This window comes from Copidosoma floridanum, unplaced genomic scaffold (genome assembly GCF_036245765.1).
Source record: "Copidosoma floridanum isolate Cflo_tuat_1 unplaced genomic scaffold, Cflo_Japanese_pri ptg000009l, whole genome shotgun sequence".
Taxonomy (NCBI): Eukaryota; Metazoa; Arthropoda; class Insecta; order Hymenoptera; family Encyrtidae; genus Copidosoma; species Copidosoma floridanum.
This window is the reverse complement of record NW_028321886.1, coordinates 5,983,473-6,095,208: the sequence shown is the minus strand read 5'-3', so window position 1 is coordinate 6,095,208 and position 111,736 is coordinate 5,983,473. Positions and strand designations below refer to the sequence as shown.

The 111,736-nt window shown below is 39.8% G+C and overlaps 12 protein-coding genes across 24 annotated transcripts; 3 read left to right on the top strand and 9 right to left on the bottom strand.

Moving 5' to 3' along the window:
- Positions 1 to 3,348: 3,348 nt before the first annotated feature.
- On the bottom strand, positions 3,349 to 10,935 carry LOC106636057 (uncharacterized). 2 transcript variants are annotated; one of them, XM_014348290.2, is made up of 4 exons: positions 10,847 to 10,935; positions 10,080 to 10,416; positions 8,371 to 8,866; positions 3,349 to 8,170 (listed from the first exon to the last, which is right to left on the bottom strand). In XM_014348290.2, the coding sequence occupies exons 2-4, from the start codon at positions 10,112 to 10,114 to the stop codon at positions 6,362 to 6,364; spliced, it is 2,340 nt and encodes a 779-aa protein (XP_014203776.2). In that variant the 5' UTR covers positions 10,115 to 10,416; positions 10,847 to 10,935; the 3' UTR covers positions 3,349 to 6,361. The 2 variants fall into 2 exon arrangements, with proteins under 2 accessions (XP_014203776.2, XP_089445610.1); XM_089589484.1 differs by lacking the exon at positions 10,847 to 10,935 and adding an exon at positions 10,505 to 10,551.
- An 838-nt stretch (positions 10,936 to 11,773) lies between these two features.
- Positions 11,774 to 17,281, bottom strand: LOC106636100 (putative ATP-dependent RNA helicase DDX17). 5 transcript variants are annotated; one of them, XM_014348383.2, is made up of 8 exons: positions 16,714 to 17,281; positions 16,590 to 16,640; positions 16,146 to 16,496; positions 15,341 to 15,994; positions 15,096 to 15,268; positions 14,967 to 15,026; positions 12,695 to 12,934; positions 11,774 to 12,564 (listed from the first exon to the last, which is right to left on the bottom strand). In XM_014348383.2, exons 2-8 carry the CDS (start codon positions 16,604 to 16,606, stop codon positions 12,368 to 12,370), a joined length of 1,692 nt encoding a protein of 563 aa, XP_014203869.1. In that variant the 5' UTR covers positions 16,607 to 16,640; positions 16,714 to 17,281; the 3' UTR covers positions 11,774 to 12,367. The 5 variants fall into 5 exon arrangements, 1 of the variants encoding a protein (XP_014203869.1); XR_001338868.2 differs by lacking the exon at positions 11,774 to 12,564 and adding an exon at positions 13,816 to 14,542 and having other exon boundaries at positions 12,860 to 12,934; XR_001338865.2 differs by lacking the exon at positions 11,774 to 12,564 and adding an exon at positions 13,627 to 14,542 and having other exon boundaries at positions 12,861 to 12,934.
- Positions 17,282 to 19,764: 2,483 nt separating this feature from the next.
- LOC106636008 (uncharacterized) lies at positions 19,765 to 21,434 on the bottom strand. 2 transcript variants are annotated; one of them, XM_014348230.3, is made up of 5 exons: positions 21,237 to 21,434; positions 21,033 to 21,141; positions 20,536 to 20,576; positions 20,259 to 20,455; positions 19,765 to 20,159 (listed from the first exon to the last, which is right to left on the bottom strand). In XM_014348230.3, exons 2-5 carry the CDS (start codon positions 21,118 to 21,120, stop codon positions 20,108 to 20,110), a joined length of 378 nt encoding a protein of 125 aa, XP_014203716.1. In that variant the 5' UTR covers positions 21,121 to 21,141; positions 21,237 to 21,434; the 3' UTR covers positions 19,765 to 20,107. The 2 variants fall into 2 exon arrangements, with proteins under 2 accessions (XP_014203716.1, XP_014203717.1); XM_014348231.3 differs by having other exon boundaries at positions 21,033 to 21,138.
- Positions 21,435 to 22,391: 957 nt separating this feature from the next.
- Positions 22,392 to 29,353, bottom strand: LOC106635991 (apoptosome protein Dark). Of its 2 annotated transcripts, XM_089589482.1 has the most exons (14): positions 29,313 to 29,353; positions 29,180 to 29,233; positions 28,444 to 28,684; positions 28,195 to 28,363; positions 27,810 to 27,947; positions 27,310 to 27,624; positions 27,000 to 27,235; positions 26,778 to 26,907; positions 25,616 to 26,698; positions 25,436 to 25,482; positions 24,882 to 25,359; positions 24,401 to 24,799; positions 23,913 to 24,305; positions 22,392 to 23,838 (listed from the first exon to the last, which is right to left on the bottom strand). In XM_089589482.1, exons 3-14 carry the CDS (start codon positions 28,629 to 28,631, stop codon positions 23,314 to 23,316), a joined length of 4,101 nt encoding a protein of 1,366 aa, XP_089445608.1. In that variant the 5' UTR covers positions 28,632 to 28,684; positions 29,180 to 29,233; positions 29,313 to 29,353; the 3' UTR covers positions 22,392 to 23,313. The 2 variants fall into 2 exon arrangements, with proteins under 2 accessions (XP_089445608.1, XP_089445609.1); XM_089589483.1 differs by lacking the exon at positions 27,810 to 27,947 and having other exon boundaries at positions 29,180 to 29,347.
- A 1,402-nt stretch (positions 29,354 to 30,755) lies between these two features.
- LOC106636055 (uncharacterized) lies at positions 30,756 to 31,983 on the bottom strand. The gene is made up of 2 exons (XM_089589481.1): positions 31,776 to 31,983; positions 30,756 to 31,112 (listed from the first exon to the last, which is right to left on the bottom strand). The coding sequence occupies exons 1-2, from the start codon at positions 31,799 to 31,801 to the stop codon at positions 30,872 to 30,874; spliced, it is 267 nt and encodes an 88-aa protein (XP_089445607.1). The 5' UTR covers positions 31,802 to 31,983; the 3' UTR covers positions 30,756 to 30,871.
- Positions 31,984 to 32,705: 722 nt separating this feature from the next.
- On the top strand, positions 32,706 to 35,004 carry LOC106635978 (putative divalent cation/proton antiporter TMEM165). The gene is made up of 6 exons (XM_014348183.2): positions 32,706 to 33,293; positions 33,380 to 33,584; positions 33,688 to 33,863; positions 33,936 to 34,118; positions 34,217 to 34,322; positions 34,400 to 35,004. Exons 1-6 carry the CDS (start codon positions 33,174 to 33,176, stop codon positions 34,474 to 34,476), a joined length of 867 nt encoding a protein of 288 aa, XP_014203669.1. The 5' UTR covers positions 32,706 to 33,173; the 3' UTR covers positions 34,477 to 35,004.
- Positions 34,368 to 38,321, bottom strand: LOC106635977 (uncharacterized). Of its 4 annotated transcripts, none has more exons than XM_089589475.1 (5): positions 38,259 to 38,321; positions 37,625 to 37,686; positions 37,292 to 37,349; positions 36,978 to 37,208; positions 34,368 to 36,841 (listed from the first exon to the last, which is right to left on the bottom strand). In XM_089589475.1, exons 4-5 carry the CDS (start codon positions 37,206 to 37,208, stop codon positions 35,726 to 35,728), a joined length of 1,347 nt encoding a protein of 448 aa, XP_089445601.1. In that variant the 5' UTR covers positions 37,292 to 37,349; positions 37,625 to 37,686; positions 38,259 to 38,321; the 3' UTR covers positions 34,368 to 35,725. The 4 variants fall into 4 exon arrangements, with proteins under 4 accessions (XP_089445601.1, XP_089445604.1, XP_089445603.1 ...); XM_089589478.1 differs by having other exon boundaries at positions 34,368 to 36,790; XM_089589477.1 differs by lacking the exon at positions 38,259 to 38,321 and adding an exon at positions 38,027 to 38,201.
- A 2,277-nt stretch (positions 38,322 to 40,598) lies between these two features.
- LOC106636072 (BTB/POZ domain-containing protein 7) lies at positions 40,599 to 59,440 on the top strand. 2 transcript variants are annotated; one of them, XM_014348318.2, is made up of 9 exons: positions 40,599 to 41,147; positions 42,671 to 42,934; positions 45,299 to 46,223; positions 46,298 to 46,461; positions 46,541 to 47,078; positions 47,212 to 47,368; positions 47,466 to 47,644; positions 57,165 to 57,410; positions 58,298 to 59,440. In XM_014348318.2, exons 2-9 carry the CDS (start codon positions 42,690 to 42,692, stop codon positions 58,625 to 58,627), a joined length of 2,784 nt encoding a protein of 927 aa, XP_014203804.2. In that variant the 5' UTR covers positions 40,599 to 41,147; positions 42,671 to 42,689; the 3' UTR covers positions 58,628 to 59,440. The 2 variants fall into 2 exon arrangements, with proteins under 2 accessions (XP_014203804.2, XP_089445600.1); XM_089589474.1 differs by lacking the exon at positions 40,599 to 41,147 and adding an exon at positions 41,641 to 41,845.
- On the bottom strand, positions 42,974 to 44,850 carry LOC149375249 (cytosolic non-specific dipeptidase-like). The gene is made up of 7 exons (XM_089589480.1): positions 44,686 to 44,850; positions 44,469 to 44,622; positions 43,918 to 44,393; positions 43,613 to 43,842; positions 43,340 to 43,544; positions 43,163 to 43,269; positions 42,974 to 43,091 (listed from the first exon to the last, which is right to left on the bottom strand). Exons 1-7 carry the CDS (start codon positions 44,848 to 44,850, stop codon positions 42,974 to 42,976), a joined length of 1,455 nt encoding a protein of 484 aa, XP_089445606.1.
- Positions 47,136 to 54,898, bottom strand: LOC106636074 (uncharacterized). Its single transcript, XM_014348320.2, has 5 exons — positions 54,573 to 54,898; positions 49,299 to 49,614; positions 48,768 to 49,215; positions 48,653 to 48,687; positions 47,136 to 48,587 (listed from the first exon to the last, which is right to left on the bottom strand). Exons 2-5 carry the CDS (start codon positions 49,608 to 49,610, stop codon positions 48,084 to 48,086), a joined length of 1,299 nt encoding a protein of 432 aa, XP_014203806.2. The 5' UTR covers positions 49,611 to 49,614; positions 54,573 to 54,898; the 3' UTR covers positions 47,136 to 48,083.
- Positions 59,441 to 63,317: 3,877 nt separating the features above from the next.
- Positions 63,318 to 68,933, bottom strand: Hcs (holocarboxylase synthetase-like protein). Of its 2 annotated transcripts, XM_089589605.1 has the most exons (18): positions 68,896 to 68,918; positions 68,573 to 68,806; positions 68,224 to 68,481; positions 67,993 to 68,150; positions 67,746 to 67,916; positions 67,503 to 67,656; positions 67,355 to 67,420; positions 67,084 to 67,281; positions 66,673 to 66,997; positions 66,455 to 66,592; positions 66,048 to 66,374; positions 65,612 to 65,966; positions 65,072 to 65,254; positions 64,836 to 64,968; positions 64,606 to 64,766; positions 64,431 to 64,542; positions 64,126 to 64,339; positions 63,318 to 64,041 (listed from the first exon to the last, which is right to left on the bottom strand). In XM_089589605.1, the coding sequence occupies exons 3-18, from the start codon at positions 68,381 to 68,383 to the stop codon at positions 63,867 to 63,869; spliced, it is 3,030 nt and encodes a 1,009-aa protein (XP_089445731.1). In that variant the 5' UTR covers positions 68,384 to 68,481; positions 68,573 to 68,806; positions 68,896 to 68,918; the 3' UTR covers positions 63,318 to 63,866. The 2 variants fall into 2 exon arrangements, with proteins under 2 accessions (XP_089445731.1, XP_014203672.2); XM_014348186.3 differs by lacking the exon at positions 68,573 to 68,806 and having other exon boundaries at positions 65,612 to 65,978; positions 68,224 to 68,466; positions 68,896 to 68,933.
- A 14,883-nt stretch (positions 68,934 to 83,816) lies between these two features.
- LOC106635998 (uncharacterized) lies at positions 83,817 to 110,230 on the top strand. Its single transcript, XM_089589560.1, has 16 exons — positions 83,817 to 84,308; positions 88,274 to 88,369; positions 93,087 to 93,288; positions 93,406 to 93,531; positions 98,302 to 98,355; positions 99,480 to 99,624; positions 101,301 to 101,434; positions 103,294 to 103,422; positions 104,418 to 104,599; positions 104,838 to 104,955; positions 105,050 to 105,244; positions 105,388 to 105,608; positions 106,679 to 106,892; positions 108,411 to 108,594; positions 109,475 to 109,577; positions 109,878 to 110,230. The coding sequence occupies exons 1-16, from the start codon at positions 84,015 to 84,017 to the stop codon at positions 110,007 to 110,009; spliced, it is 2,529 nt and encodes an 842-aa protein (XP_089445686.1). The 5' UTR covers positions 83,817 to 84,014; the 3' UTR covers positions 110,010 to 110,230.
- Positions 110,231 to 111,736: the final 1,506 nt, after the last annotated feature.

The following is a 111,736-nucleotide window of genomic DNA, read 5'->3' as shown; positions in this document are numbered from 1 at the left end:
AACTTTGAAAACTTTCACCGTATTGTTTACTGGTAATAGTTCAAAGATTCTTCTAAGAGAGTAAAAAAAAATTATACGCTTTAAAGTCATTGCGAGGCTTAAATAAATATTTTTTAAATGTTAATTTTGACTAGAATCTGGCGTGTCGTCTTTCATCTCAAAAAAAATTTTAATGGGCGACCTTTTATCAAGATTATTTCTCGTTATTTTACCTTTTACGATAAAAAGCTGGAAAAATTAATTTTTATCTATCAACAGTCACACAAATCGTAATACGTATGTTTAAGAAAGTACACGGCATCAGTTTAAAATAATTATTCGAAATGTTTTAGTATAATCGTAATGTATTCAACAGCCTTTAGAAAAAACTGAAATGTTTTTTTCGGTGTTAGTGAACTAATAAACATCTAGTATCATCATTGTGAAACTTGAAAGTTGTATAAATTGTTATTATAAAAAAGTACGATGACCAAGTGAAACGTATTTTTATTACATATTTTACGACGAAATGAAATGCATACGAAAATTTACTGTAAAAGTGTGTAAAAGAATCGAAATGCTGTTTAATAAATTACAAATATCGTTGAACTTTCTTTATGGTTATACTAAAAAAATTTCTCATTTCAAAATGATGCGTACTTCTAACAATCGTAAACAAAATACATTTATGCACTGTCTCAAATTTTTATATTCTCTTTAACTATGACAATCAATTTTTATCGGTTATTATTAAAAATAAAGTTCGTATTGTTACTAAAAAATCAGTTGAATTTAAAAGCACATAAACTTGAAAATTAGTGTACAACTCACGTTTATAGACGTAACTTTAAAATTTAACGGAAAATTCAGTCTTCAGTGTTTGAAACATTTCAATTTTAAACTATTTGATATTAACATGTTTTATAAAGCTTTAATTGCCTTTACTAAATATTAAAAAAATAATACATCTTTCTCTATGCAGTAATACTTAGTATTCAAAGTTGCAAATATTTTTGCACGAATTCTCATAGAACTTTTTCTTCTATGTAATTATCACAGCATTTGGTATAGTATTATAACATAACAACTAAGATATATTTGTTTCAAAACAAAAGTTTAACTTTGATGAAAATAATGAAAACTTGGTTTTATCGATTGTTTACGCAATTGTCGCCTCATCTAAATTTAATTATTATACAACACATCGGTTTGAAGCAAATCATAAATATATTGTAAATAAACGTATTAGTTTATGCATAGACAAGGTATCATTTTTATCAAGCATAATGACAAAAAATTTTTTTTTTTTTTTAAAGAGAAAATTCAATAAGAATTTTTTTAATTTAACGTTAGTACAAATTTTGGTATTATTGTAAAATTTGTACTTCTGTTCTGAGTCATTACCTTAGTGTAAGAAAAGTTTTCGTAATTATTGACCCTGTAAGTAACAGTTATTTCAATTACCTAGAAAAAAAACAAAAAAAAAGGCAAGATTGACAATAATTAGGTAAACAACAAGAATAGATTCTAGTCAAGACGTAAGGTGAGAGTACCTCTGAGTTTTTGTAGGGGAAAAAATACATATAACGTAACGAAGCGTAAAATATTATTAAACGTCTGAAACTTGATCGCGTTTTCAAGTATAATAATCATTGATATTATTATTATTATAGTCATGATCATTTCATCATGATTGATAAACGCGAGATATATGACTACATAAATATATAAATATATATATATATTTGTATACATATATAGCGGAGGACTTTGCACCACTTATTTATAGCCTCGTCTTGGACATTTTGTGGCATAAGTGTATTTTATCACAATAGGCTTTTGCTTTAATTTTTGTCCATACACTTAGCGATTTAGAATATAACGTATATAACATTGTTAAATAATGTCAGAGAGAGAAGAACGAGATAGGCGCAATGAATTTCTCTTTTATCTCCATTATTTTGCTACCCACTTTTCATCTGAAACTATAACTTAAGTATACATGTTAAATAACTAATCCAAACTATGCGAAATACTTTTTCTATCCCACAAAATCGGACTATCGAAGAGAAAAAAAAACATGTCGAGAATTTTTATAAAAACGCATGTAAACATAACTTAATAGCCAAACAGCCATTTACTGGCCGATTATCTATCTCGTTTGCCTATCGGAGGAGCCTTTATTTTGTTTGGATTAGTAATTTAACATATATTTAATCGTGTATTTCACAGAGCGAATTCGATTGGCCGCTTTTTACATTTCACCGTTAAATGTTTTGTATTTATTCGTTTGATGCATTATTCCTCAATTTTTTTTCTCTTTAAACCTCACCCAAACACAGCACACGACAAATTCGAAATTTCAGGATAATATATATTTATATATAACGCTTGCAGTAATGACGTTTTTTTACGTACGTGTTTTGTCACTTTGTCGCTTCGTGCCTGTACTTGTTTGTTTGTATATTCATTTATTTAAATACTTATAAACTTGAGATACTTTTGATACGCTTTGTTGAATGCCTGCAGCTGCTAAGAAACGCTTTCTTTCACATAGTTAAAACTTTCGAACTTATTTTCGATGAAAACGACGAGACGCATCATTTCAGCCTTACGCTTATTTATTACGAACGCACGGACGCACAAGAGCATTGGTAAGTTACTATATTATTACTATTATTATTTTGCTCTTAACCTTTACTTTTATTTATTTATTTTATTTTATTTTTCAACCCCTTTTCTCCTCGTTCTGCTTTTCGTAATATTTTTCTTTCGACTTTAAAATAATGCTACGCCATACATATCACAGAAATACGCGCGCACCCTTCATTGTCACCGCTTACATTGTTGATTAAGGTCGTAATACAGGGTCCAAGCCCTTATTACATATTATGTTCGACCATTGTCATTCGTGTGTCAACTTTGCGGCTCAATTGAAGTATCATGACGTATTTTTTCCCATGCCGTTTCTATAACGAATAAGGCCTTGCGTATACTCGTATAGAATTGTATTATATCGAACGCTGCTCCATTGGCATGCATTATTTTCATCTGGGCTTTTAACGAATGTTTCCCACACCATTACCATTATTATATTGTTCGCTCGTTTGAAAATTCGGAAGAAACGTAAACGACGATAGCGACGAGAGTGACACTCATGTTATACGATATATTATATAGAGTAATAAAAAAAAAAATAATAATAATAATAATAAAAAAAAATTCATAGTAGTAACAACAATTGGTTTACGTTTAAAGTAACGACAAACGGGCGTTCGTATTTTCAAGTCCAAGCGTTGCCGTTTCTTGGAAAACTTTTTTCAACTTCTATAAAGGGTGCACGCAAACGTGTTTCGTGAAAACACTAGGTTTTTATTGTTTTTTTTTTCTCCTTCATCTCGCTAAAGTATACATTCCGTCGAGGATCTTATTTTTGCGCGAGTGCATCTAACTATTAAATATCTGTGCGTTTCGAGCTTGCGAAAAAGAAAGACAGAACGTTGTGTTTCAGTACGTTATCATAATGTAGAAACTTTTTTTTTTATACGAACAGACGCATAATATGTAACTCACGCGTATGAGAAACAAGGCTCTCTTTAATTTCCCCGATTCCACTGCGCACTGGTATATGAACAAGTAGTAATAATAATAATAAAAAAAAAAAATTCTTAAAAATGAGAGCTTTCGTGATAATTTATACTTAATTATAAGTATAATTGTTTGCATCAATGGTGTTCACTTACGCAAAGAGAACAATCACCATGGATTTATATAAAATGTAATAAACATGACAACGATTTGATCTGTAGTAATCGTTGGCATGTAACGATCAACGACAAAAACGAAGTAATGTGAGACTGTCCATAGCATAAGCTGTTGAGGTTTCAAATTTTCTCTTAGAAATTTCAACCCATAGTAATTTTTAATAAATATTGTTCAGTTATTTACATAATAGAAAATTTAATTTACTAAACATTTCAACATAGTGAAGTATCTTACCTCCAATAGTTCTCCGGGATATTGGAAATTATTGATTGCAAAGCAACGTTAATTGATAATAGTAAGTATATTGTCGGGCAAATGGTGAATGCTTGCACTCAATAAATTTTAATTTTTAATTTCGAAAAAAAAAAAAAAAAGATTTATGATAATTGTTCAGGGTTAAAAAAAAAATTATTACTTCGTGTCGGATCAACAAGAGCGCTATATCATAAAAATAAATTACTGAGAGCTTTGCTTCAGTTAACGCACAGCCACAAAAAAACTATGAAACGCGTTTTTTGTATTTTAATTCTATCTTATTCTTCTTGCATTTTAGATCGAAACCTTTGCATCATAAAATAACGATTCCGTTATAATTTAATACGCTCATTAAAACTTAAATCGATAGTCGCGCAAGAAACATTCACGATAATTTGCTCGTAACATACGTCTGCTTATTCAAATCGTTTTGATATATCCAGCAGAAGTCGAGTTTTCCCTTATTTTGCCCACTAAAAACTCTTCCAGCATTGGTAATGATTTGTTAAAAAGCCCTTTTCGCAATTTTATTACACAGCGTTTTCGTCGTCTTTCTGCTATTGCATACTACTCAGCACTTTAAATTTAAATTTTATTCATCATCTCGCTTGATAAGCTAAATCTTTTATTAACAGCATTACTTCTTATCGTACGTGCTGTAATATTTTAGTTATCTTACCAGTATATGTTTAAAAAATGATTGGTAATTAACGCAACGATAATCGATTTTGTACATAAATTAATAATAAAAATGAAAAAAAAAAATTTTGAATTCTTGTAATATACGTTATTTTATCTTTCACATCTTCATTAAATACTGTATTGTTTGAAAACGTAACAAATAAAATGTTACAGCACATAACTCGGCATTCCAATTATCTAAAGAAAAACACATTTTCTATAATTATTTGTACCTTGAAAGAATCGACGCCCTTTACGATTTTTTAAATGGATTTAAAGTAGAAATGAAGTAGCTCAAATATTCATTTAAAAAGCTGTTATAGTCATCATGCTATTAGTATGTTATTAAGAAATTTTTTTTTCAAAATTGAGATTTTGATAAATAATGAAAATTTGATGTATCTCAATAAAAAATAAAGAGCATCGCCTATTCACGTCTTAGACATACATTCGACAGATTACAGATAAATTATAAAGTACTACTATAATCCACGTTCCCCTTCTATATGTTTCGTGCATTTCAGAAAAGCATACAGTTAGTATACATATTTTTTGTTTGCAAGATAATTACATTAGCATTTCTCATGAAGACGAGAATACTTTTAATAATAATTACTCACTTGCGATTATGACCCATATTTAATATTAATACAGTAACATATAAGGATATTTATTATACCAACGTTAGTTATCTAAGCCCCTACATTAAAACTTGACTGGAGAATAATTATTAAGATAAAATAAAATTGTGCACTTTAGGAAAATTGATCGCCTTACCTTAAATTTTACCATTCTTACAGTTTTATAAACTTTTATTATCATACGTTGATTTAAGAATATTTTCAATTACGTCTGTTAGAAAGCGTGATTCAGAAAATTATTGTAGGTGAAAATGAGTGAAACAAATAATAATACAAAAATGAAAGCAATGGATAATTTTGCTAAACGAGTTTTTTCAATGCTGCATGTACCTATTATAGGAAAATAGAACCAATTTCATAATGCTATTATTTAGTGAAAGATCGAGAGATCAAAGATACTATGCACAGTGCCAAGTTAGCAGGTAATATGAGCTAAACTCTAAGAATACGTATGTACTCAAAATATTTTTTTTTTTTTTTTTTTTACTAGCGATACATGCAATATTTATGAGAGTTGCACACTTTTTAATGAGTAAGAATGATCAGAAAAACTCGTTAATGGTAAAAGATTTCAAACTGAATTACTAATGTTAATTACCCATTGCATTTAGTATTCGACAACAATAAACATAATTGTTTAAATACAAGATAAAGCCAAAAAAATGAGGCTCTATAAAACATGAATTACCAACTCTATTAAAGATGTTGAAAATGTACTAAAAAGAACACATCGTAAAGATTCAGATAACGATTCTTTGACAGACACAATTCTATTCAAGGATCTGAAAGAAAACGTTGCAGAGAAAATTACCATAGAATATCTTACATTCAACAATATTGGCAGGGAATATAGTAATTGAAATTTTATAAGCCATTTTATACTCAGTTACACTGATAGTTAAATTGAATTCGAAAAATGGGCTCACGATCTTAATTGTGTTTAGTATTTTTCTAGATAATATGACAAACCCACCTTTCATATTGATAAGAAAAAAAAGAATAGAGTAATATAACTGCTCTGCTCAATTTTAAGCAAGGCATCACTGCTGCACTGGAGTAGGTGGATAGGGATAGCCATAAGGCGAAACAGCTTGGAACTGATTGTAACCCATTGCAGATTGATAAGCACACGGGTTGGCGGTGGCTGGTGGCTGCCGATTAGTTTGGAAGAATTTGTTGTTTACCAAATTTTGAATGCTGGTATCGGCAGCATGGGCGGCCGAAGGCATAACAAATGCCTGGGGTATTGAATACATATTTTGCTGCTGCTGTTGCTGCTGCTGCTGCTGTTGTTGTTGCTGCCTGCTCTGCTGACCATTAGCATAATTATTCTGTCGATTGTTGTATCGACTGTTGTTGGATTGGTAACCATTTCCACTGTAATTCTGGTAGCGCTGCTGTGGCTGGTTCATACTACCCTGTCCATAAGAATTAGGGCTTGGACTTGTATTTGGCTGATAGCTGTTAGCACCAGTCGTTTGGTAATTGTTCTGCCTGTGAAGCTGCTGCATCGGTTGTTGAGACTGAGGATGGCGATGCATGATTTGCTGCTGCTGCTGCTGCTGTTGAGATTGCGTTTGAAGACCATTAGGAGGTGAAGACTGTTGCTGCTGATAGTTGCCTTGATATCCATTGGGACGGTTATTTTGATAGCCCATTTGCTGTCGTGACATGGAACGGTTGAACGTAGATTGGGTTAGTTTCTGGCACTGTCCATTAAAATTATTCTGCCAGTTATTTTGGTTCGGGCTAATGCGATTGTTGCGTGGACTTCCCATTTGATGGTGGCTTTCCTTGGCAACAGGAGGACCCGGACGTACGTTCCAACGCTGGCGAGCTTTGCCATACTGATTTCTTTGAGAATTAGCCATATCAACAAGTTGTGGGTTAATGGACTGGCCAGCCTCTTCGAGAACGGCGACGAGTTCTTTGGCTTGACGCGCATTATTCGGCGTAAAGTAAGCATAAGCAGTACCCGCACTTTGGCAGCGGCCTGTTCTACCTATCCTGTGAATGTAGTCTTCACTACTGTTAGGGTAGTCAAAGTTAACTACATATTTGACGTCTTCGACATCAAGGCCTCGAGCAGCCACGTCGGTGGCTACCAAAATCATTGACTTTCCACTTCGGAACTCAGCAAGAACGTAGTCACGCTCGGGTTGGGATTTGTCACCATGAATGGCTATGGCATGCCAGCCGTTGCGCTTAATCACCTTGGTAATGTCATCAACCTTTTTCTTGGTTTCGACAAATATTATGGTCTTGTTTCCATGTTCGCAGGTAATTTCTCTTAAAAGATTTGTCAACTTTGATTCTTTTTCGTGCTCTTGGCAAATCTCGATAATCTGACGAATATTGTGATTGGCAGCAAGCGTCAACGAACCGATATTTATCTGAATGTAATCTGTAAGAAAGTCTTCAGCCAAAGCTTGAACTTCTTTTGGCCAAGTGGCTGACCACATGAGAACCTGCCTGTCTGGTCGGATTTGTTCAATGATTTTACGAATTTGAGGCTCAAAGCCCATATCCAACATTCTATCAGCTTCATCGAGGACTAGGTAAGTGCAGCGACGTAAGTTGGTGGTACCCCGTTCGAGGAAATCGATAAGCCTGCCTGGTGTAGCAATGACGATTTCCACACCACGTTCCAAGTCCCGTGCTTGCGGGCCTTTAGGAGATCCACCAAATATGCACGTGTTACGGATGCAGGACGACGAGCCAAAGTCTCTGGCCACGCTTTGAATTTGTTGAGCCAATTCACGAGTTGGTGCAAGAACGAGAACAATAGGTCCATCGCCGCGGCCCAGTCGCGGTTGATTATTGATGTGAACAGTAGCTGGGAGCATGTACTGAAAATTTAAAGTTACATTAACTACTCTTTTAATGGTGAACAAGGAACATACACTTAATTGTGATTTATCATATAATGACCTAATAAAGCTATATGTAGTCCAAAGTAAAAAAATTAACTAAAATTAAGATATTTATGCTTGTAATTTTTTCCTTTAACATTTATAGATTAAAAAAATATGACATCAAATAAACGTACTGCTAATGTTTTTCCAGATCCTGTTTGAGCAATGCCGACCATGTCACGACCACTAAGAGCGATTGGCCAGCCCTGAGCCTGAATTGCTGTGGGTTCTGCAAAGCCTTGTTTTCTTATTTCTTCCATGACATAATTTGGAAAGTTGCTTTCCTCAAAGGCTTGAATAGGAAAAGGCGTATTGTTTCCCTTGACCGTTATTTCTTTTCCCAGGTAATACTTGCCAACTTCATCAGTGGTGCGACTTAATATGTTCATGTGGGGTACATAAAGATTTTTTGTAATGATCGGTAGTTTCATGATGTCCCAGTTTGGTTTTTTTAAAAGATCTCCTGGAGATTTTTTCTGATTTAGCTTTTTATTTCCTTTGAAGTCAATTTGAGATTGATGCAACATCATTTGTTGTTGTTGTTGATGCTGCTGCTGCTGCTGTTGGTGACTATTCCAGTAGGTGTTGTTACCACCTTTACGATTGTTAAATTCTCTGTTTATTCTAGGCCTAAAATTGTTACAATAATCATCAATTCTTTTTGTAAAATTTAAAAAAAATTTTTCTAATGAAATAACTCTACACCTACGATGATTTTATAAATATTTCGAATTTTTTTTCTTTTTAAAATAAAATTACACACAGCTATTCTACTGCCCTTATAATATTTCAGTACGCTAAACTGATGTATGATTCTATTAACGCAGTGTCTATGACTGCATGTGCAATACAATAAAGAATTTTTTATAAAAAAGTAAGTAAAATTTTCATCCTGTTATCAAGCGTTTATTATGAAGTACAGAATGATAAATTTTGTTTCATTAGTTTGAGAGACTGCATAGATATAAAATCTACAAAAAAAACAAGATAAATCCTCAAATAGATTTAATATAACTCTAGAGTAAGTATGTATTCTTTCCACGTACGCGTATATAAGTATATATCTATAATTTTGTACAAAAGTAGGCACGAACAAAATGGCCGTGCTTACGCGTGTAAATCAGCTGAACTTTGTATAAGTAGGTACCGCAATAAAAGAAACGAACAAAAAGTTGAAGAAAGATTGGAAATCGGATGATCATTCAATTGTTATTGAACGTTGCTCCGAATTGGCATTAGTCGCACGAAAAAATGCTGCAGCACGAAACCGAGAGGTGTAGGTACGGCCATGTCAATTGACCTCCATGAACCAACTTGTGTTAGATAGCTCTGCATGCATGTTTAGGCTTCAATGGAAAAATCGCGGATTATAGCGAATGTCAGGCACCGGTTTGTATCAAATTAGGAACCAAATATAATGCACACACGTACCCTGTCAATATATTGTACGAGCGATAATTGTGATCTTCGTGCATGCGTAAGAATATTGATTTTAGCACTTTCTGAACTCTGTATTGTATACATCTATATACCCTTGATGTATATTCTACATCTGTTGTCTATACAATATTTCCATGTTACTTTTACTGTTTAACTGTACAATAATATTCAGATGCGTAGTTAGGTAGTCATACGGATGCAACCATTTGAATGGATAATTATTCATTATTTATTCAAGTATGTAATTATTTGTGCTACTAGATTTTTTACGACCCTGGAATTTCATTTTCTAAAAGAGGAGCGATATTGATTTGATGCGCGACACTGTTGTAAAATACTACATAACCGTGGAAAATTGAAACCGCTGATTGCAAATAACAATAACAATAATGATATTACTCACGAGCTCTGATTGGCGTGGCACGAGTTAGCGTACATTTCGCAGGAATTGAGAGAGCGAAGTAGATTAATTGCTGCTACAGGCTGTTGGTCGACTTATCTACTCACTTTGATATACTTATATACTCGGTTATTATACTTTGATTGTTAGAGGAATCTTCGTTAAAGCTGTTAAATATATTATTTATCCACACGCGTGAGACCCTCTCGGCAAAAAGTAGGACAGCTGAGCGAATGGATTGTACGTGTCCCCTCTCTCTATCTGCTTTACGTATATGCCTAATGTAATTTTATGTGTCTATATCATACGACGAGTTGCCACGGGCGGCCTTCTGCGAACTCTGCAAAAATAATAAGTACACACGTCTTGGTATATCACTATTGCTACTTATGTACTTATTATATACCCCGTAAGCATACAACTCTTACGTAAGTTGAGTTTATTCGCGAGATTTGCTTGCTCCGGGACTCCGGGAGTTTTACTACGTGTTATACATATTATATGTGTATATTTGCTTGTTTGAGCGGCTGCTCCAGAGAAATCAGAAAATTCAGATTTTACTCTTCAGACACTAAATTTTACTCTTCAGACACTTACAAGCCGCTCCAAGCAACTTTCGCGAGTTAAGGTAATAAGTAAGTAATTGCAATGATAGTTCGTTGTGATACGGTAAGATAGCCAAGCAGCAATCGCACGTTAAACGTTGAAATCCGACTTAGGTACTTATCGTGCTAGTATATAACTTACAGAATAAAATTTTAGAACCTTACCCTTGTAGATGAGAGTGCCTTAAAAAAGGAGTTGCAGCATGCAGAGTTGGATAACAGAGACCGCAGCAGCACAGCAGAGCAGGCGGCAGGCAGCACTGAGCTATACGAAAGTAACGAAAGCTAAGCGAGCTGATATTGTTGCTGCCGATATGTGTATTCGTACATATATATGTACGTGTATGTGTGTGAACGCAGCGGCCGCGGCCGCCGCGGGTAGAAGCCGGAAGCTGGCAGCTGCTAGAAATTTCCGTTCGCCTTCTGGTTGGTTGGTTACTTTCCGAGAGGAACCGATGATGGCCGCTATCCGCGAATCCGCGGTGTTGCGCGACGCCTGCGCCTCTTTTTTCTCTTTCAAGTATTCTTAATTCTATTCTTTCTTTTCAATCTTCAACCCTCGTATCTCGAGGTTAAGCGTATGTCGTGTATTTAATTTGTTTACATTACACCATTACACACTACCCGCTTTTTAGCATTTTCCCCTGGAAGTTCTTGGTTGGTTAAAGTATAAGTATTTGAATAAAAATTAAATGCACAGCAAACGGCTTAAAAAATTGCAACTGTAAGCAAGGACGTGTACAAGAAATAATTGCAAATCTCAATACTGTACATCATTTTATTGAACCTGAAACGCTGTTTGTCAATGGAAACGAGAACATATAAGGTGACGAATTTAAAAAGTTGCAGACTGGATGTCTGAAACAGATAATTGTCACCAACATTCTTCTTGATTTTTCTATTCAACATTATGATTGAAATGAATAAATTATTATTTAAAGAAGGGCTCTAAGAAGAAAGTATTAATTGTGTCAAACTAAAAGCCATTAATGACGAAAATTGCCTTCAGAAATCGTGATGTAATTTATGTCGTCCTTTATCACGAAACATATAATTTGTAACATCGTTTGATCATTGATTTTGAAGAATTCGAAAAATATAAAGTTAAACAGTAGTAACGTGTGAAAAAAATTGAATGGAATTTTTTTATGGGGTCGTAAATAATAAGACGCTGTATTTTTTACAATGTGTATAAGTGATAAATTGTATTTATGGTCTGTGCTTTTCTTATGGTACTGTACAATGATTCCCACAACCTAATTATAGCAAAAAATAAATATGCATGTCATGTAGAAATGAATTTTCTATTATGTTATGATTGCGCTAAAAATTAATGTACATTTCTACATGTAATGTAATTATAATATGTTTTACAGTTTTAAAATAAAGACATGCTTACAAACAGAAGCAGTGAATAATTCAAGTCCTTGGCAAAATGACTGCTAAAAGACTAAGATTAATTATGATTATGACGTTAATGATTATAATGACGATTATCACGTTCACAAAAAACAATGATGTATTAATGAATGTTTATCTAATCCACAATTTGAGCAAAAGCGAACTTCTGCCTCTATTAGAATAATTGTTTCTCTTTTTTCCTATATTTGACAGCATATTACTTATTTCATGTAGCAACTGCTGATAACAATAGAAAAAAAAACCAAATCGTCTTTTTAACATTATTTAATGTTTGCCTGAACGGTTATTCAGAGGACTACGACTTCGACTTCTACTGTAACTTCGACTTCGCGAATAACTGCGGCTGTAGCTTCTTCGTCCTTTGCCATTTCGTTCCCTGCTTAAACTACGACTTCTGCTTCTGGATAAACTGCGATCTCTTTCGCGCCGAGCAATTTTCGATCGCCATCGGTTTCTTCCTCCTGAAATTACATTCCATGTTTTTATTGCGAAAAAAATTAATATTTTATATTTAGTTGTGACCAAGAGTTTGAGTTTGTAACAAAATTAAAATAATTGTACTACAACAGCGAAACTTAGATTTCTCTTTACCCCTGTGCCGGCCGTAACCACCACCTCGGTCAGCTAGTTCTAAGAGCTTAGGATTGATCACTTGATTGGCTTCCTTTAGCACTTGCACCAGGTCGTTCGCTTTGCCAGCGTTGCTTGGGGTGAAAAATGTGTAAGCAGTTCCAGTTTTTTGTCGGCGTCCAGTTCGCCCAATCCGATGTACGTAGTCCTCCGAGCATGATGGATAATCGAAGTTAATAACAAATTTTACATCTTCAACATCTGAAAGGAGCATAAGCCACTCGCTGTAGTACTCATTACTTTTTATCGCTGTGTTTATTAAATGCAATCATATTTGTTTACAAATATAATCATATTTCCACCAAATACATTATTTTGTAACACTTGATATAATCGTTTTTCTGCCTCGTAATAAAAGTTTATGTGATATATGCCAATGAGTGTGAGGTTGCTTTTAATTTTGAATTTTTTCCAATCATTCAGACATTACATTTTATTTAAATAGAGTTTCTGGGATTAGACAACTGACTGTGCATAGATAAATGTGTTTTAATAATTTCAAAAGACTGAGAAGAAAAAATTTGCTCTACCTTATACCAATTATTTAAAATCGTTATTATTTTTGAAAACTTAAAAGATTTTGATAAAATAATGATTAATCTGCACAGATGTGTGTATGTGTGTGGAAGTCCTATAGTGTAATAATAAAAATATCAAGTTTTGCATTTGCTTATGATCAGAAAATGAATAGTTTAGATGGATACAGTTAACTTGATGAATGAGAGCAAAAAATTTTGACGAAACATTCAAGACTTCGTGCGGCAATAATCAGAAATGATCTTTTTGACTATAAATACACGTTTTCTTTCATTCACTCAGTCAATCGTGTTTTGCATTCTCACACCTGCGGGTATGTTTCAATAATAATAATCTGTCAATCATCTGTGAATTACTTTTTGAATTACAGTTATTTAATCGAGAAAATACGGGTCCCCCCTCAGTAGGGCGAGAGAGGGAAGCCTGCAAAAGTGACGATAATGATGGCGGTGACGACAGCAGGGAGGGAATCCTATCCCCGCAGCTGGCGTTGAAACGCCTCCGAGAGAAGCGTCAGAAGTCAGCAGTGACACCTACACCGTCACCTTGATCGACTTTGCGTGTTGTCCCGTCGTTCAGACGGCCTCAGTAGATCACAAGCCAGGCTGGTAGCAACAGCAGCAACCGAGCTGACTCCATTACGCAAGAAATTGCGTAGACGGCGGGTACGAGGAGAAGGCGAGGCAGAGTATGTTCTCGTACGGTCGTCTGCCAGTCGCTCAACCTCTGATCGCCGAATTGGAGAGCAAGCAATTTGGCTTGGGGGACGCCAGTTAGTAGGTGGCTGGCTGCTGGGCTGGCTGACCGATCATCGACGGCCACAGGGATAGCCAAGCAGAGAGGACCAGGCATCGGGAGGGCCACGTGCTAACGATGGCACGGGGATGATCGCTGCAAACTGCCCGGCGTCTTTCTTTTTTTTTGGTTTCTTTAGATTCCTTTCTATCTCTAAATTTCATTATTTTCTCTTTCGTATCTCGTACGTGGGTCCACCGTCCTGACCGTGGCCGGCGGCACCTTTGAATTCACCGGCTCGGCCCGCCCCCATCGTCTCTCTTTCCCTCTCACCCTTTCTCTCGAGCAAGGCAAGAGTGCGCCACTCATTGCAGCGGCGCCCTGGGCACCGACGGCTGCAGGAGACTAGAGGCACGCGCAGCAGCCGCAGCGCAGACAATGCAAACCAGGGTGCACCGCCGGTCTAACAGACGGCGGAGGCACCTTCCAATGAATGCTATTTGCATTACCCGGCGTGGGCCTGCGCGCAAAGTGCCTCTGTAATGCAAACAAAGATCCAGCCTCTTAGTCCAGATTCCGCTCTGACATTTTCCTTCAGATTCTTCTTTATTCACTTTTTTATTGTAAGCTTAAATTTTTTTTTTTTTTTTTTTTTTTTACTATTTCTTTAATATGGATAATAATAGGTAATAGAAAAACTTAACAGCAACAATAAAAAACAATAATAATAATTACCATTTTCATAATAATAATTATTATTGCCATTGTCATTGAAATAAGTTTAAAAAAATATATATAAGCATGTATCTGTTTAAAAAAAAATAGCGTTAATTACATTGACAGTTGAAAAGACGGAAATAAAACAATAATTCCTGAGTATATACTTTTCAAAATTCTAGTATCAATATGAAATAAGCTTATCAATGTGTACATAAGACAAATCATATATACTAGATCTTACCTAATCCTCTGGCTGCAACATCAGTGGCGACAAGTATAGGAGCCTTACCAGACCTGAAATCTAACGGAAACAGGTTTAAAACCACTTCTGAACTGATGTTGGGTCTGAACTTCAAGTTAATTTATTTACCTTGTAAAACCCAGTCTCTTTCTTGTTGAGTCTTGTCCCCGTGAATACATACAGCAGGCCAACCATCTCGCTTCATTTTCCTGGTAATTTCGTCAACCCTTCGTTTCGTCTCGATAAATACAATAGTTTTGTTTTCTTTTTCCGCCATGATTTCTTTTAGGAGTGTACTTAGCCTGAAACATTAATCGATAAATGAAGCCGCTCGATAAATAAGCACACCATTATTTTTAACAATAGTGACTAACTTGATTTCTTTTTCATACTCCTGACAAACATCAATGATTTGAAGAATATTATGGTTCGCAGATAACTGTAGAGAACCAACATTAATTTGAGCATAATCTTTTAAAAACTCTTCAGCCAAGTTTTTAACCTCCTTAGGCCATGTTGCAGACCACATCAAGGTTTGTCTATCTGGTCTTATTTGTTCAATAATTTTTCTAATTTGAGGTTCAAAACCCATGTCCAGCATTCTGTCTGCTTCATCCAATACCAAATAAGTACACCTTTTCAAGTTTGTTCTGCCTGACTCAAGAAAATCTAACAATCGACCAGGAGTTGCTATCACAATTTCTACCCCGCCGTCCAAATCTCTAGCTTGGGAACCCTTTGGAGCACCACCATAAAGACACGTGTTTCTGATTCCTGAGGAATGTCCAAAATCATCAGCAACTTGCTGAATTTGCTGAGCAAGTTCTCGTGTTGGAGCAAGCACCAAGGCAATTGGTCCATCTTTACGAAGAAGCTTAGGCTGACTATTGATATGTACAATTGCTGGTAAGATGTATGAAAGGGTTTTTCCTGAGCCAGTGGAGGCTATTCCGACCATATCTCTTCCACTTAGGGCAATCGGCCATCCTTGCGCTTGAATAGATGTAGGCTCTTTGAAACTTTGCCGTCTGGAGAAAAACAAATTCAATTTACTCATTTAAATTTGTCTTTTAACGGTTTCTTAGATAAAAAATGGACATAGAAAGTACTCTGAATAGGTTGATGATATAAATTTTGCTCAATATAAAAAAAAAAAAAAACAGTTTAAATTGTAATTACTTGATTTCTCTCATAACGTATTCTGGAAAGCCAGCCTCTTCAAAGGTAAAAACTGGATTTGGAATGCCCTTTCCCCTAAGTGTGATCTCCTTTTCACTCCTGTATTGCTCGACGATTCGAGGATCTCTGTTTTGTACCGAATCGCAAGGTACGTAAAAATCTTTCTTAAATGGCTCTAGTCGGTTCATATCCCATCTTGGTTTTTTCAAATTAGCTCCTGGTTGACCTCTACCACTTCTACCGCCACCACCTCTGTCCCTGTGACCGCCACCCCAGCCTCGTCTATCTCTAGGTGATCGGCTGCGGGAGCGACTGCGAGATCTCCTTCTCCTGTCTCTGTCACGGCTACGGCTGGAGTAAGTATTTAACCACCATCAAGTATATATTTATTATGACTTGGGTATTTTTTAATACATATGAAATATCGTAGATAGAATTGCTTACCTCCTGTAGCGGCCCATGTTATTGATGGAAGCTTTTGTTACTTGTACGGCACTTAAAAATTTTTCATTTTTTTTTATTATATACGTGAAAATATAAAGTAGAAAAAAAATTGATACCCACTCACCACTTATTTGGTTTTTTCTGTGTGCTTGGAATAAGTATGTATGAAACGTATAATGAAACGATATGGCGGAGAGCGCGTTAGACACTTAAAATTCGATCACTCCAGTGAACAGTCCTTTCTCCAAACTCCACAATCCTCGATCGGGGACGATCTAGGAACTTAAGCATGCACGCATACACTTATACACTATTTGGATATCTCGTCTCTTTCTCCAAAAGTTGCTTTATAGCTGTTCTTATTCTGCTTCTCGAGACTTTTTTTTACTATATCCCTCGTCTTGTGATGGACTCCTTTTCACGCGTGACTGTACAGCCAACAGCACTAATAGCCACTACATCTGCTATTCTGCTCCTGTTGGCAACATCAACTTGTACACATATACACTGTAACACACAGTATAGGTACGCTCACGCTGCAAAGATTAACAATGGCAGAAATGTAGAAAGGCAGCCTCAGAAACACGACATCACGACATCGAAGAGCGAACAGTACAGGTAATTAGTACTATCTAATATCTGGTACTATTCACTAGAATTATACTAGAAGTCACGAAATGAGAAGACACAGGTATATTTACTCATGTAGTAGAGCTCTGCGAACTCCGCGAGCAACTTGCTAATTTCGACTTAAAAAAAATACCCAAAACTGTGGAATCGTTAGCAACGTTTGCAACCGCTTTGTAAAAAACTGTCGGATCAAGCAGTTTTGCAAAAAAAAATAAATTTGATACCGTCGTGCGAGAGACATAAAAAGTATCTCATCCACCCTTTGTAGTGTGTCTATACTATCAAAATTGATATCGATCGTTTGCAATTTAATTGTCGTTTATGTTGAACAGTTGCAAATTGTCATATTTTTATGTATAGCAGGTAAAATAATTATTTTTGTCGAATGTGGAATGTGCGATTTTTTCTCAATACAATAATACATAATACGTATTGCTGCGCATGCGCCGTGTATACAGTTCCACTAGCGATGGGATATAGTTCCGGCCAGATTTGGGAATTCTCTAGGACCCAACCTCTCTGACGTGGGAAATCACTAGATCAAAAAAAAATTAGTACCAAAGGTGACGCGCGAGATTCAAATAAGGTCCAATAACACAAGCATCCATCACCTGATGACCCGGGGCGCTCACTGGCCACTCTTTTAAATAAATAATTATTAATAACACCAGCGCCTGTCACCTGATGACCCACGGCGCTTACTAGCCACTCTTTTAAATAAATAATTATTAATAACACAAGCGCTTATCACCTAAATACCCGGGGCGCTTACTGGCCACTCTGTTAAATAATCAATTAATAATAACACAAGCGCCTATCACCTTTTGACCCGGGGCGCTTACTAGCTACTATTGAATAATAAATTATCAAGTAATTACAAGAGCGCCAATTAAAAAGATCTTTGTCGTACTAGATAGGCAATCAAAATTGTGATATAATTAATGTGTTATCGATCAACTTTTTATCATTTAATAGTGTTGCAAACAAGTGTCCTGGATCCTCAGGAAGAAGGTGCTTGACATACTTATTAATAATTATTTATTTACTAGATTTGCAATTAGCGCCCCAGGTAATACGGTGATAGGCGCTTGTGTTATTTATTAATAATTATTTATTTAACAGAGTTTCCAGTAAGCGCCCCGGGTCAAAAGGTGATAGGTGCTTGTGTTATCAATAATTATTTATTTAACAGAGTGGCCAGTAAGCGCCCCGGGTCATCAGGTGATAGGCGCTTGTGTTATTTACTAATAATAATTTATTTAACAGAGTTGCCAGTAAGCGCCCCGGGTCAAAAGGTGATAGGCGCTGGTGTTATTAATAATTATTTATTTAAAAGAGTGGCCAGTGAGCGCCCCGGGTCATCAGGTGATGGATGCTTGTGTTATTGGACCTTATTTGAATCTCGCGCGTCACCTTTGGTACTAATTTTTTTTTGATCTAGTGATTTCCCACGTCAGAGAGGTTGGGTCCTAGAGAATTCCCAAATCTGGCCGGAACTATATCCCATCGCTAGTGGAACTGTATACACGGCGCATGCGCAGCAATACGTATTATGTATTATTGTATTGAGAAAAAATCGCACATTCCACATTCGACAAAAATAATTATTTTACCTGCTATACATAAAAATATGACAATTTGCAACTGTTCAACATAAACGACAATTAAATTGCAAACGATCGATATCAATTTTGATAGTATAGACACACTACAAAGGGTGGATGAGATACTTTTTATGTCTCTCGCACGACGGTATCAAATTTATTTTTTTTTGCAAAACTGCTTGATCCGACAGTTTTTTACAAAGCGGTTGCAAACGTTGCTAACGATTCCACAGTTTTGGGTATTTTTTTTAAGTCGAAATTAGCAAGTTGCTCGCGGAGTTCGCAGAGCTATGTAGTAGGTATGTATTTATTTGCATATTTAAAAGTTTAAAGGTTATTGGCATAATATTTTAGCCAATGATTGGACGATGCACAAATAGAAAATAGTAAGTGACGCGTACACTTGGAGGCGCTGCGACGCTTACGTTTTCTGTCCTCGTTTCTCTTTATAATCCGCATTGATCCATTGGTTAAATTGGTTTGGTGAGATCGTGAATTGGTGAAATCAGTGACCGTTATTACCGTTAATCGTGATGCCCCCGCTTCGGGCCCTGTTACCTATACATACTTACGAATTTTATACAAATGGTTGAAAGTTGAGCTGATGCGGGCTACTCATAACACCTGACACTTTGCATTGACGATTTTTTTTCAAAAAATTATTTGTAAGAGATTAAAGAACGTAATTTCTTTTTTTTTTTTTTTTTCATTTAGAATTGTACGTGTTTTTTTCGTGTACGCCTATATGTTCGTAAAAATGGTCAAAGAAATATTTTATAAAGAACATGTGTTTTAATGCATTTAAAGAAAACTCTTACATTGATAAAAAAAATCCCAACCCATTTGACAGTCACCTGCCAAAATAGCAGTTATCCTGTGAAAGGTCATATAAAAGTTGGGGGGCAAACTGTTAATCCCGTATTTTAAATAATATTTTCATATTTTGTGTTGAATAAATATTTTATTTTGATTGATCATAATGTGTGTAACCATTGGATTGTTAACAGTAAGTATATTGTAACAAAAATAGAAACAATATCTCGTCAGGGCCTGCCCGTTTTTTCTATAAAAATATTCTAATGGAGGAACTTAACAGAATATTTTGTTTCTTTACATATTTCGTTAAATGTTCGTATGATTACTCTTACGATTTCTTTTCAGATCAACTGTACTTCACAGAATAACATTATTATAATAATTATCTGGGTAAAATAATTTAATTTCGTTCATAACAGACCAAAGTCTATTTAAACACAGGAATGTTCCATTAAAATTTTCTAGCTGTTAAGTCGGTACTGCTGAGGCTTTTTGTTGACTAGCTTGTTGTCTTTGATAACTAAAAAATAATTTGGTATTTTTAGTACAGTAACAACACACTAAATTTACATAAGTTTGTTTTCAAATATGTCAACAGCACATGTAGATATAAACTTACTTGATGGCTCTAGCTACTTGATAAATAGCTGTGAATGCAACAAAAAGATTAACACTGAATAAACTCCAATTTTTAGGTGTGATTGCAAGAGAGTATCTAGTCCAAATAGCTCCAGTTAAGCCAAGAGCACTCGATTGACTGACAGAAATTTTGTCAGCTGGTCTTTGGAGATCTCCTAAACCAGCTAAAACAAGACCCTGAAAAAGTAAGTTAGACGTTTATGCTGAGATTGACGCAATTTTTTCATTCGGTATTAATTCTTAAAAAAAATAATTACCCATTTGAATGCTGGAGCCCAGAAAAAAATTGTTTGTGGACCTGGGAATAAAATTGGGCATTGATTAAATGACTCATTGGTGTAAAAATAATTATAATAGAGATCAATGTTATAGTTGCGGTAAAAAACTAATTAAACAAAACGTGCGCAAAAAAATTAAAACCGATCTACAAAGCTTTAAAAATATTCAAGGCAGCTGATGTATATACTGATTAAATTATTCACATGATAGAGCAAGTCTTCGCGTGTGTGTCCAATCATATAAAAATAAAATAATGATTTGGAGAAGTTATCGGACGTCGGGAGGAAGTGAAATTATAAAAATAAACGACAACGCGTACATTAGAGTGAGTCGCGAAAAATAAGCAACCAAGTGTAGTAGCCAGAATTGCTCAATACAACTGCCTACATATCACAAAGTAGTTGCATATGTAAAGTGCATGTGCCTGGTACATGTCTCCGTTTGCGTTAAAAAACGTACTTATTAGCCAACTGACCTGCTGGGTGTTTCCACAGTGGCTGCAGGCTCTCGGGAACAAATTTGCCAATAGCTTTCATGGAATTTTTGTAGACAACCGAAGACATGGTAAACTGTTGTTATGACTGCTGATCAAATAAAAATCACTGCTATTACTTAAAATTACTTGAATGACATTGTACGTGCAAGTGCTATCGATTTATCTACGAGATAAAGTATGTACCTTTTACACCTTCTTTTTTTTTTTAATAATCTTGGTAATTGGAGCAACTATTATTCCTTAAACTTGAGTTAAAAAGCAAGAACAGTATTTAATTGAACAACAGTACCTGAACGAGGGAGCAGCAGACTAGCAAGCCAAAAAAAAATAAACCATACACGTCAAGTGTACTGGTTGCTACGTTGCCTGCCAGGCTGCCACTGAGCTTATTCCGCTTATTCGTCAAGAAGATGCTTCCTCTCTCTCTCTTTCTCTCTTTCGCTTTCGTATTATATCGTGATTCTCGGCTGATATGACAATCCTAGTGAGGCGCAGCACATAGCCGCAATGGCCCACCGCCACTGGTATTGCACGTTACAATATATAACGTGAATACCGATCACCGATTTTACCAAAATTACTATACACCTACTTGAGCCTTACACATCGATAATAAATACGTTTGATTACTTCGTGACGTGTCGTTGTTAGAAATGTTAGCCCAAGAGGAAGTAGTGGTATACATATAGTACATAGGTATCGGTATCATTATTCGTATCGTTCAACATTCATCTACCGATCATTTCCCATGTAACTGATGCATAATTTATTTTTTACTGTGCACACTGCAATCCAATGAAAGTATTTTTCATCGACACGGAGAATTAAAGGAAAAAAACGCGCCTACGTGGTTACATCCCCAATAGAACAGACAAAAAGTTTGACATTGGCCTTCTGTGTGTAGTTCTTGCCACATGACCTAGAGCCTGAAAACAGATGTGCCGTCGGTACATGCCAAGTCGCGCATTTATTTTTACGGCTTCAACACTGAGCGACCCAAACTATTAATACACGCTCAAGTTTTTAAATGTACTTTCATAATGTGTATACGTAAGCTGTAGGCATGCATACAACATCATCGTTGATGATTTCCGGTTACTTGATTTCATTGTAATTTTTTTTTTTAATGATATAAAAAGTTCGCGAATCCTTAATTTTGTATAGCTTACAACAAAGTTTTTTTTATTGTTACTATAAACTGTACATGTTACATTTATTTTTTTTTTATTTCAATCATGGTGGATCCATACGAATCGTTATTTGGTTCTGATGTGGAACATAAGAAAAATCACGATATAAATTTTCTGTAATTTTCAATTTATTTATTAAAAAGTTTGATTAATATGCAGGAAAAACTGCTCTACAAAATTAAATAAACAACGCATTATATTAAAAATTGTAACAAATCAATAAACAATGCTTGATTAATTACAATACATCGAACTGAGGTTTTAGGCTATACAATAATTTCACTTGTATTTTTCACAGTTACTAATTTATTTTATTTCACAGTAATAGTATGGCTAAATCTCTTTTTTTTTGTACATATACTCGCTCAATACTCACTGCACTTGAAATGCTGTCAGTCTTTATTTTGTATAAATGCGGTAGTAACAAAAGTTACATTCTAAAATACGAAATTCATGGGCTATACATCAAATATTACAACCATTTGATTTTTACAGCTAATCACGTAAAAAATGTTGGATTTCGGAGCATAACATCATCTTGTATCCACGAAGAATACATTTTATAACAAGATTGTCGAAATTGTCAAAACTCTTCTTAAATAATATCCTTTTGTAAGGCACTTTGTTCTTGCAAAAAAGTATTATCAATCACGAATACGTTTTCAACAAGCTTATAAATATAAATGCATGTAATTAAAGTAAATTTTAAAACAGTAGAAAATTTGTTACGTCGAATTACTAACACGTATTATGTTTTTCATAAAACGCGATTTGAAATTGATTCCTACGTTTGTAAAAAAAAGAAGTATAAAAACAGTGTATACATGGCAAAAGTCACCGCAAAAGGTTCTCAAAACATGTAAGCAGTACATAGCTTTTTTCATAAATTTTGATTGAAATCCTTCATCGTAAAAAAGGATGAATGTTTAAACGGTACCTTATTATTACCTAAAAAAAAAGTCCTCAACGCGTTCGCGCTTATTTGTAAGCCCGAAAATAAAAATAAAAAAACAGATAAATGCTTGCCTTTGCGATTGAAAGAACACATGTGGGAAGAAGGACAAAAAAACTTACGTATAGATCAATGAATCGGTAAAAAGTTCGTGAAAAACGCCGTGAATGTCGACGACGAGAAACCGGGAAAAATTCGACGACACGCACATGGTGACTTTACCGGTGCAGCTCGCAGGCAATTGCACGCAGCCAAGAAACGCTGGTCTCGGTGCACCGCACCTCTTGGGCAGTTTCCGGCTCCAGTAATCGTCCGAGTCGGGAGCCGAAGCCAAAGTCAGTCCAAGTGACGTCATTTCCGCGCTCCGACTGCTCGGTATCCTGCAGCTCGACCTGGGACTCGCGGCACCCACGGCCAGGCTACTCGCGCTCCTACTGAAATTCATCCCCATGCGGCTGCGCCGATTTTTGCTTTCATCCACGGGACTCTTGAGGTAAGCCACGTTCCACCAAGCCAACTCGTCGCTACTCACGGACAAAAGAATCGGCGCGCTGATCGACACGGGCGACCAGAACAGCTGGCAAACGCCACTACAGTGCAGGGACAACTTACCCAGCTCCGAGGACGTGTCGAGTTCGATCACCTGCGGAAGTTGTTGATTAAATTATAAGAATCGGCACTTTTTGTTTCGCATCGTGGTTGCATGTAGGTACTTACGGATACTATCCCGTCGTCGAGCGCAACAGCCAAGTACTTCTCGTCCTTGGAAAAATCACAGATACGCAATTGTTGCTTGTAACAATATTTCAAATAACTTTCTATCTTAAATTCGTAGGCTTCGTCGGCGTCCGATAATTTGTAAACCATCACATTCTGGTCCTCCGTCAGCAGAGCCAAGTAATACTTGTAATTACTCAAACAACCATGAATTATTGCACAATTATGATTTCTAAATTCACAAATTTCCTGCCACTCAAAGTCTTCGATCAGCCAATATTTGATCGTTCCGTTTTTAGATACCGTTAAAATATTATTATCATTTAATTTGTAAAAGCAAATCACATGATCCGCACCTTCAATCGAGTTTGATATTTTGACGTTTCTCGATACCTTTGAAAAATGTGTTATTATTTTATCAATGCCGAAATGAGATATTATTGTAAATAAATAAATTAAAAAATCATATGAAACAAATTATAACGTACGGTTAAATGATTATTTTCCCCGTTTGATAATACTAGAAAATGATCACTTATTTTCAGAACGTCAATAAAACCATCAACTGACATGAGCTTGGATAGAAGAGTCGATTCTTCATTTTTTATATCATACAAAATCACAGAACCAGATTCTGTAGAGTAAATTAATTTTTCAGCCTCATCGTCAAGTTTAATGCTAACAATTTTTCCATGGTGCGATTCAATTTTGGACGTCTTTTTCTCGTTGAACAGTGTTATCACATTTTGGGCAGTTTTCAGTACAATGACATCCTTTTCGTCCGAAGCTCCCATTTTAGCGTCAAACAGAATTTTTTTCACCGATTTTGGCTGCTCGTCAGCTCGAACCTTCCATCTGTGAATCCATCTTTTCTCGCTACCGCAGATCTGCAACAACACGAAGAAAATTTTTAATACGTGTATATATTTATACTTGGTTGAAAAAAAAAAAAAAAATGTTAATATTAACCAAGTGAAAGTTTTCGTAATTCATCCAGTATGAATCCAGCGAAGTGACATTGCCTTTGAAATAAGTTATGAGATTGTCTGGATTAAATGCTTTCATCACACTTATTATCCCGTTGGAGTTACCGATAATTAGATATCTCGCGTCGTACGTTAAAGTTGCAGCAACGTAACTCGTGTTTTTGTCCTTTTCTTCAGTTTTCGTGTATTTTTCGTAACTGTGAATGTGCTCATCGTTGTTATTATAAAACCATTTGAAGTACAGAGCTACCCTATCCGTGACGATTATTAAGCAATTATCCTCGACTGGATGTTTCGAAAAATACACAACTTTTGGATGATGCAGTTGCAAATTGTATTGAGAAACGTACACGTAATTGTGGTCCGAATTTTTTTTATATATCCTAATCACAGAAATAGTCTCGTCCATTACGTGTATTAAATTATCACCTGAAGTAATACACACGCCTCCAAAATAATGACTAGAAAAATAAAATTATTTCCATATTTTAATTTAAAAAACGAATAATTTTAACTAATAAAAGCAGGTTAACTTACTTTTTATGTTTGTCTTGCCAATTCGAATGTCCTTGAAAATCCCACAACTACAAGAAATTTTTTAAAATTAACGTACAGTATTGGATTAAAGGTGGATATCACACGTTATAATTTGTCTAAAGATTATTACTTAAAAATAAAATATTATATTTGTATTATACAGAAAATAGTTAGAATTACCTGCACAGTACCGGCGTTCGTACAGGCTACAATTTCGTCACTTTTCTGGGTGAATTTCATGTCCGTGATAAATTCACCTTCGACGAAGAATGTTTTTAGGCTGTTGTCGTGCTTATATTCAAACATATTTGTCCAATAAGTTTGCTTATAACGCGGACTTTGGGCAGGTATGCTGAATCTATCGCTTTCACAATCGGCATCGGACAGAGCGAACAATTTCAAGACGCCACTGTCACTCAAGGCCAAGAAATAATTACCAGACCAAGAGACGATGATTTTTTTGATGGCACATTTTTCGTGTCCAGAAAAAACTTTGCCCTGGCGATTTTCACAGTCCCACAAAAGTATCGTGCCATCGTGGCCTCCAACTAACAAGTGACTCGGTGTATTTGTAAATGCTACTGAACTAGCATCTGTAGTTACTTCTTCGCAAAAATTTGAATAGGGATTCGTAATGGTGTTCCGTTGATGAAACAAATACAACGAGTACGAATTGGATAGAGCTAATTTTTTCACTGTATTCATGACGAAACCTTCGCCCGAATAGTCCAAAGCTATTTGCACGAGATCCAGGCATTTCATCAGCCTATGTTTCGCCAACGTATTTGCGCGGGTTTCCAAAAAATTTTCGAGATCGGAAAGGTTCGACTCTATTTCTTTGTCTCCATTTTTCGTTATGTATTTGCGATATTTTTTTAAATCAATGAACAAATCGCTCAAACCGGTGTAATTGATTTTTGTTTGCAAAAAATCAAAATTCATGTACAATTTGTTGAACTCTTCAAACATTTCCGCTTGCTCGAGATGATGGCCGATGTAAGAAAAAATGTAATTGTCGTTGGGAAGCTTCGCCAAATCCCCGTTGCAACGATTTCGGCACTTTTCAATGAACAGCCTGTGCTTGTCGCGCAACTGCCTTGGCGTCAATTTTTTTCTAAGATGGCACAACAAAAGATCATGAACTCCGTAAATGTAACTCCTTAAATCATCGTTCCACTTTTTCGCGGCTAGCGATTTATGGCAAAAATCCAACATTTGATCGTCGACGAAATATTGTTCTTCGTCCCACAAAATTTCTAAAGTCTGCTCGACAAGCAACCATCATTTTTTAACTATTCAAAATCGAAAACTCTTAATCGCATTGAATTTTTTTCATATATACCTTGGGCATGATGTTAACGTCTTCGCTAAAAATAGCGAGATTTTCATATCGCTCTTTCATTGCGTTGTCCAGTTGGTTGATGCACATATCAAATGCTGCTTCCTGAATTTTCATGAATTCTTCGATAACTCTACGATTAATTTAATTAGTTTTAAAGTATTTAACAATTATTTTTATAGAGAAAAAAAAAAAAAAAAATTAATTTGAAACAGATTATTTTACTTATTTTTGGCGTTCTTAGTTTTAAGGCAATTCAAATAGTACTCCCATCTACCCTTGTGATGTTTCATGTCATGTTTGAAATTTTCGAACTGAGCAGCAAACATAGCAATGAGCAAAGGCATTCCTTTGCATTCATCATGAATGAGTTTGGCTTCCAAGGGTAATTCTTTAATGTCAATATCGAGAACTTTTGCAAATAAACCTAATGTCTCGTTTTCTGTAAAACCGTGGTCCATCTAATAAAATAAAAAGAAAAGTTTACGAAAATCCCGAAAGTATGAATTTTCACTCAAAAATTATGAACAAATACCTTCACTACAGTACAGCTTCTTTTATTTAATACGCAAATATCGGAAGTTATGACCAAGGTCTTGCAATCAAAATTAAATTTGTCGACCACTTGTTTGTCATCAACGTCATCCAATATTAATAAAGCGTTTCTGTGAGTTGACTCTCTAAAATGATTTCTTATTGTTTCGCGCAGTGTTTTTTCTAACGGTTCTGAATTTACGTTTTTCAGCGACGAATTCGAATGCTTTATCTGGTGATACAGATTATTCAACTGAATAACTATTTCTTCATTAACATTGCGCTTGTATCCGAATTTTATCCAATAAACCTCATTCTAAAAAATTAAGTTACATTGTTATGTTTATTATTGTGTAAAACAATTATAATAAACATACATGTTTATTACACACAATAAGTTTGTGCCAAAATATTCAAAAGTGAGAAAAGAAATTTCGTATGACTTGTTTTTTGTATGAACTTAGTAGTATAAGTAACATGAGAAAGAGTGTTGGATCTTACATTGAATTGTTTGCTTATGAGATCTTTATCTTTGAGTGTACTAGCTGTTAGGCATGATTTTCCAAAACCTTTCATACCGTGAAGAACAACGTAGCCGTTTGGTTTTAATATGTATAACGCATTTTTCAACTGTTCGATCTGTAAAGTGATTCCAACATGTAATACGTGAATTTGAATTTGGTGCAATTTATAATTGTAAGAAAGTGCATAGTTTAAATAACAATTAAAAACTTACAATTAACAGTCCAAGCGTATGGTTAAAGCAAAAAGTATTTATTCTTTAGTATTGCAATATATATACATAAGTACATGTGTATAACAGAGGACAATGCCATGATTTTATTATAAAAAGGTACTATATGTAGATACATGTCTGAGAACTTACCATACTCTCTCTTGTCACCGTTAATGGAGAAACTGGTTGTAGGTTATGCACATCATTGTGCACAGCACCAGTTATTGCTGAATTTAATAATACATCGATTTTTTCGCTCAACCACGAATACTGATGTCTCAATGATTGATGAAAAATTTCAAAAGCAAGAGGCCCACGTCTACGATAAAAAAACGATAACAATAATTTTTAGTATGCCCGCTATATATTATGTATAAGTTGTAAAAATAATATACAAACTGTGGCAGTATGTCCAATAAAATTTGGGCTCTTTCTTGTTTCGTTTTTCCTTTTTTGATAAAACGCAAATCTTCTTCTTTTATGATGTATTCTGTCGTAAGTGGAGATATTATTCCGTTATAAACATCCACATCATCGACAATACTGCGTTCCATTTTCTTTAAAACACTTTGATGTATTTTTTCCATTTTAATAAGTAAATATCACACGCAATCCTTCCTTAATGTAAAATATCACAATTCTGTAAATTGAAACAACAGGCCCTGATGAACATGTATATAAATGATAATATTCAATTAGTATGGACAAACAAACATTTCCACCGATTTAGTCTTAATAGATTGACTTTTAAGTAGTTAAGAAAAAAATCATGACAAAGAAAAATCTACTTTGCAAAATCAATACTTGAGATGAATCAGCTAAAATCAAAGGACAATTATAATAACGGTACCTAAGCTCGTTCTGTTGAAATAGTTGTTATTATTCATTGTTCTCTGTGCAACGATCAATGCATATATGTATATGTATAAACAATGGAAAATTGACGATAAAAAGGTACGTATATACAAGTATAGATAAGTGATTTAAACAAAATCAACAATACCGTCGGTCCAAGCGATTTTTTAAAAATTGTTTCATAAATAAATTTGTTAGATGCTTATGGCTCGAATGAGAATTCATTTTTAAAAAAGCAGTAACTACAAAGCAATAATTTATCGAATCATCAATAACGCACCCATATCCTTATTTCAGATACAAGCAATTGCTTCAGCGTTTTCTTTTCTATATGCTACTGTGGAGTAAAATTGATATAGTTTCCGATCGAACAATTATAATTTTGTATTTCTCTTTGTTCAAAAGTTACGTACTATTATAAACAAACGCGTCCATCTGCTGAAGTTCTGCGCTCAACCACAGCCAGTATACTAAACGCATGATTGCTGTGTATAGTATGTAAGCGTTTCTACGCCATCATCAGCATCCAACAGACTATATGTATGCCATACACCCCCATATTCAGTTTGTTGTATATATGTATATACAATTATTGGAAAATTTTTTCTTTGTTCATAGCTCCCCAATGTTAATTTTCCTTGTTCAACAGTTATTTTTAAATTTTATACGGGCTTATTTATCTAACTGATTGTTTATAAATGTATAGGTTTTTTTAGTTATGTTTTGTTAACATTTTAATAAAAAGTTATCATCATCTTGGATTTTTCAATAAATTTGTAGATATTGGCATTTGTTATAAGAAAAATTTGAGGTACATCAAGTTTTTTAAACATTTTTGTCGAAAACTCGCAACGTCGGATACTTATCCACAATCGCAAGGTCTAAAGTGAAAGTTTACCGTCAGATCTACTGGTGGCTAAAATTATGACTCAGCCTTTTGTTTTCTTTAAAAAAAAATTAAAAAAAAAAAAAAAAAAAAAAAAAAATTATCAATAAGCTTCATGTAACATTATTTCAAGCTGATTTTGTTTGTGTTAGGTACATATAATACGTGCGAGTTGTTGAAAAAGTATATGACTTATTTTTTTCCTGAAAATCTATTACCTATACATCATATTTCTTTCTCTAAGTGTTTCATATCAATTAAAGGTAGGTAATTTTTTTAAATTGATTTTAAAACTCATTGAAAATGCTTATCAAGATATTTCATGTATACATACATTTTACGATTTAAGCTATATACATAAGTAAGTATTCGATCGTTCACTTTCCCAAGGCGATATTCTACGTTGTGTATTTCCTGTCGCTAAGTTGTGTTTCATGACGTCACATCATTTTTCATCATAAACCATGATCAAAAATTTTACTCGTCGACGAGATTCTGTATCTCATTTGTAAGTACTCCAACGGCAAATTACGTCATTGTACTCATAACTTTCTCTAACTCGCAACGGTGATCTCATGATCCTGATTTTTTATATCAGTCCCTGTAATGTACATCAGGATTTCGATCTGATCAGTTGACCATCTGAAGAACGTGGCGGTCTGAGTACCTGGCACCACACTGTCTTACTGTCACTAACGCATGGCTCACATTTTTAAAGAATTACTGCAGCTATTAGTGATACTTATAATTATATATATGTATATAAATGTAAATACCTTAAATGAGGTCACTACACTATAATATATAAAAAAAAAAAAAATTATATGTATATACCTTGACAAATCTAAGCATTTTAGTATTTTGCAAATTGTGTACGAAAAAAAGTATCACATTTTTTATATTACTTTTATTAGAAAAACTAGCTGAAAGTACAAGTAACATTTTTCATCAATTTAATGAAAACGCAGTTTTACCTCATTATTATAATAATATTTACATCTTATCAATAATAATGTAGCTTACAATATAAAAGAGTAGATAATATTATTACAATATTAAGAATACAGTTTGTTCACCAAGTAGGAGTTAGATTTTGACTTGGGTATTAACATTTTTTTTCCTTTTCGTTCTGGTCTTCCGCTGATTATTAACTTTATTACATTGTTGGCCTTGCTTCTTTTGGGTAACTTGTTTGGTAATAAATGGTCTTATATCTTGAAAAGGATCACAAAAGATTCCATTTACCATTTTGTGCGTTGCACTTTCATTTTGAAAGTGTTCTTCATTGACAAATTCATTGTCAATCAGATCTTCCAAGGCGGGTTGCCTGAAAGACGTTGTTTATTGAAATTTTAATGAACATGCTTTAGTTTTATTATTCCTATCTATCACTATAAGTAGATAATAAAGATCAATTGTCGATCTTGTACCAACTGTACAAAGTTCCATGCATCCACAAAGTACTCAGCAAATTTTTTAAATAATGAATACAATGATAAAAGGAACTGTTGATTAAAAGATTAATCCCAAAATGTTTCTCGATCACCACCAAAGTAGAAAAATTATAACAGTAAATCTAGAGTTAGAGTATTATTTTGAATTTGTACACCTTAGGAAGTCTTTCTTTTGAAAATTTGAAATAATATTTAGTCTCTTGATATTTACACTATGTAAGCGTATTGAAAGTATTTATGTCACAAACAAATCCTGCAAAACTACCCATTTTTCACTTTTTTTTGTTGAGTTTCAGTATTTTATAAATACATTAATTTTTTATAAAAACAAGAGAGTACCTATACTACAAAAAAAAATACTTCAGATGATGAAACTCTATACTTATGGATGATTTAAATACTAGGTAAAGCAATATACAATGAGGAACACAGTTACTAAAGAGTTTGTGGTTTACGTTAATTGGAACATTTTAATCTATTCATGTACTTATACATTGACAGAAAATGTTTTTGGTAAATTAAATTAGCAAACTTACCAATTTAATGTTTTTAATTCTTCCATATTTGTATTATAAGTAATTTTTGGTTTCAATAAAAACACAAACAAATTTATGAAGGTTTAACCTCCTCGTTCTGCACAACTTTTTGAGATTTATTGTTTTTGTTGATAGTGGTTGATGCATACATGATGCTATTGATGATACATTTTACATTAGTACAGGTTGACGCTAGCGCCGCGTTACAACGACCTACGTAACTTAACTGCTGGGCCCGTACCATGGAGCTATTCACATAGACTGCATTTTTTGCTTATTTCATTGTGAACGTTCATATTGAAAAGGGGGTTCCACTGTTCCGCTCAACTCAAATTGAGTGAACAGACTGAACAGACCTATACCTACTGTGTTCTCTGTCAGTCAACATAGTTGCGACCATAGGCTTTTTTGCCTGGGACCGTACCATGTAACTTTTTTTTGCTTCACAGGCCCATGTTATAACGTATAGGCCGATGTACAGAAAAATAGTTATATGGTACGGACCCTGATGGAAAAAGAGGTATAGGTCTGTTCAGTCTGTTCACTTACTTTGAGTTTAGCGGAACAGTGGAATTTTAGGGCCACTTTTTAGTTCAGAAATCCGTAACGCTAGATGGCGCTGATCCAAATTAAATTATAAACCAGCCACAACTAAAAGATAAAAGATAAAAAGTTGACATCGTTTGTGCTATATGCGGCAATTATACAATTTATTTTTACCCGAAAATCGACCTCCAAAAGTATAGATATTCTACTTACATGGTTTAATAAAAGGTAATGTTTATGAAACTAATACAATTAGTTCGAATATCATTGTTTTCATGACTAAATTGAATAGCAAAATCCAGATTGAACTTCGATTGGAGGATAGGTCAGGCCAACGATATCAAAGCGCATAATTCGAAAACTTCGAGGTCTATATTTCATCGATGAATCGAAGACAATCACGAGTATCACGACACGTCTTCGATTCACTTGATTCCTTGATTGCGTACCACACACTATACCTATAGGTGTAATATTTGGTGACGTCACTCACTACCTCTACACAGCTGTACCGCGGGAGCCGAGTCAGCCGAGTGTCGAGGAGGTGCCGCTTAAAGATTGCACTTTCTCAGTCAGAGATTAAGTACAGTCTCAGACGTCTCAGTGCATGATGGAGTAGTGAGAGACTGAGAGCGTAGTGTCAAGTGCCAACAATAATTGCCTATGAACGAACGATAACACGTCTTAAATTTCCGGATATAAAATATACGCAGTACTTACTTACTTTTTGTTAACTATTGAAAGGACTTTATTAATTACCTGTGATAATCGTCACGAAAAATTACTCCTGTCAAGTATTTTTACGTTTAAATTATAGTGAGATTCGCTCACAGGACAAATACCATAGTGATAATGATTGATCTTCAAAAAATTCTCTTATCTTCTCTGTTACTTATTCAAATGTGGCACTTAACTCGAGGAGATAAAATGCCATCAGACTTACAAGCACAATCGTCGATAGCTTCAGAATCAGTAAATTGTTTAATATCACCATCGAAAGGATTTTAAAGTAATACCTCAGGCTTCTTAAAATTAACCATATACTAACGTTCTTGCAGAAATTCGACAATGTCACACCAATGAATTCTTCAATGGAGAATTTAGGATTTATTCATGCATTTGTAGCATCACTTTCAGTTATTGTAGTTTCTGAATTGGGGGATAAAACGTTTTTCATTGCTGCAATCATGGCCATGAGACATCCTAGGTTAACAGTATTTGCAGGTGCTATCGGAGCTCTTGCAGTAATGACACTTTTATCAGGTATTATTTTTCCATTTTCTTTATTATCTACATTCATGTTGATTAATTTATTTAAACACATACTTGTTACACTTGTACTAACCATTTTTTTTTATCATTACAGTTGTATTTGGCTATGCTGTCACCATCATTCCTCGAGTTTATACTTATTACATATCCACTGGCTTATTTGCTTTATTTGGCTTGAAAATGTTACGAGATGGGTACTATATGTCACCAAATGAAGGCCAAGAAGAACTGGAGGAAGTTCAATCTGACCTTAGAAAAAGAGAAGATGAAGTCAGTACTAAATATTTTATTAAACTTATTGTAAATTTTTAATATAATATTATACTCTTAGCAATCTTTTAGTTTGAGAAAGAAACGAGTATGACTCTTGTTCAAGATCCAGAAACTGGTGTTATTCGAAAAAGTAAAAATACAAGTGCTCTTATGATGCTTTCTAGGATATTTTTACAAGCGTTTTCACTGACTTTTCTTGCTGAATGGGGAGATAGATCTCAACTTACTACAATTATTTTAGCTACTAGAGAGGTTACTACCTATCAATGCTTTTAATAAACATCCTACATAGATGTAAATAACGAACTATAAACTTGAACATCTTATAATTACATTTATATACTTTTAAGGATATTTATGGCGTTGTAGTAGGTGGAATTTTGGGTCACTCTTTTTGTACTGGTTTAGCTGTACTTGGAGGTCGAATGATTGCTCAAAGGATATCAGTGAGAACAGGTTGGAATCAATTTTAATCAAATGTAATGATTTGCTGTGGCAGTAACATTTATTTTATAAACCTTTTGATTTTTTAGTTACAATAATTGGAGGAATTGTATTCATGATTTTTGCTTTAACAGCTTTATTCATCAAGCCTTCAGATACGATATAAAAAAAATTTTTTTTTTAAAACAGAATAACGCACTATGCATATTCTATGGATGCACGGAAAAAAATTGTATGCTGCTTATGACGTACAGTATTATTTTTTATTAAAAAGTAATATCATTTCATATTTTGTATAAATACTTTATATATATTTCAAAACAAGAACAATACCATTGTATCAACGAAGTCGCCCAAAATATTATTTAATACACTGATGATAATGAAATGATATTATTTTTTCATAATACTGATCAGAATTGAATTATTGATTATGCTCGATAATCATTACTGTATATTATTTGTACATAAATAGACAAAGTGTATAGGTACATGTTTTTGCGTGTCTTTGGATGTAATGAAGTGAAATAATCCACAAGATACTTATAATATTTTCTTACCAGTTAACATATAGTTATTTCAAAGTGAAAGATATTCTGTAAATTCTATTGTACATTATCCTGTTCGTCACGAAGCTTGTGACTTTTTTTATTTTGTACAAAGTGTAAAATTAATCTGTTGAAAAATATTTAAAAATGCATCATTTATAAACTTCATGAAATGTGAATAAAAAAAAACTGAATTATTTAATTATTTGATGTTTCACTTTCCATATACATAACTTCACACCTGCATTCATTACAAAAAATTAATTTTTATAATCATTTTATTACGATTTTTTTAGTGTAAAATAAAATTTAACAATGTAAAAACCTGTTTTAGTTTTGAAAATTAACTTTCTTTTAATGAAAGTTAATAAAGTTGCTTTAACGTTAACAGCAATTGATTAATTACAACTAAAACACTAAAAATTATACGTCAAAATATATGTAGACATTTATTTATAATTTCATTCCTTATAAATATTTTATATCTAAACTCCTTGCGATAAAAATACATTACGAATACATTTTTTTAAAATTACATTTTACGTTTGGATGTATATACCGTATAAGACATATTAGTTGAGGCAAATAATTCAACTGTCCATAAAACAACAATTCATATGTAATTTTACTTGTTCAAACAATTTTTTGTAAAAAGTAAAATTCAATGCATTATACTTTTATTAATAAATCAAACTTTATAAAGAGTAATTTCATCAATACTAAAAAATTGTAGATAAAGTAATAGAAAAAAAAAAAGTTTTTCTAAGTTGTTTTTGCATATTTTAAAGTGTATATGAAAAATTATGTACATATAAGTAACTAGTAACAAACATTAGCTAGTAAATATAATAGCAGAAGTTAATTCCATTAACTTGTTTCATACTTCTTATTTAATTCTTTTTCCTCTATAGTTTTACTACTACTCTCACCTACATCTTCTGAATTGGGTACATGACTTGGAACTGATAATCCTAAAGAAAGATTATTATCTTCCGGATTGAAAGTGGAAACAGTATTGGTCTGCTTCATTTGATCAATACTATTTCCACTGAAGGTTGTTACCAATCCAGGAGGAACATTGTTTTTTCTTTGATTTTCATTATGAGAAACCATGACTGGATGTTTTTTCATGTGTGTAGTTAAATTTCCACTATGATAAAATTCTTTGCCACATACTTTACACTGATAAGGTCTGATACCAGAATGAATTCTTGAATGAATCGAGAGATTTCCACTGTGACGAAATTCTTTAGCACAAACATTACATTTATATGGTTTAACACCAGAATGTGTTCTTAAGTGAGTTGACAAATTTCCGCTGTGACTAAACATTTTTCCACATATTTGACAAACGTATGGTCGTTCTCCAGAATGAATTCTCATATGAATAGCTAAATTTCCGCTATGAGTGAAACACTTTTCACACTCCTTACATTTGTATGGTCTTTCACCATTGTGAGTCCTCATGTGAATAAAAAGATTACTTTTGTGATTAAATTCTTTAAAACATATTTCACACTGACATTTTACTTTTTTTCCTGAACTACCATCGTTTGACGATTTTGCAGGCTTATAAACATCGCTACTTTTAGCGACGGCTGTTGTCAGTGACATAGGATTAATCATAGCATTGTTATTATGAACAGATGGATCTTTGACTCCTACAAGTTTGTTTTTTATACTCAAATCACTGGTTTGATTAGTTGGAGACAATTCACTCCCAGTCTGTTCATCATTTGAAGCCGCAACAAAAGAATGTGGCATTTGTTGTTGTTGTTGTTGTTGTGGCTGCTGCTGCTGAGGCTGTTCCTGCTGCTGCTGCTGCTGCTGCTGCTGTTGTTGTTGCTGCTGCTGCTGCTGTTGTTGCTGCTGTTGATGTAATTGTTGCAGCTGCTGTAGTTGCAGTTGTTGATGTTGTTGTTGCTGCTGCTGCTGCTCTAGGTATTGATTTATGTAGTTGGAACGAAGAAAGGGTAAAGTTTGCTATAATTTTAAAAAGAACACATAAAGCGAACCACGGTTATAGAATAAAAAAGATTAAGTAGCATTTGTATTGATGTCCAAGAGTAAATAAATATAATTGTTTTAACATTGTGATACTCATGTACATGTTACTTACATTCACCCTGGATACATCTTGCTGAAAGGTTCCATCATTTCTATGATAGAATTCTTTAACATGATGATGATGATTACTCTGAGCCTGTAGAGCTTGGTTCCAATACGCATATTCAATATTCTGATTGTTAAAGACGGAGTAGTTAATACTTGTTGGCTCATTACGTACATTTTGGTTGTTTTTATCTTCAATATTGTTATACTCTTGCTTTATTTGCACTGAACTAAACATCTATGAAATCAAACAAGAAAAAAAAAAACATAGTAGAAGTCGTTTTAGACATTAAGGAGAATTCATTAGGTCATTAATATTACCTTTACTTCTTAGCTCAATTGATTAGAACGTGGATGAGTATAACTGTCGTTGGTGTACCTATACATCAATAAAGCATTATAAGCACTTGTAACAGTGGATCAAATAGTGGTAAATAAGCGTTATGTGTTTAATTATGGTCAATATATGTGAGTCACATGAATAACATTCTGTTAATCTGTCTGTCAAAGTCACTGAATCAAGTACTATAGAACTTCAAGAAAGACAAAGATATGTTGTACTGATGAAAAATATTAAAAATTGTTAGCCGCAAACAAGAAGCGACAAATTGAAAAGCAACATAATAAACGATTAATAATAATAAGCACACTTACGAAAGAGCTAGGTGCTGCTGGCTGCTGCTGCAGGGTTGGTGGGAGTGGGTTTTCTCTCTCATCTATAATGTGTAAAGTGAGAATGTGGTCTACGTACTCATACATACACTTCACAGTTCACAGTTTCACACAACTGTTAATTTACATATACATACAACGAGAGAAAATACATTCGTATGTTAAGATTGGTAAATGGTAATTTCATATACTTATAGATATGCGTTTGATACGTGTACGCATTACTATTACTGCAATATTTAATACTACAATTACTCCACAATATAAGACGTGTATTGACGATTATTCCGTTATATTTATAATATCATGAAACATACAGTAGCTCATGCACCGTACTTCAACTTTAAAATTATTTACAATTATACACCCATAACGTATACGTACACCGTCAATTGTAATTGCAGGAGGAATAACAGTAGTAGTAGCTATAGCAGTGTAAATGTAGTGTCACACCAATAGTTTTATATACATGTATATAGCTATGATTAACAAGTTTATGATGTGTCGTCTTTATCTGAACAGTGGGCAGTCTTGTACTAAAAAAATCGTACCTACAACCATCGCGTATGCATGCACGTACAACTAAATATATTATGTCGAGAAAGATTTACATTACTTCTATTCCATTAGAGATACGTTAAATCTTCTCCATTGATTCCACCATCAACCACTCACTCCATCTTTCACACTCTGTATATATTATATACATGTACAAATAATACACTTATGAATCTTATGATTTACAAAATATACATTTATATTACTATATATTATTGTTTATTGTGTCACACAAACACATATACACAATGACAGAGTAAGCAGGTATTGTCCTAAAGTAATAATACTCATAGTTCAATTACCTATTTTGTTAATTTGTATCCAATCGGAAAATCATTTACCGTATATCAAAATGTGTTTCTGATCACTTGTACATGTAAGACTGCGGGGCCCTGAAATAATATTAACTAGGAGTGCATTTTATTAAAATAATGCATCCTCGCTGCTGCCAGCCTGGGAGGTGCGGACGATGATGGCACCAACTTGGCAATGCTGACATTGTTTTCCTTGGGAATGGCCTACTCCCAGAATGATAAGCTGCCAGATCAGGTGGTCAGAAGAGCCCGGGCCATTGCTGCTTCAGTGGGATCGCTCGCACCCACTCCCACAATCATGGCCAACGTTATAATGGCAACTGGGTGGACAACGGGTGAGTATGCTGTCCCTTTGGATGACATGTTGTCTTACGTGATATGTAGGACACCTGAAGGTCTCGTGAACCCGGACTTGCCAATAGCGCAACTGCTTCAAGCCCTCTCTCCTCGACTCTGGATCCTAATAATGCGCTGTTTGCTGCTGATCTAGTTGCGTACAGAGCAGTTCAGACCATAATCGAATCAGCCCCTTATATAGGGGTCCGGTCTACACTCCCGGCACGATTCCAGATAAGATCCTTCCCTCGGCTTGTCTATCTCGCCCTACTGTACTTATTACAGAATTGGCCTCACAGACCCAACGGACATTGCCAACTTCGAGAAGTACAAGGTGAATGAAATCAAAGCGCACGTCTCTCCCATCAACGTCCAAATAGAGGTGGAAACTGTGGCACAGATTCTTCCTAAACCGTCCATAGTCTCGACTATAAATGTCATCCGAACTGCAACACTGTCCCAAGCAGAGATTATGGTCGGACGCCTGACAGCCACGGAGAAGTACGAGGTACTAGAAAGCCCTAAGAGGCACACAGAATCCTGGCTCATGGGCAACCCAGCAGATATCCATTGAGAGTGCTAACTATCTGGCCAGACTGATAGGGGATGTGATTGGTAAATTGAATGCCAAATACGACAGGATAAAGAGAGAGAGGCGGGAGGAGATTGATGCGATTGAAGATAGGAACCGGAGAACAGAGGCTCTCAACAATCTCAAGGCATGGGGTCAGAGAGTCCAGGCCGCGATAGACGATCTGTCTCCTTGGGACTCCATACTGCCCGTAGCTACAACGCAGACACAAGCTACCGTTAGGGCCGAAATGTTAGTCCAGCTCGGCCAGATTGACACCACCATAAACGGGGTGGTGCAGGCTCCGATGGAGGAATAGAGTATTGTCCCCTCTCGAACCCAATGAGAGCGGAAGCAGAGAGAGCTCAATCATCCGATCTGCAACCACCCATTCCTGGCTCAAATCCCATTAATCCATGATATAAAAGAAATCACGTCGGGGTCACCAATATGGCGATCAAGTGATGCCATGATAAGAGTGAAAAAATATTATTTGATGTTTCGTCTCGGGGGCTGCACGCCAGGACTCATCAGTAAGGCTGATGACGTGCTCCCTGCCTTAGACACCTATATCGGTGGGGATACCCTAGCTCAATCTTAAACGCCCTTATATATTAACCAACATGAAATCCGGGCACTTGCGAGAAGGTCGAGTGACACGGTTAGACGCCTAGCGGATGGTTGGAGAAGGACGGAGAGCCGAAGTGTACGTACACTCGCCGTACTTTGATTCGCAAACCGCGAAGTTTAAATTCTTAAATTTTTTTTTGACAAATAAACATAAAGTATGATTTTAAGATTGTTCAATAGTTGTTAATATGATAGTTGTTTATCATTATATTTTTATTTTATGGTTATGGTTGTTCCTCGTGTTTTAATACGATAAATTACTTCAAGAATTCAAACTTCGCGGTTTGCGAATCAAGGTACTGTGAGTGTACATGTGTGTGAGAGGGTCCCCACAAGAGCCTGGTCTCAGCGCCATCAGCGGTCTGAGTTTAAACTTATCGGTATTCGGTATTGTAGATCGTCGTCATTATCGGCGATACAGCATCCATGTGTTATCTTATGATGGTAGGTTGGTGACTTTTGGTGAGTTGACAACATCATGAATCATGATGCATATACTATATGCAGTATATATAATGATGTTTAAATGTTGAGAGAATTGAGCAATTGAAAAGCGAATATTGCGAGAAGTGATAATAAGTAGGTACAGCAGCAGAGAAAAAGATGCATCGGAACGTCAATATTCAATATAATACTCATCGCATAAATAAACACACAATGACACACTAGTATAATATTGTGCATGTGTAAACAAGGTGACCGTATTTTACACTGTAGTGCATAAGTGAAGTGGTGTTCTTTGTTTACGGTGTATTTGCGTGGTACCTACTTGTAAATAAATGCGATGTGTGTATATACTTAATCAGGAACATTACAATTCACGATTAAGTATAACTGATTATTCTACAGTTCAGTGTGTGCCCTAGTATTTAGTGTACACTAAATTTTATCTAAAGCACAAAGAGTTCATGATATATGTAAACATGGACGCTGGTTTTTGGTCGCACGTTGAGCTCGAGGAAGTTTATCATCATCAATCACAGCAGCAGCAGCCGACGGCGACGACGATGTTGTTGTCAGGAAAGGACCAGCGGACGTAATGAGCGTCGTTTGGAGTTGTGGAGATATAGCGATAACATGAGGAGTAAAGGCCCAGGTAATGGTAAAAGCGAGCTCTCATACCGTATTTCCAAAGTTTAAACATCAGGATAAATAATAACAATTTGTATTTATATGGCCCATCATGTTTGTCTCATTTCTATTTTCTGTTGTCGTGCGCGCGCCCGTGCCACAATTACACAGTACACACCACCTATACCTATACACGCGACTCCTCCTCGACCAACCACGGCTGCGGTGCGGAGGGAATTATACGTATATTGAAGCACGATATACTCGCCCTAGTAGCAAGCACACACCGTCTCCACCTCCGTGTAGCTTTTTCTCACTCTCTTTACATCTCTCTCGCCATCTCTCCTGTTTTAGGTCGATTCTGCGTTTTTGATCGTCATGCTATCATCCAAGTATCACCATCCAACAACTGTACCATCCTACTCAATTGTTTCTTACCTATACACTGTTTAGTATCATCAACAGCAACAGCCCTCATTTTCATGCAGTTCTCTGTACAGTGCGTACAGTGATATATACCTACAGTGCTGTGTAACGTGCAGTGCTCCAGAAAAACTTTGTTCAAACATCTAATATTATGAGGAACAACAATGATAGGGTCGCGAGGAGTTGTGGATTCAAGCATGAGATCCGAGCTTGGCCAGTTGCAGCTAACTCTACTGACGATGATGCAGAGAAGGCGACAAAAACGACAGACAACAGCTGGTGCCAGCTGACGGATGGGTACTACGCGTAGCTCCAATACAAAAATATACAAGCACATCGTACCTATTTTTTTCCTTCCTTTTACCCATAGTTAATTACTTCCACTCATCCTCCTGTACATATACTTACTGCTGATGATACTTTGCCTTGAAAACATTTTTGGGCCTAGCTAATATTAATTGCTATAACGGTAGTTAGCTTCGAAATAACTTTTTTGTGCTTTTTTCTTAAGTCGCGAAATTTGGAGCTTCTTTTTTTCCTTCATCCTTCTTTCGTGCGTTATGTGTCAGTGTTATAGTCATGAGTGTTAGGATGCTTAAACTTCATGGTCAACAAGTGCAAATTTCGCGATAGGAGCCCTGTACTACTACTGTTGTCCTTCTCCCTACACTAGTCATCTCCTCCTTAGTGACTTACATTGTTTACAAACTGTGTTATGAAATCAAATGGATCTTTATGCTTGGTTGCTTCATTATGTATTATTCCTACTACTGTTGACATAAACTTTAAAAAATACAACATGTCTACTTAATAAGCTATCTTGCCCCTCAAGGTTTTTATTTTCATAATTAGAATTATTCCTTTCATTTTTTAATCTATCGTCCATGGCATGCATATTCTCCTTTATGTTTGATCATCAGAAAATTCTAATTGAATAAACTTAATCCATAGCAGCAAAGCACAACAGTGCTTTTTAATTAACTTCCAAGCAGGATAGTTGTACTCCCTGGCTAGATCATTTAATAGAAGTTGAAACTGTTGAAAATTATAACAAATGAATAAATTAAATTAACTTGACTAATTGTTAAGAAATGACGGAATCTAATTAATGATTATTTTTAGGCTGATGTCTGGGTAAGCAATGAACATATTTCGGGCTCTAATCCCGTGTGCACTGCATCGCAGTGGGGAAAGTGGAGCTGGTGGAGAGGAAGAGAGCAACAGTGGTGGTTGCTGGTTCACTGGAAGAGGACAGGGAAATAATTCACGCATGACACAGAGAATGGGATCCGCCTCTTCGAGCCTTGCGCCCATCGGAGGAGATTCTGTTCAGGCTGCCAGGCTTTCAGGCTCTGCCAACTCTGATCCTTTGAGCTTCATTGTCAGGTAACTCATTAATTCAACGAAAAAATCATTTATTGCTTTTTATTGGTGACTCAATTCATGGATCTCACACATGTAGGCTATAACTAGTTTCACCCCCATAATGTAGTTGTCAACTGAAATAGATTCGGAATTCGCGTGTTGGCAATCGTCATGTCCACTGAAAATGAATGAGATGTTTTAAGCTTTACATTATTATAAATATATCTCGGATATTTATTGATGTATTACCTTAAGGGCATAACAAGGATATTACTTGCAGAGCAAGTATTATTAAATATTGAGACTACTGGCATTGTACTTCCTTCAGACACGTAAATTGGTGATTTCTTGTAAGTCTAGAAAATAAATTTAATCATCCAAGATGAGATTTCGTAATCTTTAACTTTTAGCAAATAAAAAGTTTACCGTCTTAATTGCTGCTGCTGCAGCTTTGTAATGATCTGACGAAGAATCTCCTTGCCAAGGATCAAAACCCAATTTCATTCTCAACATATATGTATTAGCACTCTTGAGTTTGTACCATTGCTTTTCAATGTACCTCTTGAATTGCTCAAAAGTTCGATCCACACTTTGATTTAGTACCAATCGAACCGAAAACTTTGCCTCGATTCTTAAAGTTCAGTGTACGGTTAACTCTTATTTAAATGTAATATGTTTTAAACTTTTTATTGTACTCACTTGTTGGGGATTGAAGCGATGTCGTCTCTATCGGCTGCTGCCGACTTTATATGAAAGGCATGCACTGTGATACTTGGCAGACAAGTTTTATGCATAAGTACTCTAGATGGTATCTCTTTGTGGCTGAACATGGTAATGCCATTTGTTTTCTTCAAAGATTCTATAGGACAGTATTCGTTTTTACATCGTTTTTCATCTTTGGCTGTAATGACCCGTACATCATTTAAAAACTGTAAATTTAAGTTTATTTGTAATCTCGAAACTATTACAACGTTTTAGTATCGAATTTTTTTTATCTGGCTTACCTCGTCAACAGCTACTTTGCCATGTTTATCCACAAGAGAACCAATGATGTTTAACCCATCCATTAGTGGCTGATTAAATGCTCCACCATAAGTGCCACTGTGTACTCTTTTTTCCCCGCAACTTATCAATAGCGTGAGATAACAGATGCCGCGATAACTGTACTTCAGACACGGTCTTTCATCTACTTTTTTGTCAACAGTCAAACAAATGTATTCCACGTTGTTGAAAAAATCTCGTTTTTTAGTTATAGCGTTGAATAAGCTTTCGCTGTAAAGCTTGGAAGTTCCTTCAATTACGAATTTGATATTGACTGGAATTTCATTCTTCGTCAGCTTGTAAATTTTGAGCGCATTGAGCCAGCAAAGGAGCGGACCTTTACCATCGGATACGCCACAGCCGTATAGTCTCCCCTTTTCTTCCATTAACTCGAAAGGTGAACGTTTACTATCATACGAATTTTCTGGCAACATAGTGTCTGCAATTGAGTGAGATTATGAAAAAAAATGTATCAGTTTTTTTTTTTAATTTTAGTAGAAAAGTGATGGTCAACCAATGTTTCCGTAAACACATATCGTCTTGTATTCATCGTTTAAGCTTAGATTTGCAAACAAAACAGGTGGCAAATTTGTGCCCTTTGTACTATTTCCGTCGATGATTTCCACTGTTGCGCCCACGGCTTCTAACTTTTCTGCGCAAAGATGTATCTACGAAAAAATGGTGAAATCAGAGTTACAAATTCAATCACTTGTGCCACTTTCAATCATTACCATTTTTAAAATATCATTAAAATGCTTCTCATCTTTCATTACGGATGGTATTGATATAGCCTCTTTCAACTCATTGATGAACAACTTTTCGTTTTCGTCGACCAACTTGAATAATTCTGGTATTTTAGCTTTTGGAGCTATTCGTTCGTCGTTGTCCCAGTTCATTATAAATTACCAATGAAGAAAATTATAAATGTAATAATAGATTTTAGACGTTACGTAGAGACGGTAGGGGTTCACGAATAATTAATGCTTCATGCCATATCAATTCTAAAATGGCCAACTTCACGTAAATCATTGATCGAATGTATGCATTACAATCGGAACGTACGTATGTATTTATAACGTTTCTGAGACGCTTTCACGAATTCATTGATTATTTCATAAACTACGAGATAAAAATGAAAGTGAAAAATTGAAAATAAGTTTTTATCCAATTTTAAAGCGCTAAATTTTTTTTTACTTTTCCCGCTCGTAAACAAATCTAATGTCACGAGTTTCAATTGTTGTTACGTATAATATGTACAGTACTATATACCATCATACAGTCCTCCTGACATTAAATCATAGATATTTATAGTACGTCAAGCATATGGTGCGATATGCGTTTCAGGGAGCGCAAAAAGCGCGTTACGGGCTTCGCGACGTTGCGAAAAAAGTTCATCAGGCGGCGACGCTCGTCGAAGGCGTGCGATCACGGCCGTATCATACGCGAGCTCGTGTCGGGCTGGAGCCCGCTCGAGGCGGGTGCCCTGCTCGAGGAGTACGAGGCCCTCGCTGCGCTCAAGGACCTGCACGTCCAAGCCGAACTAGCCCGGCCGCCGGCAGCCACCTACAAGCAGGACCTGGCGAGCCTCTACGAGTACAAGTACTGCACGGACGTCGACCTCATATTCCGGGGCACCTGTTTCCCGGCTCACAGGGCCCTCCTCTCGGTGCGATGTGCCTACCTGCGTGACCTGCTCGCCGCCTACCCGGGCTACGGGGCCCAGGTTGCCCTTGATCTTTCTCATCACAACATCGACGTGCCGACGCTGATTGGGCTGCTGCGTTACTTTTACTCGGGCGATTGCCGGCCGAGTCACGAGCAGCCGGGCGGCCCCGACGCGGCGGTGCTGCGCTTCCTCGCCGACGAGTTTGGCAGTCCGAACCCCCTCGAGCAGGATCTGCGTTATCTGCTGGAGACTGGCACCTACGCGGATGCCGCGCTCGTCTTCACGTCGGACAGCGATTACCACAGACCGGACAGTGGGAGCAGCGAGTACGGCTTCAGGCCCAAGCTCGAGTTGCCTTGTCACAAGGCCATACTGTCGGCGCGCTCGCCCTTCTTTCGCAACCTCATACAGAGGCGCACGCGCTCGGGTGAGGACCAGACGGAGCGCGCCCTGCACATACCCACGCGTATCGTCCTCGACGAGTCCGTGATCCCAAAGAGGTTCGCCCACGTTTTGCTGCACGCCGTCTACCTCGATGTCGTCGATCTATCGCTCATTCTGCGCAGCACGGGCTGCACCAACAGCGCTGGTAGCCTTGGCGAGGTAATAAAATACTTCTAGGTATGATCGTATTCATGTGCTTCGTACGGTACGATACTCGATTTTTACTTTTCAAGGTTCAGGCGTTGACGCACACGGGCCGAGCGCGACCAAGTCCCTTGGAAGAAGCCATGGAGCTTTATCAAATTGGTCGGTTTCTCGAGCTCGACATATTGTCCCAAGGCTGTGAGGATCTCATACTGGAATGGCTGACTTTGGATTCTCTTCCGAACGTGCTGAGGTAAGGCAACTCGCACAATTAATTGTCGAGCTTACAGATGAGTTTGTGCGCTCGTGATTTAAAAACTTTGTTTTTACAGGTGGGGTAGCCAGCCACATGGCTCGGCGTGGGTGCATCGGCAGGCGCTGCATTTCTTAAGAGAAGAATTCCAGCCAGTAGCTACGTCCCCTATACTGAACCAGCTGGATCTCGCGCACTTATCGGACGTCCTACAAAGTCACTTTCTGCAAGCGAGTGAGCTCGAGGTGCTGCAGGCTGTGCTCAAATGGGGGGAGCAAGAGCTCGTGCGGCGCATGGAGGACCGAGAACCCAATCTGTTGAGCCACACGGTACACTCCGTGGCGAAAAAAGGGGTGAAAAAACGGGATCTCAGTGACATCGAGTTACGGGAGATACTCAGCGAACTCCTGCCGCTTGTTAGGATGGATCACGTTTTGCCACCTAACAACGAAGCACTCGCGCAAGCCATTAGGAGGGGCTTGGTATCGGTTCCACCGAGTCACATGATAGGCGACGAAAGGGAAAATTTAAGAATAAATGCTTGGATAAGGGGTGGCAAGAAGAATGGATTGTTTGTCAGGCCTCGTCTCTTCATGCCGTATTATGAAGAAGTAAAGGTAAGAAGTACCATTTTTTAAATACCTTTATTAAATTTTTTTTTTTTTTTTTTTTTTTTTTTTTTTTTCGAACAAGTAAAAGAGAAATTATTTTCGTGCATAAAATAAAAAAATAAAAATTTTGTAAAATCAGGCTCTAGTCGAAGAACAAATGGTCCAAGAATCGGAACTGGTAAGGTTGAGGAGAGCTCGTTACATTCCTGATATTCCCGATACATTGTACATGGTTGACGAAAAACCGCGAATCATGGGAGCCGCTGGAGTGGACGTTTTAGCAGCTGCCCTTCCAGGTAATAAACATCTTTCCAAATTCAGTTTGTGATTCGTTTATTATTTTTACATATTTTTGTAAAAAAAAAATTTTTCTTATTGAAAATACTTATATAGTTCCAGATTCAGCAACGATGGCAGCGATGTTGAAACGCGAGCAAAAGCTAAGGCAGTCTCCGAGCTGTCAACGAGCCATTAGCTTGCCACTGTCGTCGCGTCACGAAATTAACAGACAATTGCGATTGCGCGTTGTCAGGGAGTTTAATTTGCCCGATGCTGTGGCCGACCTACTCGAAGTAAGTTTTTTTTTTTTCATTCGTTTGAATACACAAATTAAAATTCATTCACAATAACGTAGCTTCAAAATATTCGTAAGTATTTTACATTTCCCTGCAACATACGCCTTTCGTTTGGAATGAATCGATCGAAACTCCTTAGAAAAATCTGTTTACACACCAAGACTCATCATTATACTGCATGCTTACTCTCGTCGTTAACATGCGTTAATAAATAATCATTAAAATTTAATAAATAGACATAAACGTTGTGCAAAATAATATTGGTGGCCCAGCTTTTCCAAGCTCGTTATTCTTTCATATTGAATAAATACAGTTGAAAATCATAAAATCCGTCATGCGTAGCCGATGCCGATTAATTCTAAGAGTCGTATTAACAACTCTTTGTTTCAAATCGTGGATGGAAAAACAAAAAGCTTTAATAACAATCGGTTCTCGCTCAGTCGACCAGCCAGTCATTCTTAACGAAAGTCTGGAGCACGTGGAGCAACTTGTCCTCGTAGATTTTTCCCTTGCCGATGCTCAAAAAAGCCTCCGAGTTTTTGATACTGTTGACATCGGGAGCGCTGCCGCGCGTCGCCTTGATCACCTGCACCATCATTATACACTGGGGAAATTTGAGGGGCGCGCACTCCTTCAGCAGCCCATCGAATTCTTCCCGACTGAAATCCACCGTGTCCACTTTAAGGGCGCGCAAACTCCCCACAAAGGTTTTGTAGTAGAGGTCCACGAGGTCGCCAAGGTTGTTGTCGATGATATCCTTCTTGGCGCTCGACACAAGGAAGAATATCAGGTCGTTCACGCCGTAGTCGCAGACGCTCAGTTGGAAGTCCACCATCTTCAGGCTGAGGATTTTATTATCCTCATTGTTGTTGTTGTTGTTGTTGTTGTTGTTGTTGTTGTTACCGTTGCTATTGCTATAACGGTACATCATGTTGTTTACCTAAAGAAAAGCATAAAAAAATAATGGTCATATCATGTGGTTGTAATTAGCAATCGAATATTCACCCAAAAGTCTCCATGTACAAAGGTACACCAGCGTTCTGAAAAAACAAACAAACAATAAACGACACTCATCGTTCGTGGGTATATATACGTTTGAACCATTCAACACACAACTTACCGATCTTCGGAGTAGGCGCCTCGCTGGCCTTCTCGAGAGTCCTCAAAACTCGCTCCAAGTGCGGCTTGGCCGCGTCCATCTTCCTCAGATTGTCGACTGCCTTTCTTACCATTTCCTCGACGCATTTGCCGGCCGTGTCGTTGTGAGCGGGCTTCAAGCCTGGCGCTATGGTTTTCTCAAAGTCCACCGGGTTCTTGATCCTGTAGCCACAGGTAATGGCGTGTAGCTTCGCCAACTCGCGTACCCCGAACTCCATGTGCTGGAGGTCCATACCGGCTATGCGATCCTGGGTCGCGTAGCCCGCGTAGTTAAGATTCTCGAGGACTATGGCCGCCTGGGAGTCGAACCTGCCGGCATCCGTGCCACCATCGAGGCTCATGCGGCCTCCGTAGAAACGCGGCACGAGCTCGTTGACCAGCTCGTTTTTGCTGAATCCACCGCTGCTCAGCTACCCGTTACACATAAAATACGACGTGACCAGCAGGTTGCCGTACATGTAATTATACAATGCGTGTTGATGTCACCACGTACCTGGAGCTGGAGAAAAGCAGGGGCGATTTTGGTGTAAAAGTAGAGCTCCTTTTTGAAAGCCATCGGACTGTTGAAGAGGTCGAGAAGGTACTCGGACTTTGGCGGCATTTTGCAAACCAAGTGGTGTTTCTCCTGTTTGCCGTTTCTCGCTACGACGTTGGCATTTACCGCCAGGATGAGGCTGCCAAAGTTCTCCCCGGGATCCGTGAGGTGCTTCCAATCGGTCACCTCCACCGTCACCGGTCCCTCCATCGTCTGCTGGAGCAGGGCCTCGAGGTCACGCAGAGGCACCGGCCCGTTCGACTCTGGCATTTCTCTACGGCCAATCGAAACCAAAAACATAGCATCATGTACCTGACCGTGCAAAGCTTCGTGCGATTGTGATTTGAAACCCAGCCCGGGCTTCTTTTTCCTCCCGTACAACCATCCGGGACATTGTAGTATCTTATATACACGTTTTGTCTTGCCCAAAGACAAAAACAACGATGCTTTTGGATTATCATATATATTTCACAGATGCTTTTCCTGCCGCGCGCGCATCCACGTCAGTTTCATTCGACGGCTCGAATCCTTGGCCGGTACAACGCGATGAGCTGCAAGTGTTTTTTTTTTTGCCTTGAGCGCGCCCGCAAAACTACCTACTATAGCGATCGTAATTTTTTTCTTCCCTCCCTCTCCCCCCCCATCCATCATTGTAGCGCAACTAATGCCAACGGGGACAAAAACCAAGTGCACGGGCATCGAGCGATGATACACAAAAACCTGTCCTCCCCCCCCCTCGATGAACGGGGAACCGTCGATCGGCTGCAGGAAAGATCGTTTTGTGATACGCGTGTACGCGACAACAGGTGCGTGATTCAATATCGAGGCGATATTTCGCGAGATCTCTCTTATCTTAGCTTAGCATTCGAATTGCACTTCCGTACTCGTTGGCGCGTCAACTTGTATTATAAAATATGCGCGCGTCACGTGGCTCTTTGGTATAGCCGGTGCGTGCAGGACTTTTCGAGCCCTCCGAAAGACTATACTTACTTGCATAGGAACTTTATACTGGTACGAGTAACCCCTGGAGGTCCGAGGACGGCAGCCAAAACACAATCGCGGCAAAGTGCCATTTTATTTACGAGCGACATCAATCGTGTAGAGGCTCGAACATTTTTCGCTCGACGGTCTAAAAAAAACGGCAATGACCGTCCCGCAACGGCTCCATTGTTTTAACGCGTTGGACAGTAATTCAAGAATAGGTTGGTTTTATCAATCGTTTTGAGGGTAATTCAATTTAAATTGTTTCCTAGTACACTATAGCTTCTTTATTCCAAATTTGAGTTAGCTGTTGTTTTTTTTCTGCGAAGAAAAAAAATTGCCCTCTGCGGTGTTACGGCAAGGTTTGCCATTATGTATGGCTCAACGTAGGTGCATCTGCCGGGGTGTGTGCCGATGGTGAGCTAATTAAATTGAAAGAACTCGAAACGTGCGAGTTATCTTCGACGCGAGCGACGTATATAGGCTTGCGCGAGAAAATTCTCACGTGCCAAGTTTATTTCGGATCCGATGCGTTGGCCACGCGGTCCTTCGTGTGCAGGTGTACACGATTTTAAAGATTAGATCACAATTGACTACGCGAGAATGAAATTTACAACTCGTACGTTTTTTCGTTTAATGAAAGTGTGTCAGCGGGGATTCAGTCATTTTTAAACTACCCGACCGATTTTCGGGAGGTACTATATAGGTATGCTGTAGGTTTGCATGAGATTATCGTGACACGATCGAACACGCGCTTCAGCACTAATGGAAATTATTACCGTGATATCGTTAAGAGAGAAAAACTCGACAAGTTTGGCTTCGATTGTGTGTTAAACCTCGAGGCTTATTGAAAGGGAAAAATTACCGATTACGCGTATGCGATACTGAAAACCTTTGCGAATTCTATTGTAAAAGCACAGTTTTTTTTTTTTTTTTTTTTATAGCAATATTAAAGTTTGATAACACAAAATTGTCTACGATCACTATGTACAATATTATTTTATCTTTTTATTTTTTTTGTTTGGTAAAATTTTCGTATAGATTTTATTTTTCTATAGCAAACGCTGTAGTTCTATTAGTGTTTAATGTTCGAGTAGATAGCAGACTTTTATTCAGTTGTACAATATCCAACACGTCATTCAAATAACAGTCGGTAAACTTCATGGATTTTCACGAAAGAAAAAAAAAAAAAAAAAAAAAGTTTCCAGCATCCGTCGCGACTTGGTAAGTAACTCAACTTACCGGTGGTCATGAAAATTCTAAAATTAGGTGCCGAAGGGAACATTGTAAAACATTTCGTTCAAGAACGCAGCGGCCATTCTGTAAAGAAGAAAAAACGCATCCATTACCATAGAAAATCGATAAAAAAAAAAAAAAAAAAAAAAAAAAAAAAAAAAAAAAAAAAAAAAAAAAAAAAAAAAAAAAAAAAAAACCGACTCCAAGAGAAAAAAAATAAAAGCTCACCAGGTTCGGCTAATTTAAAAATCCCGCTCGCGAGTCATCGATGCGTTTAGCTCCCGTCATCTCGTTTCCCGCGATAACCCGAGTCGTGAAAGAAGGTAAAAATAAAATTTTTAACATCATCACGTAAAATTACGTAAGGATATAATATCGGCTTCCGCGTCCGCAGCTACACTGCACAATATACTTATATATCAACGGTCTATTCAGCAACTTTATTATGATTAATTGACTGTAATTTCTCATTAAAGCTTCTCGACAATCGTGTAAGTTTCTTGCGATGCACGGCACGCACGTATGTTTATGCCACGCTCGAAAGTAAGGTGGTTCTGCTCGTCTTGCAAGTAAACTCGCGACGATGCACAATGTACACGCCATTGCTAATATTTACAGTGGCATCGAGGAGACGCCTATTGCTTGTTTAACTCATTAGTTGAATCGATATGTATTGTGTATCTCAACGTGGACATTTTTTTTTTTACTTGCACAAAATCACATTAGTAGAATTTTATCACTAAATATCTCAAAGAGCCATACACGTACACGGAAATCTTTGATTCTCATTGTACAAGAAATAGTATACTAAATTAATTAAATGCGTGATTTTAGTTTCTTTTTTTAAGTTACTATTGACGTGCATCATTAATCGCTAGTTAATAATTTAACTATCGTTGGAGATATATTTTTTACGTTTTCTGCCTACAAGCAAACGTATATACCGGAACCGCTGACCTACAATGATCGGTTCAAAAGTGCAAAATCGTCTTGTATTAGATAAAAAAATTCCCAACGATGTATACAATCGACAGGTGATTTATGACAATTTGTCCACACGTATTTGCAAGTGAAGAACTGACCCTGTTTAATTTTACGTTTTATACGTAATTGTTCATTATATTTGCTCCTCCAGGTAAATTTTCGAATAATATTGCTCCCAATGAATAATCTTGATGAAAAGACCAACCCATACCGTGACCGATTTTCAATTTCTGTTAAAAAAGTATGACAAGTCTTCTACTGCATATAAACTAGTTTGACCGAAAAACGAAAAAAGTAGTTACGGCTTATCACAGATAGTCTTAAAATTGTTAACTATATACTTAGCGTAAAAAAAAAAAAACAAAAAAAAAACAACGAAACGTTTGCAGTCGCGCTTGTATGTTTCATCGCGTTACACCTACTTAACTGCGTGTGCGGGAGAAATTTAGGTGCAAGGCTTGTTAAAGCCGCCGTAACTGCATGCAAATTGTCGCTGGTACTTTATACACACTTATACAGGCTTAATAACTGGAGAACAGTCGCTCGCTTGATATCGGCGCAATCGACGCAATATAGAGCGCTGGTGTGCACTGCACGTCGAATTGCAGTTGAAAAAAATAACCATTCATTATATGGTTAGAGATGATTGGTGTGGTGGTTACAGGAAAAAAAAAAAAAAATTAGGATACTCAAATGGATGCAACGGTGATTGAACTTTTACTCATCGCCCGTGATTGTATGATTATTATAAAATACCGTTCACTCTTACTTATACAAGCAGTGAAAGTGAATTTATGGGAATCCAAACAATTTTTTTTCTTCCCCACAAAGTGTACCTTTATGTAATCGTATTAGAGCACACATTTAAAAAAAACAAATACATATAAGAGGCACTTCAAATGCCAAAATAACTTTTTTAGTTGTCTTTAAAATACTCGCTTAAAACCACACCAGAAAATCAATTAAGGTCCAGTTTATTATTTTTGTACAAGTTGTGTTTTACAAAATTCACTCAACCATCAATTCTGTAACTATACAAAAAATGGTGTGTTATTGGTAATGTTGTTTATTAGTTGAAAAAAAAAAAAAAAATAAAAAAAAAATAAAGATGCTCAAACACAGAAAATGCCGCACCAACTAAAATAAGATAAACTATCGCGTTTTGAGTTGCGGTTTCTCCAAACGCAACACGATCCGACTCGACGATAGAATTGCGACCAAGCGATTCTGAAATTAATTTCTTGTCGTGCTGAAAGAATCGAATTCTCAATTATTCATGCACGCTGCAGTTGATTGAAAAAAAAAAAAAAAAAAAAAAAGCACTTGTACGTGGTTTTGCAATGATTGTAACGTCGCTCTTTCTTCTCTCTTTTACAAGTATGACTTTACGGAAAAATGAAATTTTCAGTGACGAACACGTAATTTATAAATAAAAAATGTTGCGGATTCGCTGACACGCGACTATTCGATAAATTAGCCATCTGCGCGTCGCTGCAAGTACCGCGGATGATCGAGCTTTCGACACGAACGAGCCACGTATTTATGAAAGCGCAAGCCCACGCGGGAAAAAAGAAACAAAAAGAAACAAAAATATCAAACGTGCCTATGCAGTGGATTCCGATCGAAAACAGCTGCAACGACACAACCTCGTTGCGCGAAATAATGATGGTATGCTTACGAAAATTGCCAAACGACCTATGAGACACAAGTGACCACTGCAAATTTTCCAAACAACAAACCGGTAATAAAGACAAATTGCCTCGGGCCTAATGTGCAATTTGTCGCGAGCACAGTTATTTATTTCCGGGTCCCGTTCGCCGAGACATCGTGACAATCGCGTTTTGTCGCGACTCATCGGCACGCACAAGCCCTCAAAGTCCAAGGCACGTGAAATATTATTTTTGACGAATCTCATTGAATGTTGCACGTGTACCTAATATTGAACCGCAAAATCCAAAGCGTCTCTATATACGATTATCCACTATAAGCTTTCCCTGCTCGCCTGTATCGACATATACATGTAATACTTACGGTCGCGCAGTAAAAATCGTTTCCGAAGCAAAAGCCGCTGGTCCTCCCTGACGCGAACCTTGACGTTTGGACCGACGGAAACAACTCAAAAACCATAAGAAAAAAAGGACACGTGCACGACGATTGTCGTATAATGAGGTAGACTTGCAAGTGTTCGCGAAGCTGCAGCTTCTAACGTACTGAGCGCCAAGCTCCGAGGTGCTCGCAAGCTCGCAGCACCACCGAGTTTTCTTGACTTTGACCCTTCGGCGATGCGCGCGCCAATCCTGCAGTTAATATACTATCAACTCGTGGCTTTGTAGTTTTATCGTTCGGCCGAAGACGCGTGTACGTATGTAAGCGTGCAAATAATGCGTTAGACGCTTTAGCGCGTGTTTTATGTGCGAATTTCAACGTGTCGTGGGGGGGAGGGAAGTGGTGATGTGCCGTACATTTTTCGCGCTTCGTCGGTTTACCTGCGATTGGGAGGGATACCTCGTCTCGGCGTGGGGCTGCAGGGGAGCGAGTGCACGAGGGGGTGCAAGCGCTGGTTAGTCACAGCCTGTTTGTATGCTAATTCGTTATAAATACATATGTATCCATCGGTACGAGCATTGAGCAAACAAATTTCAAATAATTATCATTGCCTATGATAAGTATATACTTGTTCGTGGTTGGTCGTTGGGCAGGGGGCCTCGCTTAGCATACAATGCGCTTGTTAATTGTTCGAGCGCCACCGTGTGTGGAATGTCACGAAATTGGATAATTTTTTTCAACCAAAATTGATGCTCGCGACAATGATGCGCGGATAACGCAAAGTGTTTTTGATTTCCATTATAATATACTGGAGCTTCATAGCTTTCGCACGAGCCATTTGTAACACGCTCTATATAGAGTTTTAATTGTCATCGTTCGTTTTTACATGAATAATTCAGCGCTGTCTGTCGTTACGGCCGTTTATTCTAAATCAACGTGTTTTTCAAACTCAAACTTACCAAATACGTACATCATATATTTATATACGCGTGTGGTATGTCGTTACAGTATGTGCTGTTGATGCACCATAAAGTTATTGTCATTACAAGTGCACGTTATCACAGTTTTTCTTTTCTTTCACATCGAGAAGCAAAGATATTGTCTAGTTAGATATGCATTTGCCATTTGGTAAACTTAGTTTCGTGTAAATCTGTATCGTGTCTACGCGTATATGATCGATTTTTCCGTGTCTCGTATATGTATGTGCAAAAGCGATAACGAAAAGTCAAAATGTCAAGAGTACCGTTGAACACTGCATCCTAGCGATATATCTCCAAGGCGATCGGTAGTTGCGCTGATCAAAGAAGCTTTATTTATTTGTTTATTTATTTTTTATCTCAATATCACGATACATCTTTGATTTGTAATAATTTTCCGCCGATATTTTGATTCCACACTTGCGCGTCGGGGTAATAACGGTGATACTACTTCACGAGTATATTTGTATCGTGATCTAACAACTGCACACATGAGGATGTCTTTGATCAGTGAGCAAAACTTTTTTTTTTTTTTTTACTAAAATTATTAAATTTAAAATGGGGAATAATAAGCATCTTCCGTGACAAATCCAGTGGGAAAATGGATATTTGTATATTATTTACTGTTGGTGGCGCTAATTTATATTACTTCATAAAGCAAATACATTATTTCTCTATGATCGGTCGAGACTGTCGAGATACTATAATAGCTCAAATAAATTGCAACTACCTTTCCAGTAGATTGTCAGTTAGAAGCCGAACAACTTCGTTTTCCTTCGAGTCATATCGCGAGAGCACAGGTGTTTGACTTGCTTATCCATCGTGAATTTTTTTCAACTTTGTTTATCAACGCACTACAATAAAACCTCTTGACACATATCGAAAACTATTGATAAAAAGCAAAAAAAAAAAAAAAAAAAAAAAAAAAATTGCAAGGAAAAAGATAAACAAACAAACATAATTGGCACGCGCGTCTCGAATTCGCGATAAAGACGCTTTTATGTTGTTCGGCGCGCAACACGAAAATGCAACGGCATCTTACGTCATGCTCAATTAGAATACGCAACATTTGCTCCAATTATACTCCGAATGATTATATTTGATTCAATGGAATACATTAATTAATCGAACTAACGAGCAGTCATTTAACGCAGTCCATCAACATTATCTTACACGTATAATATACTTTTCCATGGCCAAGAAAGATGAATGATTCCTTTTTTTTTTTTTTTTTTTTTTCACCCCATCATCCCCCTTTTCCATCCACGGTTTTTCGTAAGGTCGAGCTCATCTTTTCGCAACAAATGCATTACAATCACCATCGCGCTTCAATAGCACACGGCACATGGATAAAAGTTTAACTGCGACTGCTTGTCCTTGAATATACAGAGGATATGCAGCGCAGGTAGGTATATAATTATATATACTTGCAAAAGCTCACGAGAAACATAACGATGCACGTGATCGAATCCCTTTGGATAAAACATACATATATACTTAGGTAGGGAAAGCATAAAAAATGTACAAAAGTCGCATGGACGAGTGCTGAAATTGATAAATGACTGAATAATGGTTTTTTTTTGTTTTTTTTTAATTTCAGAACGCGGCGTGCTACGGCAGCAGTCTCGGCGAGCCGGACTCTCACTCGGTGAGATCGGACGAGGATTGCGGCTCGCTGTTGAGTTTCGGGGGCAGCGGGCTTGGGGGTGGCAACGGGCCGGGTGGAGCTGTGCTCTGTTACGGGCGCAACATGACCTTTCCTCGGCACGCGGCCTCGTACGGCCACCGGCACCACGAGCTACCCGCCATCGTCACCGAGGGAGAAAACTACAGGCTGGCTATCGAGGTAACACTTATATACCGTTTATCCACACACTCCTCGTGGCTACAGCCCATACGTGTACATGAATAACGTACCTACCATTGCACATCCGACGCGTGTGCGGGCATTTGGGGCAAGTGGTCATATAATACATTGATGATCCTTAGATACGTACATTATGCTCGTGCATGTATATGTAACGTATATACAAGGGGTAATATAATTTCTTTCCGTTTTAACATTCATTAGGTTTTGAATAACTTTGCAGGCGATTTTATTTTATTAATTTAAAAACCATGCGCGGTTATTCCAATTACTTATACTAGAGGAATACATTGAAATGATGGAAGGCAAAAACGAAAGAAAGAAAGAAGCCTTTTTTATTGAAAATGTAACAGTAACAAAACAATGGAAATTTTAATTCATCGGAGGGCCAATATCGGTAGCAAAGAGTATTATTCTCTCCTATGTACGTTTTTCATGCGTTGCTACATGGCTGTATCAATCCGTGAATCCGGTTGTATATCGACAACCGACTGGCAACGAAAAATCCTGTACTTATCGTCATTGCTATCATAAAAGTTAGCAAACACAAGTGAGATAAGGATATACCCGTGGAATTCCACTTTTCCTATATCCCACGACAACCCAACGCAGGCTCCAGCAAAAACATCCATACACGTTCCACAAGTATACACCAATATCTCGCGGAAACAGAATCGTCGAGTTTTCCCACTGACTGGTCAAAAAAACGCTCTTGTGGTGATTTTCGGCTTCCATTGCCATGATTTTCAATCGTAGGTACTTGTGTGACAATCGTCAATGAAACGAAAAAGGAAAAAAAATGAGCCTCATCTTCCCTGGTCTTTGGTATCAAATAAAAACGAGAATCGCGAAAACTGTGTCCACAGCACTCGGAGCTGAACTCGTGCAGCGAGGGCCACCTGTCGGGCATAATGCCGGACGTGGCTATGGCGACCGCCTCGTTCGGCGCCCTCCAGCTCGTCGAGCAGCAGGAACTCGAGCTCGACCTCGGCGATGGCGCCTCCCATCTTCTCCAGCAGCAGCAGCAGCAGCACCAGCTCCGCCAGCAGCAGCAGCAGGCGTCGTCCTCGCTCGGACTCGGGGGACACCTGCACCGCGGTCTGCAGGCCCACCGGCGCCAGAGTCATTTTGGCGGGTTGCCACCTGCTCCGTACATGTACCACCGCTCGGCCGGTGGTCTGCCCAGATTCATTTGAACCCGTGCCCCGTCACTGCAGTCCTCGGCTCGCTCTCGCCCCCGGGACGGCGGGGACAAAGGCAGGTAAGAGAGGCATACGATGTCGCTGCACGCCAACCCTTGCCGCTGTATATTATACATATATATACACATGTAAATTCAGTGCCGCTGATACGGAGCGGCTGTATATGGAGGGAAGATGGAAAACCCACGTGATATTAGATTAAAAATCGAGAGGACACTCTCTTTCGTTATTCTTTCCCAAGTACCTATACATATTATACAATACAATACAATTGTAACTTTAGTCCGTAAGTTGTGTATTAATGTACGTATGTACACACGCGTATAAGGTGTACAATGGACTTGTTAAGGCAACGAAAATTCCAAACAAACGTCGCCCGATGTTTGAGAGAGTGTGTGTGTGTGTGTATTGTGGATTGTCGATGCTGCTTCGGACAGACTTACCTGATTCGCGGATCCGCGCAACCCCGTATGGGCATGCCTCGCGTGTATACAATATGAGCTCCACTAAAGGACAAAGCGAGGAAGATGTATAGGGGCCTGGATCGCGTTGATCCGACTATTCGTGTTGGTTTATGCATATAATAATAGTGTTGATACGTATACCCCACGATTTTGGTATACGTCTTACATATTATACCATCAGGGCTGTCGCGCGCACTATAATGTACGGCTACGGTAATACTTATCCTTGTTGTTTCGCGAGACGTTTAATTCAAAGTATCGCGTCGCGTGCATTTTTCGTGCATTAAAAAAAATTTTTTTCAACAATCAGTATTTGATTGGGAGGGCGGGGCGGGGAAGAAGTGCCATTTTTAATCACTGAACCCTTATCAAGCAACTATAGTTGGAAAAATTGCGTTTTTTTTAGGAGTATGAAGTTTCTAGTCATAAAAGTTATTTATTTCAAGTAGCAATGAATTGTTATTCCTCGCTTTTGCAAAACTAAACCAGAATACTTGAGTATCAAGCTTGCTTATCGCCGATCAGAAATAATTATTTAAAAAAAATTTTTTTTTTAAATTTGTTGCTTATTGTTTTGTAAAAACAGTAAATTTTGCATCGAAATGTGCAATCAAAACTTATACCGTAGTACTGCTGTTATGGCAGTGTGATCAACGTGAAATCAACGTGTCCATTATACTTATCAAAGTATAATAATTGCTGAAATTTGAAGAAGAAATGATTTTCTGTAATAGTACGAAGTAGGGAATGTAAAAAATAAAAGAAGGGGTGTAGGGATCAAGTTGGTGACTTGGTGTTCAGATATGCACGTAGCTTAGCTCGTTTTTGCACGTTAACCGAACAGAAAAGAAAAAATGTGGAGAAATGCAAAAAAAAAGAAAAGAAACGAACGCGAGCCAATTGTGTTCACGTGCAGATGTGGCGCACGCGTGCGTGCGCTTGTAATATATATATGTATATGTATATCAGCTTTTAACAAAACTAATAATAATAATAACAATAATAATACTAATAAAATAAACGATTGTAATGTTGTAGTTATACAACAATAAGCGAGTGCAAGTGTGTGGGAGTGTATGTGTGTTGTAAATTGAGTGTGTGTCTTGTGGGTATATTTTATCGACACAACGATAATCGTATACACTTGGAATTTCGTTGACATAAGTACTGCTATTGGTAACGGCCCAATGGTCTTTCTGTGCCGCTAGATTTTAGGGATAACATGCGACTCGTTTGCTATTTTTTTCTTCATTGGCTTTTCCTCGGTACCGTATTTTAAATACGATTTTAGTTATTAATATTGAGTTCTGTTTCTCTCATTTGATTTTTTTTCTTTTTCTTTTCTTTTTTTCTTTTTAATACCTTTTTTTGAGCAACTGGCTGTATAGCATTTTTCTTTTAACACTTGACAAATGTCGTTTGACGATAGTTTCTCGTGCCCATAGTCCTCTATCTTCCACAAACTTACCAGTGTTGTAAAACGTTTTCCATAAATAACGCAATTATACAACTTTCAAAGAGTTGAACCAAAAAAAAAAAAAAATTCTCGATATGGTTTTTCTGCTGCCAAACGATGCAGTTCAAAGGTGTAAAAAGATATTGAAAGAAAAAAAAAAAAAATTGATGTTTGTGTGCAGTTGTATAAGTATTAAGGCACCAAACGTACAGGCACCATCATTTGTATTTGTATGATAATAACAATGATAAAAATAATATTAATAATAATAACAAAAATAAATACGTAAAATACGTGTATGTGTTTTCTCATAGCCGATAGGTCAAAGGGTGTATGCGAGCCAATCAAAATTTATTTCAATATTTTAGGTCGCAAATGATTTTCGACGAGCTACAGCTAAAACACTTTTCTTTGTAATCATTCATACAAGGTCAGTAGTTGGCAAGTACATAATTAATGCAGTTTTTCATTCGTATGTCCTCTCTTACACCCTTTTGGCCTATGACTGTCAATGTAAAAAAAAGCACTATAACGAAAAGATGGGATAAAGTAATGTAAGTAAAAGTTTTTTTTTTTTTTTTTTTTTCACGTTCGTTGGTTCGTTGCAATTATCGCGAGATCTTAGCCAGTGTCTCTCGAAGTGACACCATGTGTGTGCTCGTCTTTGCTGTACATCGAAAAATAAAGAGAAATACAGAGAGAGGCGTCCGATGTAGAGGCGAACAAAAATTAACATTAATAGCCTTATAGCGTTATAAATATATACATATATTGCTGTCATTCGATTGATGATGGCAAAAAAAAAAAAAAAAAACAAACCGATTGTTGTAATATATATACCATCTTATTGAAATGGCATCGTATTAAGTAATAAATTCTAGCGTAGTTAAAATAAATAAGTAAAAAAAGTCTACTTCAGTAGTGACAATTGACTAAGAAGCGAACAAAAAGATAATTACAAAGCCGACTTGTTGGTATGATGACCTGAAAAACGCAATGGGAAATAGATTATTGGACTCATAATGAGGTAAACAAAAAAACGAAAAAAAAAAAAAAGTTACGAGTAGGCTGCATGAACTTTGAACTCTTTGAATTTAGAGGATTTTTTTTTCCACTTTTATTCGTACGTATGTTAACGCGGGGGTAATGTCTCTTGCTTTTCCATTTTTGTTCTACTTGCAGTTTTGTCATTTCAATTTTTTAATTTAAGAGATACTAAAAGACTTTATAAAAAGACTGCGAATTATTTTATCACCTGTAATTATTAGTCCTTACGCATTAAAATCTGGGTAAAAAGCAATTATTATTTATGCGTTTAACGAACACACACGTGTTTTTTTTTTATTATTATCGTTGTTGTTGTTGTGCATACGTTGTTTTGTTGCTCATATTTTCGTGATGCTTTGATTATACGATATTAAAATTCGATTTGTCGTTGAAAAAAAAAAAAAATACAAAAAAAAACAAAGTATAAATTATTATAAGCACACAGTAATTCATCTAAATGTTAAATTGTATAGCACGAATGTTTCGAATATACGTATATTTCAGACTCATAGTTTGAATTCGTTTTTAAATTTAAAGGGAAGAATTATTTTTGGTGATTCAAGTAAACGAAAAAAAATGCCACTTAATTTTTAATTCATAATGATAATTAAAAAAAAGAAATTATTGCGTGCTTATCGTTATGAAAATAATAAAACGTACCTTTGTCGTTTGTGACCATGTACAGATTAGCAGCTGTAGAAAGACAAAAAAAATGAATAAAAATTGTGTAACGGTATAAGTACTTTTTCCCATTGAGGGAGAACAAAAGCGAGAAATCAACATTACCCGCAGTTTTTCGAAGAATCACTGCAGGCAAGTGCTGGACAACATTGTGGGCGTACATTATTTGATGGCCAAGACAAAACGGCGCATCATCCTTAAAGGACCAATGTAACTAGTAATCGATTTATTGTAGAAAGAAACAATTAAACTAATGAGCAAAAACGTTTTACTTTATACAGTAATCATACCCGCACGAGACAATTATAGTTTGAGACTCGTTGAATGTCTTGGTTTGAGGAAACCTTTAAAATCGGGTTAATATATTTTCATTGCGAAAAATTGGCAATCAAAAAATCCGTTGTGTAAGTTTTTTCATTAATTTGTTTTGAAGCAATCATTGGTCTTGACGTTCCCGTTAGATGATCGACGCTTGTATTTCAACGAATCAGGAAAACTGCATCTAGGAGTGCGAAAACATGTACTGTATAAATGTTAAAATGCTACTAATCTGCCGTTCGTAACTTTTGCTGATTAATACTTAGTACGTTACTCAAACATTCAAATTTATTGAAGATTATTGTACGTAAGCGGCAATGTTTATTAGACGACCATTTTTGTCGATTTAAAATAAAACTTCAATTGAATGATTTAAAGATTTTTCGAGAAGTGCAATCTGAAAGTAAAAATTGTAAAAAAAAAGTTTGTTCGAAGGAAAACGTAACGAAAGCGACACGTTAATGTTTACGGGTCGTATGCTCTTTGCTTTCGACACCCGATGTCTGTATAAAAAACAAAGATCTTGACAAAATATATTAAAGCACAACATTTCTGTGTACCATTATTTATTTTATGACCTTTGTATGTTCATTATTCCTGTCAATTATTTGAGAGTAAAGGAAAATACAAATGAAATAATTTTTATAACAAAAAAGAAGATGTATTTCAACAAACATAACAATACTTAGTTCGCATTTCATAAACTTTTCAAACATTTAGTAATGTTTTATTTTTTTACATCATAGCGTGAGTTACATTTACTTTGAATAATTTGTAGAGATAATATCACTGAGGCAGTCGTTTTGAAATGGCATAAGTATTTTATTACCTTCGTATTTAAAATTTGTCGTGCATCAGATCCATCTTGTTTTTATAGAGTAGAACACCGATAAATTTATAGACACATTTGGACCAAAATTGGAGATATTTTTTTTTTTTTTTTTTTTTTTTTTTTTTTTTTTTTTTTTTCATTATTACTTAAGGAGTTATCAAGACATTTACAAGAAGACAACCTATGAAATTTCATGAAATTGAAACAAATGATTTGAATAATTTTGTGATGGGAATACGTAAATATATGTTATACGTATGTGCTAACACATGATGCTTAATGCTTTTCATATTAATTACAATCTATATCAACAGCAAATTGATGTAGTAAAAAATATCAAGGCATACAATTTTCCAAAATGCGACTTTTTGTAAGATAATATTCACCGTGACTATATCTACATCACTAGATATTTTTGACACTCGTCCTGCTTGATTAAGCCTTTGGAGCTATTAATCCTTTCATTATGTCGAAACTGTTTCCATCAGGATGAACAGTGAATACGTTTCCTCGCTTTCCTTTTACTTGCAAGAATCCAAACTTATCGATCCCTAAAATTTTAACCTCTTGTGATGAACCATCCTGTAGAACTACTGTGACTTCGGCATCCCTGGAAATTTTTTTTTTAGTTTTTATAAGCTATACTACTTTTTTTATGAAAAATCAAATCAGTAAGTTTATTTGTCTATATTACGTGTGCATCCAGTATTTGTAATAAAGTTCGTAGAAGTAATCCAGGTTGCCGTTTTGTACTATGTTAATTAATTTTTCCAGTTCATTGAAGGACAGTGCCAAAAATTTCTCATAAGACAATTTCTTTAATTTACTTTTAGAAACGTCATTGTACTTTTTTATCATGTCATTTATGCAAGTTGTTGGAGAACTATTCGAGAGATTAACGCCCATTCCTGCAATATGTATGTCAGTGTTATACACATTATTATTATTACTATTATTACTATTATACACAAGCTGGAGGTTCTTTTATATAAAAATTACCTATGTTGCAAATTATGGTTGATTTAACAATAGATATGACAACGAGACCCCCAATCTTTGAACCACCTCCCTCATAGATATCATTAGGCCACTTAATTCTAAGATCTAGATCCTAAATGAATGACATGTGAATTAGGACTTTTGACTAAATTGAAAATTAGAAGCTAAAACTCACCTGGTATCCTGGAATCGACTTGACTGCTGTGACTATCGCTACTACCGTCAAATGCTGAATTAGTGATGGTTGTCCACCAAGTGGAGACATTAACGGAATATGGAGTTGTACCGTAAACATGGCACAGCCTTCTGGACTCAGCCATGCATTACTATTGCGTCCTTTGTTAAACAGAATCATTCATGAATAATAATACATGCCTAAAGTTTCACATGTGATTTGATAGATACCTTGACCTTTTGTTTGTCTTAACGGAAGAACTGCTAATCCATGGTGCAAAGCTACACCGCTCACTATGTCGTTAGACGACGTCATTATGTCTGAGTATATCACCAAACGACCTATTGCTTCCGTGTTGAGGTTCTATTTGTTGAGAATAAAAAAAAAAAAATGTGGTGCAATAATAGGTGTGAAAAAGTATTCAGAATTTACTGGAAAAAGTTGGTTGGGTCAACGTTATCGTTACCTCGAAGTATTCAACAGTTGAAAAGTTGTCCGGGCACCTGTGCACCATAATCGGCAGAAAAGTCGCGGACGCGGGTTTTGGATGAGTGGACGTGCCACAAAATTGCAACTCTATCTTATCAGTTTTCAAAACGTCGTTCGGCTGCATTTTGTTCTTCAACTGCTTCAGCATTTCTATCTTCAGCTGTACACGAATACAAGGCATGCATTATGAGGTGTAGTAGTGGATCGCGATGCATATCATTTCAAGTCGGGAAACGCGTGGTGTTACGGGTGAAAGAGAATTTCGTTGGTTTCCGATAAAGTTATGTAGTGAGTGCTGTGTGCTGTATCGTTTGATTTGTATTCTGATCTGTGAATAAGTCAAGTTTTTTTCGTAAAGTTCATAACCAATGTATTTAATAATAAAGTGTCAAGCCTCTATGGTGCTAAAAATTTGAAGAGAATAACAATAAAAAAATCGCAGTACAAGTTGATATTGTATACCACTAGAAACCTCGTTTCAGTGACTGATGAGTAATGAAAGATAAATTAGACTCACGTCGTGCCGACCAAGAAAGAAAGCCGGACAGTAGTCAGGCGGAGTCTTTGGCTTGGGAGTGACCTCGACGCCAAGATGAGTGCCGAGGAGATCGGCAAATATCTCGAGACGCGCGAGGTTGCTCTGCTTGAGAGCCGCGAGCTTGCTCTCTTCGAACAACTCGTACTGTGCCGGATCGGCCTCCAGGTGGATTTGCGAGAAAACAGCGCGGCCGGCGCTCTCCGTCATTCTGGCCAACAGAATACTGGGTGTGTGCCAGGTCTCCTCTGAACCCAGAACCTTGACGTCAAAGGCATGCAACTTTCCCGCCCGGTCGCTCACGCTCGCCGAAACCGGTGTCGGTGGCGTCGCCGATCTGAAAGGGGATCTGGAGTTAGTGAAGCATCAACCACGTGCGACGAGGACAACGACTTTGTATTTATGCTTGCGTGCATACTTTGACTCCTCCTGGTCTTGGGAGAACTTGGTCTTGACTGGTGACGCCTGGTAGCAGAATACGTGGTGCATCATGCGCACGTGCTTCCATTTACCGTAGGAGAAGCGCACCAGCTCGTTCTCGCGAACTTCCGCGGTCTTGAAGGTCGGCAAAAGAGCCGTCAGAATGTCGGAGCAGAGAGCCAGAAGCTTGCCACCACGGACTAGGAACTCGACCACTTGCGAGGAGATCTCGCTGCCTACGTTGCCGCACACTATCACCAAGTTTGTCGTCTCCATCCAGGCGTCGTTTTGAGATTCCTTGGCCGATAGCGAATAAATTGTGTACCTGCGGAGAACAAAAATTGTGCACGATATTTCGATAGTACACTCCGTGATTCGTCTTTAGGGTTGATTCACGCGGCTAACTTGTTTTCTTTGAGAATCGTTTCGAGCACGTTGCGAACGTTGTCGCTAGCAACTGCACTGTCGGCGCAAATGAAAATGTTCGGAGGTCTTGCATTTCCGTTGGGACGACCGGTTTCAGTTTTGTAGGGTGTCGAGTAGCTAAAAATCAAAATTTCATTGTTGACTTCACTTGTTTTCCTTTGTCATCATGAGATATAATTATATAAAAATCAGGGTACTTTGTTGACGCAGGGGTAGCGAGTGACGTCCTGGACGATGCCACGCTCGTAGTCGACAAGACTGTATCTCTACTGTCGCCGATCCTCAAGTTTTTCACTGCCTTCAGTGAAGCTGCACTGGTTAAATTGTCCATCGAGCTATCCTCCAGAATGAACTCTTGGGATCTCGCGGAACTTAGATTCGACAGTGAGCCTACGGATGAATTCAAGTCTATTGACTTTGCGAGCTTGTGATCTAGTCTTGACGTGGTCCCGTTTATCCCAGAGCTGGCTAATGCTGGAGTTGGGGGAGGCGTTGACGGCACCGGGGAATCTGTCAAGTAGTCTGGTTGGAAGGATTTTTAACGATTATTGTGAGCGACACCGCGTATACGTAAACGCTGTTAAAAAATTTTTTTTGTTCAATCATACCAGAAGAGTCACTTAAAATCTTCATTTCCAAAACAGTCGGCATTTGTAACGTTATTGGTTGACTTCCTGGTGACACAACCAAGCCAGGAATTTCTTTTACTTCAATCGGTTGGTTTTGCTGAGATACCAATCTCGAGGTACTGCTGACTAGTCTTAATTTCTTCACATAGGTATCCCACTGTGAGCCGCTGATTAATTCTAACGAAAAATTTCAAAGATTCGTCAATAATTTTTATAACAATAAACTTTATCGTTACTTTTCGTTACTTACTTTTACTTTCCACCAAATTGAAGCGTTCGTGATTACACACACACGGTTTACCAAAAACTGAAACAGCTGTAAGTTCAAAGATTACATAACACGTTACATGTATTTTACGTATAAACGGCAGTTACGGTATGTTGATGAGCGTACTTACATTCGATCCGCGTCACAGGTAATCCATTATTAATAAAGCATTGTCCCTGCATTAGGGTAGTAGAGAACTTTGTTATATGGTCTAAATCGGTTTCAAGTATCACACCAAAGTTTTTGTCTGAAGTCCATGTTACTATCAAACCATAATCTTCGAGCTGCGTTTTATTCAACAAAGTAATTTATTTTCAGTTATACCGGTGATAGAAATTTATCAATGATAATTATACTTTACGAATAACATCACCTTTGTAGCTTTTGAGGATGCTTGAGGGATGTAGTTGTTTAAATCTGCCTCGATGAGTACGTGCATTTTTGCATTTTGTTGGAGTGGTGTTTGAGCATTATTATGAATAAATAGAGGAAATATCGTTTTACCTAGTGGAAATAGTAACCAATCTGATACATCGACTTGTTGCTGCAATAAAAAAAAGAAATAACGTAAATAAGAGACACGTTTAAAAAATTTTTGTTTATCAACAGTGCATAAATACTTGAGGATATATAGTACACAGCCTTTTGTCTCCTTGGAACCAGAGGAGATCTCCTAGTTTAGCGAGATTACTATTGTTACAAAAGTGCGAGCTGAGCATGTCCTTGCCATTGGAGTAATTGTGACCATTCTGTAATTTGTTTTTGTTGCCATTGTTTTCTAAAAATACAAAAATGCATCTATTTAATATCCAATATATTTTTAGTCCAATACATGATAAAAAAAAATTCACCATCTTTGACTGACGATTGAACTGTGGCTGCTGTGTAGAGCATGACAGTTGGCCTTGTGGCCTCTGGACCTTGTAAAATTGACTGGAGACGCGTCCTCAGAGAGGATAGTCTCCATGACTGTACCCAGGTCGCAACCATGTAGAAAAGAGTCAGCAGCATCTCCGATGGATGACAATGACAGGGCGAGATGCATTTATTGTTGATGGCTTGGAGAAGAGAGCATGTTTCGATGGGTTGCAGATCTGCAAAAGGAAGCCCTGCCAATGAGAATTACATTTTTAATTGAATAACGTTCGCGGGTACGTAAGAACTGTCATTCTTATGCGCCAGAGTGACTATCGTAATTACTTATCACAAGACGCGCAAAATTCGCAAAATACACATGCCCTAGACGATTTGACACCAATTTTAAGACTACAGCAGCCTTACGATCGTGTACTGCGAACAAAAGACTTTGAAGAAGACAAATCTAATGTTATCTGTGTTAATCAATAATTTTCGATTCATGTAAAAAAATGACACGGGCTCTGACACGATGATTTCAATACACACAACGGTACTGAGAGAAATGACCGGCAGTATCTACAAGTGAGCATTTACTTTTTGTTTATTTACAACTTGGTACTTGTTAATGCTAATTGTTGTAAGTATATATATATATATATATATACCTGTAAACAACTACATATGCGAAGTTGTGGACGCGTGGAACTGCATGCACCAGCAGCAGCAGACAGCCAACAGCAGACGACAACTGATAACTCGATCCCAGAGACATCTATGATTTCCAAACTTAACTCTTTCCGCGCTATCTGCTTTACTTTTTGTCGATAAAAGTAGAAAACTACCCTAATTTTCTAGTTATCTCCAGATAATAATTAATATTAGGTTGCGCTCTACGTTACCGTCAGGTCGGTAAGTCAACTACCTTGAGTTTACTGGCGCTCTGTTCCGCAATCTATCGTGTGATTTTTCTCGTCGCTCCAAGACACTACTGACGTTTTTTCGTTTCAAGTGACGAAGAAAAGCACATCTCATATTTTGCCCCTTAAAATGACATGGAGGGATATGAGTTGAGCTTTTCTTCAGATAATTGCACGTTTGCCACCCCATGCTGGCGAATTACACGTGTGGGTGTCACCTACAGCATAATATATTCTTTACTTTTCGTTCCTATAGGTACTTATATTATACGCAATATATACTATTGCCGTCTTTGCTTGTGGCTTTGTGCGTCAATATGAAGCGTGTATACATGTGTACCTTTACGATGTACACACCAATCATGATTAGGTATGTTAGCTACTCATGAAAATTAGTCAATTTGATTGTCAAGCGGCAGATTACCTGATACATCATTTCCCCCCCCCCCCCTCTTCTCTGTCATTGTATGGATGGCACGACAAAAGGTTCGTTTAATTAGAATGGAATTTCATAGCTCGCAAGTGTATTATATGCCTTCATACATAAATAGAAATTGCCGATTTCTACAGCGCGTATAATACGATCAAGGAAAAAAAGAAAAAAAAAAAATCTGTTGGTATAAAGAAAACTCTTGTATTTTTTTGCCACGTCCATTCAAACGCACGTACAGGTAGCTCTGTACATTGTACGCGTGCATTTATCCATATACTATTATCATCCGGTATACGTCATAAATGGTATACCTATATTCCAGCTTACCGATCAATCGCGTCCACGTCTCTCTGCCTCCCTCGGCCTCTACTTTCATGCGTCGCGATTTCTTTTCCTCGAGCCACAGGACCCCTATCTGAATTTTATTCCTTCTACGCGTGCGAGGCGATCGAGGCGACGTATTATATTTAAAAATCGATATCACTCAGCAACCAAAAATTTAACCCGATGAAAATACATTGGGCGTTACTACACGCCCCTACGAATATTAATTTTTACACATATGTATGGAATGTGTATACATCGCTGAAAAGCCGTATCTCGTCTGTGGTGTCGGGGAAAGAAAAACATGACAAATAAGTATATACAAACCACAGAGCACGTACCTATATATGATAACAGAAGGGTGGCGGAGGAGGAGGAGGAGGGGACAATTTTTCAGTGGGGAGCCGAGGCGAAGGAGCATCTCGAGCATGTGTATGGTGTGTACTTATTTGTAATTGCACGTATTTTAAGACTTTGGGCGAAAGTATAAATAGTAGAAGGAGGGAGAGAGGAGGCAAGCTTCTAGGTGATGGTGTTGGATTCGTATAGCTATTTTACCTCGAGTTTCGCTCCCCCCTTCCGCCTCCCGTTAATTATTTTTGTTTTTTCTCTCGTACACCCCTTGCCTTTGTTTTATATAAATAAGTATCTGCCTCCACCACCTCCATGTATACATTCTTCGATCCCCTTGAAAGTTTCCTTCCCTCGTATCCTCCTTTCTGTGTATCCCTTTCTCTCCACATACCGAATCTATCGAGCTGTGCATGTATACACATAGGTTGGCGCTGTCTCGGCTCTGCATCAGTTCTGCATTGTTTTGAATAATGCGGTACCCAACAATCGATCTGGAAAGGCATTTTTTTACCACACTATTGCTTTGTGAGGAATTTTTACTTTGGTTGTTCTTTATTTTTTTCTTTTTCTTTTCTTTTGTTTTTTTTTTTTTTTTTTTTTTCGAATTGCCGAAAATACTGTCTCGTTGGTATACACAGTGCGATCGACTCGAGTGTATCTCTCAAATGATTCTCATGATTTGGCACCGAGGCCGTTAAAATACAAGAGTCGGAAACGTTTTTCTCTTATCTTTTTTTCTTATTCAATACTTTACAGTACGGTAAAAAATTTCTTTTTTTTAAAACTGATTCATGAGCCGATGGTTATGAATATATGCGTTAAAAGTCATGCCGTGTGTGCATACCCTTAGTTACCCCTGCTAATAACACCGATTTGGATGAATGAGATTTTTTCATGCGCTTTGAAAGTGGCGTGATTGGAAAAATGTGCTTTCATTCGCGCCCAAGTTATACATGTATACGTAGCCTCCGGAGTTTATTTCGCGAATGAGGGAAAAAAGCGTTAACCTCTACGCACATATCTACGTAGAAAAAAAAAAAAAAAAAAAACTTCCAACGAACTACCATCCGTATTGTCCGTACTTTGGTAAATCGAATGCGAGTGAGAAAAAAAAAAAAAAAAAAAAAAAGGATTCAATGAACACCGGCTAAACGGAAGCTGTTTCCAACCATTTGCAGGTATTTTACCACATCGTAGAACCGCATTGAATAAAAAATCGGGTAAAATATCTTATTCCCTCGAGCTTGCACTCAAACACTTTATGCACACATCTTTGCGCCCCGGTATATTTTTGCCACGCATACCTTACAGCGAGCGCTTATTTATCCCGTCGTGGAAAAACCCGCTCACATTTATATCACGTATTCGTCTCTTACGCCCTGCACCTCGGGTATAGAATATACATACGTTTGTCCCTGTATTTATGCGTTCCACGCGCCATCATCGTTGCCAATGTATATATGCTTGGCGCGCGCGTGCCTATATATTTACATACAGCTCAATCTCCCCTTCCCCGTAATGCGCTGCATATTTTCCCCGTGTCACGGTGTTGCGCAGGAATATACTCATGCCGTTCGAGAATAAAGTATTTTCCAGCTCGGGTGAGCTAACCGCGATGCGTGATCTCCTCCTCCTGTTCCGTCATCTTCTTATTCCGAGTAAGTGCATTTGCCCCCCTCCCCCCATGGATCCATTTCTTTGGCTCCGTTGTGCCCTTGCCACATGTGCAGCTTTTTTTTTTGTTTCCACCTCAGCCCCTTCCCTTTGTTCCAACGGCCGCTCAACAGCCCCCCGCCGAAGTTTACCACAACTTGGCGTGTACATTATTATACACCTATATATATACACGTATACGGTCGTGTACCCAAGTACCTGCAGCTATACGCCCTCGAGTCTAGATGAAAACGACGACGCTATTCGTCGGGAGTTAATTGAGGATGAACCTGTAGTGTGGCTCCTCGTTTAGTGTCTCCGCGCTCGAGCGAGGTCCTTGTCGCCGAGACCATTGTCAACTCGTTGGCGCGCGTCTCTCCCTTTGACTCGATTAATTATTGAAAAGAAAAAAATAAATAAATAAACGCGTCCCTTGTAAGCACAGAAAATCTTCTCCTCAATATATTTATTTAATATCTATATACGCCAGTCGATTCTTGTGTACGTATACATAAATATCAATACACGTACAGCTGTTATCCCGGCAAAAACCTGTCCCTATATATACGGGGTGGGGGGAGATATCCTTAACGTTATGTATACGACCCAATGTCCCATCGTGCGAGCGAGGCGTCGTTTTCTCGCAACCCACCTATCCATACATACACCCACATCGATCTCCACCACCCACCCCCTCCGGCAACTGTTTTTTTTTTTTTTTTTATCGCCCCGTGTACATATATATCGTGTATATGTGCGCGTGCACCCTCCCTCTCCTTCACCTCGTACTTTTTCTTCATTTTCCGTGATCCCGATACGCGTTCCCCTTCCTATACTATATATTATATACGCTTAGTACATGTGCAAGCTCGCACGCTCCCCGATTTTTCCTTGTTCTCATTTATCTTCTTTTTTTTTTTTTTTTTTTTCCATTCTCTCGTCATTTTCGAATTCGAACACGTGGGATGTACCATAGCAGAATCCTGAGCGGACAACCCACTCGCGGTCATACGGTGTACACCCATACATGGCACACGCCCGCAAAAATTTGAGGCGGCCGTGGTGCTTCCCCATCATCTTATTGGGGCGACGGCTCAGTTTGCAGTTAACGTGCACATGTGTACACCTATACATGTTTGCGCGAACTAAACGATACGAGGCTTATTATTTTGCTCTCTCTATACTGATGCCCCGCATTGTCAGAGGGGCGGACTTGCCCTCGTGTATGTGTGCGTGGGTGTACGTTAACGTCACTCGAGCGCGAGGCATGATGGCAATGGGGGACAGCGGTCAAGGGGCCCTTTTCGAAGCGGCCGACGACCGGGTGCTCTGTGTCGTGGAACTGTTTGTTATTGAGATGGACGCGACTGGGGGTTTGTTTATCGAAAAAAAATGCCAAATGGCATTTACCAGCATCTTCATCGTATTCACTATGCTCGTACAATCTCAATTATAAAAACGTGCGGGATGATGTTTTTTGGTTTTCTTTTTTTTCTTCGTTTGCAAATTTAAATGCAACGCAATGAATAATGTGTATAAATCTACACGCGAGCTCGAGCAAACAAAGAGACCTATACCACGTAAATGGGGCGTACGTTGTACAAATGTATGACGTGTGTATGTACTACGTACTGTGTGCGGCATAAATCATTTCGCAGGCGATAACCGACAGGACTCGACTGACGGTATAACGACAGGTCGTACAAAGTATACGCGAGCTAAGCCTATATTGTATTGTGTGTACAGAATGCGTGGAATTGATTTGAATGGGAGAGCAGGAACGAAGCTTTTACCTTTGTATTTTTTCACTTTACCTCTGGTAGCTCTGTATAATCGGTATTCATGTACTTTTGCTTTTATATGCTACGAGAGTATTTGTATAGAAATGCTATGGTACATTATATACCTATACCCACTGCGTGTATATAAAATATTTACTTAGTGGGTAACCGATCGAAGTTGGCAATTAATGTAACAATTTTGCAGCTTCGTCATCCAAAGGTTGCTCCGTCATTTTCAATAAAACCCCCTGGTGTCTTTTATTTTCCCTCTTTTCGTCCAAACTTTGTTTCTTCTCTCCCTTGGATCGAAAGAGCAAGGGTATGGAGCAATCAAAACCATATACAATTAAGGCCCACTGTTAGGTGCGTTCGTGATTCAATCGATTGATAAACACAACAATTTTACAACTTGTAGAAAATTTTACAGCTATGAACTTTTTGTGTTCCACCGAATACGCGGTGAGGGTTTGCGATCAGCTCGTGCCTTATTTGTTTTAAACGTAAAGTATGAATTAACGTTTATCAAACATTGTGGCATGACCACGTATGGTTTTAGATTTTTACTTTAACATGTATAAATAAACTCAAAAATATGCAAATTGGTTAACAAAGGTGAATGAACATTTGAAATTAGGAAGAAACAAACGTGTAGAAAAGATGAAACGGAAAATAAACGTACAAATTAAATAAAATGATTGCCAAGTTGCATGTATTAGCTCAATTTAATATGGATATGGATCCGGAGTGGAGTTTTAGGTTGTGATACGTAAATAATCCCCTCCGAGTGCAGGTGCATTACCCAGAAACAACGGTCGCTTTTACGCGTGTACATCCAAAAGCCAAGGCTGTTGCGACTACTATTTTTGCATTCGAGTGCTCTCGCTGCATGTATCGATCACTGTTTTTTGTACGCACCTTAATCCTCGCTGAAAATACTGTACCACCGGGGAAAAAGTGCCTTTTTTTTTCTACCGCGCGCAGCTCCCGGTAACTCCTATACGTGTATCCCAACTGCTCCCGTATTCCACCTTAATCCTCTCGAAATGACCAAGGAAGCCGTACACACACCGGCCCCTTTCGCATGTCCAACAAACTTTTCCTCCGGACTTGCCTCCCCGTGCTATAAATATGTACGCGTTGTGCTGGCATTTCTCCCTCCCTCTCGCTCCTTCTCCATTTTTTTTACTTATGCATATGTACTTGTATATTACCCGTACGATAACGACTCCACACAAAATCATCCGGATACGGTTTGTTGTGATTCATGTACTTTTACGCGATGGACCGAAATACCGGTCGTTCATAGCTGAAGCGACATGCAATTTTTTATTTTTTCCTCTATTTTTTGTATTTGTTTCCAGAAGTGGCAGGTTGAAACTTCGAAACAAAAGCTCTCACGCGAGGGATTGTCGAGCCAAATACATCTATTTTCTTGATAATCACTCGCAAAGTACCGGTGTAGTTATCAAAGTTTGCATATTATCTTCCCGCGTCGCGTCGGACTCCGACAGTTGTTGAAATTTTCATGAGTCAACGGCGGAGTATGGGGCAAAATCGTAAAGCTCTCCAAGAGAAAGGAAAAAAAAAGATCATTTACATGTACTAACTCCCCATCGGTATTCCGTGACACGCCATCCGCCCTATACTTCGGACATCGCTGGCTCTATAATTCCAACGCGAAACGAGAGAAACGGGAAAATGCCCGTAAAAACATCCATGGTACAACCCGTAACCATACATAGTTTAAGTTTGTACAAATGAAAAAAAAAAAAAAAGAAAAAGAAAAAGAAAAAATATATCCCCCAAATTCATCCCTCATCGATTCACCCGATTCGTGTGTTGTACAAAGTAGGGCTTGAATTCCCTGTACCTATACATCCCATACCGGACGGAGCGAGGAGACTCTTTATACAGGGGGTGACAGACCTCCTTGCGCACTCCCAAGGGGCGTGGCTATATACCGTGACACGTGTTACGCCACGCACCGGCCGATAATATTTCGCTCGACGCCGAGTACGAGAGCTTTCATTAACTCGGACAGTCGACTCGATGCAGCCGAGCGGCTTGTATGTACTATATGGGCAACGCGTCACCATTCCAGACGGGGGAAACTTTAGGGAAGAAGGTATACGTAACAGTGCGTGGGTTTGTTCACGTGACGCAATTTCGCTCGCACATTAGGTAAAGCTGGTCATCCGTCGACGAATCTATATACGTACGAGTTTGTTCGTTGGTAGGCGTATGGTTAACATTAGTTTTCGGACCGCAAGAACATTCGGATGCTACTGTGAAAAAACTCGGCTTTTCGTTGTTATCGTAAAAAAAAAAAAAAAAAACATTTGAATATCTCGAGGGTTTGTACGTGTTTCAGTAGGTACGTTGCTCCTGGGATTCCGCGTGATGTGCTTTTTACGCAAAATAATTTTGTTTCATAAAGACACGATGAACAATTAATCGAGTCTAACTTACAAATTAAATCAAGCGACCGAGCTGGTGTATCAGATTTTCGGTGAATTTATGATTTGTGCCGACTACATATTACGAAATATATAAATTTCGAGAACCCAACGTTAATTTATGCAGAGAACGACGAATGAGTTTGTGAGCACGCAATGGCTCCCACCACGAAATTCCACGTAGGTATGGGTACCTTATACTCGTGAAATGACTTACTTCGGACGTATAGCTCAAACGCGCTTTCGTGCTCGTGCGGATATATTGTAGTTATATTAAACGTTCACATGAACACGAATGAAAAACCTTAATCAATCACCACGACCCACGCGCTGTTTACAAACTCCAACGCGATGTAAAATATCTTTTTGTCCCTGTTTCCGTTTAATGATCTCTGGACCTTTTTAGCTTTGTGTAGAGGTTGTTGCAAAAAAAAAAAAAAAAAAATAATAATAATAATAATAATAGTTCGAGTTTATACGCAAAGAGCGAGCAATTCGCGGGAATCAACTGAAAAGAGTTACGGATATTCCGAGGTGACTCTTGTACTTTTTAAATCTTCGTTAGGGCGAGTTTCTTTTTCCTGCTTCCCATGACTGCTGTTCAAACGAAACAAATAAAAAAGAAAAAGAGCATTTTTATAATTTCGTATGATTCTCGTACCATAATATTTTGTATGTATACGATACCCCGCGAAACATCAAACGACTACGCGTCTTTTTGAAGCTTCGCTCAAAATAATAACCAACGTATCCGTGCCCTGTATTAATGAAGGGAAAGGTCGTGCAAAATGATATCCGTGGAGAAAAACGATCCATCTCGATTTCAGCGTATTTATCAAGGTTATAAAGTTAAAACTGTGCGCAATATTTGAAAATAATTCGAGTTCATTGCTGATGCTGACAGCGAACCGTTTACTTTTGTATTTGCAAAAACGTTGAAGAATATTGGACACGTGTCGTTTGAATTTATATTTTTTTCAATCGGAATATAGAAATTCCGTTTGGGTCGAAATGATCCCTAGTGGCTCGCATCTGGGGATTCGGGGATCATTTTTCTCTATCGTATTTTTTAGTACTCTGTGACATATATTTCTCTCGAGTATAAACGAAAAATTGGACAACCAGAGTGAGAACACACCTGCGTGAAAAGCAATTCTTTTGTGTAAGTGCTCCCTGAAAACAAATACAATTATCTCGCCAGTAAAAATATTTTTTTTTTAAATTGTTGTGAAAGTTGCAGTCAAGATAGTGTGTAGCTTCATTACACATCATAAAAAAGAAAAAACTTGCTTCTTTAGCCCACGTTAAAAAAGATTTTTTTCTCTTATCTGCCCCTTCACGGTATCCAAGAGTCGCTGGCTACGCGTCTGATGCTGAAAGAGATGGAGAAAAATAAAATTTCTCCCCGAAGCTAATAAGTCCGGGTTTACCGAACAAGCCGACTTTGCTTTGACGGCGCGCCACTAAATTCATTAAACTCGTGGCTCCGGGCACACAGCAGTAGCTGTTTTCCTTGGAGGTGACGTCCGCAGCTGCTCGCATAACACATGTTAATGCAATTTGGTTGGCCTCTGTGCGCTTCTGCTGGCCGTTTTGAAAGACTCACGCTATGACTGTTTTACATATTAACCGGTAGTACTTTAAGGAAAGATTTTGCCTGAAAAAAACCTTTTATTAATTTTTTTTTTTTTTTTTTTTTTTTCCATTTGGTCCGACAATCAAAGTATCCATTAAAAAAATCATTGGATACGTTATTATTTTAACTATAAAAGAAAAAAAAAAAAATACAACAATAGGAATTCAGTTCTTACGAATAATCCACCAGATGGACAACGTTAAGGATTTTTTTTTCCATTTGTCCATTCGATAATGTGCATATTCACGAATTTTATGATCAAAATATGGGATAAATGTAGTTAATGTCATAGCGAAAGTAAGGCTACACATTGCCAGTTCCTGTTTCGAGCGCGTGGAAAGACTCTGTCATTTTTACGCTCGAGCGACTTGTTGACAGAGAAACAAGGCCAAACTATCGCGACTGGCAGGACAGGGGGAGGGGTAGGGATGAACAGGAAGTTTTAACGAAATCCACGTAAAGTTGATAAAGCCCGTGTGACGCGCACCGCTTCTTCGCGATGAGGAAAGATAATTTTTCCCTCGTCATGAAAGTAGTACGTTGTGTATACATAATCTAGGATTATTCACGTCGTAGGATACGAAACTTTTCGCATACCTGGCAATTATTTTTTCAACAAATTGTTTTTTCTTTACTTTGGTTACATCAACTTCGTATAACTGACTGACTAGATAATACCATCCACTGCGCTTCTACTCTGTATTTGCTTGTTATTTTATCACATCGCCTGTTTTTCCACTACATTCTACATTATTATGTTAACATGCTCATAACCTGTAAATTTCAATAAATAAATAAACAAATTAATGTATTCGAAGAGACTGTAGAGCCAGAGCAAACAATTAAAAATCCAACCTCATCGGCAACAGGCGGGAGAAGAGTGTATGGCCTTTAACGTTGTGTCAGTAGAAAAGCGCCTTTTACGTCAGCCAATGTCTGATAGGTCAGATACTTATTTCTGTTATTTTCTGATACGAGTGTACTTAACTATATTCAAAATTTTTTAACACCAAGAACAAAGTACACATTTACAAATAGCCTTCAACGCGGTATCAGTAGAAAAACGCCTGTTAGGTCAGCCCCTCGCTTACGCGGCACTGTACGCAGAGTAAATACCTAACGCGCCAGACAACTGTTTCTGTCGTGTTCTTTGGTACTAGTGTACGCTCCCTATTACATGTATCATTTGCTCGTGCACGCGAAAACATGATGGATCCTTGCAGCAAGTAACTGTTATGTAAAAAAAAAAAAAAAAAAAAAAAAAAATAGTTTTCCGTTCCAATCTTGCGTACCGGTAGTGTGCAATTTCACAAGCAACAGCAGCAGTACTGGCTTCAGGCGAGAGATCACTGTAATGACGTCGAGAGATCCACGCAGCCTTGCGCGTACGTTAATTGGCAATCAGTTCACGGGGCGCACGAGTGTATCTGCCTCGGGTTGCTGTGCATACCCTTAAGCGCACGCAGCGGATCTCTTTTTATCGCCATCGGAGTTTACCGGGCTTTTGTGCGCGCAGCGTGAATTTTCACGCCAAGCTGCTACCGCTCTCTCCCTCTATCACTGAAACTCAAAAACCTGTAATGATCCTTCAAGTGTGTACTGCTATTTGTGTAGTTTGAGTGCGCCTTTTAAATCGATAGACTGTTGTTGTACGTTATCCATTGCTTTTTTAATGATTCATAATATTATTATTTGCACTGCTTAAAGTGTAGTATTACATTTTTCAATCAATCTCGTATTGTAAGTAAGCTTAATTACCATGTGCTTTGAAACATGAATACCTCCGTTACTTTTACTCCCGTACAAACTCCCATACTATAATGGCTACTATGGGCCCACAACCCTTAGCTCTTACATAGAGAATCAAATAGAACATTCTCCTCATCCATATTTCTTTTTTTTTGTGTTAAGCACTTGCTCTTCTGTCACGGCTCCAGTCTCTGCTGTATCACTGTAGTGTGCGTACACTGTGTGTACAGGCTTACATGCATAAATTTTTAGTGGAATAATTATTCTCTGTGTAGAGAAACGTCGGAGCATACTGTCCACGTGTGCCTTGATGATTTAATTTTACGGCTTTTAAACTTAGGCAATGTCACGTGTAGAGTTGCCTGTTCTGTTTTCATGCGCGGAGTAACGAAAACTAGGGTAACGTTTACCATGAAGCTTTGGCTAATCCTGTGACGCTGTGCAAATGAAAAACGAAAAATTATTTTAAAACTATACGGTTAAAATTATTCTTCAAAAAAAAAAAAAAAAATGGAGAAAAAGTGTAATAGCTGGTTCCAACTTTGCCTAACTTTCATGGTAATGATGTCCAACGTGTACAATGTTTCACGGGATACAACAATTACAATCGCGTGATGCTTTTAGCACGTGTGACGTGTTTTTTGTTACGAGAATGAACTTTATGAAAGAAACATGTAGCTTGAAGTATCTTAAAGTTGGAAAGAAAAAAAAAGCAACCACAACAGTTTTTTTATCCCCACTTTGCTGTCACAAGTTTTTCTCCGAGAAGTACTCCGGTAGCTCAAGGGAAAATTCCCGTGTAGCCTTTCAAGTAATTTTCATAAGAATTTTTTTTTTTCGCATCTTCCACCCGAAAGACAAAATCTTTGCTCAAAAGATGCGACATAAACCGAATCTGCATCACACCACGACACACACACACACACAGGGTCGTAACGTACCATATACGCATGTCTGGCGCAGGCGCGACGCCGCGAGAGTCCACGATGCCGGGTTTCTGTGCACTGTGGGAGTCGACATCAGTGCGCCGCGGGGCTTCAACGAGCGTTGGTCTTCAAGTTGGACTTGCGTACACTCGTACCTATACAATCGTACACCTCAGTCTCGCGGCGAGCGGCACGTGTTCAAGCCTCTCCACAGAACTCGCTTCTCCTCCCCCAAGTGTGGATGTAGTCCTGATTTTACTTTACTTTTTTTTTTTTTTTCTTTTCCATTTCCAAACGCAATTGCCAAATCTGTTTGTTCAATCGAGGAAGAATCGCTGCCGCGAAGACATGCCCGAATTCACCCCCAAAGTACAGAGGGTGAACGCTCGGTAATAGCATACCAAAGCTCACGCGTTCGAACATATATACACATGCCACAAGCACCGTGAAACAAGCCGGCAAAAACACACGGGATGTAATTGGCTAGCTTCGTATAGGAGAACACACACACACACCGGCTGTCAAAGACTCGATCGTAACACCAGGACTGGAGGAACCCGTGCACGGAAGCGGTTGGCCGAGGTAAGCCGTAATTTATTCCCTCTGTGCGCAAAGTTTGTCCGCTTTAGCTTGTTTTTTCGGGTCCCACAGCTTCCATATCTTCTCTGTTGTTCAACGCTCGGCGGCCCGGAAGCTCATTTTCATTCGTTCTTGTGTAATGTCAATACACCGATGTAAATACCTGTCCTGTGAGCTACGTTAGATCCGAGTGGTGGGGGAAAAAAAAAAAAAACAAAAAAAAACAAGTGTCGAAAAGGGGGGAAATTTCCGAGCAAAGGGTCAGAGCAGGAGATAGAAGGAGGGGAGAAAAAAAAAGGAAATTTCATCGTCAAAGGGTGGGTGGAATTGGTGAAAACGTATTGAAGGGGCACGGGCCACGGGGTAATTTCGCGGTGCTGCCGCTTACATCAGAGTCACGGGCGCAACGTGGTCCCGCGGAGTCTTTCATCAGAGCGAGGGGGCTTGATAGGGGGAGACCGGCGCGTATGTATACGTGTACTATTTTACGATCGCCCACGCGATCGCTCGGGAAAAAAGAAGAAAAGCGCTCGGTGCAATTTCGCGGCAAGCGCCGTCATATCAGCGGAGCAGCCCCATTTATATACCATGTATACCTGTACACATCTGAGCTTCTGGAGCAGAAAGTACACATATGCCGGTATACGCTGGCGCCGTGGCCTGGCGTTTCATTAGAGGCGCGTTGTATACTTGTACACGCGTATGGACATAGCTGGCCCCACGGCTGTTTATCTCGATTTCGCTATGACTCCCCCCCCCCATTTCAACGACCCTTCCATGCGCTTACCTCTTTTTTTTTCTTCTTCACATTTGCTGCCCTCCGTGGGCGAGGAATAAAATTGTTATCTTTTGTTTCGCGCCACAAAGTGTAGCCCAGTTGTGATTGTTCGTTTCACCAACTTTAGCGGCGCTACGGGTAGATATATATGCGTGTACGTAGCACACCCACGTATGTGCTACATGAAACCACCCTCCGGGCCGAGTTTGGAAATTTATAATGCACCTGTTGCCTTCGCTCGCCCCCCACCTCCAGCTTTCGCGGATGGTGGTTGCTTGTTTCGTTGTGGATTTTCAGATTTTCGCGCGAGTGACGGGAGCCTTTTTTTTTCTTCCTATCCTCTCTGTAATCCACAATGGCCCTTTGTTTTTCTTCGAATAATACGACGGAATGGCCGTGTTGCGGATTTTGAAAAAGTTTCAGCAAAGCACCAGTGCAACGATCGTACACGAGCTGCTGCAGAAAACAAAGGAAGCTTTCATAGAGAGAGAGAGAAAAATAGGGCTCGCGTAGTTCTCGTGGCTGCACTCGCGCAAAGTACAAAAGTCACGTAGAGCTTCGGAATGACGGATCCGCACGTTTGGGGATGTTTTCCACCCCCCTCTTTACCAAGTATACGGGTATTATAACACACGATGCACCTACCCCCAACCCCGTGTATCATATATTATGTTCCAGTCTTGAACTCTGTTTCCTCCGATCCTTTGCTGACGCTCGCGTGCTTTGCGTATGTACCTATATTAATTTGTTGCGTACGCGTACTGTGCATTAATTCACGATGTATCAATACGTGGATCGCGCGCTTTAACTTTTGTACATATACATATTTGCAGTGGTTCAGCAAAGCTGCTGCTGGAAAACATCCCTGGGTTGTATAGCGCGCGTGTTTCTCTCTGTAAGTACACCTACAAGTGTATGATATACATACAACGTGTTGCCACGACAACGAGAGACGTATGCCATCATCGCCATCCTATATGCATATTTATAAACACGTTCCGTCGATTGAGCATGTACATATTATACGCATGTAATGAAATTCAATCTCCATGGCCTCTCTCTCTCTCTCTTTTTTATCCCAGGCTCCACTCGCACTTCTTGCAGGACACACGGTATATCGCTTCCACTGTTACAGCTCTGTCAACGTTGCTCATAAACGCAAGTAAATCCAAGCAAATACCGAACAGTAGGACGCGAGGAATAAACAATGGCCTCGACGCGCCCACGTGCCTCGCGTACAAGTGTACCCCGTGTTATTCGGCTGGATAATCTCATCGAATTCACAAGCAAATCTCGGCTTGCATGCCTCTGTTATCTCATTTATCCTCTGCTCTGTGTATATGCGTACGGTATATATAATGTATGTTACTCGTGGGTGTCCCTTTGATCTGTGTTTCGATATTTTTTTTCTTTTGTTTTTTTCCCCTCTCACGTTATTTTTACCAGCAAAATACGATGATCCACGTGACATGTGTGTAAATCATTAGCAATGATCTCCACGTACGGTAAAATAAAAAAAAAAAAAAAAAAAATTAATGTTAAAAAAAACACGGATGCGTCGGTGATTAAAAATTTCTACGTGATGCGCTTCGCCACGGGCGTGTACGACCATACGGATTCTCAAACTTCACTGGAACAAGTCTCTTGGAGGATTTTATTTGTCAACAGCGCTCAGCCAAAGAAGCTCCACCCAAACCCCCGTAAATAAACACAGTATGCGAAAAAAAAAAAAAAAAGTGTCGATCGAGTGGCCGGGAACTCGTTAGTCGGAGTAAATACGCTCTTTCGTTGATGCTCTCTTGAGTTTTTTTTTTTTTTTTTTTTAACACACGCTTCACTCCCAGTAAATCATCGTGTTGATTTTATCCGATTCGTGTGATAATGTGTGTACAAAGCCCCTTACCCGCGATACAACACTTTTGTAAACTCCCACCTGTAATAATCCTCATGAATGTAATATTCACGCTAACATGATTATTCAACGAATATTATACAGCACGATGGACAAGTGAAATAATGCGACGGCGCACAAGCATCACCGACGAGAAGACGGAGGCGGAGGAGGAGGAGGACGAAGGAGGGGACAGGAAAAAAAAGGTCACCAGGACCCATTAGGATACGCATTATTATAAAGGCAGCTGGGTGCGCTGCAAGAGGCAATAATTGTACAGGCAATCGAAGGGAATAACGGAGAAACGATGGATACGGGTGGCGAGAAGTTGCAGCCGAGGGGCAGCTCGGCGACGAGGCTCGTCTACTGTCTGCTGTTGGCTCAATTCCTCGGCCAGTTGTTGAGCTTCGTTTACCTGTACGGTCAGCTACGAGGGCTCGAGCTCGAGGTGCGAGCGCCGTGGGACGCTAGTGCTACTGTCGAGCGCCGGGTCAAGCGCCACGACTGCGACAGTAGTGTAGCTCAGCGTCCGGTCGGCCGGATCAGGCGCAGCAGTGCCATGCCCGCTACGGAGGACAACGCCGTCTCCGAGGTCTTTAGGGTGAGTGGATCTTGCTTTTTTTACACTTTTTGATTTGTACACCTCCCCACAAGCGAAAATTGAACACAACGCCAAGCCTTGTTTTTAACGAAGGATCGGCATCGACGTTCATTACTTCTGTTCGTTGTACAAGCGGTGATTAATTGGATGAAACAAACAAAAAACAAAAAAAATTATAAACCAAGTACTAGTTGTTTAATTATGTTTATACTTTACTTTATAATGTAAGCGCAGAATGTAGGGGCGAGAGTTGTACAGTCGAGCTTGTTTCGTTCAAACTTTTTCTCGAGGCTTCGAGACGAGCATATAGCGCCGGTGGAATTGAAACAATACACAATTATGGTGCTGGTTACGAAAGCCCGGGATAAAACTATAGGCAGAGGGTAAAAACATTATGCGATGTTGTTCGCGTACTCTCGACTGACGAGCAAAATGAATATGACGATCAATTATCGCAGCCAAGACCCGTCTGCGTTGCTGCAGGGCGCGATTTCTCGTTTTGCATTGAAATTTCCATGAAATCACGGGGCAGGTGATTAAAATAACAATAAGCGCGTCGAGGGTTACGAATTTTGCATCCGGGAGTTTGCGCTTTTTCTCCCAATTAACATCTCAAAGGGCGCGTTCTCGTGAAACAAAAACAACAAAAAAAAAAAAAACCAACGCAACTTTCCCCCGTTGGGCTGTGTCACTCGCTCCCTACGACCAGCTTAATCCGACACCGGCTGGCAATTCCCACGGCGCGTAAATCAGATGAGCCTTCCCACCTCGTTCCTCCCCACCCTCCTCGCTCTCTCCGTCGACGCTCCACTGGGACAGCTTAAATATTTGGCGAGGTGACCCCCTCCTGGTGCTACTGTTGCTGTTGCTCGCCCCATATATATATGCGTGGAGAAGAGGAGAAAGTGCCAGAGTGGCTTTAAATTTATCGCGATGTCGCGCAAGAAATTAAAGGGAGGAAGGGAGGGTGGATTACTACCCTTACCCCCAGAGCTGAGATTCACGCGGCGTCATGTCGTGGGGGGGGGGTCAGGGGATAAAAAACGCGCGTTCACGTAAGTATATTATACGTATGGGCGCAAACTTTGGGCCGTACATTGTGTGCACGAGGGTGCTGGGGTGCGTTGGGTATTAATTCCCGCGAGTCTTATCGCGAAATTAATTTGACCGCGGGGGTGGGCTGATGTGACGTACTGCGGATTTTTTTTTTTTTTTTTTTTCATATATGCGTTCGCCGACCGAGCGAGGATCGTTGCCCCCTTGCGTGCGAGACGACCGAGTTGTTTGACCTCGTTTTATTCCACGCGTATAATATACCTGGAAGGCTTGATTTTTAATTTCTCGGCTCGCTCGACATCTTTTCGCGGAGGACGACGAACCATGGGAAATTGTATATGACTACCGCGAAACGGTTTATTTACATTGATGATTGTTTATTCCGTCCTTTGAAGTTGCGGCTTTTGAACACTTTTGCTTGCATATCAAAGCTACGCAAATTACCGTCGAGACCTTTTTTTTTACCCCCAATCAGTTCCCGCAGATAGGATTTCCATGAGGTATTTAGAGCTCTTATCGAGTACCTACTGGAATTATTATTAGTATTACTTTTTTTTTTTTTTTTTTTTTTTTGTCAATTATGCTCGATGAATAAAGTTGAAATCACATACAGCTCGCACGACCTATCTCCCGATGATAATCAAATGGGACTTTAGTACACGCACAGCAGTTATCGGTTTGGGAGTGATCAAAGGTTTCGAAGGGCACAGTTGATTAAAAACGATGCGAGCGTCGACCTACAGTGAGTGTAGCGTGTTTTAATTAACGAGCTCAATTAATTATCGATTTTATGCGTTTCAGGATCCAATAAACTTTGCTCGTTTCAATAACAACATGCTCATTCGTGAGATCCTACAAAATACAAAAAGAGAAAAACGTTATTCTACCGATGTAACCTTTTGTACTGGTGGATTTTGTTGTTCGCGGGTCGTAAATGAAGTTGCAATCGGTGTAAGCTTGTAAATATCGTGTAGTTGAAAATTTCAGGATTACCAAAGGACAAATGAAATCAAGTCCCCGCAATTTAGTCCATTTCGTCCATGGCTCCCGTATTACCCAACTCTTCTGTTTCTACTTGGACTTTTTTCTCCAAATCACACATTCGTTACATTTTTCAATTCGACGAGGAATCCCATGCCCCGACAATTCCTTCGTCAACTTATCGTTTCGACATTCAAAAGGAGAAGAAGAAAAAAAAAAAGCCCATCACGTATATAGCCGATGTAATGTAATGTTCCCTACCACCTCGTATCCTACGTCGCCCGTGCCGTTCGTTCTGCGGTTCGCGGAGAGCTCCTCGAAACGAGAAGTTAAGAGGATTCCCTTGAAAGGAGGAGAAAAAAAAAACCAAGGATCGTTTGCACGTTGAAACGCCCCTGAGTGGCTAATGGAATCTCGGCACTGCTCCCTGCAGAGCTCGTGTGCGTGTACACACGAGCAAGGGGAGGTTCAGGGACCTGTTATGCGGAGTAGAGAGCGAGCTCGTTGTTGTAACAGCCGGTAATTGGGCTTCGTACTGTTCTTTTTTTTTTTCCTGCCGAGTATCTGCGCAGACAGTCTTGAAAGCTTCTCGGCTGTGACGTGGATATAGGTGTGTATATATTGTGCCAAGTATTCTCAGGAGTTTCTCGTGTTACCCGTAATTTCCGTTCGGCTGGTGGTAGACTCCTTATGCGGCCAATTAACGGGACGGGAGGTTGCGAGGGAGGGGGTCGAAGCATAGCATCAGTTATCAATAACCCATTGTTTCGAGTATAATATACTCAAATTCTTCGAAGTTGAGACGCGAAAGAGTCGAAATTTTACCAAATTGATTTTACAACGTACATGATTTTGTGCATCGACAAGTCCGTGGAAAAAAGTTGTAGGGGGGCAAGGCGGTAGGCCTCGATTGTTTGAACTTCTCAATGCGAAAGAAAAGCGCGTTCCACGAGTTTTTCGCAAACTTTGAAACCCCGACTTGCTAATGTAATTGAATTCCCGCGGGAGCTTCCTACGAGTATACCACACGTGCCCGGTTGATGGGATTAGAAGTGGAAAGGCAATCTACATGAAAGGCGTCTACCGTATGAGCGATTTCACGAAAATAAACTCGAGGCGTAGGGCTTATGGAACACACATGTATACACTTTCAAGAACATGCTAATCTCGAATAGGCGAATCGAGTACCGAAAGAGCGATCCTTTTTGAGCCTCCGCGTGTAAGTTTTTCCATCGTAATAAAAAAAAAAAAAAAAAAAAAAAAGTTTGCGGTGATTTTTCATCAATCCCAAGGCATAGGTGATGTGCCTCGTAGTAACATTTTTCTTTACCATTACCTCAAAAACCTTGCATCATTGGTCTATTGTAAAATCACTCGACAAGCAAGCAAATGCCTGTCGAATAACGCAACACATTTCCAAGCAAAAGATCGCCAAGGTGGCACGAGAAACTTCCAAGCCACGGGCTTTCTAGCTCACCTACGGCGACGTATGCACGATCGGCTCGTTAAAAAAAACTTTTCCACGGAGCAGCACCATTTTTCACCCTCGACGACTCTCTTGGCGACTACTAAAATCGATATAATATTAACGAGCGTAAGCCAACGACGGCTCGAACTTTGCCGAACTTTGCCCCGTCGGGGAATTATTCAGCGCATTACCGATCGCGGGTGGCGTGGCAAAATAGTATAGGTATATGTATATATATAGGCACGAGGGGCACGCGCGCGCGTACGTTTTATTAAATTAATTATAAATGCGTGTGGCCCCGATGAATATGGAAGGGGCGACGATGTGAGCCAACCCCAATTGAATCGTGTATACTATGTACATGTTGCACGTGCTGCTTGTGTGGTGGTTGCTGTCGGGTGTATATATACATATATGCGCATTGAAGCATCGTATTTGCATAATCATCTATTCATTACAGGCCCGCGACGACAAGGATGGCAGCTCGAAGGGTACCAAGACGGCTTCGCTCAAGGGTGACGAGTGGGTCTGGCTGTCGGCCGATACTCGGATACCGGTAAGCCCTACACTTCATTACTATATTTTCCGCTTTGCAGGTGCTTGATCGCGTGTATTTACGCCGCGATTCATGCATTCACGCTCAAACAGCGTACAATACAATCACTCGGGGATCCTCTGTATATTATTTAAATGAAAAGCGTTTGACAGGTCGCTGCGAACACCAAGGATGGGAAGAGCTTTTCTCGATGAGTGTGTAGGTTCAGTTCTTTTGATTACGCGACCGAAATTTCGTTTTTGGTGGTTCTACAAAAAAAAAAAAAAAAAAAAAAAAAAAAAAAAAAAAAAAAAAAAAGGCAGAAGCGAAGAAAAGAAAAGAAGTATTCCTAGCTGGGTGATCGGTATGCAGGTAGAGAATTTTTGTAGTTGCTCTTGCGCGCATCATTAGTTTTCACTTCTAGCGAACGATTTTTGGTAAATGGCGATGATTGTATACGGAAAGAGAGGACTAGACTTTCCCTCGCATCGGTTGTCCTTGTGGTAACACAAGGCACCGAGGGAAAACGAATTCCGTATAGGCGAGTGAATGGACAGTTTTATCTCATCAAGCCCGTGTTTGCACAGCGGGTAATCGAATCTCTCGGTTTGACGCTGTGGTTGCATGCATCTCTGCACGTAATTGCATACATGGTGCAACAAAAAAAAGAAAAACTCCGATTTTTGCAGCTCAGCTTTGAGTAAAGTTGGAGCATCAGTTCGAAACAAATTCGACGACTCTGGTGGATGGGGTTGAAAACATTGATCGGATCGAAAGTTACAGGGTGATTGAAGTTTGGATCGAGGGACGGTTAACGGTCATTCATCAGCGTTTGTTTTGACAAGAGCCCGCTCAAACAAACCTTCCGGCCCAACATCCATATTTCTCGTTTTACCACCACCACCACAGATCTAATTAAAACTCCTTTCAAGAGCTTTTCCGTTCCTTTTTGACCGAAAATTCCAAGTTCAATTACAACAAAGGCAGTGGAGTGAGTACAATAATGGAACATTCTGGTTTTACTGAGATCTCGATCCCATCACGTGCCGCGTCGTGTATACCTGCAACGAGACTCACGCCAGCTCTTGATTCTCCAAATCGCCAAATTTGGTCTTTCCACGAACGCGTTCGAGTTCAGGTTTGGCCGCCACACGCAACCACTACATTTTTACGTTCGACATGTTCGGATCAAAACTTACGGCAACGACTCATTGACGTGATCGTGAACCTCGAGCTCGATCGCGTGTGGATGGAAGGACTAGATCGGACCCCCGCTTATTATTTTCCATCCCTTTGGCAGTGTCCGATCGAAAGATGGGCCCCCGCCTTTGTGATTTATACGCCGAAAGTCCTGCCCCATTGAGCCTCTGACACTGCCTCGTGTCCGTTTTAATGGGGTTATCGACCACCTCGGGGCTCCGGATGCACGGGGGCCGGGGTGTATACCACTTCTGACATCGGAAATTCAAATTCCGCTCTCCCCCTCATGCAGAATATCGACGCAGCTACGTCAAGCCGAGAATATTTATTTCACGTCAAGTCTACCAACGTTATCTGTGTGTACGGGCGGTGCGCATCGCACACTGCTCGCGAGTACCCCGTTTCTTTCTTTCTTTCTTTTTTTTTTTTTTTTTTTACATTGACAAAAAAAGTCACGAATTAAGGGGCAAGCTGAACTACAATGTCAGGAATGACGCGTAAGACGTGTGTGTGTATTGATTGATGCACACGCTGAGCTCGTAGAAATGTTCGCTGTCGGGGAGGGATGGCTACACGTATCGCGGAAGCAGCAAGAACGCGGTCTCGGAGTATATGCATATCTCGGTAATGCCGAGTGAGACGGGAAGGAGGGAGCTCTGCCAACTTTTTCCATTACCTCGCGCGCCGCTGCAGGTCGATCCGATCGGATGAGATCGGCAGGACTCCCTCGTCGGGGAGTCGATGTGCCACTCACCGAATGTGACATTAAGTCATGCAGATTTCAATAATAAACGTTTGCTTCTTAAAACTCGATCAAGTTAAAATATTTATACTACATGCGATATATACAGGTCATGCGTCGGATTTCTGGTTTTTCATTAAATCTTCGTACACGGTATTGTATTTGATTGCAATTTCGTTTGTTTGTTTGTTTTTTTTTACTTTGGAAGTCCTACAAAAATGATTTTTCTATTACCACTCTACGATCCGTTAGCATCAAATCACTCGAGGTAGAAATTCAATATTTATTATTATTAAAAACAAAAAAAAAAAAAAAAAAAAAAAAAAACAGGTTTCTCTACTCGCGATGCAAAAACTTTTTACCAATTTCAAAACGAAATATCTTTACCGTGTGATGTATAATATACTCTTAGGCATGTATAATTGTAACACACAACTTTGAAAGTACTTCAGTTTGAAAGAGGATGTAGATATTTTAACGGAGTAACGCTTCCGTACACACACGGGGATGAAGTAAAAGTACCGTCGCTTCGTCTCAATCCGGCGCGTCAATCAGACTGTCCGATCGACTTTGCGAACCACCTCCTCCTTCTTGGCAATATCTCTCCAACTTTGGGTCTTGTAGCTCATCCCGGGCTCCAACAGTTCTAATCAAGCAACTCTCGGAGAGGAACCAACTCCGATGGTTGGCCGACGCAACCACACCAGCTGTAATTGACGCTAGCGATTAATGACCTGAGATATTGTACGCCCCTTATTGCTCGAGACACCAGTTTTACGCCATTTGTTTTTCAGCAGTGCGTGACAAATCACATTAACATTTGGCTTTGCTCATTTTCCATATTTTTCGGTACATCGAGTCATCGTTTAAAAGATAATGTCCGAGGGGGTACGATTGTCGCACAATGGCGATGCGGTCGGAGTCGTGTTTTCACTCGATTTCAATTCAATTGAAATTCACGAGGACAATGGACTCCTCGAGAGGGAAGATCATCGAGGGAAAAGCTCTCCGTGTCCACGGCAAAACCGTTTCGAGCTGTACATGCAGAGATGGCCCGAGAGATCGGATACAGAGAGAGAAGGAGTGAACTCAAGGGTAGTTACGTCATTTTGGATTATACACGTTCGCGCATTTTGTACCTTTTATTTTCGTACGATCGGGATTTTCCGCATAATATATATATATACAGGGGAGAGGGGGTTGAATTCAACGGAGGATAACAGTAATAATGGAAAGGAGGGGGAGAAATAGAGTTTACATACCCCAATGCTCATGCGTCGAAGGTAGAGAAAGACTAAAAGCTAGCTATTTGAATAGAGAGCGCTAAACCGGCAAAACCCTGTCCGTCGATGTTGCCATTGGTGCAAGAGAGACCAGTGCAAAGATTCTCTGTGTGTCTCTTTTCAATCACTGGTTATAGTCACAGTTATAGATAGAGACACGCAAGGGTATTTTTGCACCGGTCTCTCTCGCACCGTGGGACTGCACGGCTTGGTACAGGATTGTGGAGGTCTAGCGCTCTCTATTCTTGTATATCTCTATGCTCAACTCTCTCGATGGGATGTGCTTGCGCGCGTGTGTTTACCAGCTACCTCAGAGAAAATCCTTAAGGAGGGAGGAACGTGGGTATACACAATACATTATTATATTATACTCCTGCCATGATCTTTGCGTTTGCGGTATTAGCTCTCATAGTTGTTTGCGTTCGGTTGATGGATGGTTATAATGAGTTATAATGAGAATATACACCTATTGTTTATTATCATCTCGACACTCGGTGGGGCCCAACATAAGTGTGTGTTCTCCGCAGAGCTGTGTACTCGTAGAGTCAAACAACCAGCACTTTTCTTTCTCAATTTAAAGCTCGATCGAAAAGTCGGACTCGTTGTACCAGCCCTTTTCACCCCAGTTCATTTCACCCAAAAAGGCTATACATGTGCTTTTCAAGAGCCATATAAGCTGCTCTTGCCACCACCTAACGCGCATACACACGTCTGCTCGTAACCTCTTGCCAGCTCTAATGAAATCGGATAAGGCACCTTACACACACACACACATATCTGCTGTGGTATCGCTCTCGTCCATTGGAACTTGTCTCCCTTCTCTCTCTTTTCCCTTTCGTCCCACACAATACACACATCCAAAAGCCCACCAATGCGAGGGATGTGCGCAAACACCCGGCCATCTCCCTTGGGCTGCTCTCTCGGCTGGAAAGCCACGAGATTACCCGAGCTATGTGTGGGCATGTACGGAACCAAATCTCGTCGCTTTAACGTATCGCGATGAACCACACGCGGTTACAGTACATATAATGTATCAGGAGGTGAACAATATGCGACGGTCACGTTGGGACCGAGAAACATAACGTTAAAAAACAGCCAACGGGTGTAGGTACAGCACTTACCAGGCTCTCATCGAAAGCTCGGAATCGCCGAGCCACCAGTCAATATTTACACACCTACGTAATTGGACACGCGGGGGTCGACGACCTATATATCTATGCTTTATACATCCAAAGTTCTCGGCGAGTAGAGTTGCCTCGAAGAAATGCAAAGGAGTCACCGGTGCGACTGCCAACTTTCCGAACTCGAGTCAACGGAAAAGCTTTCGGCGAGCCGACTCGCGTGAGAAGCCAGGGGGGTTGGAGATATGTATACGTCATATATACATTTAAGTCGATGTAACAGACGGGGCTTGCGAACAATAACGCAAACTCGAGAGGAGTAAGAGTGCCGGGTCGCGGGGTAACGGAATTAACCACTGCTTTGTTGTTACTTTTGAACTTTTCTGGGACAGTACGACGCGATCGAGACCTTCTGCCGCAAGTCCAGCGAGTACTGTCCGCCGGGGCAGCGGGGGCTGCCGGGAATCGGGACACCTGGACAAAAGGGCGACCAAGGCCTGCCCGGGATCCAGGGAACTCCCGGTTTGCCCGGGCCAAGGGGACCCCCGGGTCCGGAAGGTCCTCGCGGGGAGCCCGGACTCGACGGCATCGACGGTAAGTACTTCCTCGCACCATATATGTTCTCCCCCATATTTACCATATAGCCGCGGATACAACAGCCTGACCGAACTTTGGGCCTACATGTATGACTATGATCTCGCGTCTGTGCAGGTATTCCCGGCGAGCCTGGCTTAGACGGACTCCCCGGGCGCAGTGGTAACGACGGCATGCCTGGAAAGGACGGTCTGCCCGGCCTGCACGGCACTCCGGGAACTCCCGGGCGCAACGGCACCGACGGTACGTACAAGCATGTATCCCCCCCCCCATTACTACCAAACACTACAGCGCCGAGTCTTTGGGTCTGGCGCTCGTCTGCTCTTTGTACACGTTTGTTTTCCCAGCTGTAAACGAGAGGCAGCTCGAAAGCGCAATTTTTTGCTTTGCTCCTTTCGTACTCGTCCGCGCGTGCAGGAACATTCTTTTCAGTTTTTTTTTTTTTTTTTTTTTTTTTTTTGTGCTTTGTTCTGTTTTCGTTGCCCGTAACCTGGTGTTTGCACTTGGTGCGATACATCGTATACGCCGGAATTTCTTCCGTGTTTTTGCAAATCGTTGCAACTAAGCTTTTAGTGTGCGCGTAAGATGCCCGAGCCGCTATCTCGGTTACCATTCGTCAAAAAAAAAAAAAAAAGAAAAGAAGGAAAAACCCTCCGTCTCGCTTGAACCGTGAAACGCGATGAAAAATCCAAGATGGAGCCGTTAAACCGTGGCTCTGTGAATACTGGTTCCTTGTGCCGCTAAATGACTATAGAGCTGAGGGTAGAAAAAAAAAAAAAAAAAAAAAAAATTAAATTTCCCTGGGTGGTCGTCTTACCCTCGGGCTTCGCTCGATCGCGAATAATCGCTCTAATCTCTTTGCGTGATAAACACTTCCCCCTCCCGTCTGGACCCTACAGCCACATTGTAGCTACGGATGCCGCGTGATAGAGGGGGTGGGGGTAAACAAAGGTGGTGAAGCGCGCGGGTGGTAGTTGCTGGGCTTGATTGGTTAACCTCCTTTACGGGCGGTGCGGGAGCGATAAAAAAAACCAGAGCCAAAGAAGATGAAAAAAAAAGACCCGCAACAACGGAGAGTCAGGGGGTGGAAAATTACCCGCGTATACGCAGTGGGCACTTTTCTGCCCCTTCCCCCTCCTCGTCGAATTTGTATATCCAACCCTAGACGTTGCACGGTATCTCCCAGCCACGTGGGTTCGTGGAAACGTGGCACAACCGGCCCACGTCGGACGGTAGGTGTTGAACGCACGTGCCAAACGAAGGTGGTGAAACTCCTCTTTGGCAGCGCGAGTGGAAAGAAAAGCGCATAACCGACGAGCCGCGGTCTCCCCGCGTCAGAGAGCTCTGCCACCGACTCCTCTTTGTCGCCGAACTTTCGCCGCTTCCCCGCTCTCTGTCCATTAAAAAAAGAAAGGAAAAAAAAGGGAGTGTATATAGCGCGTCATTTGAAATTCTAATTTTAATCATCGCGATCGTAACCCCCTTTGCGCCCCCCCGACTTCATTATGCAAAACAGTCGAGTTTTTACACTCGCGAGCGAAAACCCCCGTTGGGCCGGGACTGTTTTTTATGGGAGCTAGAAGCACCGCGTGATCGAGATTATCGCCCTGTGGAAGTTCGTCGGTGAGACAATAATGCATTTATAATTTGTACTTGGCCCGCGAAGCTGTGCGGGGGCGAGCGTCGTATTTTTTCAAAGGTGTTTTTGCCTCCGATGACCTCGTTTCGAACCAACGAGACGAACCCAAGCCGCGGCGCTCGGTGACAAGAGACCGTGTGATTTTTACACTTTTGGGAGCTCTCGAGCAGACACGTGGAAAATAAATCGTCGGATAGCGACCGGCACTACACGAGGGCGAGTTGTAAAAATTTTTTTGCTAATAATAAGCGTAGGTGCACGACAACGGTACAGCGGAACGTCGCGATCGATACACATATAGGTGCCATTACCTATACACGCCGGGACAATATATAATGTACGAGCTCACGGTGTGCATCGGTTTGCTATACCGACCGCTGCTGGTATTTTTAGGAAATTTTCGCGCCCGACAGATCCCATACATTACGTGTGTACGTACACATCGGTCCGATGCCTGCACCGGATTGATGGACGTGTAATGCACAAACTTTGGCTACGAGAGCTTTTTGGTGCACTTTGCAGGTATATGGACCGGAGAGTAGCTGGTATACCCGAATGTGGCGGTGTATAAATTTTGCAAAAGAGTACACAGGGAAAACACATAAATTTTACTGAATAGCTCTGACAAGTCGAAATGAGAATCTATCGGATCGGCTTAGCCGTATATTAACGGAGCTTTGGAAACGGCTGCATATATAATATACGTATATCAAAAGATCCTTCACTCGGTCTCGTACTCGTGATCATTGTTCCTGCCACTTAGTTGGTCCATCTCATTCGATCCGAGGAGCGTAAACTTTTGCAATGAAAGACTGGAGGTGCACTAAATTGTTTGCTCCTTCCAAGAGTGACGTCAGATACGAGTGGGCTTCAGTTGTACTGTACTATACGTATACTCTTGTGCCTCGCGTAGGGCTTTGTCATCGCACGAGGTACGTTAGCCAGCACAAAGGTATCCTTGTTTGTACAAGCAAGCACAATCGTTGACTCTGAAAGCCGTGGGCTTCCGTTAATCAACTATATCCTTTGACTAGGCTGTAGTAACAGTGTAAATTCAAGTAGTACGCGTTTAACGCTTGCACCTGTGGGTTAAATTACTCAAACGAATTGTGATCGCATTGATGTAAGGCTTTTTTACTGTCTGCAGTTCAATAGGTTTGGCTAAATGGTTCATCAAACATCGATTTTATTTTTCTTAAAAGGTTTAGCAACTCCTTCTGTACTGTGTTTTTATGAAAAATCAAAGTTGAAACTACCTAGAAACAAAAAAAAAAAAAAAAGGATGTCAAACGCTGTTTTTTTTTTTTTTTTTTGCCCCGACTATGCGTACAGTAAAAACTCATCCAGTATACAGTCGCGCGCAAAGCGATCATCCGCAGTTACGAGGCCGGAAAAAAAGCGAGTGAAAGCAAGGCGCAGAGATGACATTGCTCGCGTACACTCGGAGCTTTCATGTATCCGCGTTCCCAGCGCGTCACTTGGCCGGAATTTTCTCGAGCTCTTTCGGCAACTGCAACGACTTTTTGTATCGTCATACACACGAACACGTTTCGCGAGTTATGTCGCCTTTGGATTTTTCAAAATTCGCCAATTCATCAGTTGCGCATCACTCCTGACTCCTATTATTACTTTTTTTTTTTTTAACCTCTCGAGAAGCACATCCGATCTTTTCTTCATCTCGTCATACAAGCACTTTTCACCGTATTTTACGAGAAGCGATAGATTTCCCCTGCGGCCTGGCCTTTTTGTACCTTACTAAAAACCGCGCCTGCTTGGATAGCTTTTTTTTTTTTTTCATTTAATCATTGTTTCGTTCGATGAAACGCGATTCATCAGATCGAGCCATTGGCAAGTGCTCAGATATCGAGCATCATTCCTCCTTATTGTTCGGGTTCATCCGTGCAAACTCAAGTTCCCGTTTCAACTCACCAGCGCGTCGTGGAAAGCTCGGCTCAGCTCCCACATCATATTATTACGTTGTATGGCCCAGTGTTTTTCGAAACAACAACGGACGCGCCGTAACGACGATGACGAATTCCTTTTTTTTTTTTTTTTTTTTTTTTCCGCTCTACAAAGAGTTTTTATATACAGGTAGTGCTCGTTAGCCGCTGTCACGCCGCCAGACGGATTAAGTATACAGCAAAATCGTTGTTTTTATTGTTGTTGTTGCTACCACCTCGTTCAACTATACGCAAATTCTTCTAGTTGGATCAAAGTGTATATACGTATACATACGAGTGACTTTCGATAAGCCGCGTACATAATATACGCTGGTGAACTTTGTGCATAGGTATACTTATTTTCCGTTAGCTGTGCATGATATGTAAGTGTATACTTGGTACGTAGGTGCCGTGCATTATTATTATTATTATTATCGTCCTCGTCGTCGTAATCGTAACTATACGATGTAAGGGTCGAGTTGGGTTTTCGAACTTTGCCCGCGAAACGCAATGTACATGTATACACGCGTGTACATAAACCATTTCCACCTCGTGGCTGCACAAACGCTTGTGTATTTACCCCCTGCCATCGGGAGAAATTGTGTAGATACATAATTTAATGTGCGATTTCAACTAAACGAAACAGCATAGAGAATTGTATTTTGCCCGTAAACGTGACTGTTGACGCCCGAGCGTGGGGGTATACGACAAAAATGTATAGGCGTGTGGTATGGATGGAATTATGGAATATATGCCGTTAACGCAAACCGAATCAGCGGGCTCCGCAACTATGTCACTAATTCCATGAGTTTGTTTGTTTGTTTGGCTCGCGGTTGGGAGGATTTAAACCAAACAATGCCCCACGTGTAGAAACGAGAGAAAGCCATGTACGAGCTGGTAAAAGTTGCTCATGCTGTTGCACCAGGTGTCCGAATGTTTTTTGTTTATTTTTATTATCATTATCATTATTATTTTCAACGCGGTTGCAACAGCTGCAGCAGCGTAAACCGGGAGCCAAAGCCGAGCGCATTAGCGTCACGTGCGCCGAACCCTCATTTCCGGAAGAAGGAAAAAGGAGGAAGGTGTGTATACGTTGCAAGTATCGCCATACGATTCGACGGCGTGAAAATTCATGACTTCTGCAAGCTCGCGTCGGGAAATCAAATTCAAGTGGCTTGAGCTCTCACACACCCACGTACCTGTAATGGTTGCATAGGCACAATACTGAGACCACAGCGAGTCACAAACTTTCTTTTGCGTCCGACGACGCTCGGTTTTTCGGGTGTTAATGCTGCTGCAGAGCTTCAACTAGGGTATTTTTTTTTTTTTTTATATATATACTGCCCACTGACACTTCTCGACACAATTGGTAAACCGACGACGAGACGAGAGGGACATAACAGACACATTAAGGACTGACTTTTCTGATTCCAGGGAGGCACGGCTACCAGGGTCCCCAAGGACCTCCAGGACCTCCGGGTACTCCAGGCACTCCAGGTACGTTTTTTCATTGACACGTCGGACCGATCGCCTTCGAGGGAGCTAGAGTAGGTGTAAGTTTGACGGCTCGCTCGAGCATCGTCGTATACCTGTCACGGCGGGGCCAATTAACCCGGGGAAATGGCTCTGCGTATGGTTGATTAAACCATCGGAAGACGCAACGGGGGGGGTGACGCTGAATCAGCGGGGTATAAGCTGATTGCTTCGTTAGTCCGGTTCTTTGGATCAACCGGGTCGCGCGACTGTTGGTAGCCCCCCAACTGTGGAGGAAATTAATTTTTTTTGTTCCCTTCACCTCCTCTTGCTCGCTTTTTTTCTCGCGCCGTGTGAAACTCTACGCGGGAGGAAAAGTTTTTCCCGAGCTTAATTTTAATCCACATCGAGCGCCGTTTCGCTGACACGTAAATCTTTTTGCCCTCGAGTCGATGGAACTTTTTCCCCCATCCCCCCCTCCCCCCTATTACTGTCAGAGTTGTGGGGGTATTAATTCACAAGTGGCTCAAAGTTTTCACTCTCGCGCATTGTGATTTATCGCCATTATCGTCCATGACGCTGGCCAATTAATCTCAATTAGACGGGGGACTCGACTCCGGGCAAAGTTTTCCAATAATACCAATGGCGAACAACTTTTTACGAGCCTTTTATTTCCCACTTGAATCTTCGGTCGCAAAGGAGAGTAGGTCTTACACAAATTCATGTGGTGCAACGAGTAATTCTAGTAGGAAATGATTTTAAAGAAAGAAAGATGAACAGCTCCAGCACCCTATTTACGCCTGTAAATTTAACATATACATTTTGCACTACGGAAGCGAGCTCGTGGGGGTTGATGTTTTACTCGAAATTGTAAAAAGCTCGGCATTGGAAATTAAGATGGATATGTATTATTATTGCGCATCGTTTGACCCTTAAAAAAATCGCACTCGTCGAAAAGACTCACTGAGCTCTGCGGCGGCTCGATGCACGAAACCGCGTCTGCGGTTCGACGCAGGACTCGCCAGATGGGCACTCCAGAGTCACGATGGGCGGGGAGGGGGGGGTCGTTAAGCGGCAAACACAATCATAGTACGGGTAAAAGGGAAAGAGGGAGAAACTGGAGCTGACGCCTGTTGCAGGACAAATGGGCCTGCGCGGTCCACCCGGTCAGGACGGCAAGCCCGGGGCGCCGAGTATCGTCGCTTACACTCCGTTCAAGGTTAACGACGGGACTGGTTTCATCGACCCCACCAAATTGCTAGTGCCGCCCTCCATCGTGGGTAAGTAATTGTTGCTCTGGCTTTTTAAAATTCTTTAAACATATGTGAGAGTTGATTTTTGTTTTTCTGTCGACATTTTTATGGTCGGTTAACTCAGCTTGACGAATGCGTATTTTTATGAATAAAGTTGACGGTTAAAAATACTCTCAGAGTAATGGGCAATTGGTGCACGAGATTTTCACATCGACGATCTGGGGTTTTTGAACCGTGTGTATTGCACGTTCGAGGGACCGAAAGCAATTTCGTAAATCGGAATTTTGCACCAGGCATCGAGTTTTCGAGTTTCAAAAGTAAACGTTTTATCCATCAGGGCGTTATCGCTTTGACTAGCTAAAACCCCCCAGAGCTCCATTAAAAAGGTAAATACAAAAGTTTTTACCTTTGGTGGAATTTATGTGTTTTCCATCCTTAAAGCTATCACGATTCATTGGTATATGGTAGGTACAAACACGCCCCTTTGTAATAATCCTCAGCTAGGGAGATAATTCATACAGTTGGATGCCAATCAACGAACAACATTTGAAGAATATCGCGTTCGTTGATCAATCGGGCAAATTCAGCTCGCTATTTGCCGTTTCAAGGCTACGTACCTACTTGAGCGACTGAAACTTTCTACTCTGCGTGACGACGGGAATTCAACTTTGGAGGTACATTTCAATTTCTTCAAGCTCAAACGCGAAAGCTCGTTAAAAAAAACTTTACATCTTTGGCTCTTTGATCCCCGTCGACGACGACGTTTTTGGTGGATAATTAGAAGTCTTGCATTTTTGTGCACTGTCAAACAACCCTATACTTTTCCAATTAGAGGTACAGTTCTTGAGTAAAAGTGACTCCTCGATTCTGAATATATTCGGTGTTGACGATTACTCCGAATATACAGATAAAACATTCAACGCTTGGAAAAATACCAACATTAAAAACGACTTTTGAGCTGAAGTAGAAACATCAACGTACGGTCAGACGCACCTTGATGAAAATCAAAACCGTTGTGTATGTGCGTTATTGTGATTTGATTCGAGTGGTGTTGTTATTAATTATCCATTTATACGATTTTATGTGATTCTAACATCAATACTGAAGGATTTTGCACGGAAACTCGTCCTTTTTTCTATGCTTTTTTTTTTTAAGCTATTAGCCTTTCACATTGGATAATTTTGTTCATTCCATTTCAGAATTTTATTCGAAGTGTTTATTTGATATGATACTGTAGAGAGGTAGTATTTCTGACTTTGAAATTCGTATTTGCGCCGTAATCGATGGTAAAAATGTTTAAGGCGGTTTTTTTAAATGTTTTGATTAAAATATCCCTGAAGTTATTTTTAAAAACCACATAATACATTATTCCATTTTTTGGGATCCCTACAATTGAAAAAGTATCAAGACAAATGTAAAAAAACGTTTCAGTAGTAACATCCACGTTTGGTCAGACACATAAAGTACAAACCAACAGAATACACTTTTTACCATTGGCGTTGAAAAAAAAAAAAAAAAAATTCCGGACACCCATCGACACTCGATTCCTTAGAAACTTCCGACAAAGACCATAAAACAGCAACAAGAATAATCAAGCACATAGTCACGAACAATAAATAATTAAAGGGAATAAAAATAGTATCCAAAGATAAAAAGCTGCAAGAGCCGCAATACCCACTACCAAAGCGTCCAAATGTTCGCAGGCAGCTCGCAGACCCAGTATGTGGTGGCAGAGGAAGGCCTGAACCTGCGGCTGGAGTGCTTCGCGTCGGGCAAACCGAGCCCCGTCGTTCAGTGGCACAGGCTCGACGGCCTGCCCATACACACCGGTAGCTGGCACGGTAAGCATGCACCCACACTTGCCGTATAATACTGCACTCATGCACCGTTACTTCATACACATTGCACCGTGTTATATATATATATATGTATGCGCTCACTTTTTCCTCTCTCACTCTCTACCTTTTTCACGTATCGATTGACGTGCGCGCTCTTCCTCTTTCCACCTACTCGTTCTCTTCTTAAACGGCGACCGACTTTTTTTCCCCCTCGTACGTTTACTCAACCCCCTACCTCGCCCTCTATGCCACCTTTTTGCTTTTTTCTTTAACCCTTCTCCACCCCTTTATACTCAGGCAGACTACTTCCTCCTTGCCCCCTCCTTTTTCTTTTTCTCTTTACACTTCCGAAAAAAAATCAGGTTCCACTGAATTTTTTAAGCGCCCCAGAGCCCACGTGCTTTGCCCTCTGTCGTCCCATACACCTCTACAGCTGCTGTCATTTATTTATTTATTTATTTATTTTTTTCCAGCGCAACGTACCGATTCACGCGTATTTTTTCCGCGCGCAACCGGAATCGACTCCGGGGCGAGTAAAAAGACTTCTCCGATGTAACCAGAGAAAATTTGCGAGTCCGCTGGTTGGGCCACTAACCGCTCTAATGGCTATCGGGGCACCAAACGCGAGATCCCGAAGTGATGCTTCTTGTATTCTTGCCGAGAGACCGAAAGTATACAGCACGACCGGTATTCATTGTATCGTAGAAACAACGGGCCGCTCACAGAGAGGACCACCGGGACAATGGGGAGGGAGGATATTATACATATCTGCGCGGCTACGGGCCAAAAGAGGCCGGGCTTGACTCTCAACTGTGCCGAGCGGCTTTAATTTCCAGACCGTGGCGTTTAATATCACCGCCGCGCACGGACCTGGAACGGAGTTCAGCGTAGCGTGCGCACGAGGAAACGCGTTTATGAGGGGGGGAAGGGTTAATGAGAAGACTTTGGACGTGTTTACGCGCCGTGCACGAGAAAGAGGGGAAAGGATAAACCAAACAATTATTACTTCAAGCTACGCATCGTGATTTTTTTTATTTATTCCCCCTGTCTATCTATCTTTGGTATCATCCGAGGTGACGCGTCGAAAGAGCCGCAACACTGTCCGGACGATCGACGCACGAAACAGTAAATGGTATTTTTTTCCCGAAGCAAAAGAAAACCGTCTGGCACGAATAATCCATACGATCCTCGTCCGTCATCGCAGTGGGTAAGCAGGTGCGCGGACGATGAGCGATGGCGACAGCAGTGGGTGAAATTACACGAGGGCAGGAGAAATAGCCGTTTCATCAATTAGCGCGAGGGAGGAAGTAGCCGAGTCACGGGCTACGCGCGAAACTACATGAGAGATGGGCAGGGGTTCTTGATCCACTCGCGGACCGCTAATACGATTGCCCGAACAAAGAACATTGAAATCTCTCTCTCAACGGTGCCGTTGAACAACAGTCAGGGGAGCTTTGCTTGCTCCGTTGAGCATCGTATGTGTAGGAGGTGTGGGTACATGGGCGATTGGAATGGAAAATGAAGGCCGAAAACAATGTCGATCGGTGGTAGGCGCTTACTTGGATGCCAGTGAATTATTCGAGCCCGGCGTCATGATTCATGCAACTCGGTGGAGGCTCGAGCGACGGCCTCTTTCACAGCCGCGCGATGCCACTGTTCAATTTTTAACGACTGGTGATCCACCGGTATACGTACACGCGTCCTCTCGTGTCGCTACGATACTTTATCCGAGCTGCCGAACGCCCTTTCCATGCCGTTTTTTTTTTTTTTTTCTTCTTTATTTCCGTTTTCCCAGCAAAATTAATACCTGCGTGAAAAAAAATCACAGATGGATGTGGACGAAATGTCTTGTGTGTTCGCAGCTACCGCGATTTACGGAAACTCCTTGAACCTGTCGTCCGTGCACAGAGACGATATGGGAAACTACACGTGCACCGCGGACAACGGCGTGCCTCCGAGTTCCAGCAAGTTGATTCACCTCAGCGTCAAGTGTAAGCTCATCCATCCTTTTCCTACGTACACAACATGTACCGTTGCTCATTTTATTTTCCCACTCGAGCGTGCAGTGGAGCGAAAACGATGCATCATTCATTAGCGCGAAATTCATTTACTCCGGCCGAGGGTGGTGATGAGAGACCAAAGGATATTACGGTTGACAAGCGCCCCTGACGTTTACGCCGCCGATGGAAACTTCACGCACTGTACTGAGGGACCGCACGTGTCCGTCAGCGTTTCCTTGTCGCTCGATGTCTCCGTTGGCACTCGAAGGCCGATAACTACTGCCTGTCCTCTCGTGTTCGGTTTCTATGAATATTATACCCACACCCTCGTGTGCGCTTTGGTGCAGTGGCCGGAGTGGGGTGGATCCAAGTAGAGCTTTTACGGGTGTGCTTTTCGCGCGTCGTCGCTCTCGCGAAATTTAACGTACCGGATATGCTCAAATTTCATCGAGTTACCGGTATTACGATGATTTTACAATACCGGGGAGCTCAAAGGGATTATCCGTGTCGTTTGGTTGTTCATTGAAACGATTCGACTCCCATTGGATTTCGCGCACGTGTGTTTTTTTTAAGCTTTTCCTTTTCGAGGGTTGTAATTAGCAATGAAATTTTTGCGCGAATGCGTTGAAGATGGTTTCATCTCTTCATTTTTGTTGCAGTCCCATTTTAATATATCGAACAAAGCGAAGTCGATCGGTAATCCAAAGTATAATAACCCTCACAATTCATAAGAATCAACGGAGACAGTCACGCCGGTGAGAAAACACGCCGAATGAAAGATCAAGTAGAAACGGTCAATATTTGGTCAGACGCGCCTTAAAACTGGCCCCCACCCCCTTCGTACGTACACGCGCAGCCGATGGTACACCTCGTAATCTAGATAGAAAGAGAGAGAGCCTAGTTGGCGATGATGGAATTTCCATACTTTCTTTTTTCCTAACGCATAATAAATAACACCCACACACCTGTGTGTACTTGGCACGCAGTCGGGCCGCTGGTACGGATAAAATCTCCGGTAGTCCGAGCACGTCATCACGGCACGGCGCTCCTGGAGTGCGAGGTCGATGCACACCCCAGGCCGGAACTGCACTGGGAGAACAGGGACGGCCGCCTCGAAAACAGGCTCAGCAAGTACCATTTCCACGAGGAGGAGCGCGGACGGGAGAAGGTAAGCTCGTAGCTATATATATGCACGGGGGCGCTCTCGCACGCGATGACGGGGAACAACACTCCATCGCGTACGTGCAGCGAACGGCCCGTGTTTTCCCACCTGGTACGGTTACACACGTTGAATCATTGGCTACCCGAACTGAATACGTGTAGAGCTAATGTATTCCAACCATGCAGTGTCGGTTGGTTGTTATTCATAACCACAAGGGGGGTTCGAATGATTTTTACGTTTGCAGTACCGGATGAGACTGAAAATCAACAAGGTCAGCTCGGCCGACTACGGGTCGTACTACTGCGTGGCCAAGAACTTTATAAACACCATGAACAGCGCCAGGGGCGTGATCGCGCTCAGGGGTGAGGGATGCTACGTTTTTTTTGTTTTTTTGTTTTTTTTTTTGAAAAATTCGGAACGAATACGTGCATCCTCGTACGTGTACTTCACTTTCAGATCCGAGCGAGAAGACGTCGGAGTCGAAGGGCTCGAGTGTCTTTGGCAAGCTGCCACCGGGCCGGCCTCACTATCGGGACCTATGTCCTCCGCCCTTGCACTGCAACAGCTGTCCGCGAGCCAATTGTGGATTCAACGGCGTCGAGGCGAGGCCCATGACCGGCGACTTTGAGAGCATGCCTCCCCGGGTGGCTGGTACGTTATTTTGGTATCCTTACAACCGTCACCGGTAACTCGATGTTCTTTTATCCATTACTTTTTTTTTTTTTTATCAATCTTTACGTACTCTGTGGTGGTCATTTGCCAAAGGGGGATTGTATACCTGAAATTGGTTACAGACGGCGTGATAGGCGCGGTGGGCATAGCCGTGTTCAAGGGCCAGATGGACGACTCTTACGGCATTTGGATGCAGGACACGATGCCGAGGAGCGAGTCGTCGGCGGGCAAGTTGTGGGTGACGCGTAGCAACGACACGGCCAACGTGTACGAGTACGCGGACATCGACGACTACGCGCGCAAGAGGACCCTGCGCGTCGTCAAGTTACCCTATCCCTTCCAGGTATAATAGTACTTAACTTATGAGCTCCTTCGACCCGAGTCGTATATCACGTCGCCTACCTCGGTCATGTTTAAATTACACCTGATGGGCTGCCCAGTGGGGATTTATCGCCTCTTGAATATTCAATAAGCGGCCGAGAAAGATTCCTCGCGATCGTGCTGTCACATCCGGGGCTTCCCTCGACAAAGGCCAGACTCTCATCGTGGATTCGCCACTGTAATTACGACGATACCTACTTCCTTCTTCTTCTTCTTCTTCTTCTTCTTCTTTCGTGCGATCATTCACTTCGTGGTGGAAAATTAAAAACGACCGACACTACACGCGTACCTCTCGGAAACTCGATATCACCCCGACTGAGTTTTTATATGCTTTTCCTACAACTCAACTACGAGCCTTGAAATATACGCTATATATACAATACAGTACATATCGGGACCCCGAAGGAGAGCCGAAAGCAAATGGCGATCGAACGAGCGGGAGCTCAAATATTTCCGATTGAATTACTATCGAACTGAACGCCATCTCTCTCTTTCCCACCGGAAATTAATTAAATTGCATTCAAATTAGCCGAGGCGTAGTGCACTCGATGGTATAGGAACTCCCCCGTCGAGCCGGATCTTTCAATGAAATACGCGACGCGGTCCCGAGACGTTTCACCCGCGACCCCTCGCTTTTTCCAAATTGGATACGATGTATATATTACACGTAAGCCACGGGGCTTCGTTTTGTTCATTCATATAACGCGCGTATCTTTTCATTTGCCCTGTGCCGATGCAAAAAAAAAAACAATGAAAATAAAAAAAAATAGCTTTTCCTCCGAGAGCACGCGCTTCGTTATTTATTCCAAGCTGATACTGCAAGTTTGAAAATAACAAGCTCCCCGGTGTTGATGCCGCACGCTCGTAAAAATCCAGCTGCAAGCGATTCTCGCGTGCATATAATCATCGCAAACTGCAGAGGACGATCGAGACTCCGCACGATGACAAAAGAGCAGGGACTGAGAGGGGGAGCGAAGAGCTTGCAACGCCTCCCCCCTTGATTCCAGGATACAACATGTGCACTGTTCGCAGGGTAACGGGCACCTCGTGTACGGGGGCTACTTTTTCTACAACCCGTACAACCGATCGACCATCATACGCGTCGACCTGGGCCAGCCCGAGGGCACGATCTACAGTTACCCGCGGATGGAGGCCAGCCTGTCCGGGCTGCGCGTCAACACGGGCAATTACTTGTACACGCCCAATCACAATTTCAACTACGTCGACTTTGACGTGGACGAGAACGGTGGGTATATTGTATGTTACAAAATTTATGCTCGAAAAAACCGATATTTGTATAAGTGCATATTATACATATACATGCTCGAGTGAAAGAATACGCGTTTGGTCAGACAACAGCCGACCAAAGGCTCGAGTAATTAATTCATCGTGTATACAAGTCAGTACGGTTGTATTACGTTTTCTTTGATAATAGACAGCGGATGGAGAAAACTCATTTTCCATTGCCGATCGTCATTATTTCCCGCTGCACTGACTACCCCTGGATACAGCCCGTACGTATAAGGTCCTCGAGGGTATTACCACGCGCGGCTCTTGGTATATATATGTATATATTTACAGCGATCCTATTGTCAGCCTCGCCGGCTTACTATATACATGTATATGTACCGAAGGAGCTTCTTGTTCGGGAACAAATGGAAATTGCACTCGAAGAGAGTGAAAAGAGCCCCCGCGAAGAATAAGCTTAAAGCCCGGGTACATCCGGACCCTTACGGTCGCTTGTGCGCGTAGACTCGCGTGTGCCCCGGAAGCTTTTTCCCCGCAGCGTGTACATGGGCGTGTGTGTGATCCACAATATATATATATTATATGCCGGTACCGATAATGGCCGTGTCTGTCTATTCGCGGGGGATTAATTTTTTTTCCAAGGTAACAAAAGAAAAGCACGCTTCGCTCACGTTGTACGAGGTACGAGCTCCTTTGATCGCACATCCAGATGTCGGGGACACTGGATTATTATCATCATCGAGACGCAGTGAATTTCCAAAGTTCCGAGCGCCCCCGAAGTTTTTGGCTCCGGACGGCGCAAATCGCTCCAAAGGCAAACTGCGTGGCAAAGTTGGCTCGTATAACAAACTTGCGCTCACACGCCCGCAGCACATACGGAAGGATACGTATACACGTGTGGGTGGGTGTATCCACGTCGAAGCTCATCGCGAGGATTTGCCGTGAAAACTGCTTTGCTCTGAAAAATTAACAAGCTTTTGCGCCAGCAACGCATTCAGTCGCTCCAAGAGTTCGATCGAGGAAAATGAAAAACTACGTCACGTATAGGCTTGTTGATGGACGAAATAGCGATTGAGGTCTTTTTTTTTTTTTTAATTCAAAGAGTAGATAATTAAACTCGCGCGTTTTATTAACTTTCCACCAATTACTTTTTTCACCTTGTTATCTGCTTTTTCGGCGTGGACCTATACTAATGGAATTGATATTTATTTGCGGAAAATAACAATTTTAGTAACATGGTAAGTTGAAAATATTAATACATCCTCGCCACTCATCTCTACGACTCTCAAAAACAATTTCCTCCTAATTATTCAACTAGTAATTTTAGTACACGTGTAGTATCCCACGTACACGATACCATTCGCTGTACGTGTACAAAAAAGTGCGTGATAACGACTTTTCGCGTAGTTTTATGCATATTATACGACTGAGCAATGTATAGTATAGGTATACAACGACATGTGAAAGATGGCAAAGGAGGTGTATGATCGGATCGTCGAATGTGCCTGTTTTGCAGGTTTATGGGCCATTTACGGTAGCGAGTCGAACGAGACGGTTGTGACGAAGGTCGATACCGAGCGCATGAAGTTCCAGAACGCCTGGACCATAACCGTCGATCATCACAAGTACGGCGAGATGTTTGTCGCCCGCGGCGTTCTCTACGCCGTGCACAGCATCACCGACAAAACCATGAACATCAGGTATACCTTTTGCACTTACTGCGGAGCAAATGATACTTGAAACATTTTACCATCACACGATTATACAAATACCTTTACAACACACATCAAGGATGCATTGTTCAAAGCCATCATTCTTTCACCCGTACTTGCGTCTTGTTGCGTCTTTGAATAATACATTCGGAGGGGCGATGGTATTTTAAGAATTTCAAATATTTTCAACTGCTTTTTTAATTAAAATCATCGAATTTGTTAAAATATTTCATCCTGATACCACAACCGATAAAACACAATCTTTATCAATGTATTTAAAAAAAAAAAAAAAAAAAAACAAAGCAACGATATCCATGCTTACTTTTGTGATTGATGATTTATTTCAATTACTTTGATCGAATACAATGGTATTCATACACTTTTTTAATTATAAATTTATTTTTTTTTTCTGCTGCAGGTGTATTTCGATCACTTTAATACCAATCCCATTGTTAATTAATTAACGCAGTTTCAATTACTTGTGTTTTTGAGTTCATGAAACTTATACTTATTTTTCAAATAATATTGTACTGTTTGTTGTTTGTTGTTTGTTTACCTTGCATCCGATTGATCGTACGTCACGTGTACTTAGTAATCAGCATTTTTGTGCTCTTAATTTCCTCCTCCCCCTCCCTCGTTTCATAACTTGACAAATCAATCAGCTATTTAATTATTGACGATAATGTACTTGTAGGTATTTTCAACCAGACAAAAAGCCTGAACCAAATAGCACAGCGATCGCAAAATTATTCTCTCTTTTGACACGTACCCATATCCACACACATTATACGGTTAACACGATAGAGGTAAATTGAACGGTCGCTTCGTTCATCGGCGGATGACCGTACGATTTTTCATCTCGTTTCAGCTTGGCCATGGATCTCTTCCACGGCAGGCAGCTGAACGTCAGCCTGTCGTTTACGAACGCTTACCAAAAAGTCACGATGCTCAGATACAACAGCAGAACAAAGGTGAGATCCCGATCGACGTTTATCCCGTTCGATTGTCCGCGCCCCCATCAACTGCACTGCTCTTGTTTCACGAGGTGTTACCTGTATATACATACGATTCGTGGCCGAATCTATACGCGTATGGCAGCATCCTACCCCCAATTTTCTAAACTTCCATTAGCTCGATTCAGTGGTTGTTTAGCGGTAAAGGCAGTAATAATCTTTTCTCCCCAACCCCCCGTATTTCCACATATTTTGTTTCCGCAGATTCACCCCCTTTTTTTTTTTAATTCGTTTCCCCGTGGTTGTGATATTTTTCAGGAGCTGTACGCGTGGGACAAGGGCACCCTGCTGGCCTACCAGGTCAGATACACGGAGAGCAGCGAGGGTACAGGTGGCTTCGAGTCGGTCCACGACGGCGCCACTCACCACCTCGACCAGCACAACACGTAGGCGGCACAAGCCGAGCGTGCCCTATCACAGATCCGGGAGAACTCGTCCCGCGTCTGCAGCCCGACGTTGGCTCGTGTGCGCTGTCAGCACTGCCGGATGGCTCTCGTACGCGGCTGACACCGAGGAGGGGTCGTTATTGAATTATATTTGGGAAATCCGGGGATCACTTTTTTACGCCTACACCGACAAGTATTTAATCGTACGGACTGATTTTTTTTTTTTTTTTTTCTTTATTGGCTCTCGTCGCAATCACCAATTTTTTAACATGTAAAAAAAAATAATAAATAAAAACAGGTTTTAGGTTCATGAGCGTCATTAACAGCGTTGTCTTAATTTTGTGGGGGGGAAGTATCAAACAGAACAGCAGCGGTAGACCCGCGATAGCATTTTGGATGACAAAGAACCGTGTGTTTGTCATTTGACACATTTTGTTGCACCTTTTGTTTTTCGTAGATGCAAAGGAAAAACACAAATTCAAAGCGCAAAGGTAAAAAAAACCGCGTTGGCGTCGTTTCGATCATCAATCCCTCGGTCAGGGAGGGAGCACCTTTCAATAAAAGTTCAACGACGGCCGTGGGATTATTGTGACTTGTACCTATACACAGTCGTCGTCGTCGTTGTTTTTGTTCTCTCGACGCTCGCGCGCACAACAAAACAACCCACGCATCCCCCCTCCCTCTCTTTTTTTCCTCTATCGCCGTTTCACCGCGATTCGTAAGTATGGAGTATGGAAAAACGCTTTTGCACAGCGAGTCTTTTGCCCCGAGTATCCAATGTCTAGACTGTGGCCACAAACTGCAATTGTTTTACACTTTCTATCGTTATTTTTTTTCCACGACTGCAAAATCAATTTTTCTATTTCACCATGTAGATTTGTAGGTAATGTGTGCGACATCCCTTTGTTTTTGTTTCGTTGGCCATTGTGGAATGTAACATACCACGCAGGTGGACGAACGTTAAGAAAAATATCACCGACAACCTCGCGACCCCACATATATGTATAAAAATATATTTATGCGATCGTTGAGACGATTATGTGTGTGTGTGTGTGTGTGTGTGTGTGTGTACGTTTTTGTAATAAATGGAATCTATCAGTATTCGCTCGTTGTTTATTTATTTATCCACCTATATCCTATACATGGCAGGGATGGAAGGGCGCTCAACTTCAGGTACGTCAAAAAAAATGTTTTGAGTTTCACCGGAAGGAAATAGTTTTAATATACATTTTTCGAAATCTAGGATCAAAATTTTGTGGTGAAATAAAAACAGAGTGAAAAAAAACAAAAAACAAAAAAAAAATAGGAAAAAAGAAAAGTTACAAAAAAATAGAAAAACAATGAACGGCATTTCTCCCATTGAGGTTCCGTATGGCACGAAGGTACGAATTTTTTTGTTTTTTTTTTATAAAACCGAGAGGTGGAGGTTAGAGGGACACCCGAATGTCATCTGTATGTTTTTGTGCATATTGCACACACAGGTGTTCCTCTTAGGCTTCTTCGTTGGCCGAATACTCGTGAAACAACCGGAAAAAAAGTGTAAAATCCAAGAAACCGACAACCCCTACGATGTAATGGAGGGCTGTTTTCCTCTGTCGCCCTACAAGTACGACGTACAACCGGGCCCTGCCCAATCGAGCTCGCAACTTTTGATGAAACGAGCCAAAGCTGAGTACGACATCGTCAATCCACCGGCCCAACCCATCGAGGAGGCCCCCATTTTCAAAATTC

Bases quoted from the DNA above. Each gene is read 5' to 3' on its own strand.
- LOC106636055 (XM_089589481.1), bottom strand. From the start codon at position 31,801: ATGGAAGAATTAAAAACATTAAATTG. The intron at 31,113-31,775 runs GTAAGTTTGCTA...AACGTCTTTCAG, and splicing joins GAATTAAAAACATTAAATTG to GCAACCCGCCTTGGAAGATC.
- LOC106636057 (XM_014348290.2), bottom strand. From the start codon at position 10,114: ATGTACGCTAACTCGTGCCACGCCAATCAGAGCTC. The intron at 8,867-10,079 runs GTGAGTAATATC...TAACAATTTTAG, and splicing joins TGCCACGCCAATCAGAGCTC to GCCTAGAATAAACAGAGAAT. The intron at 8,171-8,370 runs GTACGTTTATTT...TTAAATTTTCAG, and splicing joins GATCTGGAAAAACATTAGCA to TACATGCTCCCAGCTACTGT.
- LOC106635991 (XM_089589482.1), bottom strand. From the start codon at position 28,631: ATGGAAAAAATACATCAAAGTGTTTTAAAGAAAATGGAACGCAGTATT. The intron at 24,306-24,400 runs GTACGTTATAAT...CATTTTTCAAAG, and splicing joins GGGAAAATAATCATTTAACC to GTATCGAGAAACGTCAAAAT. The intron at 23,839-23,912 runs GTAAGTACCTAC...CAACTTCCGCAG, and splicing joins TCGACGACGGGATAGTATCC to GTGATCGAACTCGACACGTC.
- LOC106636008 (XM_014348230.3), bottom strand. From the start codon at position 21,120: ATGTCTTCGGTTGTCTACAAAAATTCCATGAAAGCTATTGGCAAATTT. The intron at 20,456-20,535 runs GTAATTATTTTT...TTACTTTTTCAG, and splicing joins GGGCTCCAGCATTCAAATGG to GGTCTTGTTTTAGCTGGTTT. The intron at 20,160-20,258 runs GTAAGTTTATAT...ATTATTTTTTAG, and splicing joins CAAGTAGCTAGAGCCATCAA to TTATCAAAGACAACAAGCTA.
- LOC106636074 (XM_014348320.2), bottom strand. From the start codon at position 49,610: ATGCCAGAGTCGAACGGGCCGGTGCCTCTGCGTGACCTCGAGGCCCTG. The intron at 49,216-49,298 runs GTACGTGGTGAC...TGTAACGGGTAG, and splicing joins CTGCTTTTCTCCAGCTCCAG to CTGAGCAGCGGTGGATTCAG. The intron at 48,688-48,767 runs GTAAGTTGTGTG...TTGTTTTTTCAG, and splicing joins GGCGCCTACTCCGAAGATCG to AACGCTGGTGTACCTTTGTA.
- LOC106636100 (XM_014348383.2), bottom strand. The intron at 15,995-16,145 runs GTAATTACAATT...GTTTTTCTCCAG, and splicing joins TACGTTATGAGAGAAATCAA to ACGGCAAAGTTTCAAAGAGC. The intron at 12,935-14,966 runs GTAAGATCTAGT...TGCTCCTTTCAG, and splicing joins TGTTGCAGCCAGAGGATTAG to ATGTTGAAGATGTAAAATTT.
- LOC149375249 (XM_089589480.1), bottom strand. From the start codon at position 44,850: ATGAACTGGGACAACGACGAACGAATAGCTCCAAAAGCTAAAATACCA. The intron at 43,843-43,917 runs GTAAGCCAGATA...TTAAATTTACAG, and splicing joins GCAAAGTAGCTGTTGACGAG to TTTTTAAATGATGTACGGGT. The intron at 43,270-43,339 runs GTAAACTTTTTA...TTTATTTTCTAG, and splicing joins CAGCAGCAGCAATTAAGACG to ACTTACAAGAAATCACCAAT.
- LOC106635977 (XM_089589475.1), bottom strand. From the start codon at position 37,208: ATGTTTAGTTCAGTGCAAATAAAGCAAGAGTATAACAATATTGAAGAT. The intron at 36,842-36,977 runs GTAAGTAACATG...TTAAAATTATAG, and splicing joins AAGATGTATCCAGGGTGAAT to CAAACTTTACCCTTTCTTCG.
- Hcs (XM_014348186.3), bottom strand. From the start codon at position 68,383: ATGCTGCTGACTCTTTTCTACATGGTTGCGACCTGGGTACAGTCATGG. The intron at 64,543-64,605 runs GTGAGTTTTAGC...TCATTCATTTAG, and splicing joins AGTCGATTCCAGGATACCAG to GATCTAGATCTTAGAATTAA. The intron at 64,042-64,125 runs GTAATATAGACA...AAAAATTTCCAG, and splicing joins TACAAATACTGGATGCACAC to GGATGCCGAAGTCACAGTAG.
- LOC106635978 (XM_014348183.2), top strand. From the start codon at position 33,174: ATGATTGATCTTCAAAAAATTCTCTTATCTTCTCTGTTACTTATTCAA. The intron at 33,864-33,935 runs GTCAGTACTAAA...GCAATCTTTTAG, and splicing joins TTAGAAAAAGAGAAGATGAA to TTTGAGAAAGAAACGAGTAT. The intron at 34,119-34,216 runs GTTACTACCTAT...TATACTTTTAAG, and splicing joins TTATTTTAGCTACTAGAGAG to GATATTTATGGCGTTGTAGT.
- LOC106635998 (XM_089589560.1), top strand. From the start codon at position 84,015: ATGGATACGGGTGGCGAGAAGTTGCAGCCGAGGGGCAGCTCGGCGACG. The intron at 104,600-104,837 runs GTAAGCTCGTAG...TTACGTTTGCAG, and splicing joins AGGAGCGCGGACGGGAGAAG to TACCGGATGAGACTGAAAAT. The intron at 105,609-106,678 runs GTATAATAGTAC...CACTGTTCGCAG, and splicing joins AGTTACCCTATCCCTTCCAG to GGTAACGGGCACCTCGTGTA.
- LOC106636072 (XM_014348318.2), top strand. From the start codon at position 42,690: ATGAACATATTTCGGGCTCTAATCCCGTGTGCACTGCATCGCAGTGGG. The intron at 42,935-45,298 runs GTAACTCATTAA...TATGCGTTTCAG, and splicing joins CCTTTGAGCTTCATTGTCAG to GGAGCGCAAAAAGCGCGTTA. The intron at 47,369-47,465 runs GTAATAAACATC...ATACTTATATAG, and splicing joins TTTAGCAGCTGCCCTTCCAG to TTCCAGATTCAGCAACGATG.